Genomic DNA, 143,371 nt, shown 5'->3' with positions numbered 1-143,371 from the left:
GCATGTCCTTCCTTGCCCAGCCTAGAGCCCCTGGTTGCCGTGTCAACCAGGCCCTTGCCCTCTCTCCCTCTGTTAGATTCAGCTGACAAAATTCCACCTCTCCTCCTATTCTTGATCTGTACCAAGTAGCTGAATAAGGCTGGAGAAAATCACTCAATGATGTTGACTAACCTCACTTTAAGTTGAGGACCATCGTTTTTAAGAAGGCTCTCAGGCACACACAGGCTTTCTACTGCATTTTTCTGGTCAATTTCTCTGGTCCCATTCTCCCAGAGGGCTATTTCACTACCTTTCTCCTCCAGTCTCTCACATCTCCTCTCTCATCCTCACTCTCATGGAGAAAATAGAAATAATTGGAAGAGAACTTCCTCTTCCTTCCACTACCAGATCTACAGACCTCCCAGCAATCATCCCCTACTGCTCCTCCCCCTGTGGTCCTTGCTCCTTGTCAAGGCCCAGCCTTGTACTCACACTCTGAATCCAGCTCCCATCACCTTCTCTAGCACGTAGCCTGTCTAATTATTCTCTCTTCCTTCTGCATCATCACGTTTCCCGCTTCCTTCTGGATGATTCCCTTCATTGCACAGATCCATCGTCATATACATTGATACGTACCATCTTAAAAAAAGAAGAGGAAAAGGATCTCCCTTGGCTCCTTGTCCATCTCCTGCTACACTTCTATTCTCCCTCGGAAAAAAAAATTATGGAAGTAGTTGTTTATCTTCTCTGTATCCACTTCTTCAGTTCCCATTCCCCTTTTTTCCTCCATGGAGGAGATAGACTATTACCAAGTAAGACGTGAATCATCACGATGCTTTTGTGTGGTGAGAAGTGCTATGAAGAAATGAAAGTGTTGAGGTTGGGCTAGTGTAGTCTGAGTGGTCCCGAAGGCCTTGTAAGGAAGTGACTTCTGAGCGGGGTCCATCCAGGGATGGCACAGGATGTGGCCAACCATAATCATGCTTAAGAGAAGTTTTTGTTGAATAGCTCTTTCTCATTCTTTTTTTTAAAATGGTAAGATATAGCACATAAGTCCTTAAAAACAAATACATCCTTTGAACAGTATAGCTTAGCTTTTCTTGTTTCTAAATTTTATATGAGTTGAATAATAGTGTATGCATTCTTTTGTGTCTTATTTCTTTTAAAAGCTCAGCATTATGTTTGTGGTATTTATCCGTGTTGTTGTCTCTGAGAGTTTACTTCCATTGATGCCATATTATTCCATTACATCAGTATACCCAATTCATGATCTATTCTATTATTGATAGACATTGGGTTGTTTCAATGTCACTAGGAGCACTTTTTTTTTCTTTAAAGTACAAAGATAATTTTCTTTGAAGTATAATTGATTTACAATGATGTGTTAGTTTCTGGTGTACTGCAAAGTTATTCAGTGATATATATACATATATTCTTTTTCAGATTATTTTCCATTATAGGTTATTATAAGATATTGAATACAGTTCCCATTTTTTTTCTTTTTTCCTTTAACATCTTTATTGGAGTATAATTGCTTTACAATATTGTGTTAGTTTCTGCTGTGTAACAAAGTGAACCAGCTATATGCATACGTATATCCCCATATCCCCTCCCTCTTGCGTCTCCCTCCCACCCTCCTTACCCCACCCCTCTAGGTGGTCACAAAGCACCGAGCTGATCTCCCTGTGCTATGCAGCTGCTTCCCACTAGCTATCTATTTTACATTTGGTAGTGTATATATGTCAATGTTACTCTCACTTCGTCCCAGCTTACTCTTCCCCCTCCCTGTGTCCTCAAGTCCATTCTCTACATCTGTGTCTTTATTCCTGTCCCACCCCTAGGTTCGTCAGAACCATTTTTTTTTAGATTCCATATATATGTTTTAGCATACGTTATTTGTTTTTCTCTTTCTGACTTACTTCACTCTGTATGACTGACTCTAGGTCCATCCACCTCACTACAAATAACTCAATTTCGTTTCTTTTTATGGCTGAGTAATATTCCATTGTATATATGTGCCACATCTTCTTTATCCATTCATCTGTCGATGGACACTTAGGTTGCTTCCATGTCCTGGCTACTGTAAATAGAGCTGCAATGAACATTGTGGTACATGACTCCTTTGGAATTATGGTTTTCTCAGGGTATATGCCCAGTAGTGGGATTGTTGGGTCGTATGGTAGTTCTATTTTTAGTTTTTTAAGGAACCTCCATACTGTTCTCCATAGTGGCTCTATCAATTTGCATTCCCACCAACAGTGCAAGATGGTTCCCTTTTCTCTACACCCTCTCCAGCATTTATTGTTTGTAGATATTTTGATGATGGTCATTCTGACCGGAGTGAGGTGATACCTCATTGTAGTTTTGATTTGCATTTCTCTAGTAATTAGTGATGTTGAGCATCTTTTCATGTGTTTGTTGGCAATCTGTATATCTTCTCTGGAGAAATATCTATTTAGGTTGTCTGCCCATTTTTGGATTGGGTTGTTTGTTTCTTTGATATTGAGCTGCATGAGCTGCTTGTATATTTTGGAGATTAATCCTTTGTCAGTTGCTTCGTTTGCAAATATTTTCTCCCATTCTGAGGGTTGTCTTTTCGTCTTGTTTATGGTTTCCTTTGCTGTGCAAAAGCTTTTAAGTTTCATTAGGTCCCATTTGTTTATTTTTGTTTTTATTTCCATGTCTCTAGGAGGTGGGCCAGAAAGGATCTTGCTGTGATTTATGTCAATGAGTGTTCTGCCTTTGTTTTCCTCTAAGAGTTTTATAGTGTCTGGCCTTACATTTAGGTCTTTAATCCATTTTCAGTTTATTTTTGTGTATGGTGTTAGGAAGTGTTCTAATTTCATTCTTTTACATGTAGCTGTCCAGTTTTCCCAGCACCACTTATTGAAGAGGAAGTCTTTCCTCCATTATATACTCTTGCCTCCTTTATCAAAGATAAGGTGACCATATGTGCGTGGGTATATCTCTGGGCTTTCTATCCTGTTCCATTGATCTATATTTCTGTTTTTGTGCCAGTACCATACTGACTTGATTACTGTAGCTTTGTAGTATAGTCTGAAGTCTGGAAGTCTGATTCCTCCAGCTCTGTTTTTCTCTCTCAAGATTGCTTTGGCTATTCAGGGTCTTTTGTGTTTCCATATAAATTGTGCAATTTTTTGTTCTAGTTCTGTAAAAAATGCCATTGGTAGTTTGATAGGGATTGCACTGAATCTGTAGATTGCTTTGGGTAGTAGAGTCATTTTCACAATGTTGATTCTTCCAATCCAGGAACATGGTATATCTCTCCATCTGTTGGTATCATCTTTAATTTCTTTCATCAGTGTCTTATAGTTTTCTGCATACAGGTCTTTTGTCTCCTTAGGTAGGTTTATTCCTAGTTATTTTATTCTTTTTGTTACAGTGGTAAATGGGAGTGTTTCCTTAATTTCTCTTTCAGATTTTTCATCATTAGTGTATAGGAATGCAAGAGATTTCTGTGCATTAATTTTGTATCTTGCTACTCTACCAGATTCATTGATGAGCTCTAGTAGTTTTCTGGTAGCATCTTTAGGATTATCTATGTGTAGTATCATGTCATCTGCAAACAGTGACAGTTTTACTATTTCTTTTCCAGTTTTGATTCCTTTTATTTCTTTTTCTTCTCTGACTGCTGTGGCTAAAACTTCCAAAATTATGTTGAATAATAGTGGTGAGAATGGGCAACCTTGTCTTATTCCTGATCTTAGAGGAAATAGTTTCAGTTTCTCACCATTGAGAACGATGTTGGCTGTGGGTTTGTCATATATGGCCTTTATTATGTTGAGGTAGGTTCCCTCTGTGCCTACTTTCTGGAGAGTTTTTATCATAAATTGGTGTTGAATTTTGTCAGAAGCTTTTTCTGCATCTATTGAGATCATCATATGGTTTTTATCCTTCATTTTGTTAATATGGTGTATCACATTGATTTGCGTATATTGAAGAATCCTTGCATTCCTGGGATAAACCCCACTTGATCATGGTATATGATCCTTTTAATGTGCTGTTGGATTCTGTTTGCTAGTATTTTGTTGAGGATTTTTGCATCTATGTTCATCAGTGATATTGGCCTGTAGTTTTCTTTTTTTGTGATATCGTTGTCTGGTTTTGGTATCAGGATGATGGTGGCCTTATAGAATGAGTTTGGGAGTGTTCCTCACTGTGCTATATTTTGGAAGAGCTTGAGAAGGATAGATGTTAGCTCTTCTCTAAATGTTTGATACAATTTGCCTGTGAAGCCATCTGGTCCTGGGCTTTTGTTTGTTGGAAGATTTTTAATCACAGTTTCAATTACAGTGCTTGTGATTGGTCTGTTTACATTTTCTATTTCTTCCTGGTTAAGTCTCGGAAGGTTGTGCTTTTCTAAGAATTTGTCCATTTCTTCCGGGTTGTCCATTTTATTGGCATATAGTTGGTTGTAGTAATCTCTCATGATCCTTTGTATTTCTGCAGTGTCAGTTGTTAGTTCTCCTTTTTCATTTCTAATTCTATTGATTTGAGTCTTCTCTCTTTTTTTCTTGATGAGTGTGGCTAATGGTTTATCAATTTGTTTATCTTCTCAAAGAACCAGCTTTTAGTTTTATTTATCTTTGCTATTGTTTCCTTCATTTCTTTTTCATTTATTCCTTTTTTAAAAAAATAATAAATTTATTTACTTATTTATTTATTATTTTTGGCTGTGTTGGGTCTTTGTTGCTGCATGTGGGCTTTCTCTAGTTGTGGTGAGCAGGGGCTACTCTTCGTTGTGGTGCGTGGGCTTCTCATTGCGGTGGCTTCTCTTGTTGCGGAGCACAGGCTCTAGGCGCTCAGGCTTCAGTAGTTGTGGCACTTGGGCTCAGTAGTTGTGGCTCACAGGCTCTAGAGTGCAGGCTCAGTAGTTGTGGCGCATGGGTTTAGTTGCTCCGTGGCATGTGGGATCTTCCCGGACCAGGGATCTAACCCATGTCCCCTGCATTGGCAGGCAGATTCTTAACCACTGCACCACCAGGGAAGTCCCTTTTCATTTATTTCTGATCTGATCATTATGATTTCTTTCCTTCTGCTAACTTTGGAGTTTTTTTGTTCTTCTTTCTCTAATTGCTTTAGGTGTAAGGTTAGGTTGTTTATTTGAGATTTTTCTTGTTTCTTGAGGTAGGATTGTATTGCTATAAAGTTCCCTCTTAGAACTGCTTTTGCTGCATCCCATAGGTTTTGGGTTGTTGTGTTTTCATTGTCATTTGTTTCTAGGTATTTTTTGATTTCCTCCTTGATTTCTTCAGTGATCTCTTTGTTATATAGTAGTGTATTGTTTAGCCTCCATTTGTTTGTATTTTTTACAGTTTTTTTCCTGTAATTGATATCTAGTCTCATAGCGTTGTGGTCGGAAAAGATACTTGATACGATTTCAATTTTCTTATATTTTCCAAGGCTTGATTTGTGACCCAAAATATGGTCTATCCTAGAGAATGTTGTATGAGCACTTGAGAAGAAAGTGTATTCTGTTGTGTTTGGATAGAATGTCTTATAAATATCAATTAAGTCTATCTTGTTTAATATGTCATTTAAAGCTTGTGTTTCCTTATTTATTTTCATTTTGGATGATCTGTCCATTGGTGAAAGTGGGGTGTTAAAGTCCCCTAATATTATTGTGTTACTGTCGATTTCCCCTTTTATGGCTGGTAGCATTTGCCTTATGTGTTGTGGTGCTCCTGTGTTGGGTGCATAAATATTTACAATTGTTATATCTTCTTCTTGGATTGATCCCTTGATCATTATGTAGTGTCCTTCTTTGTCTCTTGTAACAGTCTTTGTTTTAAAGTCTATTTTGTCTGATATGAGGATTGCTACTCCAGCTTTCTTTTGATTTCTATTTGCATGGAATATCTTTTTCCATCCCCTCACTTCCAGTCTGTATGTGTCCCTAGGTCTGAAATGGGTCTCTTGTAGACAGCATATGTATGAGTCTTGTTTTCGTATCCATTCAGCCAGTCTATGTCTTTTGGTTGGAGCATTTAATCCATTTACATTTAAGGTAATTATCGATATGTATATTCCTATTACCATTTTCTTAATTGTTTTGGGTTTGTTTTTGTAGGTCTTTTCCTTCTCTTGCATTCCCTGCCTAGAGAAGTTCCTTTAGCATTTGTTGTAAAGCTGGTTTGGTGGTGCTGAATTCTCTTAACTTTTGCTTATCTGTAAAGGTTTTAATTTCTCCATCGAATCTGAATGAGATCTTTGCTGGGTAGAGTAACCTTGGTTGTAGGTTTTTCCCTTTGATCACTTTAAATATGTCCTGCTACTCCCTTCTGGCTTGCAGAGTTTCTGCTGAAAAATCAGCTGTTAACCTTATGGGGGGGACTTCCCTGGCAGACCAGTGGTTAAGACTCTGCACTTCCAATGCAGAGGGCGCCGGTTCTATCCCTGGTGGGGGGAACTGAGATCCCACATGCCATGGGTGCGGCCAAAAAACTTAAAAAAAACAAAAACATAAACCTTATGGGGATTCCCTTGTATGTTATTTGTTGCTTTTCTCTTGTTGCTTTTAATATTTTTTCGTTGTTTTTAATCTTTGATCATTTTATTAATATGTGTCTTGGCATGTTTCTCTTTGGGTTTATCCTGTATGGGACTCTCTGTGCTTCCTGGACTTGATTGACTATTTCCTTTCCCATGTTAGGGAAGTTTTTGGCTATAATCTCTTCATATATTTTCTCAGTCCCTTTCTTTTTCTCTTCTTCTTCTGGGACCCCTATAATTCGAATGTTGGTGTGTTTAATGTTGTCCCAGAGGTCTCTGAGACTGTCCTCAATTCTTTCCATTCTTTTTTCTTTATTCTGCTCTCTGGCAGTTATTTCCACCATTTTACCTTCCAGCTCACTTATCCGTTCTTCTGCCTCAGTTATTCTGCTATTGATTCCTTGTAGAGTATTTTTAATTTCAGTAATTGTGTTGTTCATCACTGTTTGTTTGCTCTTTAGTTCTTCTAGCTCCTTGATAAATGTTTCTTGTATTTCCTCCATTCTGTTTCCGAGATTTTGGATCATCTTTACTATCATTACTCTGAATTCTTTTTCAGGTAGCTTGCCTATTTCATCTTCATTTATTTGGTTTTAGGTTTTTACCTTGCTCTTTCGTCTGTAATGTAATTTTTTGTTGTTTCATTTTTTTTTCCCCTCTCTTTTTGATGTGTGGTGCTGTATTTCTGTCTTACTGGTTGGCCTGAGACGTCCAGCACTGGAGTTTGCAGGCAGTTGGATAGAGCTGGGTCTTGGTGCTTAGATGAGGACCTCTGGGAGGCCTCACTCCAATTAATATTCCCTGGGGTCTGAGGTTCTCTGTTAGTCCAGTGGTTTGGACTCAGAGTTCCCACTACAGGAGCTCGGGCCCGATCTCCAGCCTGGGAACCAAGATCTCGCAAGCTTTGTGGCATGTTAAAAAAAAAAAAAAAAGGAAAAAAGTTACAATATCAAAGAATAAAAAACAAAATAAAAATAGATAGATAAAAAATATATTAGGAAAAATAAAATTATAATTGAAACAACTGCAACAAGGTAAAATAAAACCACAACAGAAAAAAAGAAAAAAAAAAAGGGGGGGGTGGGGAACAAGCCAAAAGGAGAGAACAATAACAAAGTATAAAGAATAAAATAAAATTAGAAAAATAAATGATTTATTAGGAAAAATAAAAATATAAAAGCATCAACAACAATGAATCAACAAGGTAAAACAGAACCCAAATCTGAAAGAGGGAAAAAAAAAGGAAAAAAAAAAAGCCAGCTATGGGGGCGGGGTTTAGGCGGGGGTGGAACTTAGGCAGGGGCGGGACCTAGATGGCTGGGGGCATGACGTTCAAACGTGGGGCGGGGCCTCTGCCTAGGACCTGCGCAGAAGGGGAGCGGCACTACGTGGAAAGGAGGGCCTGGAGTGTGGAGTTCCGGAGTTTGGAGGTGGGGCCCTGAGTGAGGGTGTGTGGGCGGGGCTTAGGCCCAGTGCGTTGGAGGGGGTCTCGGAGGGCATCTCCGAGTGCAGAGGTAGGGCCCTGGGTGGGGGTGTAGGGGCGCGGCTTGGGTTCTGCACGGCAGGAGGGAGGCTCTGAGGGAAGGGATTTAGGCCCGTGAGCCCAACAGGCTCCCCGGTGCCTCAGTAGACAGGGAAAGCGCTAGTCCGTTCCCTTCCATTCCTTTGCGCCCCTCCCCCACCATCTCCCCCAGGGTCTCCCCCATCTCCGCTGGACCCCTAACCGTGGGTGGATCCCGCTGGGTGTAGGAACTCCTCCCCTCCCCCAGCTGCCCCTCAGGGGTGCCGTCGCGGAGGTCCGGCCTTTACCTTTGCTCTTCCTTCCCTCCCTCCCACTCCCTCAGGACCCGCGCGGCTGGAGGGTGCCTCGGTGGGCAGAGGATCAGGCTGGGGATCTTAGCAGGCTCCCGGGGGCCCATGTGGGCAGGGGAGACCTGGCCACGCTCCCTTTTGATCCTCTGCCCTCCCAGCGGTTCCCCAATTTCCCCCTTCCGGCGTGGGATCCCGTGCCCTCCCCCAGCCGCCCCTCAGGGGCGTGGTAGGTGCCTTAGTTGTGAGGAGACGCGAGTTCCGCGTCCTCCTCGTACCTAGGAGCGTTCTTGTGTGTTTTATGGTGCGAGTGTGCTGGAGTTCCTGCATGGTAGGTACACGAAATAGAATTGCTGGGTTGTGGGTTATGTGAGTCTACAATTTGCTAGTAATGCAGATTTGTTCCACTTTTTCTGACTTGAAACTGCTCCAATATTTTAAGAGTATATTTGATCTTAAAACACTCTCTTCAAGGTCACCAGCTGCCTCCATGTTGCCAAATCCCGTGGTCTTCATCTTGACCTATTAGCAGCTTTTGACACAACTGTTCCCTCTCTCCTTCACCTGGATTCTGGCTGATATTTTTGTCTGTTTCCTGGACTGGCTTCCTCTTCCCATCCTATAAATTCCCATGTGGGAATGCCAGGCATTTGACCCTCATAATAATCCTGTAAGATGGGTATTATTACTCTTATTTTACAAATGAGGAAACTAAGACTCACAGATTAGGTAACTGATTCAAACTTATAATGAATATGTCTGACGTCAGAAGCCACATTCCTTCATGACCCCCTTAGTGTTTTCTGTCTTGATTACCGTACAAGATCAACGTTTCTTCAGGAATGGTCTGAACTACCTGCCCCAGAATCACCTGGACTGTTGTTTGGAAGTCTCACAGAGTCCATACCTGTGGAATCAGAGTTTCTGGCAGTGGAGCCCACCCCTTGTCTATGCAGCAAGTTCTGCATGTGATTCTGACGTCATTCGTGCTTAAGACCCTCTCCACCAGCCCCGCTCCCCATGGCTGATGGGCATCTCTGAGACTGGTCCGATTTCCAGGATTGATCTCAACATTTCTGCCACATGCTCTGTACTCCGTTATAGGGGAAGAATGAAACAGACGAGCCATGGATTGACACTTTCTGGGTGGCTCTTTTAAACTGAGTATAGTCTGAACAGGAGCTGCACGGTCACCCAGACAGGACATTGGCACATCAGTAGGGTGATGGGTCCTGTACCATCTGGAGACCACTTTTGCTAACCATTGTCACTGCTTAGAGAAGATATTACATAGTTCAGGTTGGACTTTGAGGATCATTTCAGAGCAAACTTTGGTCCGTAGATGTGGCTATTGAAATCATTCACTGAAACATTCACTGAGTGTTTTCTATCTGCCAGACACTATGTAGTTGCAAAGTGCTTTGCGTGTAGTATTATCTAACAACGCTATTAGGTGGATAGTCATATTATCATCATTTGGTTGCTACAGAAGCTGAGGCTTGGAGAAAAGGGTGAGTCGGTTGCTCAAGGTCACAGAGTTCCTAAGTGTTGGAGCCAAAACTCAAATCCAGGCCATGGTATGGAATATTCAGTAGCTGTCTGACTGAGCTTCAAGATGCCAAGTCTTGGGCTCAGTGAGGTGAATTGTCTTCTGATAGTTCTGGCTGAATGGATCAACTGACCCTTCAGCCATTCAGCACTTATACGTTATTGAGACCCATCTAGCAGAACCCCAGGGTGAGAAGAGATACTTGCTTCCAGAAACTCACAGCATAATTAAGGAAACAACTCACATGCAAGAAACTGTAATAACACACAGAATTGCTGGGAATTTCACTCTGTGGGTTCGTGTGTGAGAGTATGTGTTAGTGTGAGTGTTTATGGGTGTGTGTGTGTGTGTGTGTGTGTGTGTAACAGGAGCAGGGGTGTGGGAAGAGAAGGCAGTGCTTAAGGGGGTGGGGGTAAGAGAAGTGATATGGCTCCAGAACTCGGTTCAGGGTGCCTGGGGACTCAGGGTCCTCCCTGACTGGTGAGACAAGAGGATTCTACGTGGAGGTGACACTCGAAGTCAAGTGACAGCACCTTAGAGTATCTGGGGAGACTTTAAAAATACCAGTGCCTGGGCCCTACCCACAAAAATTCATTTCATTGGGCCAAGCAGGGGATAGGAGAGAGAGACAAGTTATTTTTAGAAGCCCCCTTCATAAGTCTGAAGATCTGGACTGAAAACTGCACAAGGGCATGCCTTCCCAGCCTGTTCCAGGCCCCCCTGTTTGGAATCCAAGCCACAGACCTTTCAACAGACTTCTTGGTGCAGGACCTTCTTGTTCTCTCTTTCCTGTGACTGAGAGGTTGGATGACCATGTACACGCCTGCTAGGAGAGGCCACCACCTGTTGCTGTAAATCTGGTGCAGTTTCATCATCGCTTTGCCCGACGTATTCTCGGTATCTTATATCTACATCTGGATGAATGGTCTGTTGTTTTCTGCCTTGTAGAGCTTGTGCAGTCACAAGGGGATGTGTGCTGTGTGCTGTGATGCAGCTGGGGTTTTTGCCCTGTAAATATAGGCTGGGTGAGTTTATTTATAGGAAATGAGGATGGTTACCTTTGATTGTTATTACCTGGAGCAGGTTTTCACGTGTCTCATCTTTCTTTAATTCATTGATGGGGGAAGATTTTCAAATAAGTCACTCTTGTGAAGTGAATTCTAAGCACTTGAGGGAAATTCCCCCTATGTGGGCGCTTCGTTGAGCTTTGAGCAAATGATCGGAAATCTCCCCAGAGTAATTAGAAAGATGGGAAACCTGGGGGAGAAGAGCTTTGTAGATGTACTTGACAATGCCTTAGACAGTGGTTCTCAATTTTGGCTGCAACGTTAGAATCTTCCAGGGAACTTAAAAATCAAAACAAACACAACAAAACTCCCTAATCCCAGGCTGCACCTTGGAACAATTGAATAAGAGTCTCTGGGACACGGGACCCGGCATCAGTACTTTTTAAAGCTCCTTAGATGATTCCATCATGTAGCCAAGGTTAGGAGCCATTGGGTGAAGGGATAAGAGAGGCTTAATAAAGAAGAGGGAGCCCCAGTAATTTGCAAGAAAGAAAAGGAGGAAGGCAAGATTAGGGAAGAGTCATATACAGCAGCTTTGGAATGTAATAGTTAAGTCCTGCCAGTTCCAAGAATTCAGCTTAGCCTTAAGAAACTGATGGCCAATCTCCAAACATCCTTGCAATCTTCAGTTCACGAGCCATTTGCATCACGAGGCCCAGGGTACATGTGAGGGCTGATAATGAGAGGAGCATCCTGCTTCTTCTGTGCCCCTTGGCCCAGGGAAGAAGGGAGAAGGGACTTCGAGATCACTCTGATTCTCTACGCAGCCAGCGATCCAAAAAGATCACTGCCAAAGAGGGTTAGGAAAGTGTGAGTGTGGGGAATGTGTGATCGCTCTTCAGGGGTCGGATCGAGAGAGCCCTGGCTTCTGCCTTTGTGGTTCTGCAAGGGGAGCAGGTGGATAAAGTGACACAGACAAGACACGAGTCCATCATCTGAGATCTTAGCTGAACAGATGTGGTCTGTCTGGTCAGGATGTAAGTAGTCAGCTGGGGACACTTTATTTTTTTATTTTATTTTTTGGGGGGGACACTTTAAAAAAACGTTTTCTTTGGAGATAATTTCAAACTTACAAAAGAGTTGCAAGATGAGTACAAAGAACTTTCTCACCATTCGCCCAGATTCACTAATGGTTACTTGTAACCACATTTGCTTTATCACTCCCTCTCTCTCTCTCTAGATGTATATATATTTTTCTGAACCACTAATGTTCAGAAAACCCTTTACTCCTAAACACTTCAGCGCATATTTCCCGTGAACAAGGACATTCTCTCACATAACCGCAGAACTGTGGAAATAAACAAAGAGCCACCAAATGAAAAAAGCAAAGGTTATTTATTCTGAGCTTGCTATAGCAAGGGAGTCGGTCACCATCACTTGAATTTTGAAAGAGATGCAAAGAAAGGCAGAGGAGTTGGGAAAGCTTTATAGTGGAGAAAAGGGAAGGCTTCAGGTATGCACTGGTTGGAGGCTGTTGGCATGGGGATGCTGGAGGCGGGCTAACTAGAAGCGGGGGATCCACGTGATTGGTTAGGGGTGCATGATTGACTTTCTCTGGTTGGTCCTAAGTTGGAAACAGGAACAAAATTTAGGGAAGATGTCAGTTATTAATCAAGTCCTGGCCATTTGGGGCCAGTTGTCACAGAACTATTGTTTAGCTTCTCGCATTGTCACTAAAGAGAGCAATCTGACTTCCTGCAAATCTGACTTATAGCAGGCTGGGTACCTGAGCTGTTTATTGTAGATAAGGGGTTGGTTTCCTGGGCAGGTGGCTACAGGTTGTGGGTCAAAGTTTTTTTAAGATATGGTCTGGCCATTGTCCATTTGCATTTCGCCAGCATAACCATCAAGTTCAGATTTAACTTTAGGGTAAAACACTGTTAGCTAACTCCATATTCAAATTTTGCCAGTTGTCCCAATTATATCCTTTGTGGCAATATTCCCCCCCAGTCCAAAATGCAGTGGAGGATCATTCATTGCATTTAGTCATCATGCCTCTTTAATCTCCTCTAATCTGGAACAGTTCCTCAGCTTTTTTTTTTTGTCTTTCATGACACCGACTTTTCTGAAGCATACAGGCTAGTTGTTTGTGGTGGGAAGACTCTTGAAGACACACGTATCTCAGCTGACAGTGAACGTGTGTCAACAGCCAGTGCCCCTCCAGGCCTTGCTCCTTGACTCCTCTCCTAGAGACTCCGGGAATTGTTTGGGTTTACGCAGCTCAGGTAAGGAGATAATTTGCCCTTCAGCGAGGACACAGAAAGTCACGTCTCCATGCAGCATGGAGGAGAAGCTTGTAAACAGAGAGTGGTACCCATGGTCATGTCCTTTAGCAGCTAATCCTTTGTAAGGCCGAGAGAGTTTGTGAGACATATTTGGTTCCATTTGTGGAAATATGTTCTTTCATTAGCTCAGCTTCCCTCTGCATTTTACGTGTGTGGACACTGGTTTTTGTTTTGCTTTTTCCACACTTTACCTCTCCTCCCTTTCTCCTCCTCACTCCGGTTTCCCATCTTTGCAAAGATGCCAGAACCATTTTCCAGGAGAGGGTCAGGGTGCTGTTCCGCAGGCTGTGGTACGGTGGCAGCCATTTGTCCGGGACTGTTGAAATTGGCCTGTGTTCTTTAAGAACATCAGGGACACAGAGAAGGTTTTGTTTGGGGCCTGAATAGCTTTGGGGGCAGGGCTGTCACTCTGAAAACATTCACCCCTCAGTCACTCCAAGCTGCTGTCAAAGAGCGATTTCTGGATCTGTCAACAGCTTGGATCGTAGTTCAAATCCCCTCTATCTTCATCCTTCTTAATACACTGAGCAGTAACACGTTTTTATTTATGGGGGGGTTGGACTGAGATAAGTTTGCTCTGTGCAGTGGTTAAGATTACGGTCTTTGGTGTCCAGTTGTCTGGCTTCAATCTTTGCTATCTAACCATGTGTCCTTGGGCAAATTGCTTCACCTCGGGTTCCACAGCAGTGAAATGGGCAAATATTAGCCGTTTTATCGGGTCAGAGTGAGGATTAAATGTCATGATAAATGATGGCATTTAGCACAGTGGTTGGCAAATAATGGGCCCTCACTGGATGTTAATCATTAGTACTACTTTGCTTATCACTTAAGTGGAAAGTTAAAACTCACTTGCTAAAACTCATTGTCCGTGGTCATTGTAGAAAGAGTAGAGGTTTTGGTGTCACCCAGGTGTGGGTTTAAATCCTGGCTGTGCCCATCACAGCTGGGTGATGTTGGGCAAGGGGACCTCTTCTGAGCCTCAGTGGCCCCTGTGTGTAGAATGGGAATGATAAATCTCGTCTCGACAGATTTGTCACATCCAGCGAGAGACCCTAGCACGGCGCCTAGTGCAGAGCGGATGCTTGATAAAGGCAACTGCTGGTTATTTTCTTCTTTTCTCCCCCTCCTAACCCCTGCTGACCGCACATCAGCTGAGTCTCATTTCTCGAAAAGGAGAGAAAGCACTTATTTTGACTTGGGTCAGGGCAGTGATGGGACTAGCATTCCTGAGGATCATTATTTCTGGAGTTATTTGCCATTTAATAAGCATCCACAAGGGTCTAAAACACTTTCACTATGATGGACTTTTTGCAGTTTTTCTTTAGCCCCAAACAAGGGAAAAAATGTGAAATGGACAAAATTCGTTCTGTTGTGCCTTGTCCACGGCCTCCCTTTCCTTCCTCCACAATGGGGGTCCAGAGCCTTATGCTTTCCCCTGCTCCAGCAGGGTCTCCCACCACATTCCTCTCCTCCCTTGAGAAGCCTCCATATTCTAGAACTTTCCCTTCTCATCATCCTATTTAAATTACTCATCTTCTGTGGCTTCCTTTAGGACCTGTGAGAAGATGAATAAGCTAAGCTGGGAAGCTCTTTTGAGCTAAGGGGCAGTGGGTAGTAGATGATTAATGTGTCACTCTTTTCAGGGAGTTAATGTGTATTTTAAACAAAGACCTTCAATCTTGGAATCCTAGATTTTTTTAGGGTGAAGAGAATTTCCCAGGTTTGTACTCTTCATTTTTCTCTTAAGTTCAAGACCCCATGTTTAGCAGCAGAACCTGGGTTACAAGTCAGGTCTTCTGATTTCTAGTCTGGATTTTTTTCATGTGAAAATAGAGTTATAATGGATATCTTGGGATCCAAGGTAGACAAGCTGGGAAATTAGCTTTGGTCAGACAGACTGATCAGTGCCCCCTTCTCCATGCTGAGCCAGGGCCGAGGGCTGTGACATGCCTTGAATGTAAACTGCCCACAAAAATGTGCCACAGAGTCAGCCAGTAGAACCTTGGGAGGGTGAGTTTCAGATTTCCATTTTTTTTTAATTTAATTTTTGAGTTGGTTTTATTTTCCAGATTTTAAAAATAAGCTTTGTTAATTTGCACAGGGAAGAATAAATAGATTCTAAGTTACAGGAGAGGTCATTTTTATTCCAAAAATCCAAACGTATTCAATTAAACCCTCATTTAAGAATGAACTCCTTTTTCCTCAGTACCCAGGACCCTGCAACTCCCCTGAGCCTCTAAGTTTGCCTGGTACAAAGAAGGAGCCATGCACTGCTTTTTTTTTCTCCTTCAGTGCTTTTTTAAAGAAATTGACTTATACGCTGCTCATTATGTCTGAGATTCACCTACATTGTAGCCTGGAGCAGTTGTTTGTTTCTTCCTTAATGTGGCTAGAACTTAATGATATATGTATATTGTCCTTTATCCATTCTGTTGATGAACATTTGGGTTATTTGTAGTTTTAGGCAACTATGAATAAAGCTGCTATAAACATTTTAAAAAGTGATAATATAGTTGCTGTAAAATATTATGTAAGTATTTATATACTAGATATAATATAATGATTTACAGTTTTAAAAGTTATACCCCATTTATAGTTTTATAAAATATTGGTCCTCTTCCCAGTGTTGTACAATGTATCCTTGTAGCTTATTTTATACCTAGTAGTTTGTACCTTTTATTCCCCTACCCCTATCTTGCCCCTTCCCCCTCTCCTTTACCCACTTGTAACTACTGGTCTGTTCTCTGTATCTGTGAGTCTGCTTCCTTTTTGTTATATTCACTAGTTACATTTTTTAGATTCCACAGATAAGTGATATCATGCAGTATTTGTCTTTCTCTGTTTGATTTATTTCACTTAGCATAAGGCCCTCCAAGTCTATCCATGTTGCTGCAAATGGCAAAATTTCGTTATTTTTAATGACTGAGTAGTATTCCAGTGTGTGTGTGTGTGTGTGTGTGTGTGTGTGTGTGTGTGCGCGCGCACGCACACGCATATCATATCTTCTTTAGCCATGCATTGCTTTAAACCCTATCATTCTCACTGCTATGAGCCTGAAGCTTTAACTACTAGTTACCCCAAGGGATTGCTTCTTCCAGTTTCCTATAAATTGCAAAACTGAAACGTGAAGGATAATAATAAAAATTCTCCCCTACTTAGTGCTGCCAGAAGGATGACTCATCAGGTTGATGAGGTGTGAGGAGGGTCCAGAGGGCATGGATATTGGGAAAGGTGTGTTTTGATGGAGGGGTGGGCAGATTGAAGAAAGAGGAGGAAAACACTTCTGGAGCTTAAGTTACTTCCTAAAGAAGCTACTTTTAGTTGGGGAACCTTAGTGTGGGGAAGACTGAGGAACAGAAGGGCAATATGAAGACAGAGGGTAAAGCAAGGAGAGGTATTATGAAACAGAGTTGGGAGAAGTTTGCTGAAGTAAATGTCACCTGCTTTCCAAGTTTGCTAGCATTGACCCCATATTTGAAAACTCCAGGCTTGTCACTCTGAGTCTTATCAAATACTCATTTACATAGTATTTGCCTCTTTGGACAGGCTATGGGAAAAAGTGAATAGTCCACCAACTTAAACAAAGATTTTTTTTTCTCTCTTTTTCTTGTTCCCAAATAAACCTTCAAGCAGCAAAGAACGCACAGACCTTGACCCGATTCATGTCTAACTAGAGCAGGACTGTGGGAGTCCAGTGCCTGTAAATCAGCTTTCCTATCTGAGCTCCTCAAAGGAAATCTTCCCCCAAAGCAATCGCCTCACCAGAGTTCACACATACTGACCAGCCCTTTGAAATTCTGTCTGCAGATATTGGCAGTCACAGCCAGCTTGTCTTACTGAGAGAATCCTGTTGTCTGTGATATAATCCAGAAGAATCCCCAAGGTGGCTGATGAGATTTGCCTTTTGGAGAAAAAAATATAGCAAGGACCAGAACACATTTCACATTGCAGTTTAAAGAGGTCTTTAATCTCGCAATCCTAGATGTTTCAGGATTCTAAAATTAGGAAGATGATTAAGTCTTCAAGTTCAATTTAGAGAGAACTGTGGGTTCATGAGGATTCAAGCACCACCTTTCCTCTACTGAGTTTTTTTATTGATGTGGGCTTTTCTTAACCTTGAGATCCAACCAGTTTTTAGGCTACAAATAGCTAACACTGGATTGCCAGGGGCTCAAGTCAAGGCCAGTTTGGCAACACAGGGGGAGGGAAAATCTAAGTGGATGTGTGTGTGTTGTTCCTCTAAGTTGTGTGTCCAAATCATGGTTTCAGTCCATGACGTCAGAAGCACCTGGGATGCTTACGTACAATGTTTGCTGAAAATATCCCTAAGCTCTACCCAGTCTGACTGGATCAGAACTTTAGGGGAAGGGTTGTAGCCCAGAACTTTACATTTGACACAGTTTCTCCATGTGATTCTAATGCACACCAAGGGTTGCTTTTAATGAGACTCAGCTCCTAAAATTTCCGATATTTTGTTTATCTCCAACCGAAATTTCAAATTGTTGGGAGAGAAAGACTGTGGTTGGCTCATGTTCCAATGATCTGTTGCTGAGTAACAAAGTACCTCAAAACTTAGTGACTTCAAACAATGATTTTATTTCATCTCATGATTTACGAGTCAGGAATTTGGGCCGGGCTCAGCGACGTAGCTCATGCAGCATCAGCTGGTGCTGCTGAAAGATCCACTTCCAAGATGGCATATTCACATGATTAGTAGGTGGTTCCTGGTTGTCAGCTGGGATCTCAGCCAGACCATCAATGGGGAGACCTCAGTTTCTCGCCATGTGAGCCTCTTCATGGGGCTGCTTGACTTCCTCACGGCATAGCAGCTGAGTTCCAAGGGCAGATGTTACAAAGGACTAAGGACTAGGTCTTCTGACCTAGCCTTTGATGTCAGACAACATCACTTCTGCTATTACCTTTGGTCAAAAAATTCACTAACATCAACCCAGATTCAAGCATAGGCGAAATAGACTTCCCTTCTGGGTGTGAGGAGTAGCATGTGCACAGAAGGAGGAAAGGAATCAATGGTGGCCAGCTTTGGAGACTTTCTACTGTACCCTGCTTGGGTCAGTTGTCAACCCCTGGATCAGTCAGTCATGAACGCAGGCATCAGAACATAGTATAGATTCAGCCACTGGGAGCTCAACATGACGTATTGAGGAGGACACCCACTGAAGGGGGAATTGTTATAAATCTTGCGGGCACTCCAAGGGATATCTGGTGATTATAGAATCTTACAGAGCTATACAGTCTGAGATTTACCCCACATTAGGAATTGGCCTTGGGCATTGGTTATCCCGAAAAGCTGGAGTTCTTCTGACCTGTCCATGAGGCACCCTGTTCCATTTTCAGTCAGTTACAGCTCTTCAAACCTGATTCCAGTTCTCTGTAACACCCATCCATTATCCACTAGAGTAACACTCAACAACTATGGATTATTTTTCTAGACTGTAATTTCTCCACCAGGCTTAAACTCTTTAAGGCCTGGGCCTGTGTATTTTGTGTATCTAGCCTCAGTCCCTGGCACATAATAGGTGCTCAGTAAATGCATGTTGAATGTTCTTGAATGAATAAACACATCTGCTTGTCCCCATGTACATGGATAGCGAAGTTGATTTTGAGGTGGATATTGAGTCCCTACCAAACAGTTCATTATTGCTCTCATGTTTTCTCCAAGCCAAAATCACCTGAAGTAATTTATAGTTAAAATGCGGGTGATAAATCAAGTGAACACTGTCCTAAATATTGGCATCTGAAGGTAAATTCTTTAAAACCACAGGAGAAATGTTACTGTTTTGGAGCCAGCATTAAAATAACCACAAACAGAAGCATTTATGCATTTTGTTGTTGTTTGGTTTAAAGACAAAGTCAGGAAAGTATCCCCCCTCCCCAAGACTAAATCCTGCTTGCCACCTGTTTTTGTCAGTAAAGTTTTGTTGGAAAACAACCAGGTCCATTTGTTTCCTTATTGTCTCTGAGTACGTTTGTGCTACAACAGCAGAGTTGGGTAGTTGTGGTAGAGAATGTTATCCCCTCTAACCTTAAAATATTTACTGTCTGGTTCTTTACAGAAAATGTTTGCCAACCCCTGGTAAAGGGCTTATCTCAATTTAACAAAATACCATAAACTGGGTGACTAATAAACAATTGAAATTTACTTCTCACAGCTCTGGAGGCTGGAAGTCCAAGATTAGGGTGCCAGCATGGTCAGGTGACGGCCCTCTTCTAGATTGCAAACTTCTCGTCACATCAATTTTCATGTGATGGAAATTGGGCTGGGAAGCAATCTGGGGTCTCTTTTATAAAACCATTAATCCCATTCATGAGGGCTCCACTCTCAGTATTTAATCACCTCCCAAAGGCCCCACTTTCTAATACCATCACATAGGGCATTGAGATTTCAACATATGAATTTGCGCGGGGTGGGGGGGGGCACAAACATTCAGACCAGAGCAGGTCTAATCCCTTTGTTCTTGGTTATTTTACTTGGCAAAGTTGAAGGCGTCGTATCTCCACATTTCTACGTTTTTAGACTTTTCTCCCAACCAAAGAGAACTCTTCCCTGGCTTGTCCATGGTGGGGACTCCAATGATGCTCAACTTCTTAGGTTAAAAACAAAGTAAAGTTATTTTACTTGACCAATGAATAAAAATAGACAGTGAACCAGCATAAGGAGCAGAGAATTTTTAACTTAACAGCATGGGTTTGGGAGCCATCAAGTTGAACCCTGTAGTAGACATTTATTGCTCTTTAGCTGTAAAGGATCCATTCCTACTTTGGGTAATAGCAATTTACCTACTTCTGGGTAATTACCTCTCCCCCACTAAGTGCTTGAATCTCTAAGTCTTGGTTGAATCAAGGCACCTTGCCTTGCCCTACCCAAGGTGAGATACATGATTCAGGCTTGGGCTCTTTGACCCAAGGATGGATAGAATGTTGAAATTGACTCATTCCAGTGATTGTGGCCTTTAAGGCCATCCATCCCTTCCTGTTGCCTAGAGCCCTCGGCATGCTCTGGTCTCCTTTTCTTTACAAGCCATATTTTCCAACCTTCCTTTTAATTCCATGAGCCACCTGTATTCTTTCGATACAAAAAACTTTAAATTAGTCAAATTCTATTGCTTACAACCAAAACTCCTAAATGTGCAGATAAATAGTAATAATAACTATATGAAGAAATGCAAATCAGTATAAGTATTTATAGCCTATAAAATTAACAGATTTAAACAATGATGATATTCAGTTGTATCAAGGATGTAGTGAGACAGGCATTCACAGGAACTTTCACTGAGTTTGTTAATTGGTGTTTCCTTTCTGGAGATTATTTTTTGTAGTATATGTCAAGAGGATTAAAAAAGTTCATACCTTTTGACTTGGCAATTTTGCCTCTAGGCATTTGTCCTAACAAAAGAACAGGAGCTGGAGATATGGATTTATGTGGAAAGTGTTCAGTATGATTTATAGTAACAAGGAATCGGAATTTACTTATATGTCCAATATATTAGAGGACAGTCAAGTAAATTGAAGGAGGTATTATCATGTCACAGTTAAAAGTATGGACTCTGGAACTGGTCAGCCTGGCTTCAAGTCCTATTCTGCATCTGATGAGCTATGCAACCTTGGACCAGTTGCTTAGACTTTATCTGTAAAACATAAACAAAATATTATATAATTGTGGTGGCATTTATGTCCTTATGTAGTTCTTCCTCATATTTGAAAGGCTGACCTTTGTAACCAGTTGAATATTATGAAAATGATGGAATGTGACTTCTGAGTCTAGGTCATAAGAGACATTGTGGCTTTCATCCTGCTCTGTTTTGGGTTACTTGCTCTGGGGGAATCCGGTTGCCATATTGGGAGGGTACTGAAGCAGACTTAGGGAACGATTCATGTTACAAGAAACCAAAGCCTCCTGCCAACAGCCATATGAGTGAGCCGTCTTGGAAGTGGATCCTTCAGCCTCAGTCAAACCTTCAGATAAAACACGCTGGATAACTGGTCAACATCTTGACTACAATTTCATGAGAGGCCCGTAACCATAACCACTCAACTAAGCCACTCTCAAATACCTGATCCACGGAAACTGTGTGAAGCAATAAATGTTTATTTTTGTTTTAAACCACTAAGTGTTGGAGTAATTTGTTATTCAGTGATAGATAACAGGTCATATAACTTCTCTGAGCGTCCGTTTATTCATTTGTTAAATGAGGACAATACTGTCTGCCTAGTTTTTTGTGCAGAACAAATAAGTGAAGAATTACAGGTCTGCCATGCTTACCTGAAATCTTAGGAGCAAGATGTGTTTTGGTATTAAGAATTTTTCAGTTTTCATTAAAGTAATAAGATGTACAATATACTGTATATTCTGATCACTCCATTGGGGTCTGACTCAGCACCTCAAAATCAAACGGTAATATTTCTACATCAAAATGTATGAGTATGCACCCAAAGTAGGATAAATAAAGGCTAAAAATAGTCTCATGTCAGTTTTCGCTCTCAGGATTTGCTGCCAGATGAATTTGCTGCAAATATACAAAACAAAACAATCAAGCAAAAAACCCAGTTTTCAGGGACTTCCCTGGTGGTGCAGTGGTTAAGAATCCACCTGCCAAGGCAGGGGACACAGGTTCGAGGCCTGGTCCGGGAAGATCCCACATACCGCGGAGCAACTAAGCCAGTGCGCCACAACTACTGAGCGTGTGTGCCACAACTACTGAAGCCTGTGCGCCTAGAGCCTGTGCTCTGCAACAAGAGAAGCCACCGCAATGAGAAGCCAGCGCACCGCAACAAAGAGTAGCCACAACTAGAGAAAGCCCGCGTGCCGCAACGAAGACCCAATGCAGCCAAAAATAAATAAATAAATTTATTAAAAAAAGAAAAAAACCCCAGTTTTCAGAGGTTTTTGGATTTTGGAATTGTGATAGGAGGTTGTGGTTTTGTATTTGTTTTTTTAATCATTCCAGGTTGATTTCTTCCCAAACGGTAGCTCCCTATCTTATCTAGTTGGTCTCTGGTTATCTTCCATTTATTTGGATTGATGAGGAAGAGACCAACATGGCCTCCGTCACTGCTTGGAAACCCAAGGAGCAGTAGGTTGAAGCACTGGAAAAACCAGAGTTCCAACTAGTGGATCTTTCCCTTTATGAATTTAGTTCTCATTCCTGGGTCAGCACCTGATAGTCATGACCCCAGAGGAGACCAGTGAATCATCCAGTCATGGGGTTTGGAGTTGATTCAGCAAGATCGAAGTGGTGTCAGGAGTGTTTTTGGCTGAAGTTCTTGAAGGTACTGATTACATATCCAATTATGCAACTGGCCCTGAGGCTCGCGTTGTGGTACAACCTGATTCTCACCCAAACTAAGCATGTGAGACAGGGCCCTCACCCGGTAGGCCATGATCTCCTGGTAGGGCATGATCTCCTGGTAGATCGCAGGCCCTTGGAGCCCAGGGAAATTATTCCTGCCAAGATGGTTCACTCTCCTTTCTTGAGAGAATGGGAGGTAGACTCAGAGCCACCCTCGTCCATATTTACCCTCTCAGTGTCATCCTCTTCCTCTGAACCAAGGTCAGAGATGATTTGGGGGAAAACCAGAAGTGATTCCTGTGTCATATTCTCTTGATGTGTTGTCTACCTTCATGGTATGAGACGGGACTTCTCCAGGTTGAATCAGTTCCTAATGTCCAGTATTCAATAATTAGAGACTCATTCAAATGGGATTAGACTTTGTCCCCTGTTCCTGTAGGCAGAATAGTATACTAGAACTAGAAATCATGAGCTTGGATTCAAACTCCATTTCTGCTGCTGACTTGACCAATCCACTTTATCTTTCTGAGCTTCATTTTTATCAGTCAAGTGGGATGGGGGCGGGGAGGGAGTAAGATAGAAAAACATAGAAGGGGCTCCATTAGCTTTAATATTCTATGGTTATCTTTGAGAAGGCTATGTGAATTCCTTCCCTTTCATTCTCTGTTCATCCCATAAATATTTATTGTATAGTTACTGTGTGCACTGTTCCAGTTGAAGATACACTGACTGTCTCTGCTCTTAGTTTATATCCTAGTGTGATAAGGCAGAAATCTTAAAAGAGGAAATGGGAGGTAGTGATAAGTACTAAACGGAAAATAAAGCAAGATAAGGGGCTAGAGAGTGAACGTGGGGTGGTGGTAGTGGTGGTGGAGTAATCTTGACTACATTTGATGGTAATCAGGGAAGGATCCTTGGAGGGAGGTGATATTTGAGAAGGAACCTGATAATCACTCAGTAGTATTTGTTGAATGTATGAGTGAGCCAGAAGTAGTCATTCATGGGATGATCTGGAGGAAAACTTCCTAGACAGAAGAAACAGCAAATATAAAGAACCTGAGTTGGGAATGACCTTGGCATATCTGAAGATTGGAAAGGTAGTGGAGTGGAGGAATAGTGAGTAGAGTGAGTGGTCAGAGAGAAGGTCAGAGGTAACCAAGGCCTTATAGGTCAGGTTGAAGAGTTGGGTTTTATTCTGCTTGCAGAAAGAAACCATTGGCAGAGAAACATAATCTGGTTTACACTTTAAAAATATCATTCTGCAATGTGATGCCACTTCCAACCCACCAGAATAGCTAAAATGAAAAAGACAGACAGTATCAAGTATTGTTGAGATGTGGAGCAACTGGAACTCTCATACACTGCTGGTGGGAGTAGAGGTTGGTACAACAGGTTTGGGGAACTGATTGGCTGTATCAATTTTTTATAAAGCTGAACTTATGCACACCCCGTGACCCAGCGATTTCATTAGTAGATATACAGTTAACAGATAGGCACACAAATGTTCACCAAAAGACATGCACATGGGTGTTCATAATAGCCCCAAATGGGAAACTACACAAATGTTCATCAAGAGTAAAACAGATACATGAATTGTGATATTGTCATGTAGTTAAATACTATAGGCAACAAGTATGAACAAGTTATAATTACACATAATAAGGTGAATGAATTTCACAAACTTAATGTTGAGCAGAAGTCATGTAGACGAGTTCAACCTATCTAGTTCCATTTACATGAAATTCATAAATAGGTACAACTAATATGAGGTTTTGGAAGTCAGGATAGTGGTTCCCCCTGGAAAGTATAATGATGGAACAAAGTGTGAAGGGGCCTTCTGGGGTGCTATAATATCCTTTTTCTTAATCCAGATGCTGGTTACACGTGTGTGTTCCATGGCTTTCTCTAATTATCCCTTTACTCTTGCTTCCCCAGGCCAAATGGGCCTTGAGTCCAGAGAGGTAGAGTGAAGAGTGTGGGAGAATATTTATCCCTGGTCACTATAGAGCACTGTCAGCTTTTCCATTTACTATCACGATTTTCTCAAGCATGCTGGGCAGATGAGATTCATCCGTTTTACAGGCCAAGACTTGGTTGTTTAGTGACCTGCCCAAGGTCCTATGCCTAGTGCAGGGAGAACTGAACCTCAAATCCAGGTCCTTGGATGCTTCTCATGGGACCCGCCATTGTTTCCATTTCTCCATGTTGCCTCCCTGGATTGGACCAGCTGGTCTGTCAGGTCTACTTCTGGGTCCATGACTCGGAAATGTTACATTTGCATTTGAGAATTTGAATCTTGAAACTAATCTAAGAAAATACAGTGCTTTGATCATTGTCTTTATTTATAGAGCCTTGTATCTAATGATTTTTTTAAAGCAATGTTTTTAAGGGAATAAAATATTATAAGAAAAAAAAAAAAAAAAAGAGGCTGGAGGCCCTTAAACTCTAGGGGAAGAAACGGTGGTTTTCACTGTCAGATTTTCTCAGCCCCACTGCATGGACATATGGAATCATGTGTGACGTTTTTGCTCTAACCACAAAATTTCATGAATTTTCAGTCACTGAATAACAAAATAAATCATCATTCTAGATAAAAAGAAGGAGGCAATTTTGAGGGCAAAAATATTTCCTTGAAAACTTCTTGAGAATCTAAGGCTTTGACCACATTCACTGGGACTGAGCCCTTGTAGGAAGCATGTCCTGTGCCTTTGGCATAAAAGAGCAGGTCACTGTGTCCCTATAGGATGGGGAGCCAGTGGCCAAGAATCTGAGATCTATTTAGTCTCTGTTTCTATGTATCTGCAGCTACAGCTAATAGCTAAGCATTGTTTGTTAATAGGAAATAAGAGAGTTCTCTTTCTGGCCAGTTGAAGAGAGCAGGGAGTGTGGAGGCAGCAAGGAAATTAGCATTCACTGAGTACCTTTTGGGTGGGACCTCCGCTACCATGTTACTTGTTACCTAATCAAGCGGAGGCTGTTTATTTTTCTTTTTTTTTAATTAACTTATTTTATTTTATTTATTTTTGGCTGTGTTGGGTCTTCGTTGCTGCGCGCGGACTTTCTCTAGTTGCGGCAAGCAGGGGCTACTCTTCGTTGCGGTGCACTGGCTTCTCACTGCAGTGGCTTCTCTTGTTGCGGAGCACGGGCTCTAGGCGCGCGGGCTTCAGGAGCTGTGGCTCGCGGGCTCTAGAGCATAGGCTCAGTAGTTGTGGTGCACAGGCTTAGTTGCTCCACGGCATGTGGGATCTTCCCGGACCAGGGCTCGAACCCGTGTCCCCTGCCTTGGCAGGCGGATTCTTAACCACTGCACCACCAGGGAAGCCCCGAGGCTGTTTATTCTTACACATACAAAGGACCTCATGGGTATGGAAGTGGAGTTTGAATTCCTCGAAGGGACTTAAGAAAGGGAGGGATCTGGCCAGATTTATTTTTTAGAAAGATAAATGGATCTATTGCTCCTGCACTTCGGCTAGGAGTGTCCTTCCAATCCTGACTTTGAGTGGCAGGGCAAGAGTGAGAAGAGGAGAGAATGGAGCCAGGGAGAGTAGTTAAGGGGCCTCTTTGCATAGTCTGGTGAGAGGTTCCCATCCAGTACACCCATGAAGCATCGCCATCTCCTTCTTTCCATCCTTTCTGCTATCGTTGTCATTTACAATGTCATTATAAATTTAAATTTTAAACATCACTGACATTCTTAATGTCATTGCACATTTTACTTTTATGTCTGTTAGCACTCCCACCATTCGTGGTTACTATTTTTGCTTTAGACATTGATATGATCATCTTAAGTGCTTCCTCCTCATCAAGCCCTGAGAAGGAGGAGAATATTATAATTCCTAAAATATACTCTGGGCAGTCATGTCCTAGTGGGGTTGAGTGACTTGCCCAGGATCTTCTTTCATGTTGGAAGATTTGGAGGGTGACTGCTCAGGATTCTGTGGTCTCATCATCACGTCCAGTTTGAAGATGAGGATAAGTGCCCACCATCCTCCGTGATGGACACAGAGATGTAAAGACCTGTCATTTGGGGACATTGTCTGTCATGGATCCCTGGAATGAGAGACAGAAGGGAGAAGAAGGGAGACGAGAAATTAACATGGTCCCAACCTCCCTTGTGAGGGAGTTGAGGGGTGAAGGAGCCGGCACAAGGTAGCAAAAAGTTGGACATTTTTATCCCATCTAAATTCTGATTTTACAGGTGGGGAGATGAAGGTCCAGAGAAAGGAGGTAAATTATAGCAATAATTGTTGTGAATTGTTGATTGCCAGCTACGTTATGGATGTTACCTCTTTTAATTCTTGCAGCAATCCTATGAGGGAATGTATTAGTTTCCTCTGGTTGCTGAAACAACTTGATGGCCTAAAACAACAGAAGTGTATTCTCTCAAGTTCTGGAGGCCAGAAGTCCAAAATCAAGTTGTTGCCAGGGCTGCCCTCCCTCCGGAGGCTCTGGTGAGGACTCTTCCTTGTCTCCTCCAGTTTCTGATGGCTTCAGGCATCCTTGGCTTGTGGGCTGTGCAGCTCCAGTCTCTGCCTTCGTCTTCATGCAGCCTTCTCCTCTGTGTCTAAAATCTCCCTCAGCCTTTCTCGTATAAGGACATTTGCCATTGGATTTACAATTCACCCAGTTAATCCAGGATTATCTCATCCTGAGATGCTTTATGTAACTACATTTGCAAAGACCCTTTTTCCAAATAAGGTTTTATCTTTTGGGGCCATGATTCAACCCACTACAGAGCGATAGCATCATCATCTCCATTTTGCCAAAGGGGATACAGATGCTCAGAGAGGTTAAGAGACGTCCCCAAGGCCACATAGCTACAGATGGCTCTTTGCAGTGCATTATATTTAAGGACAGAAATGGTAATAATGGCTAACCTACAGACAGCACTTATGTATATTAATTCAGTTAATCCTCTCAAAAACTCTTATGAGGAGGCAGGTGTATTATCATAATACCCAATTTAGAGATGAGGAAACTGAGAAACAGAGAGGTTGGTTAATTTTCTCAGGGCCACGCAGCCAGGCACGTTGGCTCCATCTGTGCTCTCGTCCACTCAGAAACTGCCTTATAGGCTCCTCTGCAGATGCGAAAGGTCACCACACAAGCCATTGTCAGAGGTGTTTTCAGTGGTGACTGGGTAGTTTCAAAAGGGGTTCTGAAAGATAGGCCCCTAAGATCTAGTGGGGGAGACAGACTATAGGCAAGATTACAGATCCATGGAGCTTGTGCAAACCCCTGGGCAGGGGACACTGCTCTGGACATGGGATGCCTCTGTACCTGTCTCGGGGCTTTCACCTCCTGGCTGGCAGCCCCATGGCATACTTCCCCTTGCTTTTGTCCTGCACTTCTCTGCTGATGGCACAGGCATCCTGTGGGTCAGCCAGGCTAGCAACTGTGCACTCTCTCCTCCTTGCTTCCCACCTCTTCCCCTTTCTGCATCCAATTAGTGTCCAGTTCCCCGTGGATTCTGCCATCTTGTTTCACATGTCCTCCCCTCCCTTTATTCCTCACTGTCATGTTAGTGACCAGAACTCATCATCCCTCCCAGGGACTGGGAATAGCAGCCCATCTAAACTCTCTGGGGACTTCCCTGGTGGTGCAGTGGTTGAGAATCCACCTGCCAGTGCAGGGGACACGGGTTCGAGCCCTGGTCCGGGAAGATCCCACATGCCGCGGAGCAACTAAGCCCGTGCGCCACAACTATTGAGCCTGCACTCTAGAGCCCACGAGCCACAGCTACTGAGCCTGCGTGCCACAACTACTGAAGCCCGCGTGCCTAGAGCCAGTGCCCCACAACAAGAGAAGCCACCGCAATGAGAAGCCTGCGCACCGCAAGGAAGTGTAGCCCCTGCTCGCTGCAGCTAGAGAAAGCCCACGTGCAGCAACAAAGACCCAACACAGCCAAAAATAAATATATAAAATAAATAAATAAACTCTCTGGATTTCTCCATCCTTCCACTGGCTGCCTGCAGAGTGATCTTCCTATAGCCCTCACCTGGACAGAGAACATGCCTTCCCCAGGGCCAGTTAACTCCTTCCTCATATTGGGTCCCCCCCCACCATGCTCTTCTAAAAATTTACCTTCTCTCTCCTTTGTGCTGCATCCTAATGCCCAGCTGCCATTCGTTCATTCATTCATTCGTTCAGCAAACCTGTTTGGATTGCTCTGTGTCAGGAACCAGGGAAACAGATGTGACCAAGGCAGCCCTGTTCTCCGTCCTCATGGAACTTCCATTTGGGTGAGGGCATCAACTAAGTAAACTCAGGAAAGCAAATAAAACAAATAATTATGATAAAAGGTATGAAGGGAAGATACAAGGTGTGAGCAAGAATAATGCAGTGGGTGGGGTGGAGGCTGTTTTGGATAGGGTTGCAGGAAGGGTGCTGAGGGGATGCTGGAAGATTCTTGTGATACCTGAGCCAGGTAATGTGGGTACGGTGCTTAGCAACTGGGCAATAAACATTAGTCATCATCACTCATGGATTCCTTCACTCAGCAAAAATGTTCTGAGGGCTAATCGTTGCACCCATGGGCACAAACCCCAGTGGTCTCAGTCTCAAGTGGAGAATTATCTGGGCTCTTTCAAATCCATTAGCATTCTTAGTTTTGCCCTTCAGATAAGTTAAGTCAAATAAATCTATAGCCAAAGTGGGGATTAATTCTGTTTTCTTCTCCAATACTCCACAAAAGAGAAGTGTCTCAGAGGCTCTGCTAATGAAAAATTCTACCATTTTTCTCCTCGGCCTTATCTTGAGTATAGATGTCTCCACATTGCCTCCCTTCCAGCCCCTTTCAGAGGGTTTTGATTTTGCAGTTGCCGTGAGGTGGCCTCTTGTCTCTGAATGTGAGTAGAGCCAGTGGGTCCTTTGGGGAAACTGCAGAGATAGCCTCTGATTTCAAATAGGACCTACCTCTGTGCTTGTGTCTTTCAGACCCCTGGAATTCTTGAATCTCTGTCCTCAAAGCACCATTTTCTGGACCATCAGCTTCTCCTGGGAGTGTTACTGGAGATTTCTGGACCGCAGGGCCTGAAATCTTAATTAAACAAGTGAAATGAAGAGGAAAAGAGACTTGTGCCTATCTTTAGGGAAAACAAAACCCCAATTCCCCACATGAAGAGAATGACGTGGTGTTTGAATGGGAGCCTAGAATTCCTGTAAGACTGCATGAGAGCTGACATTTCAGAAACCAGACCCCTCCCTCCAGCACCCTCAGCATTGGCTTCTGCTTTAAGGTGCAGCCTCTCACGACGTCACCCCAAAGGCTTATGTTGGCAAGACCGAGAATAAGACATTGTGGTAACATTATGCTAACAGATTAGTTCTCTTAGATCATTTCTCATGCCTGACCCCGGACTTCTCCTTATGGACCCTAGCTCCTTCTTGATTGGCATTTGGCAAACGTTGCTCACCTTGGACTTCTGGGAAGCTACTCAGAAGCTGTTTCTCATATACGTTGACCTTGGAATCCATTAAAGAGTTGCTAGTCCCTGTGATATGGTTTAGTTCAGCTCGGTACACATTTACTGAGTATCTTCTCATCCCTGCCATGAGATGCCCCTGATGAAATGGGGAGATGAGGAGGAGTCGGCGTCATGGTGGCCCAGCCTGGGACAGAGGGCGATGAGGGCTCATCAGGATGCCTTCTTGGGGGAGATGTTATCTATAGTGGGCTGGATAGTGCCTCCTCCCCAAATTCATGTCAACTCAGAACCTCAGAATGGGACCTTATTAGGAAACAGGGTCTTTGCAGATGTGATAAGGTAAGGATCAAGATGAGATCATACTAGATTAGGGTGGGCCCAAAGTCCAATAAGAGACAAGAAGGACACACAGAGAAGAAGGTCCTGTGATGACAGAGGCAGAGATTGGAGCGATGCAGCCACCAGCCAAGGAATGGCAACGTTTTCCAGGAGCCAGCAGAAGCTGTAAGAGATGAGGAAAGATACTTCCTTAGAGCCTTCAGAGGGAGCCCAGCCCTGCCGATACCTTGATTTTGAATTTCTAGCCTCCAGAACTGTGGGAGAACAAATTTCTCCCACAGTTTGTTTGAAGCCACCAGGTTTGTGGTAGTTTGTTATGGCAGCCTTGGGAACCAACACAGTGTCTGAGCTGAGTCCTAAAGGAAGTGTCAGAGTGTTGCCCTCATTCTCCCATCCTTTCCCTGTTTGAGCACATCTGGTTGGGAAAACTCCATCAGTCTGTGATGTTGGTGACAGCAGGAGCCTCATTCACCCCCTTGTTCACTCCATGACCCCCATATTTACCACCGTGCCTGGCATGTAGGGGTCTCTGGTCAGTATTTGTTGCATGCATAACAGTCTATGAGTGAATGAATGAAGAAGACAAGAGTGCTCTCAGAGGAGGACCAGTTAGCAAGATGCAGGAATCAGATCCTCAGGTGTGAGAAGCCGTGGCAGCCAGAGGGGAGAGGCTGTTCAGGGTTGTCTGAGTTATTTGCTCTTCCTTGGTCAAAGTGGGCTCTCAGGGAAGTTTTTCATCGGGGACGTGCAGACTAGCCAGTAATGAGGACAGGGAGAAGGACCAAATAGGGAAGAAGAGAAAGGAACTTGGCCGTGTTCACTGCCCACTCAATGTCAGACACTGTACTGTTAACTGTCATCATCTTTCTTGTCATTCTCCAAATAATCCCTCAGGTAGATAAAAATGCACCCATTTTCCAGATGTGGAAACTGAAGCTCAGAGAGGTGAAGTAACCTGTCAAAAGTTGCACTGCCAGTGAGTGGCAGAACCCGAATCCAAGCCCAGGTCTCATTTGCTCCCACGTTTGTGTTCTCTGCAGCACAACATGCTGCTTCCACTAATAAACAATTGTTGGCAAGGGAAGGTCATCGGGGGTCCCTGAAGCTGGGAAAGGATTTAATGCCTTCCAAGTCCAGATGACTGGAGAGGGGAGATTCTCTGAAAAATGATCCAGGAGGACAGAAGGCATGCAGAGAGTTCTGGGGACCTGGATCATCGGAAGGCCGTCAGCTGTGCTCTTTTGAATAGTGTTCTTGGGGTAAAAATCAGTGTAATTTTCTTCCCCACCATATTACATACTACTCTAGTCTATGCTTTTCATTCTGCAATAATAATTTTTAAAGCTTACACACCATCGGGGGTCCTCCGTGACTTAAAGCCCAGTGCGTCTGATAATTAAGCCCTTGTTCTCACCCAGAGCAGCATGGACACCCCAGTGGTGTTTAGGACCCGTTCGTTTGTGCAGCCGCTCATTCATTCCACAAATATGTCAGCGTTGTCTGTGTGCCAAGTGCTGATTGAATTTGGCCCGGGGTTTCTAGGGCACTGAGAGTCTGTCTTTGCCTCCATGAAGAGCTCCCCTTTCATTTCCATTTGCCAGGTCTCTGTGGTGCTGCAATGTGAAAGGAGCTGGAATAAAGTGGGGAAGGGAGGTGGGTAGAAAAGTTGGAAAGGGCTCCATGGAGGAGATGAAGGCCAAGTAAGAGTTCAGTAGGTGGCGCTGGGGGAGGCCTCATAGCAGGAGAAGTAGCATGTGCAAAGGCACGGGGGCATGTTGGAGCTGGGTGGGGAGGGTGGTGTCAGACATCCTGAGAACGTGTTTGAATAAAGCTAGTTACAGCCCTTGCCTCTGGGACGTTACAGATTTTTGTTGTAGGTGGCAAAGGTAAATTCAGTCTACCTCGGGACTTTGGTTTTAAGATGTGGATACTTGGGACTTGCTCTTGTTCACCAGACAGAATGGATGCAGAAGAGGATGAAGCAGGATCATAAGGAGACCACCTGGAGGGGAGACTGGAGGCTCCAGGTCGGCTTTCACCTTCGAAGCCACCACTGCTCATGGGGCGAGAGTCAGGGAGGGTTTGCATGGGGCCAGGATGCCAGCAACTCTCTCCCGCTGGGGCCATGTAGCTCTGCCAGGGGACAGCCAGTGCAGCGTCTGCTGGCCCTGTCCTGGTCAGTGCATGGCCTGATGCACTGTGGCCTCAGCACAGCAGACCTTCTTCCAAGATGCCTGCTGGGAGTTGGGGCTGGGAGGGGCATGTTTCAATGCTGAAGCTAGCAGCCCCTCCAGCGCCCCCACTTACCACTCCCCTGCTGCAGTTCCTTTCCTCTGATGCTGTTTTCTCTGCTGGCCCCCCTCCTGCTCACTGGTATGTGTTGGGACAGGGTGTTTGATATTTTTGTTAATGTTTTCTTGCTTAGCACTCACTCTGCTTCATTTTCCCCCCTTCCCTTGTTGCCTGTTGAGATGATTAGTCAGGCTAGTTGACATTTTTCTACTTAAAATGTTTCAGTTTAACTGCTGCTGGCTAAATATATTTTGACCTCAGCTCTGGACTGTGGCTCTCCCCTCAGCCAGCGAGACCGAGGAAGCTTTGTGCCAAAACCTTCTCTGTCTTTCGTTGGACTGAGGTTATCCTCAGCAGATTGGAAAGGATCCCTTGTGTCCTGAGGGTCGTTTTGCAGCCCAGTTCAGATACGGGGTTTGGCCCTCAGGATGCCCAGGTGTGTGAATGCACCTGTCACAGATGCATCTGATTCGATGCACGAGCTGGCCTGCGATGTGTGTCCGAACGTGTTTGGCTCTGGTGCCATCTTTCTTTCTAAATCCCAGCAGACAATTTACATAGTTCTTCTGTGCCCCAGGGAGACTTGGACAAGTTCTGAGTAGCCACAAACTCTGGCAGCTTATTAAATATTGGACTGAGACGAAGGGAAAAGAAAGTCAAGGCATTAGCAAGTCTCTGACAGAAGGACTGTTGGAGGCCACAGAAGGAGTTTATAGATGGCAAGACTCCCAGGCAAATAGTGCCCTCTGGACAAAGCCCTTTACCCTGCAGGCTTGACCGAGGTAGGCCGTGCCAACCAGACTCGCCAGACTCAGTTCAAGAGGGGAAAAGGGAGGGAAAGAGGGAAGGACAGACTGTCCCCCTTAGCAGAGGGCCTGACGGGGCATAAACTAGTGCCTACACAGACTTACCTCTGAGTTTGAGATGGAGATCCCAGAGCCAGTGTTGATTCAGCTTCCATGTTCATATACTAATTCTTTCATCCACTCATCATGTGTTTATTGAGGATCTGCGATCCATGTGTCTGACACTGAGCCCAGCTCCGACTCTGGGAATGCAGAGGAAAACAGGACAGATGTAAGACTCTAGAGGGGAAAACGATGATCAAGTCATCACAAATAGGGTGAGGGTCTCAAAGGGGACATATAGGAGAGCTGACCCAGGCTGGGGCGGCAGGGGGCATGGAGGGCCTCCTTGATGCAGTGACTTTTTAAATCTGGAGTGTCAGGTATAAATTGAAATTACATTAGGTGAAGAGGTGAGAGAGGTGTGTATCAGGCAGGGGCAAGAGCAAGTGCAAAGGCCCTGTGGCAAGAGAGAGGAGGGGGGCTAATAAAGGATGACTGAAGCAGAGATGACTGCGGGCGTGGGGGGTGGGGAAGAGGAGTAGCAACAGATGAGGGCAGAGAGATAGGCAGGTGCTGGGTCATGGAAGGCCCTAGAGGCTAGTTGGAGGATTGGGGGCTTCGGGCAAATGTCTCTGGAAGACTCAACATCATTTTAAGCAGGAAAGTAACACGATCAGGTACGTGTTTTAAAAAGAATGCCTGTTATTTGAGGAAGAATCAGAGGGACAGGGATGGAAGCAGCGAGTCTGTTAGGAGGCTGGTAGCAGGTGAGGACGGCTGCACTCAGAGAAGCCGCACTGAAGACAGAGGGGCTGGAGGTATTTGTGGTCTATTTCAGGGGTGTCGCGGACAGGACCTGCTGATGGATCAGATGAGGGCCGTCAGGGAAGCCGCCTCTGAGCGGGACGTTAGGGAGCGAACCACGTGGTTATGAACTGGGGCCAGCGTTTTCAGGTGGAGGGCACAGCAAGGGTGGAAACAGAAAGTGGAGACTTGCTGGGAATGTGTGAGCTGGAGGCTAACGCTGAGGGAGAGGGGTACATGGTAGGAGATGAGGCCAGGAGCCGAGAACAGAGAGGTGGCAGGGCCGGTGGGTGAGCAAGCTTGCAGTTCCCAGCAGGGGGTCTGAGACAGCTGGGAAGGCTTTGGAGGGAACAGGGGAATGACCTATTCTGACTTACTTTTTATATGTGTGAAAGATCACACAGGCTGCCGTGTTGAGAAGAGGTTCAGGGGCAAAGGTGGCAGCGGAGAGACCAGTGAAGAAATGACGGTGATGGTCCAGCTGAGTCAAGGTGGCAGCTGGGACCAGAGACAGAGCTATGGGTGGTGAGACGCGGTCAGTCTCTGCATATTCTTGGAACAAACGGAGTGAAGTGTGAGAGAAAGAGCCAAGAGTAGTGTCCGAGGCTTTGGGCCTGAGAAACTGGGAGAAGGTATTGTTCTGTCCCAGAGTGGAGGAGCCTATGGGAGGAGTTGTCTTGGAGAGGAAAGAGTGACCTTGAACATGTTTAGTTTGAGGTGTCTACTTAGCACTGATGTGGAGACGTAGGGCAAGCAGTGGAGTCCGGAGTCAGAGAAAGCTGGAAAGTCAGCAGCGTTGGGACAGTGTGGAAAGCCATGCGCTGGGAGAGCTCATGCACCCCGGGAGTGAGAGTAGATACAAAAACGTTCTCAGGGCTGAGCACGGGGGTGAGTCAGCCACCACGTATTTGCCAGGGAAACAAGGAGACGAGAGTGAACTGCAGGGAGAAGAAAGAGAAGCAGGAGCAAGGTGGTGTCCCAGAGGCCGAGAGGAAGGTATTTCAGGATGGAGAGAGGGTCAGTGGGTCATATGCTGCCGACTGGTCAAGTCCGACAAGAAGTGAAAATGGGCTGCCGTGTAGGCACTGTCGGAGTCACTGGTCACTTTCACAAGTACAGTTTCAGGGAGAGGGGGGATCGAGAGCCTGAACAAAGAGGTTCAAAGAGAAGAGGCTGAAATCAGGCCAGCCAACAGCTCAGGCGACAGCATCCAGGGTGATCATCTGGGGAGGGTGTCTGGACCACAACCAAGTGGTCTGGGGAGCAGGGCAGAGCTTCAGACCCCAGCAGGAGAAAGAGCGCAAAAAATACGAACTAGGAAGAAAGGAAAAGTCCAGAACGTGGACGTGGAGAGCTGGACGGGGAGGAAGGCGTCAACTTGGGGGCACCGTGGTGCCAGGCTCAGGGCGGCAACACTCATCCCAGGTGGGGAGAGGACTTCGCCTCCCTTGCTGGGCTGCGGGTGGGGGGGGGGCAGGCCAGGATGGGGATGGGACCAGCAGGTGAAGGTCTTCTGTGCCCGCAGCTGGGCGGGGGGCGGTTCTCGACCTCACTGCACGTACATTGCAATGATCTGGGATGCTTTTCAAAAACACATAGCTCTGGTCCCACCTCTGAGAATCCCTGTCTGTGCATCCTGAATGGGGCGTAGCCCCATTTTCAAACATCTTCCTAGGTGATTGTAATGTGCTAGCAGCTTCAGTTAGTTCCCGAGTTTGGGACTGAGCCAGTGTGGGAGGCTCTTTGAGACAAAGAGGGCCGTAGGGAAAGTCAGCCCAGGCATTGGAAGGGCCGTAATTGCTGTAATCTCTGAAGGAATTTGTTGACTTTCCTCAGAACAGCAATTCTCATAACATTTACCAAATTGAAAATCTTGCTTAATTCTGTAGGTTTACAGCTCCACAGAGGCTAGAGGAAAACATCATTTGGCACCAGAAACACACTTTATTCTGCTGGTGCAGATAATTTTGCAAACACTGGATACTGAGTTTCACATACTCTTCTGGAATTCCAATGCACTACATCCTAGAATGCAGAGAAACACAGTCATGGCAATTGCTCTTGCTGCCACCTGGACTAAGTGCTTCCAGAAACCCTCTTGGGTGTCTTTGCCCTCTCATTCTGAATTTCTGTGATGTTCTGGGAAGATGTGGTTTTTAATCAGCTCAGCATTTATTTCTTGCTTTGGGGAACCATTTCTATCCCATTATACGCAGTTCAGATAGGTTGTCAATGACAACCATTAACCCCACCTCTGCCCGTAGAGACATGACCCAGGACAAGCCAACTCTAGTAGCACAATCTGGAAACAGTGATTGGCTCAAGAGGGAGGCATGGAGTTCAAAAAGGGCCAATCAGCATCGTTTTGGGAGGCAGTTATTATATGGATAATGGTAAAGTTCTTTCCCGAAGATGCCAAGCTAGAGAGTGTGGGTCTGGATTTATCAGTTGCCATTGTTCTCACACTGTGTGGATAAAGAAGCTTATTTGTAGAGTAGAGCCTAACAGAGATGAGGTAGAGAAGGAGGGAGGGAGAAAGGGAAAGGGAGAGAGAAAAGATAAAGAGTCAGAGACAGAGATAGAGACAGAGACAGAGAGACAGTGTTCTGTCAACAGTGTGCTTGGTCCCAGGCCTCCAGGCTCTGGAACTTTCCGTTCTGTGAGCTCTCCCTGCACCCTTCCAGGGTTAAGCTTTTTGGAGTTGGGTTCTGTCTCTTGCAACAAGAGCATCTTGACTAGGACAGATGACTTCTCAGTTTCTCATGGGCCTCAGGGGATGGTGGAGGGGTGAGGGATGCACCGGAGAGTGAGGCAGGCATGGTCAAAGAGCTTATGAGGCAGCTGCCCCTGGGTCGTCCAGGTGTCGGTCTCAGGGTCGTAGCAGTCGAAGGAGGCCGAGTCCTCGATGCTACAGTCTGTGGTCAGATGCCGCCCACCAGTCACGTAGAGCTTGTTCCCCATCACCGTGGCCCCGTGGTGCATCCTCCGGTCTTTCATGTCTGCGCATTTGACAAATTTGTTGGACTGAGGGTCATAAGAAAGGATCCTCCTTGTGTAACCTGAAAACCAAATGGCATATCGACAAGGTCAGTGATGCTTATTTGGGACTGGAGGTCAGCAGTCCGGGGACCTGTCTGATCTCTGTCATCGCCTAACCCTGAGGCTGGCCTCTGAGCTAAAGCGTGGAATGTTTCCGTAACCTGCCCAATGTCTTGTGTGTGGCAGAGCTGGGATTTGGACCCAGATCCATCTGACTTCAGTCTCTGCATCTTAACTCGAAGTGAGGGCAACACTTATGTCGTTCGTTCTTAGATTGAGAGCAGAGATTCCAGTGGCCTTCTCAGCCTCGTTAGCTTTTTCATCTTTCTCATATGCTCATCCAAGAGCTTTAACAATCCCAAGACGGAGCCTTTGGGAACTCAGAAGTGGGTCCCCACGACAGCCCTATCTGATGGGTACTCTTCTGATCCCCATTTTACAGATCAGCACACTGAGGCACAAAGAGATGAATAACTTGCCTAAGAGTGTACAGCCAGTTAGTGACAGAGTCAGGATTTGAACCCAGGTCTATCTGACCCCCAAACCAACCCTCTTAACCATAGTATTATACTACAATTACAGAGAAATTATCCCTTAGCAGCTAATCTTATTTACAGCAGTAAATGTTTTTTTGAGTATTTGCCCCGGGTCTGGGATAGCGCTAAGTGGTTTAGATAGATGAGCACATTTTATGATCACAACTCTGTGAAATAGGTTCATTATTTCATTCCTTGTTTGACAGGGAGAAACTTCTGGATGAGAAAAGAGCTTTGTCAAGTCATCCACACTCCCCTAGTTGGATGGGTGTACTTTTATTATTTTTTTTAAATTTATTTTTTATTTTATATTGGGGAATTGTTGATTTACAATGTTGTGTTAGTTTCAGGTGTAGAGCAAAGTGGTTCAGTTATGCGCTTTTAAAAAGACTGTCTTGGGACATCCCTGGTGGTGCAGTGGTTAAGAATCCACCTGCCAATGCAGGGGACATGGGTTCGATCCCCGGTCCAAGAAGATCCCACATGCCACGGAGCAGCTAAGCCCGTGCGCCACAACTATTGAGCCTGTGCTTCAGAGCCCGTGAGCCACAACTACTGAAGCCCGTGTGCCTAGAGACCGTGCTCCGCAACAAGAGAAGCCACCGCAATGAGAAGCCCGTGCACCGCAACGAAGAGCAGCCCCCGCTCGCCACAACTAGAGAAAACCCACGTGCAGCAACGAAGACCCAACGCAGCCAAAAATAAATAAATAAATAAATAAATAAATAAATTTATAAAAAAAGACTGTCTCGTAGAAAAACATCAGTGACCGTTTTCCCACGGGAGTTGCCAAGTTCATGTCCAGCCTCTCGATCTTCTGTTAAAACTCACCTCCCACGATGACAATCCGCTCCCCAAGTACCACGGCAGGCGCACATACATTCTTGATCATTCTCGTCTCCATTTTGAACCACGTGTTTCTGGAAATGTGATAAACCTGACAGAGAAGTATAATCACGGCACTGCATTTTAAAGTGATAACGTTTTTAAAAGATAGAAATAGTAATTAAGAGGGTGAAAGAGCGGTGATTTCTCTTTCTTTTCACTTTTTTTCCCAGTTCTTAAAATGTAGTTATCTTACTGTCAGTAAACAAAATGTAATTAAATAACAGAAAGAAGAATGTTCCCAGAAATTGGTGTTTATGTGGCCCTGTGAGCTCAGTGGCTGTGTGTCTATGGAATGGACCGAGAGTTAAGTGTTTGTAGTATGTGTTTGCTTACCTTGCTTGGGACATTTCTTTCCTTTCAATGAGAAATGGAGCAACTTGGACATGCGTAAAACCAGTGATTTTTCAATCATTTTTATTTCTGGCTCATGTTTAAATTTCTAAATGTTCCAGTGTATCCGAGAGGCTCTTAGGGCCAAGAATAAATTTGGGGTTAAAGGAGGAAGGCTTTTGAACAGCAGGTCATGCCTTAAAGTCATTAGAATCCTAGAAAAAAGTAAGCATGAGAAAAGGAAGAAAGAGCAAAGAGGTGGAGGCAGGATTCCTTGGCCTTGGTCTGAAATAGAGTAGCAAATCATGATTCCCAGAACACGTGCTCCTGTTAGATCCCTCAGTTTAGAGTTTAAATGTCAAATGCCAATTAGTTCATTACTGGCAGAATTTAGCACAAGAGATATAGGATGGACTTCATATAAGAAACGAAGGAACAAAATATTCCAATATTCTTGACTGGAAATTCTTTCTGTACAAAATATTTTTGCCACCATATTAAAGGCCTTATATTTTATCATTTTACCAAATTGGATCTTCACAACCATCCTATGGTGTAGATACCATTACTTCCCTCTATTTTCCAGATTAGACCATTGAGGCTGAGAGAGGTGAAATGACATGCTCAAGGTCACACAGCTAGAGTAGTAGAAGAGCTGGTCTGATTGAACCCAGAATCCATGCCTTTATCCACCACACTCATGGCTCTGCTTGAGGCCATGGAGATGTGGCTTTTCTTTATTTTATTTTTTAATAGATTAAAAAAAAGCATTTACTATTTTAATTTGCTTTTATTTCAGTATTAGTAGTGTTTAAAGATATTTGGTGATGGTTTGTATTTTTGGCTGTGCCCCGCAGCATGTGGGATCTTAATTCCCTGACCAGGGATCAAAACCGTGTCCCCTGCAGTGGAAGCGAGGAGTCTTAACCACTGGACCGCCAGGGAAGTCCCTTTTATAGATTTTTAAAATCGAAGTATAGTTGATTTACAATGTGTTAGTTTCAGGTGAACAGCACAGTGATACAGTTCTATATATATATATATATATATATGTATATATATAACTGAATTCAGATTCTTTTCCCTTATAGATTATTACAAAATATTGAGTATAGTTCCCTGTGCTATACAGTAGGTCCTGGTTAGTTACCTATTTTATATATGTGTGTATATGTTAATCCCAATCTCCTAATTTATCCCCCTGCCACCCCAGCTTTCCCCTTTGATAACTATAAGTTTGTTTTCTATATCTGTGGGTCTGTTTTTGTTTTGTAAGTCAGTTCATTTGTATCTTTTTTTTTGGTTTTTTTTTTTAGATTCCACAGATAAGCAATGTCATATGATATTTGTCTTTTTCTCTGTCTGGCTTACTTCACTTAGTATGATAATCTCTATGTCCATCCATGTTGTGTGAATGACATTAGTTTATTCTTTTTTATGGCTGAATAATATTCCATTGTATATATATACCACATCTTCTTTATTCATTCATCTATTGATGGACATTTAGGTTGCTTCCATGTCTTGGCTAGTGTTAAGTAGTGCTGCAATGAGCGCTGGGGTCATGTATCTTTCTGAATTATGGTTTTCTCCAGATATATGCCCAGGAGTGGGATTGCTGGATCATTTGGTAACTCTATTTTAAATTTTTTAAGGAACCTCCATACTGTTCTCCATAATGGCTGTACCAGTTTACATTCCCACCAACAGTGTAGGACGGTTCCTTTTTCTTCAGTGTGGCTTTCTTGATGGAGACTTTCAAGACTGAAGCCCTCTTGAAGTCTCTGTCAGTCCTTAAAGTTGGTGAAGCATAGAGGAGGCCACAGCTAGAGACAGGGGCAACCACAATGGCTGTCAAGCCTCATGGTTTCATCTGCAAATATGTAGTGAACACTCTTGGGAAACATGAGATCCTTGGAGGAAAAGCAAACACTGGTTGCATTTTACTTGAGTAATTGGCTCCTGGCTTTCTGTTCTCTATTAGCTTTGGGGATGGTTTCAAAAATAGATTAAACATTTGTTTACAATCCTCACCATACCGCCAGAGAGGATGAGGCAAGGACAACAAAGGATGGTCTTTGACCCATGGAGGAAGTGATACTTTGTTATGGTAAAGGATTTGCTTAACGCCATCCAGCAGTAGGGGTAGAAAGAAGGCCAGGGAGAAAGGTACAGTACACACACAATTTGCACAGTAACGCCATGGCAGTCTAGTCCTTAAAAAGAATGCTTGCGTGCAGATAAACCATCCGATGGGGCTTCCCTGGTGGCGCAGTGGTTGAGAATCTGCCTGCCAATGCAGGGGACACGGGTTCGAGCCCTGGTCTGGGAGGATCCCACATGCCACGGAGCAACTGGGCCCGTGAGCCACAATTACTGAGCCTGCGCGTCTGGAGCCTGTGCTCCGCAACAGGAGAGGCCGTGATGGTGAGAGGCCCGCGCACCGCGATGAAGAGTGGTCCCCACTTGCCACAACTAGAGAAAGCCCGCGTGCAGAAGCGAAGACCCAACACAGTCATAAATAAATAAATAAATAAATAAATAAAAAAGAACGTGAATTTCTAAAAAAAAAAAAGTGCATTTGTGCAATAACAGACTAACTAGAGATTTTGTTAAAAAAAAAAAAAAAAAAAAAACCATCCGATGAAGAAATCTTTGAACCTATACTTGAAAATCCAACCTACCCCATCAGGTAACCCCAAGCATTCATCTTAAACGATATCTGAATGAGTATAATTTCCGTTACAAAGCTAATGCTAAGTAGATAAGAAGAGCTTCCAAATTAATACTTTCCCCATTTTCCCCTTCTCATGACTGCAGTGTAAAAGAATCACTCACATGTTAGTGTTTTGGTTTTTGGTTTTTGGCTATTTAAGCTTGTTTAATTGTCCTAAGCACTTCTTGATGAGGTAGCTTAAAAGCTTTTGTGAGCTTTGTATTTATTCTTAGGAATAGGTAACAATTTTGTAATGTGAAATCATCAACATAGTTGTTGACTTTATTTTGAAAAATAGTTTTAAAAAATGTAGGAGGGGCTCTAGCTTTACACAGAAGCTCTTTATTATACCTGTGTTGTGTGGCCAGAGCTTGGAGGGGGAACAGAACATGTCTCCCTTGGCTCAAGTAAATGAGTGGGATTTGGAACAGACTTAGAATCTGCCTAGATGGTCAGGGAAGAGTTGACAATATGGGCTGGAGAAGTGAAGGAAAGAGAAAAACAAGAAAAGGATTGCATTGAAATTATCACTTTTCTCTGTTTCCACTGGCACCAACTTAGTCTGAGCCACCATCATCCCTTGCCTGGACTTCTAGAAGAATCTCCCAACTCTCCTTCCTTTGTCCACTCAGGCCTCTTCCAGTGCCTTCTCCACACAGCGTCCAGAAGGAAATTCTAAAAATGCAAATTTGACTACTTCACCTACCCTGCTACTCTTAGGCTTGAACCCCAATTCCTTGACAAGGCCTGGAAAGCCCTGCCAGATCAGCCTCATCTCCACACTCATCCCCCCAGGAATGTTCTGGAATTTCTGTACGAGGGTCTCAGGGGCAGCAGTCTGGTGGAGGGGGTTGCTTACGTGGCTTGGGAAGGGGGCTGAGAGAGATTATGGGGGGACTGACCATCCCCAGCTCCGCCTTGGTGCACAGACTTGCTGCGACCTGGTCATGCTTTCGGCTCCTCCAGGTGAAGGGCCGCGCCCCTGTCTGCTTCAGGGCCTTCGTGCCAGCTGTTCCCTTACCAGGGAACGCCACCCCTCCCTCAGCAGATGAGTGTGACTCCTGCTCCAGACGCAGGCTCACCTGCTCAGGGAAGCTGCCCGCCCACCTCTGTCCACGTCAGAGCCCTCTGTCCGCCCTGTACGTCCTCCTCCTCTTTCACTCTTCATCCTCACCTGCCTTCTCTCTTCCTCTGCCTCTCTGCTCAAGTCAGCTTAAACCAACCTCACAGAGTTCCCTCCAGAGTTCCCTGAACCCTCACACCCTCCCCGATTCCCTCGAGACTGGTTTAGGGCACCCCTTATGCTCTTAGAGCACCCCTCTATTCAGCATCTGAATTGCAGTTGTCTCGTAAGCTCCTGGAGGGTAAGTGGGATTTACTGCTCATGTCCATGTCCCCAGGGCCTTCTCTGTGGTTAGCACCCAATATAACTCCTCTAAATGAACAGAGCAGATCTCAGGGGCCTCCATGATTATCTTTATATATCACGTAGAGGCTTGAAGTTTTTCATATCTAGGTGAACTGCAGAGATTAGAACTTGTGTCAAGGTGGAAAACACCCAATATTCTGACATTTTGATCTTTATTAATCACACTTCTCAGAGAGCTTGTCAGTGACATTAGCATCCACCTGTCATTTAAGGCAGGGGTTCCACAACCTGACTGTGCCTTAGAATCCCCTGTAAACGCTTGTAAACAGTAAATGTCAAAACCCCATACATAGAGGTTTTGATTCAGCAGATCTGAGGTCAGGTTCCAGGGGATTTGGTAACAGACTATGGACCAGTGCTTGGGAGTCTTCTTTTAAAGCCTTACTGATTTTGGTTAGAAGCATCTGCGATATTCCTATAGGACTTCACTATCTGGCATTCGATGTGTTCTAGGTAGAACCTTTAGATGTATTTGATGTACCTCTGTATGTATTAACCTTACACAAAAAGAATTCATAAATGGATAAAATCTGGCTGAAATTAAACTAACTTCCTTCCTTCCTTCTCTCCCTCTCTCCTTTTTCCTTCCCCTGCAACTGACAAGCATATATGTATGTATTATATGTATGTGTGTATATGTGTATGTATGTATGTATATATATGTATGTGCTTGTGTATGCAGTGTACATGTACATATGTGTATATGTATGTGTGTATGTGTATATGCATGTATTTGTGTATGTATATATGTGTGTGTGTGCGTGTGTGTGTATGTGTAGCCATGGTGGGAGGGACCATTTACCTGGATAAGGCGCACAGGGTTCTGCATGATGTCCTCTCCCCCAAAAAGGTAGAGTCTTTGGTCTTTCACAGCGACTGCAGGGTGGAGGACCCCCAGTGGCATGCTGGCCATCCTCTCCCAGACGTTGCAGATGCTGTCATATCTCTCCATGGAGCCCATGACCTCGTGTCCTTCTCCAATCCCCCCGATGGAGAAGATGAAGTTCTTGTGGGCGGTGCTTCTGTGGGAGTAGCGGGCTGCCAGCATGGGCTGCCCCAGCTTCCACTGATTGAACTTCAGGGAGAAGATGTAGACCTTGGGACTGGGCACACTGTTCCCCGTGCCCACCGCCATGCCTCCCAGCAGGTAGATGCTGCGGTGCAAGGTGACAGCCGAGGCCTTATACAGCCGGGCTGGGAGTTTGGCAAGGCTCTGCCATTGGCCAGTCTGTCCGTCGTACAGCAGGACGTCCCTGGTGGTCTGCTGGTTGTCCTTCCTTCCACCCAAGAGGATGAGGAAGTCTTGGTAAGAGTTTCTTGGGGGGACATGCCACAGAGGCTGGAGGTCCGGGGCACTGGTGGTGCTGTACAAAGAAAACATCTGCCTCTTGGCTGTCTCCAAGATGGTCTGGCAGGGGGGCGAGGACTGCAGGAGGGCGTCGTTGGCGATGAAGTGGTAGAAGAAGGCTGGGTGGACGTACTGCAGCCTGACCTGCTTGAACAGTTCCTGCATGTATTGCTTCCGAGTCTGGAGGTCATGCTTGATCCAAACCATGAGGGCCTCGAACACCTTCTCCTCCTCCGCACAGAGCCCGTCATCTCCCAGGTAGTCTCTCAGTTCCAAGGCACGGAGCTCCTTCAGATCAGCTGATGCGGCCACCTCTGGGAAGTACGTCAGGGCCACCTCCCTGGCTTTCTTCCTGAGGGTCTCACAGCTGAAGATTTCAGAGAGTCTGATCACGCCCAGGCAGTTGCTGGGGGCCAGCTGGCTCTGTAGGAAGGAGGAGCAGGCCTCAAGCAGCCTGGGGTACTGCAGCATGGAGGCGGCCTCCATCAAGGGCAGGACGGTTTCCGCTGTGATGTGCGCCTCGCCCGTGTACACATACAGGATGATCCGCTCCAGAGTTGCAGAGTCGAGGCCTTTCAGCTGGACTTTGGGCTCGCTGCTCTCCCGGAAGTTGCTGCAGAACATGGCCCTGAAGTAGGGGCTGCTGGAGGCCAGCACGTTGCGGTGGCAGGGGACCTCCCAGGCCCCAGCGCAGATGCTCACATCAGTCAGGATCCTGCTTTGCCTCAAGCCATTGAGCTGCCTCAACAAGTCAGAGGAGAAGTCATGGTCTTTGAAGAGCAGCCCATCTGGCGATTCCTCGTCCATCCTACAAAGATGGGGAGAAGTCCCAAGAGGGAGCACGTGCTGGAGGGTTTAGCTGTGGCGGCTCCAAGACTTAGAGCACCTATGTCCATTCACCAAGACGCCTGTGGGTATTGCCAAGAATATGGCTCAGGGAAGATCAGAAAGGGAGACCACCTGTGGCGTGGGCCTCACAGCTGACACCTCTTTTTTTTGGTTACGATTACTCTAAAAGGTAACAGGCAAATAGCATCTGCGGACAATCTGAGAAAAACAAAACAAAACAAAAGAAAAACAAAAAAAAAGAGAAGGTGGTTGGATAAGTTGGGCAAGTTGAAGGCGGCAAATGGTCACATGGTCTGAAATGTTAACCTGAAGCAAGATGACAGTCTGTGCATTTGACCAGCAGAAGTCTGTGAACCTTTCTCCAGATTCTCAGCATGTCTGTTATTTAGTAAACTCATCTAAACATCTTTCTGGGTGTTAGTCATTCCCCATGTCATTCTGGGGGTGTGGCCTCTGTAACAAGATAGAAATGAGGGATGAAAGTGGACGTTTGAGATTTTTTTTTCTTTTTTAAAGCATGACTTCACAGAGTCTTGTGGGTTTTGTTTTTAAAATGAGATAAATAGAAAGCAGAGACCAAACAATACCCTGGACAGGTTTATTGGATGACATCTGGCTGTCCGTCTACCTGCAGAAGAATTAAACATTCGAGCTATTTACCTTGTTTTGCTGCAGTGACATCCACCGATACCTGCTCCGGCTGGTCCCTCCGGAGAGTTTCCACCTCTCGCTCCAAATGAAACCATAAACCCAGGCCTTTCCTTCAGTTGGCAAATAATTTGTCCTGGGAGAATTCTGGACTTGTTTATGCTGAAGGTACTTTCACAGTTTTCTAGACCTTTGTGAAAGAACTGCTGGGCAGGGAGACAGTGTATACATTCCAGGGCTAAGAATAGTTGCATATGTACTTTCCACTGTTATGACATGTGACTTTCCAGTTGCCTTTTGCAGCAACCCGAGGGCCTGCGGTGCCGGCGCATGCCCACATGCCTTGTTTCTTTGGCAAGTGTTTACATCGGCAGAAATAGATCTGGAGGAACGGCTTCTCTTAGAGAAGACTTTGCTGCCCACTTGGACACATCCCGAGTCCCTTGTCCTAAAAGTGCCTGGGAATTCTAGATGTCTGTAAACAGGTTGCCGTGACCTGGGGAAAGTCACTGAAGATAGTCCTGGGCAAGTTGAAGGTGGCAGATGGTCACAGGGAAGCCAGAACATGGGCCCAAGGGTGTTGTTTAGTGGGTCTCTATTTCCTACTGTCTGCTGGCAGGATCGTTGCAGAGGGCTGAGAGTTCCTCCTCCAGGCTCCAAGGTGATGGTGTCTGTGATGAAAGTTGTTTTAAATATTTGTGGAGCATCCCAGAGTTTCTAGACTTGGGAAAGACCAAACCTTTATTGATCCTCCTTATCACAGGGGCTTCTGTTTTAAAGTGGCAAGGGCAGTAGTCTTGTGGGTCATACCTGCTTCTCACAAGACCCCTGCTGACTATTCTTCAGTTAGTTTTTTATAGTTCAGATTTGCTTTTCTGTTTTATTTTTCCATTTTCTCCCTTCAGGGAGGCTTGTGCTAGAGAAAGGAGGCAAAATATGTTGCTCCAGGAGAGGGGGGTGGGTGGGAGAGAGAGAGAGAGAATGAAAGGAAGAAGAAGGAGAAGGAAGAGGAGGAGGGGGAGTGGAGGAGGAGGAGGGGGAGAAGAGGGGGAGGAAGAAGAGGAGGGAGAGGAGGGGGAGGAGGAGGGGGAGAGGGAGGAGGAAGAGGAGGAGGAGGGGGAGGAGGGAGAGGAAGAGGAGGGGAGGAAGAGGAGGGGAAGGAGGAGGGGGAGGAGGAGGCAGAGGGAGAGGAGGAGGAGGGGGAGGAGGGAGAGGAAGAGGAGGGGGGAGGAAGAGGAGGGGAAGGAGGAGGGGGAGGAGGAGGGGAGAGGGAGGAGGAAGGGGAGGGTAAGGAGGAGGGGGAGGAGGAGGGGAGAGGGAGGAGGAAGGGGAGGGTAAGGAGGAGGGGGAGGAGGAGGGGAGAGGGAGGAGGAGGAGGGGGAGGAGGGAGAGGAAGAGGAGGGGAGAGGAGGAGGAGGAGGGGGAGGAGGAGGAGGAGGGGAAGAAGGAGAGGAGAACAATGATGGTGATGGAGTAGGATGCAGCCTTCAAATGTAAGAGTTAGAACCATGATGGAGGGTTATAGAACAACCAGGATGAGTTAAAGGGACCCCAGGTCTGTCCTGCCCTTGCCTCCGGGGAGGTCCCGATTGAGGGTACCAGCAGTGAATGGCAGGGAAGCCCAGCTTTCTCTCCTGCTCAAGTCTTGCTTGGACTATTGCAACAGCCTCCTGCGCTGATTTTCCCCTTGCTCCTGTCTCTCCCTCCAGTACATCCACCCCGTCACCACCAGAGTCACCCTGAAGAAGACAAATCAGAATCTGCCAGTCTCCACGCTCCCCCCACCACTGCATCATGCCCTTCAGTGGCTCCCCCGTCTGTAGGATCAAGTCCATACTCTTTAGCAGGAACCATATTGGTCTCCTGCCACTTCCTTGTCCCACTTATATTTTTCACTCTAGCTCCTTCAGACAACTTGCAGATCCTTGTATGTGTCTGGTCCCTGTTGGGAAGGCTGGGCTGGGCTGGCCTTTAGGGCACCACAGAGCATGGTGGGAGGGGGAGTGTCTCTCATAGTGGCAGATCACAGAGTAGATCACGCCCAGAAGAAAATCAAGGTCAGGAAAACATAGCCATCCCATGTCACTGGGGCCAGGCGCCTGGAGGCCAGAATTAGGAGCAAAAGATCTGAGCCAAGTGGGTCAGAGACCCTTGGAGGTGCAAGCAAGGAGCTGGAGAGAGCAGCTGTTTGTACAGCTCTCAGAGCTGGTGGCTGTTCTTGCGCTCCTGAGCCGCGCTGGGGATGTACGAGCATGCAGCCAAATTCCTGAAAGGGCCTGAGGTTCCTCTGTTGGCGTTTCTGGGCCTTTGTATGTGCTCTTCCCTTTGCTGTCCTTTCCATTTTCACGTCTGAACTACTATTCATCCTTCCGAATGTTGTTTGTATATCAGCATCTCTGAAAGTCTTCCTCGACCCTCTCAGTACTCAGTACTCCTCTGTACTGTTTCCACACCCTCTGCACACTTCCAATCGTACATGCCTCATACCCTCATTGCAATTATGTTTGCCTGTTTGTGTCCCTCTTGTTAGAATGGAAGTGTCTGGACAGCAAAAACTGTCTTAATTGTCTCTCTATCCCCAGCACCTAGCACAGTGCCTGACGCATAGAGGGTGAATTATATATAGTTCCTGAACTGAGCATAACAGAATGGAGACTAGGGAAAGAGAGGGAGCTCTGCTGGGTGGCCTTCATGCCCCACCTGCTGTATAAGTTTAGCAGGGCCGCCATGTACAGCTTGGTGCATGTCCTTTCGACTGCAATGCAAACTGCGCTCTGGAGCAGCCCTGGATGTCCCTCATTTTGATCCAATAACATGATGAAGTGAAAAGTAAAATAATTGCTTTATACCACAGAGCAAGAGTTAAGTTCAAGGTTGGGAACTGAACTGAGGTCTTCTCAACTCCAAAGCTAGTGCTTTAGTCCTTGGCCTCGGAGTCAGCACAAGGAAAAAATAACTTCCTTATTGTTCTGAAATGACTATATTATTTCTCTTCCAGCCAGTGGGCAAGCCAGGAGTTTGTTGTGAGGGCAGCTAACATGGCGCCACCCATTGGCAGGAATCTTGAAGTTTCCCCTACGTTTTCTAACTAATTAGACCTTCTGGAATCCAGCCCTGTCAAGTCTTCAGACGAGCCCTGGTGTGCAGCCTCAATGTCTGACCAACTTTAATAAATCCTTTGGATTCTAAAGTTTAAAGAAGACAGGCCCCATTCCATTGGCCTGGCCTACTAGGAGAATTCTGGCTCTACATTAAACATCAGGAAAAGACACAAATAATCTTGGTGTTTACCTCCTAGCAAACACACAAGTGTAACACTAAGCCCAATCCAAAAAACGTATCTATCACCCATAGCATGTAACCCCAGCCGGCTACTTTCAATTCATGAATCTATTTGTCTCCCAAAGTTTTATGTTCTTTGTCTTAACTTTATGTCCTGACCTTCTCTGGGAGATGTCTTAGTTTAGGGTCTGAACATATGGGAACTTAAGATAAATGAGGACATTCAGCTCCTTGCCTCTCCTTGTGATGAAAGTTGGTGTCATAAGGATTCAAGAGTCAGGCTTCGAGGGCATGAAGACTCGGGAGAATCTTGACACTTCCTCTCAGCATCTATGTGGTCTTGGGCAGGTAGCTTACTTTTTTTATTGAAGTATAATTGGTTTACAATGTCATATTAGTTTACCGCATAGTGATTCAGTATTTTTACAGATTATACTCCGTTTAAAGTTATTACAAGATAATGGCTATAATTCCTTGTTCCATACAATATATCCTTGTTGCTGATCTATTTTATAATATTAGTTTGTATCTCTTAATCCCATACGCCAAATCTGTCCCTCTCCCCTTCCCCTTTGGTAACCACTTTTGCAGCCTCAGTTTCTCCATCTATTAAATGGGGATAACCTTGTCACAGAGAAATAATGTATGAGAAACATCTAGTAAAGTGCTGGCACAGTGTAGGTTCACAGGAAACTGTGGTTAGTATTATACCATTACTCTGAAAATAACCTCATGAGATTCCAGTAGGTCCTGGTGCCCAGTTGTCAGCATCTAATTTAGTCTCCTACTCACTCTACCTGTTTCCTTTGCCCTGAGCAATTCCTATGTTCCTCATTATCTATTCAGCTTTCAGGAGTCCTGGATTCCAGTCCAGACTCTGTCATGGACAGGCTGTGTGTCTTTAGACCAGTCCCCTAACGTTTCTGTACTTTCTCACCTGGCCACGAAGGTACGGGCAGGTGACTTCTGAGCCGTGCCTCTCTCAGCTCACCCTGTGGTTTGTGCCCTGAAAAGGCCAGAGAAGGGAATGCTAGGGGCTGAGCCTCAGCAAAGGGGCCTCATCAGAGCTTCTGCACATCTCTGGCCCGAAGCCAGAGGCTCTAGTCTGAACACCAGTCAAGCTGCCAGCTGGTACTCTTTATTATTTTGCCCTTTTAAGTAAATTCAGAAAGCCTTCAGTTTCCCCATAGAGTTTTGCATTGATATTACAGGCCGCTTGGACTCGGGAGGCCTCGGTTTCTTTCCTGTCTGGGTGAGCTAGGCCTGGATTCCCATGGAAGGCCAGTGCTGCTGGCTCAGGTCAGCCTCACGTCTGACAACTACAGACAAGGAAGCCACAAAATGTGCTATATCACACATGTCCAGTCCTCCTAAGACCCTTCGAGGCAAGGTGTTACTTTCACACTAACCATTGAACCATGGCTGGGACAGTTCCCAGGACCTGTGTTTCAAGAAGGGACATATGTACACTTAAAGGCTTTGGGACAGCTCCTTGAGACCTGGAAGACTGTTCTCTGATGACATCAGAGTATCTCCACTTCCCACAGTCTGCAGGTGCAGGAGAAAGCTGAGGAGCAGACAAATACCGTTTCAGTGATCTGGATCATCAAAAGCTGTAGGAAGGAACTTGCCCCTTGCTATGTGATTTTAAAACTTTTCTGTGTCTGTGAGTGCCTGTCTATCGGCGTCTGTACCTATCTGTCTGAGTATGTTTTTTTTAACCAGCTTGTGGAAAGCTGAATAAGGACTTTGTGCTCCAGACAATGGCCAAAAGGCGTCCTGCTCCTTGATTCTGGGGTTGCCATGACGACTGTCCTCTGAGAGCTAAAAGCCTAGCTAATTTTACTAGGCCAGTAGTGCAAATGACTGCATTCCCAACTCTTCCTCCATCCTGTCCCACTGCCAGAAAATATCTTCATATTTTCTTTCCCCCAGGGAGGGCAAGGGGAAAAAAGGCCGACAGAGATGATGTCAGGACTGCTAGGGGATGGTTGGTACATAACCCGGCTGTCTGGTCCCACTTCTCCCCACAAACTAAAGTCTGACTTCATACATCATTTATGCCACAAATCAGCTTTCTGGGCTCTAAATCAAATCAGGAATAAAGAAATAATATGATCAAGGATACATTCTTATTCTCCTGTTTTAGCACTGTGAGTCACAAAGAATAATACACTGCCTTGGCGTCTCTGCTCCCCCGGGCAGGCACTCCCTGATGGGGAGATAGGAATTTAAACAGGAACATGACTCTCTCTAGGCCACTGAGGCATAGTTTGGCAATCTGCTGCTGTGGTATAGAAAGTGGATGACCTACAGAGGAAGGTCTGTTGGGAGGATGAACTTTAATCCTTTAGAAGTAGGATTAATTAGAATCCCTAGGGGAAATGTGAATTGAGCAAGACCAATTGAATTGGTCTGATTAACTAAGGGTCCATCCATCTGTCTGTCCAAACATCCATCTTCCATTTATCCATTCATCCATTCATCATCCATCCATCTATCCATTCATCCATTGAGTAGGACAAGGTCCCTGCTCTTGCGGTGCTCACAATCTGGTAGACAGACAAGTTAATAATTTAAGTGTTCTGAAGAGAAGCCTTCCTCAACCTTTCTCCTTCCCACCTCACTCCCCTCCCACCATGAATTCTGGGTCACCCCCAAAGGGGAATTTTATACACACATCTTTGAAAAGCTCTCACATCAGGCTGAATTTTAATAACGTGTTTTCACCTCTCTTCTGTATTGTAGCTCCTTGAGGGCAGGGATAAGTCTTATTCCCCTGCCCTTATCAGGAAAAGCAGAGAAGAAGAATAATGGAATTTCCTGACAGAGACTGACACTGGAGACTGTTTGCCTTTTCCAGACTGTTTATTTCATTTTATTTTTTTTAACTGGGAGAAAAGAATGTTATCTTTTTTTTTTTTATACAGCAGGTTCTTATTAGTCATGAATTTTATACACATCAGTGTATACATGTCAATCCCAATCGCCCAATTCATCCCACCACCACCCCCCCCCCCGCCACTTTCCCCCCTTGGTGTCCATACGTTTGTTCTCTACATCTGTGCCTCAATTTCTGCCCTGAAAACCGGTTCATCTGTACCATTTTTCTAGGTTCCACATATATGCGTTAATATACGATATTTGTTTTTATCTTTCTGACTTACTTCACTCTGTATGACAGTCTCTAGATCCATCCACGGCTCAACAAATGACCCAGTTTCGTTCCTTTTTATGGCTGAGTAATATTCCATTGTATATATGTACCACATCTTCTTTATCCATTCATCTGTCGATAGGCATTTAGGTTGCTTCCATGACCTGGCTATTGTAAATAGTGCTGCAATGAACATTGGGGTGCATGTGTCTTTTTGAATTGTGGTTTTCTCTGGTTATATGCCCAGTAGTGGGATTGCTGGATCATATGGCAATTCTATTTTTAATTTTTTAAGGAACCTCCATACTGTTCTCCATAGTGACTGTATCAGTTTACATTCCCACCAACAGTGCAAGAGGGTTCCCTTTTCTCCACACCCTCTCCAGCATTTGTTGTTTGTAGATTTTCTGATGAAGCCCGTTCTAACTGGTGTGAGGTGATACCTCATTGTAGTTTTGATGTGCATTTCTCTAATAATTAGTGATGTTGAGCACCTTTTCATGTGCTTCTTGGCCATCTGTATGTCTTCTTTGGAGAAATGTCTATTTAGGTCTTCTGCCCATTTTTGGATTGGGTTGTTTGTTTTTTTAATATCGAGCTGCATGAGCTGTTTATATATTTTGGAGATTAATCCTTTGTCCATTGATTCATTTGCAAATATTTTCTCCCATTCTGAGGGTTGTCTTTTCGTCTTGTTTATGGTTTCCTTTGCTGTGCAAAAGCTTTGAAGTTTCATTAGGTCCCATTTGTTTATTTTTGTTTTTATTTCCATTACTCTAAGAGGTGGATCAAAAAGATCTTGCTGTGATTTATGTCAAAGAGTGTTCTTCCTATGTTTTCCTCTATGAGTTTTATAGTGTCCAGTCTTACATTTAGGTCTCTAATCCATTTTGAGTTTATTTTTGTGTATGGTGTTAGGGAGTGTTCTAATTTCATTCTTTTACATGTAGCTGTCCAGTTTTCCCAGCACCACTTATTGAAGAGACTGTCTTTTCTCCATTGGATATCCTTGCCTCCTTTGTCATAGATTAGTTGACCATAGGTGCGTGGGTTTATCTCTGGGCTTTCTATCTTGTTCCATTGATCTATGTTTCTGTTTTTGTGCCAGTACCATATTGTCTTGATTACTGTAGCTTTGTAGTATAGTCTGAAGTCAGGGAGTCTGATTCCTCCAGCTCCATTTTTTTCCCTCAAGACTGCTTTGGCTATTCGGGGTCTTTTGTGTCTCCATACAAATTTTAAGATTTTTTTGTTCTAGTTCCGTAAAAAATGCCATTGGTAATTTGATAGGGATTGCAATGAATCTGTAGATTGCTTTGGGTAGTATAGTCATTTTCACAATATTGATTCTTCCAATCCAAGAACATGGTATATCTCTCCGTCTGTTGGTATCATCTTTAATTTCTTTCATCAGTGTCTTATAGTTTTCAGCATACAGGTCTTTTGTCTTCTTAGGTAGGTTTATTCCTAGGTATTTTATTCTTTTTGTTGCAATGGTAAATGGGAGTGTTTCTCTAATTTCTCTTTCAGATATTTCATCATTAGTGTATAGGAATGCAAGAGATTTCTGTGCATTAATTTTGTATCCTGCAGCTTTACCAAATTCATTGATCAGCTCTAGTAGTTTTCTGGTGGCATCTTTAGGATTCTCTATGTATAGTATCATGTCATCTGCAAACAGTGACAGTTTTACTTCTTCTCTTCCAATTTGTATTCCTTTTATTTCTTTTTCTTCTCTAATTGCTGAGGCTAGGACTTCCAAAACTATGTCGAATAATAGCAGTGAGAGTGGACATCCTTGTCTTGTTCCTGATCTTAGAGGAAATGCTTTCAGTTTTTCACCACTGAGAATGATGTTTGTTGTGGGTTTGTCATATATGGCCTTTATTATGTTGAGGTAGGTTCCCTCTATGCCCACTTTCTGGAGAGTTTTTATCATAAATCGGTATTGAATTTTGTCAGAAGCTTTTTCTGCATCTATTGAGATGATCATATGGTTTTTATTCTTCAATTTGTTAATATGGTGTATCACATTGATTGACTTGCATATATTGAAGAATCCTTGCATCCCTGGGATAAATCCCACTTGATCATGGTGTATGATCCTTTTAATGTGTTGTTGGATTCTGTTTGCTAGTATTTTGTTGAGGATTTTTGCATCTATATTCATCAGTGATATTGGTCTGTAATTTTCTTTTTTTGTAGTATCTTTGTCTGGTTTTGGTATCAGGGTGATGGTGACCTCCTAGAATGAGTTTGGGAATGTTCCTTCCTCCGCAGTTTTTTGGAAGAGTTTGGGAAGGATGGGTGTTAGCTCTTCTTTAAATGTTTGATAGAATTCGCCTGTGAAGCCATCTGGTCCTGGACTTTTGTTTGTTGGAAGATTTTTAATCACAGTTTCAATTTCATTACTTGTGATTGGTCTGTTCATGTTTTCTATTTCTTCCTGGTTCAGTCTTGGAAGGTTATACCTTTCTAAGAATTTGTCCATTTCTTCCAGCTTGTCCATTTTATTGGCATAGAGTTGCTTGTAGTAGTCTCTTAGGATGCTTTGTATTTCTGCGGTGTCAGTTGTTACTTCTCCTTTTTCATTTCTAATTTTATTGATTTGAGTCCTCTCCCTCTTTTTCTTGATGAGTCTGGCTAATGGTTTATCAATTTTGTTTATCTTCTCAAAGAACCAGCTTTTAGTTTTATTGATCTTTGCTATTGTTTTCTTTGTTTCTATTTCATTTATTTCTGCTCTGATCTTTATGATTTCTTTCCTTCTGCTAACTTTGGGTTTTGTTTGTTCTTCTTTCTCTAGTTTTTTTAGGTGTAAAGTTAGATTATTTATTTGAGATTTTTCTTGTTTCTTGAGGTAGGCTTGTATAGCTATAAAATTCCCTCTTAGAACTGCTTTTGCTGCATCCCATAGGTTTTGGGTCGTCGTGTTTTCATTGTCATTTGTCTCTAGGTATTTCTTGATTTCCTCTTTGATTTCTTCAGTGGTCTCTTGGTTATTTAGTAATGTAGTGTTTAGCCTCCATGTGTTTGTGTTTTTTACGTTTTTTCCCCTATAATTCATTTCTAATGTCATAGCGTTGTGGTCAGAAAAGATGCTTGATATGATTTCAATTTTCTTAAATTTACTGAGGCTTGGTTTGTGACCCAAGATGTGATTGTGCTGGAGAATGTTCTGTGCGCACTTGAGAAGAAAGTGCAATCTGCTGTTTTTGGATGGAATGTCCTATAAATATCAATTAAATATATTTGGTCTATTGTGTCATTTAAAGCTTCTGTTTCCTTATTTATTTTCATTTTGGATGATCTGTGCATTGGTGTAAGTGAGGTGTTAAAGTCCCCCACTATTATTGTGTTACTGTCGATTTCCTCTTTTACAGCTGTTGACAGTTGCCTTATGTATTGAGGTGCTCCTATGTTGGGTGCATATATATTTATAATTGTTATATCTTCTTCTTGGATTGATCCCTTGATCATTATGTAGTGTCTTTCCTTGTCTCTTGTAACATTCTTTATTTTAAAGTCTATTTTATCTGATATGAGTATTGCTACTCCAGCTTTCTTTTGATTTCCATTTGCATGGAATATCTTTTTCCATCCCCTCACTTTCAGTCTGTATGTGTACCTAGGTCTGAAGTGGGTCTCTTGTAGACAGCATATATAGGGGTCTTGTTTTTGTATCCATTCAGCAAGCCCGTGTCTTTTGGTTGGAGCATTTAATCCATTCATGTTTAAGGTAATTATCGATATGTATGTTCCTATGACCATTTTCTTAATTGTTTTGGGTTTGTTTTTGTAGTTCCTTTTCTTCTCTTGTGTTTCCCACTTAGAGAAGTTCCTTTAGCATTTGTTGTAGAGCTGGTTTGGTGGTGGTGAATTCTCTTAGCTTTTGCTTGTCTGTAAAGCTTTTGATTTCTCCATCAAATCTGAATGAGATCCTTGCTGGGTAGAGTAATCTTGGTTGTAGGTTCTTCCCTTTCATCACTTAAAGTATATCATGCCACTCCCTTGTGGCTTGTAGAGTTTCTGCTGAGAAATCAGTTGTTAACCTTATGGGAGTTCCCTTGTATGTTATTTGTCGTTTTTCCCTTGCTGCTTTCAATAATTTTTCTTTGTCTTTAATTTTTGCCAATTTGATTACTATGTGTCTCGATGTGTTTCTCCTTGTGTTTATCCTGTATGGGACTCGCTGCACTTCCTGGACTTGGGTGGCTATTTCCTTTCCCATGTTAGGGAAGTTTTCGACTATAATCTCTACAAATATTTTCTCGGTTCCTTTCTCTCTCTCTCTTCTCCTTCTGGGACCTCTATAACGTGAATGTTGTTGTGTTTAATGTTGTCCCAGAGGTCTCTTAGGCTGTCTTATCTCTTTTCATTCTTTTTTCTTTATTCTGTTCTGCAGCAGTGAATTCCACCATTCTGTCTTCCAGGTCACTTATCCGTTCTTCTGCCTCAGTTATTCTGCTATTGATTCCTTCTAGTGTAGTTTTCATTTCAGTTATTATATTGTTCATCTCTGTTTGTTTGTTCTTTAATTCTTTAGGTCTTTGTTAAACATTTCTTGCATCTTCTCGATCTTTGCCTCCATTGTTTTTCCAAGGTCCTGGATCATCTTCACTATCATTATTCTGAATTCTTTTTCTGGAAGGTTGCCTATCTCCACTTCATTTAGTTGTTTTTCTGGGATTTTATCTTGTTCCTTCATCTGGTACATAGCCCTCTGCCTTCTCATCTTGTCTGTCTTTCTGTGAATGTGGTTTTTGTTCCACAGGCTGCAGGATTGTAGTTCTTCTTGCTTCTGCTGTCTGTCCTCTGGTGGATGAGGCTATCTAAGAGGCTTGTGCAGGTTTCCTGATGGGAGGGACTGGTGGTGGGTAGAGCTGGGTGTTGCTCTGGTGGGCAGAGCTCAGTAAAACTTTAATCTGCTTGACTGCTGGTGGGTGGGGCTGGGTTCCCTCCCTGTTGGTTGTTTGGCCTGAGGCAACCCAACACTGGAGCCTACCTGGGCTCTTTGGTGGGGCTAATGGCAGACTCTGGGAAGGCTGACTCCAAGGAGTACTTCCCAGAGCTTCTGCTGCCAGTGTCCCCATCCCCACAGTGAGCCACAGCCACAGCCACCCCCCGCCTCTGCAGGAGACCCTCCAACACTAGCAGGTAGGTCTGGTTCAGTCTCCCCTGGGTTCACTGCTCCTTCCCCTGGGTCCCAATGCACACACTACTTTGTGTGTGCCCTCCAAGAGTGGAGTCTCTGTTTCCCCCAATCCTGTCAAAGTCCTGCCATCAAATCCCACTAGGCTTCAAAGTCTGATTTCTCTAGGAATTCCTCCTCCCAGGTTGGGAAGCCTGACGTGGGGCTCAGAACCTTCACTCCAGTGGGTGGACTTCTGTGGTATAAGTGTTCTCCAGTCTGTGAGTCACCCACCCAGCAGTTATGGGATTTGATTTTGCTGTGATTGCACCCCTCCAACTGTCTCATTGTGGCTTCTCCTTTGTCTTTGGATGTGGGGTATCTTATTTGGTGAGTTCCAGTGTCTTCCTGTCGATGATTGTTGTGAATCACCTAGTTGTGATTCTGGTGTTCTCACAAGAGGGAGTGAAAGCATGTCCTTCTACTCCGCCATCTTGGTTCAGCAAAGCCCAGACTGTTTATATTTTTACTGGTGGCTTTCTTTTAAGTTTTCCAAAACATTTTTTAATCTGTGTTTTTCTAATGATCAAAAATAAAAGAATATTTTTGACTCCCTGCTAGATAAGAAAAAGAATTGGAAACATTTTACTTATATCTCCCTGGTTTTTGTAAAGGTAACCTGGAATTTAAGGCCCAGATTATTGTCATCAAATTATTTCATATACTATAGCTTGTCTTTTAAGAATGGCTTTATTATTTGCTTTTAAATCATATTTACAACAATTATTTAGACTTAGCTCCATACTTAGCTGATTTACATTTTCACCGCCAGTTCTTTTATGGCACAACTTCCCCATTCTCAAATGCTTAATTCTGACTTATCCTTCTATTAACTGGGGTTCATTGATATGAATTTTTTTAGGGAGAATATGGGAGAGGTGCATTTTTCTGAATCCTTCCTTATCTAAGATTCTCTTTTTGTTTCCTACCATCTACGGACAACATTCTGGCTAGGTATAATAGTTTAGGTCAAGAATTTTTTTCTTCATAACAAACTTCCAGTTATAAAATAAATGCCATGGGGATGTAATGTACAGCATGATGACTATAGTTAGTAATACTGTACTGCATATTTGAAAGTTGCTAAAAGAATAGATCTTAAAAGTTCTCATCACAAGAAAAAAATTTGTGACTATGTATGGTGACGGATGTTAACTGGACTTATTGTGGTTATCATTTCACAATACATACAAATATCAGATCATTATTTTGTACACCTGAAACTAATATAAAGTTATATGTCAATTATATATTAACTAAAAATAAATAAATAAAAAATTATTTTCATCAAAACTTTCTGAAAACCACCCATTTTATCCTGGAAAAAGTGCAGTGCTGCAGAGTAGAAGTTTGAGAATTGACTGATTTATATCCTTTTTTGTTTGTTAAATTTTTTTCTCTATTCTTTTAATTAAAAGCATTGCCAGGATATGTCCAAGTGTATGTTCTTTTTATAAATTTTGCCTATAAAACATGGCTGTTGATTTGTATATTCCAGACTTTATTCAGCCCAGGAAATTTTTCTTCAATTATATCTTTATTACTTTTATTGCAGTTTTGTTCCTTCATGAACAACACAGATATATTCTTTTAACTTGGCCTCCTTATTTAAATTATTATCTCTTTTAAAATATTTACTTGCTTGTCCCTGCATTCTATGATATTCACCCAGATTTACCCTTTATACCACTGGTGTACTTTTCCATATGGTTAGTTTTCCTCTTTGCTGCTTCTAATGCAGAATTGAAATATGTTATTGCATTTTTATCCCTCCAAAATAATCCCATAGCTCTTCTAGCTCTCTTTCTGTCTCAGTATGATCATAATGGATTTCTGCCAGTTTTACAGAAGGAATGTCATTTTTCTTTCTATTGACGCTGAAGTTTTTGAAAAAATTTCTTCTGGACATACTCTTGAGTCTTCAGAATGGTGTTCTCTTTTCATGTCCTGCAGTATACTTTCAGTCTGTCTCTTTTCTTTATGTATTCATCTTTGAATGAGAAGATTAATCCAGACCCAGGGATGGGCAAATAACAGACTATACAGCTTGCCTTTGGAATGGTTAACTATCCCCTTGGGTGCTACTTGAATATCCTTCTTACATCTATAGTTGGAGGGATGGCTGATTATTCTTCCCACTTCCTAGCTCCATTCCCAGGGTTAGTGACATACACAAAGTTTGGCCCTGTTGGGTTGAGGTGTGATTTTCTTCTATCTGCAATGCAAAAAATCCTATAACCCCCAACTGTCCAAAAAATGCCCCAACAGGCTCTTCTTGTCTTCCCCACATCTTTCAAAACTTGATTTATAGCAACTCTATTCCACCTTCAGGATGCAAAGGGTCCCTGGCAGGGACTCTCCCCACCGTCTTCCACATCTTGTACTATTGGTTGCTTGAAAGTTGTAGTCTCTAAAAGGATACAGAAAGATTTTGGGGGGGTGCATGTGTGTGTGTATAAAGCTGTACTCTGGCTGCCTCAAAAGATGTCACTTGTGTAATAGAGGACAGCTGGTCAGTTTTAAGATTAGTCTAGTCTCTGAGTCAAGGAGCAGGAGTGTAGAAGAAAAGAACTCTCTCTTTATTGACTTTCAAAGAATTGAATCTCCTCTCTTTCATGAGATAAAGCATGAATAGATGACTCACTGTTCCTGACAAGCCAATCGTGTCTGCTTCTGATATTGAGTTGATTCTGATATTGGGTTGTAATCAGTCCTATCTTTCTGAGGTTGTGGTGAGTGTTCACCATTCCTTGTAAATCATTTTTGATGGGAAATAGATGCTACCAGAGAGACACTGTTTTGTATTAGCTTCACACATAGTTCTTGAGGTTCAGTCCTCAGAACCTACCAGGGATTCCAGGAGCCCTTTGGATAAAGGCTTCCCTTGTCAGCACTTTACTTTCTCCTACACCTAAATAATCAAAAGATAGAAAAAAAGAGTGAGCAAAGACAGCACAGTTGATCTGGTAACCCCCATTGCTAGGAAAGCTTGCCCAACTCCCCAGGGCTTTGGGTAAGGAAGTAGGAAGTATCTTCTTGTGTTTCCCATTCCAATGGGCAGGCCAGAACAGGCCATGGAGTTTCAGACCTGACCTGGAGGTCGGGGAGTCTGCTATTTAAACTTTTCATAACACCTAGTGCATTGTCGGTCGCCCAAAGGCATTGCAAAATATTGGTGGTAATAATAGCAATCAGAAACCTGCCATTCTACCTGGAAGATGTGCACATCATTCCCACTGTCATCTCCAGAACTTTCTTCAACACAAGTGCCTGAAGGGAAACTTTCTGTGTTCCAAAGTAGAACATTATAGAGATGGGGGATGGGCAACTGATGACACGACTGAGATTCCCAATTGTTAGTGGATCTCCCTCCAGAAATGATTGCATAAGAACAGTAATGAGGATGATCTTTTCTGAAATTAGGAGAGTCACCAGCGCACACTAATTGATTAAATCATCCCAACACAAAATTATTGAACACCTACTGCACACCTACTGTCTTCCCTGCTCATGGAATGTATTTGGAGAGACACACAAAGATCTCATTTTTACCAGGCTGCACGGTAACCCTCTCTTCTCCCTAAAAAGCACTCCTTCCGCCAATTAGAGCAGGTAATGAATTAGACAACAATGAGAAGGAAAGTGCAGGGGAGAAGGGAAAAAGATCATTCTAGAAGATGTTACCAAATGTGAGTTATCCCTAGAAAGAATGTTCCAGCCCTGTGGTTAGTTTGTCACATAAGGGTTGGGGTCTGAGAAGGAGCACTTCGGACAAGTAAACAGAACAGCGCCGAACCTGGGAGGGCGTGGGGGATGAAGGTGGTGCTTTTCTTAGAACAGTGTTTCTGAGATGTGAGGGGATCACTGGGCAGAGGGGTGGCCAGACCTGGAGTTACTGCTGAAAGGGCGGAGGAAAGGGTGTTGAAGACAAACTCGTTTGCCTCGCAGCTGTGCCTGAGGTTGTCTGAGGACCTTTGAGAAACATTCCCATCCTCCCCATGCCTCATACAAGGTGCCCAGATGTTCTGATTTAGGCGCAACAGGCCTTTCCCACTTGACATTCTCCCACAAATTTTCTTCATGTGTTCTCCCCAGGCCCTGTTCCCCACCTACACCCCTCCCCCTTCCATCTCCCCACCTCATTTTCTCCTCTTGCTTAGCTACTTCTGTTTGCAAAACTGCTAACCCTTTATCTCTTCTATTATTGTTTCTCATGAGGAACTTTTCTGGACTTACCAGGTTTGGCCACTGGATTCTACCCTTTCACCCTGTTTTCCCTGGGAGCAAAGACAGAGCAAGAAAGCCTCACCTACTGAAAGGAGCAGTGTCTTCTCCAGGTGAATTTGCTTATTAAACTGTGAGTCGATAATCCATGGTGGCCATTTTTCTGTTTTGCGTGAGGGTCCAGGGCAGGGTGTGTTGCCAGCTGTTATATAAAGGACAAAAAGCAGTCTTTGAACAGACCTAGTGCTGCCCCTTCGCCATAGTCAGGTACCTATGAGCGCTTTATGTCCTGTGTGTTCTTTAATCCTCACCATAATCCTGGGAGGCAGGTTTCGTTAAGTAGGGTTTTCAGTGTAAGTATGTCCCAAATATTGAGCAAGACATACTTATGCTAAAATATGTTCTCACTGCCTGAAATGCAAATTTAAGTGTGTATCCTGTCTTTTCATTTGCTAACTCTGGCAACCGTTCATTAAGCCCAAACTGCAGATGAGGTCATGTGACTTGCTCGGGGTGCTGGATAATGTTAGCTTCTTACTCCTGTCCTTCCCCATCTCCACCATTCCAGCAGTCCAAACAGAGGAAAAAAAGAAAGAAAATATTATTTAAAGTGAATGAATATTCTCTGGCCCTCTGCCCACGGACCATTTCATTATTTCATCTATTGTCAGCAGCAACCTGACAGCACTGAAATTCAGTAGAGGGCACAGTGATGATCTGATACTTCGGCTGAATCCCAACCAGAATTTTGACTTTTCTGAAGGGATGTGGCAAAGCAGAAGCCCAGAGGCCTTGGCATCCACAGCCGTGAATAACTGCCCTGGCTTTGGCACCAACTCAATCTATGAACCAGGCTACCTCTGTTAATTCTTTTATGAGTTTTAGTTTCTTTGTTGAAAAGTTGAGACTGGGACTACTGACCTGCGTTCTTCTCAGGACCATGTCATGCAGTGTGGTCCAGCATCTGGTACCAGATAGACCTGGGTTTGAATCCCAGCTCTGCCACTTACCAACTGTGTGACCTGGGGCAAGTTACTAATCTCTCTGTGCCTTGGCTTTCTCACCTATAAAATGGAGATAATGCTACTACAAAAGAGAATGAAGGTTGTGGTTTGGAGGCAAGGCTTACTAATTAATTCTTTTACTCAAACAAGCACTGAATTGCCAACCTAGTCAAATCCTCCTACAAAGAGCTCTGGTCAGGGGCTATGAATGAATGCCTAGCTCTGTCTGGGGAGCAACTAGGAATACCAAAGGAGCAGAAAACCTGACTTATGCCCAGAAGGACCAACGATCCCATGGAAGGAGACCAGTTGTACCCAGGTGAAACAACAAGACCACAAAATCAAGGGTGTGATGATTCAACGCAAATCAGGCAGGAGGCTAAGGAGGTATGAATAGTAATAATCCAGTCTTATGCTTTTATACCCATTGCGATTTATCAAAGGCATCTCCAGGCATTTCAGGTGAGGTAATGAGCGGTCAGAATGAGGAAGGGACTGGATCCGGGAAGCTTCTAGAGGGGAGGGGATTCTTTGAGCAGTCATAGATTTGGATTGGAAGATGGCATTTCTGGTAGGACAAGGCCAAAATGCAAAGGTGGGGGAGTTGGTGACACCCAGTGGGACAGCAGAGGAATTGAAGTGGGCCTACAAGGAGACTGAAGCTGGGCCTTTGCACTTGCTTTTCCCTCAGGTAGTCGTACGGCTGGCTTCTCAATGTTCAGGACTTGGCTTATGTTACACCATCACAAGTACCTTTCCTGGCCACCTGAAGTGGCTTGTGTCCCCCCACCTGTCTCTCTATGTCATATCACCCTGTTTTATTTTTTATTACACTTTTTTGTTTAATGAAATTATTCTATTTGTAACATCTTATTGTTTATTCTGTCTCCCCTAATGGAATGAAATCTTCATGCAAGCAAGAACATTGAGTCCATAGCAGATGCTCAAAGAGTATTTGTTGGAGGAATGCATGAGCAGGTAGATAGATGGCTCAGAATTCTAGTTTAAGGAATTAGGATTTTATAGGAAATTATGAGGACTTCAATATAGCCTGTATAGAGGTACACTGTATGTCCCCAGAAGGGCCCTTTCGTGACAGGAGTCAGTGAGTGGTCCTTCCCTTTCCTCTTTGGTTAAAATGAGTCCAGAGGGTGATGGGAGTTTGGGGGAGTGTCCATGGGTAAAGGCAGGGGCTGGGTTTCAGAGCCTCTCAATCTGTAGCTGTGTTAGGGCAGTGGTTCTCATCCTGGCTTCCCATTCAAGCCCTGGGGAAATTAAAAAATTCCCAATTCCCAGGCTGTACCCCTAAGGCCAATAAAATCCAAATCTTTGGGGTGAGGCCCAGGCTCAGCATTCTGTAAGCTTCCCTGGCGATTCCACTGTGCAGCCAAGGGTGGAAAGCACTGTGCTAGATACCACTCACGTCTCTTACAAACTTCAGGAATGACTAACTGGCCTATCTTATTCATAATAAGACATAAAGTAGAAACCAGTAACTCTTCTTTTGATCTTCCTTACAGATACCCTGCCCAGAGGTGAAGTGCAGCCAGCTAGGTTCCTGGGTACATTTGTATGTTTGATAACGTGTTTGGAATTAGCCATACATTTCTGTCCACTGGGGTAGACCAGTTCTAGCCAGGTCTCACATGTCATCCTGACCAAACATTATTTTGGGGGCTGGTGGCTGGCAGTCCTGAGCTGGCTTCTGTTCTGCTGGCCCCATCTGCTGGCTCAGCTCCAGCCTCCACTTTCGCTGCCCTTGTGGTGGCCGCATGGCCCAACTTCTGTTTATCGCATCTTCAGCAATGCTGGGGACCTAGAGTGACTTAATATGGTTGATATTCGTTGCATGTCACATGGAAGATGCCAAGCCGACGTCACCAGCAAATCTCATGTCCCTACTCCCCAGCTGGCCCAGGTTGAGGGGCCTGGAGAAGGCAGGTGACCTGAGGTCTCCCTCTTAGAAAGGGGCTGTTGAAACTCCCTTAAGTCTTCTTAGAACTTGCCTTTGAGACCTGTTTTGCTGAGTGTCATCCCTTCCTCCATCCTCTGTGTGCCAAGATCTATGTTAATCTTCTTGGGCTGCATATGCCATGTGACCTCTGAAGAAATCAAACATCTGGGCAATTAATCTATAGACCTGCTTCTAATTGGACTAATTGGCATAGAATTAATAGAGCTGCAGAGAGACCTGCTGCTCCTGTCTCAATGCCAAACAAAAGAAGCAACCAGTCCGTCATTCAGGCAGCAGATGCCCTGGAGCAGTTCGAGACCATGTTGCTCATTAGCCAAGTGTCTGCTCACCCCGTTCCCCTCTCCTCCCCCCTCTCCTCACAAACATTTGCTTCACAATGTGATTTTCATGAATCATGTCCATGTGTCTTGTTTTGGAAACCATGAGTAACTGCTGTAAACATAGCATCGAATCTCCCTGTTCTTTGGGTGTCCCGAGATTTATAGTGGTCATGGTGGCTAATCGATTAATTAGTCCTTCATTTAACAAACACATTGAATGAGCCCTTTGTAAACGGATCTTTACTGAGCACCTACTATGTGTCAGTCACTGTTCTAGTCACTAGGGATACAGTTTGGAAGGCAGGCAATAGATAAGCAGAACAAATAAATGAATAACTAGAGATGAGATGACTTGGGGTGATGATAAGTGCTATAAAGGCAGCACTGTGATAGAGAAGAGGATGGAGGAAAAGATTAGATATGAAATAATCTAGCGGTCAGGGCTGGCAGGGTGGTGAGAGATACAGAGAATTGCAGTGTGTGTTGGGGCTGGAAGGCTGAGGAAGATGTGGTCCTTCATCTCACAGAGCTCCTGGTCTAGTTGGGGATATGGACAAAGAATGATGAAGAATAATACACTAAGTGCTCTGATGGAACTGTGTAAAAGGGAGTGCTTAGAGGGGGAGACTAGCTACGTGAGGGTGGGGCAGGCAAGGCAAGATTGTGATGCTGCAACAGAAAGGAAACTTGGAAGTCAAAGGATAAAGTTGGCTGGAAAAGGGGAAGAAGAAAATGGTGTGTTAGGTGTTCGTTTGTTCAACCACATTTTATTGAGCACCTACAATGTGCCAGACCTTATTCTAGGTGCTGGGGTTACAGTGGTGAATAATAGAGAAAAAGTCCCTGCCCTCCTTGAACTTATGTTCTAATGGGGGGTGTAGACAATGAATATGTAAACAAATAAGATAACTATGGATGGTGACAACGGTTATGAAGACAATACAAGACAATGTTAAAGGGAAAGTTTGGGTGTGTTTTGAGGGCAGTGATGGGAATGGGACTAGTTAGGATGGCTGGCGTAAGCCTCTGGAGGGGGAGACATACACTGCGATCAGATCACGGGGCGGTCTGGGAGAAGGGGAGTCCTAGGTGGAGAGAACTACAGGTACAGAAGTCCTGAGGCAGGAAGAAGCATGACAAGTTTGAGGAGCAGATAAAAGGCCAGTGTGACTGGTGCCTGGTGAATGAGGGGGGAGAGTGGAGGTTCCAGAAGGAGTCAGAGATGAAGCAACCAGGGAAGCAGGAAACCCAGATATGAAGCCATTGTAGGGATTCAGGATAGAGAGGCTGGAGGCTTGACTTGGAGTGAGAGCTTTGGAGGTGGTAAAACATGGAAAGTCAAAGATATTTTGAGTAATAGAACTAATAGGACTCTGCTACATGGTCCTTGAGGATTGAGGGATGAAAGGAAACAAAGAGACTTTGGTTTGAGCAACTTGGTAGCGGGGAGTGGTTACTGAGATCAGGAAGACCAGGAAGGGAACTGGTCTTGTGGAAGAAATCAAGATTTTTCTTTGGATGCATTTAGTATGAGATGCTAGTTCGACATCCCCGTGGAGAGGAAGCATAAAGGCTTGAGGTATGAGAGTGGCAAACCCTTCTGGAAGCCTGGGGACAGTGTGGGAGAGAGCAGTGAGGAGAACTGCAATGCTGGCTGTGGGGTGGGAAGTAGCCTGGAGAAGGGACGTGACTGGAGGTGGGGAGACCACCCCGATCTGTCTTGTTAGTCCAGGTGGGAAAATGTGGGGTTCCTGAATCCATCTGGCATTTGCAACTTAGATTTGCTTCCTCATGCAATAGACTGCTTTGAGATTCCATTTCAGGGATCATGGCCATCTAGCACAGAGAATCGGGGACTTGGCTAGACAAAAACTTATCCAGTATATAGGGAGCTCTTGGCATGGGTTCATCTCTGTGCTAAGGGCTTCTGATACGTAATCTCATTTAACCCTCACCAAGATCCTACTAGGTAGGTTTGGCTCCTCCGCTTATACGTGAACAAGGTTGTTGCTGTTGTTTTTGGTAAACTCCAAATGGCACTGAGTAAGTGATCTCTAAAGACATCTCTTATTAGCAGGCAGTCACCTTGTTTGTCCTGGAGGTGTATTGTTCTCATCTATGAAGGCTCTTTTGCTTCTGGTCCTTAAGTAGGGAAGCTTCTGGACTGTTATCACCCCCATTTTACAGATGAGGAAACTGAGTCTCAGGAGAGCAAGGTGGCTTCCCAAAACAGCACAGCCTGTGAATGGAGCCACCTGGAGCCTCTCCCTGGTCTTTCTCTCTCCTCAGCCCCTCCCTGCTCTTAATCACTGCACAGAGGGTTAGGTATCCAGAGACAGAGGAGGCAGTGGTGGTGCCTTGGAAGTCTCTGACCAGAAGAAAAGCCTGTGTGATCATCACAGACAAATTAGTGTTTCAGAAGGAAGAAAAGATACGTACAGAATGGAAACCCGCTTATCTGCCACACTGGATAAGGGCAATTGGACATTTTATTTAAGCCAAAAGTAGAGAATCCTTACAATAAAACATACATAATTTTATTTTTCATATAAAGCATTCAAATGTACACTGATTTACTGAAAACTTTTTCTTTGCAGATGAGCCACTGATGGGCATCACAGTGTTGTCGTTCAGTCTTTTTATTTTAAATGCAACACACCTTTATCTAGTCTTTCCAAAGCATTTGATTTAGCTTTCATAGAAACAAGAAGTCTTTCCTTTTGTACTTATAGTTGATCGACTTATTTAATATTGAATTAAATTGTGTAATTACAATAGTGAGTACAATAGGTATAGACAGGTTAGGGAACAAATACAATGCACTCTTGCAAAATGCACGATCCACCAGAAGGGAGGGCTTCCTACCCAGCACCCCACAAGCCACCAGCCTTTAGAGCATCCAGGACCTCCACCAATAGACTTTATAGAGAGTATGGGGCATGTTACTTAATCTGGCAAATAGGTTAAGTGAGATTCATCTAAAAGAGCTCCTACTGATAGAAATACATATACAGGGCATATTTGTATGTGCCAGACACTTGAATGAAATACTTGTATGGAAATGATTTTGCTTTTCTAATTCTTTTTTTCTTCTGGCTCTACCATTTCCAAAGACTGGTTCTAATTTGAACTGGTTTGGTAGGATTTTAAAAACAACAACTTTGATTTTGTTTTCAGTGTAGTTAAAAAAAAATTAATACTTGGGTTGGGTTCAGAGTTCAGCCAATTAGTGTGTCCATTTTGGTTTGTGAGTCATATTATCCTGGTCCACATTACTCACAGTGAGGAATGATTCAAAACCAGTGCTTCTTTTCTTCTAGCCCAGAGTCTAAAAATACTTCAGGCCTCTTTTGTTCTGAGACATCCTTGTTCTAAGGAATCCTAAAGTTATACTTATAGGGGGAAAAAAATCATTTTCAGGAAGAGACTGACATAAGAACCCACTGTCTCTTCATTCTAACGCTGAAGATGGTCTTTATTTCCCTTTCCTTTGCATGGTATCAGTGTTGGCTGAACACATTTTGAACTCATTGGAAGTTGGTTACCTTAGGAACAGAAGACTTCAGTATTTCTGGTTTGGTCACAAAGGAGCCATGGAGCATTCTCTTCAGAACCTAAGGATATTTCCTTGGGTACCTGGTAGTGGAGGACCATTCAGACATGGACTACCCTTTCTCCCCAGATCTGGGCACAAACTCTGCCATTCAAAATGGAAATACAGTCAATCAGTGGCACATGCAGGGCACTGTGTAGTTTCCTTTGCTTCGTCCCCCATGGCTCCTTTTTCTAGGAGCTTCCCTCCCACTCTCTTGTCTCATTGTGATGTTTTCAAGATGTCAAATATCCTACTAGCATGAACCGTGTGGTACTGAATGAAAGCTGAAGACATTGTATGAACTCATGTCTAACTTAATATAGATACAGGTGGATTTATGTCTATGTCTACATCTACATCTATACCTATACAGCTATATCTGTATCATCTACCTACATATATGTATAAATATAGGTACGTGTGTATACATGGGTTAGTATATGCACTTATATTTCCTAGCTCTGTCCACCGAGTGGGCCTAGAAGCAATGAGCACACCCAGTGCCCAGATTTTGTTTGCTAATATCATTCTCCCATAAAAGGACCAGGGCTTCTTGGAGAAATGGCAGATTCTAGGGCTGGGGAAGGGAATATGCAAAATGAGCCTGGAGCATCTTATAGTGCCAGAAATAAAAGAAGTACTCAAGAAGCAAAGCGAGGGGGTATGTCAGAGGGACACAGGAGCCAAATGAGAAAGCTCCCAATAGACAAAGCTGGAACAATTTGAGCAACAAAATGAATAGTATAGTCTTGGATTATAACTCAAAGTACAAAATAAGTATTCATAAGTCTATAGTGATATAAATGAATTATTGAATAAATAAATAAATGGGGGGGAACAGACAAACCTGAACAGAAGAATCCCAAATAATGTAGCTACTGCCCCCTCCAGGAGGTAGAACATAACTCTCTGCCCCTGAAGTATGGGACATGCACAGTGACTTCCTTTTTTTTTTATTATTATTATTATTTATTTATTTTTAACATCTTTATTGGAGTATAATTGATTTACAATGGTGTGTTAGTTTCTGCTTTATAACCAAGTGAATCAGTTATACATATACATATGTTGCCATATCTCTTCCATCTTGCATCTCCCTCCCTCCCACCCTCCCTATCCCACCCCTCTAGGTGGTCACAAAGCACAGAGCTGATCTCCCTGTGCTATGCGGTTGCTTCCCACTAGCTATCTATTTTACGTTTGGTAGTGTATATATGTCCATGCCACTCTCTCACTTTGTCACATCTTACCCTTCCCCCTCCCCATATCCTCAAGTCCATTCTGTAGTAGGTCTGTGTCTTTATTCCCGTCTTGCCACAGTGACTTCCTTTTAATGAGTACAGTGGAGAAACCTGACAGTCAGTACCTGAGCCAGAAGATCAACGTCAGCAGTGTTAAGTCACCTTGATGGCATGTACCCTTGTGCCCTTGTATCCTTGATAATGCTGTGATGGGAATAGCACCTTACGTTTGTGATCTTCCAGAGAAACCCATAACCCCAGTCTAGCCATGAGAAAAATATCAGACAAACCCAAATGGAAGGACATTCTACCAAATACCTGCCCAGTACTCCTCAACATTGTCAAGGTCAACAGAAACAAGGAAAGTTTGAGGAACTGTCACAGTCTAGAGGAGCCTGAAGACACATAACAACTAAATGTAATGTGGTATTCTCATGGGACCCTGGCACAGAGAAATGACATTAGGTAAAAACTAAGGAAATGTGAATAAAGTATTGACTTTACTCAGTTATAATGTATCCATATTAGTTCATAAGTTGTGACAAATGTACAATATTAGTGCTACATTTGGGAAACTGGGCGTGGGATATATGGGAACTCTCTGTAATATAATTACAACTTTTCTGTAAACCTAAAATTTACAGAAAGAAATAAAATAAAAAGTTTCTTTTGAAACCCTCTCTCCCTGCCCCCACCCCACACACTTTTCTTTCTCTTGACCCTCTCTTAACATAGTGGTCATTGCTCTATGCCCTGGTCATGCAAGAAATTGTAGTGGCACAAGCAGGCAGCCCTGACATCTCTCTGAATACAATGTGGCAGTTCTTGCTTGTTGGTGTGGAGAGCCGAATACCACTTCTGGTTTCGTGGCACCCTTATTTCTTGACTTATCTAGTTTCTGGGGGCTTATCTGAGGCATTTTTATGGGCTGTAGTGTGCTCTGAGAAATAGCTAGTTTGCAGCCTGGAGGAGTCCTGTGCATCGGTCTTTTGCTGCTGCAGGAGCCAGACTCTGCACTGCTGGGGCAGGGACCCAGTGCCCTCTGGGTGAGGATGGTGGCGTGTTCTGGGGGCTGACACATCTAACTCTGATTGGGTTGACGTCTTCCTGAAGGCAGCTGGGTATCCCTCTTCTGCTCCACCATCTATCTCCGTATATGTGATATAACCTCTGTCTCCTCTTCTGGACCGTTATTCTCATCTCCTTTTTCTTTTTAATCTTCACTTTTAAACACTCTCCTTAGATTTACAGGGATCGATTATATGGCTATATTGATTATATGCCAAGAGGGGCAGAATCTAAATATTTTTTAGAATAAGAAGCTGGTAACGGGCATTTTGTCCAGGGAAGAGTCTCTTGAATGGCCTCTCACAGGTAAAATAGATTACTTACAGCTCCAGGACCAGTCCGTACGGTACCTTGGTGAAAATTAGTGGAAGGCGCCCTCTCTAGGCAGCTGTAGTCCTGCAGGCAAAATCTGATGGAGAGACTAGGGCTGGGTTTCAGGTCCCAAACGTCCCCTCCACCAGGCAGCCTTGTGCAGTAGACAACATACACAGCCATTCATTGTGCCCCTGAAATGTATGGTAGGTAGCAACACTTTGTCCTGGGTGAACAATGTTCAGTGTTCACTTCTTATGCAGGTACCTGGGGACAGGGTACACATCGTCTCGGGAGTCCCCTGGAAGAAATGGGATGGAAACTCACACCAAATAGAGTGCTGGCATCAGCTCCTATGGGTTCATGGGAGCCAGTTGTTAATTTTTCATGAATTTGACGAGCTGGTGTTAATCAGTCATTACTAAAAATTAAATTATGTAAACCTACAATTAAATTATATTGATAAAAATGTAATAGATACTCAAAATTTATTACTTTCTAATTATTTACTACATTTTACTATCATCTGTGCTCTTGAAGTTATTTACGTCTTTTGTATATGTATGGTGGAAAGACTGTATACGGGTGTGCTACTCTCATCTTTTCTGAACCCTGTGTTCGGTGACATCATATCAGTAGCTTGAAATTGGCTGTGGTGGGAGTATTTACACCATGGAAATCAGCAAATGCTACAGATCAGCTACCCCTCCCCCAAGAGAGCTAATTTTTAAACATTTACCAACATACCACAACCTCTCAATGTGATCCAGTGGAATCCAGTGTTTCTAGAAACTCTCTGATATGTCACATGGTTCTGATGAAGTCACCTTGTGGGAAAGGACACCAAAATCCTCTTAGAAAAGCTCAACCGGGAGAAGAGAGAGGTTGGGCTGATCTGGGACTGTGCATGGGTGATACCACTGCTCCACCACTCCATCCCAGTCATACTGGGAACCATGAGGATAAGAAGAGGTGAAACCTTGGAGCCTGCATGTGGGGCTCCCGCACGGGAAAGGCACTTGGAATGAGACCCAGACACCTTACCATGTGAGGCCGTGCTCCATTTAGGCCCTAACTGCCTTGCTGACCGCCCCTCACTCTGCCTTCGTTCACGCTGACCATCCAGGGGTTCCGAGACCACACCTGCTCTTTCCCACGTCGTCCCAAGTTGTCCTGATCTGTCCTCTAGGCCTGAAATCCCCTCCACCTAATATATGGGTGCGTCCCTGTTATTTCTTAGGCCTTAATGCTCAATTCTCCCTCCCCTGAGAGGCGGGCCCTGGCTGCTACATTTAACGTGGTTCCCTTCTCCCTCCTTCCCACCCAGCCCCCATCACCCTCCATCACAGCACCCACTTCATTCCTTTAATGGTTGGTATTGTAACCTGTGATTCTTTTCTTTTCTTTTCTTTTTACTGCAAAAACTCTTGAGCTTTATTAAGTTAGAAAATTTACGACCAATAGCATAATCAATCAAACATTAACAAACATGTCATGTCAACCTGTGATGATTTTCTAGCTCGGTATGTTTACTTGGTAAATGTGTGTCTCCCCCTGGGCAGGAAGCTCTGTGAGGGCAGGACCAGGTGTGATCGGCTCACCTTTGGGTCCTCAACGCCCAGCCCTGCGCCCGGCAGATTCTCAGTTCATGCTCATTGAGTGATTGGAATAGGAATGAGACAGCTGCCCTCCAGCCCCTTGGCTTTGGCGATCCTGAGTCTGGGTGAGGGAAGAGCCTAGAATAAAAAAGAGAAAAATGACAAAGCGCAGTTTGCCTCAAGGCTGAGGCCCCAGAAGTCTGGTTAGGCGGTGTCGTCGCCATGCAGCAGAAGGCAGTCTGTGGGCGGTGGTGGAGGCGGGTATTTTGCCCCTTTGATGTGCTTAAGGCCCATGCAGGGTACCAGCAGCCTCAGCCGGCCCTGATCTCCTGAAAGGAGAAGAAATAGGAGGCCATGGAAGAGTAAGAAGGAAAGTGACGAGTGCCACTCAAAATGGCACGTGGAAAGGGCTCCCTGCCCTGGGCCCCTCTCTCGGGGCTGATGCCATGTCCTCCGCCGGCCGCAGTCCTCCGTGTGGCAGGGGCGTGGGGGAGGGGTGTTCCACGGGGCCGAAGAGACACACCGACTTGCAGCTTGAACCCCCTTCTCTAGACCTTGCCCTTGTCAGGGCCCTGAGCTGGCTTCCAGGCAGGACCCGGCCTCTCCCGAGGGTCCATGACAGGGTTGTGGACAGCACTTGGACGTGTGGGCTGCACTGTCCCCATGGGCCCCCTCACAGTTCAGGACAGAGCTAGGAAAGGGAAAGACAGGGAGGCGGGCTGGGACCCACAAATACTGGGGGGGGGTCCTGCATGAGGGGAACCACATGGGGCTCCCAGAGCTGCTGGGAGGAGTGAGTAGGGGGCTGGAATGCCCGTGACTGGTCGAGGGACTCCTTTTGCTCCTCAAGGGGAACCTCAGCTTCTGCTGTGGTTCCCACAGGCAAGCGTCCCTAAGTCTGCTTTACCTGCCATGGCCAGGTGAGTCACTGGGGGTGAGCCAGTCAGGGTCCGGAACAGAATTTCATGGGGAAGTGGATGGCGAGTTACCACGTGCACCCGCAGGACCTGCTCTCCCCATGCAGCCCTGGAGGAGGGATTCAGACCCCCTCCCCACCTACCCAAACACCCGGGTGGCAGGAGCTAGGATTTCCCCAGTGGCCCTGGGGGAAGTGGGTGGGTGGGCTGGGGGACAGGGCTGTGCAGCGGGAGGGTGACAGGGCAGGGTTGCTCTCCCCGCTTCCTTCCACCTTTGTCCTCTCCTCCTTCCCCATCCCCAGGCAGGCCCTGCCCTCTGAGAGTAGGGGCCTGGGGAGAGGGGAGGGGGAGCCTGGGCCGGGCAGGGGTGTATGGAAGGGAAAAGGAGGAAATTCCTGACCATGAGGACGGGGAGGGTGGGACACTCTGGGGACAGACCAGACGGGGGAGTCCTCTTGTGAGGCAGCCCCCAGGTCAAGCGCGGAAACTGGCTTCTGCCTGTCAGTGGTGAGCAACAGAGAGGTACCTGGAGCAGCAAGGTCTGGAGAAAGCACGCATGCACGTGAGCTAACTGGCCAAGAGCTCAGGCATCAGGGTCAGAAGGACTTGCGTTTGAATTCTGGCTCTGATTCTTCCTGGGTGTGACCTTGAGCAAATGACTTTGCTTCTCCATCTTACTCAGCCTGTTTCCTCCCCTGTGAAATCCCTTTCCTCTCTTCGCCATGTCAATCATGGCCTTCAACACTCTCAAAGGATGGCTGTTTTTAATAGATCTCTTTTCAGTCCACTGGTTTGTTTTTCTGTCCTTACTACAAGCTCAGATCCCAAGAACTGGTTGTTTTTGTTTGTTTTTTAAAAGCACGAGGCCAGCTTTGACAACAAGTGAACATGAGTGTGTTTTGTCACTGAACCATTTTACGTGTTAAAGCTCGTAATGACAGCAGTGTCTGTTGTTAGGTAGATAAACCGGTATGTTGAGGATGCAGATGTTAACATAACTTCTTAATTTGTTGATCACGCTTTTACAGCTACTAGAAAGACACAGCACAGCGTGCTTGGGCTGGTATGCTCTGTGTTGATTACACCACCAAAGTGATTTCCCAAGGCCCAAATCTGATCATGTTCTCACTCACTTAAACGTCTCCAATGACCACCATTGCCCAGAGGACCAAGCTCACACTTTGAAGGCAGAACCACGGCTGATGTGACCCAAACATACTCTTCTGCAGCTTCATCACCCGCCTCCCGGGCCCTCTCCTCCCTTTCACCACATCTATGCCCCAGGAGAATGGATTTCAACGCCTCCTGAACACATCCTGCTCCCTCATGTTTCCAAGCCTCTACACATGTGCTTCTTTCTTTGTTTTTCTTGAAAGTTTCTATGTATTCAAAACCCAGCACAACTGCATCTCTGTAAAGCATTCCCCAGTTCCGCCAGGCAGAGCTCTGTGTTCCCTCTTCTTACTCATGGGTAGAGAGCTTTACATGCCTGTATCAATGCACTTACAGCATCTGATGAATATTGGAGGCATCCGTCTACACTACTGGCCTGGGAATGAACTGCCCAAGGTGTGGCCAGTGTTCTCTTTATCTTTGTATCCTCAGAGCCCAGCACAGTGATTGGCAAATAGTAGGAACTTAAGCAGGTGAATGAATACAGACCCATTTCCATGTACTTTGTGTTATTTTTCCAAGAAAAGCGGTTACTAGGATGGATTCTGGAGTCTACCAGCCCTGAATTCAAATCTCGGTTCTGTCATTTGTGAATGAATTTAGCCAGGTTACTTAATGTCTCAGTTGCTTCAGCTCATAAATGGGAGTAATAGTAACCTCATAGGGATGTTGGGAAAATTAAGTATGAAAGTAAGCTACTTAGCAGTGCCAGGCACAAATAATCATCCAATGAACGATAACTATAATTATTGGACCAAAGTGTCTATGTTCTCATGACAGACCCCTTTATGTGTAGCAGCACATGGCTATGAGACAAACACCTTGGAACAGAGATGCTTTTGGTACAGAATCAATCCATTTGAGAGTCAGACCATTAACCTTGATCCTGTTGGCACTGTGCCCAGCCTAATTGTATTTGAAGGTCAGAGGGAAGACTCAAGTGGCTCAAATGTCTAGAGAAGCAAGAAAAACCATTTAAACCAGGTAGCAGATCAGGGAATTTTACCTCTCGTTACGTTTCATATAGGCAAGTCAGTTGTTTCCTTGCCACTGGCCTTGGTGACTGTCCTTGGTGATTATTAATAAATGTAACTGTTTGCATTTTCCAAATATGTTCAAATTTCACAAGTCATTTATTTACAGGACAAACACCAAAGCAAATCAACCCAGTCTTTGGAAAAGCAGCTGATGTAGGTGTAATCCACATCTTCAATTAACATGGAGGATTTGAAATTGAGCACACAGAAGGAAAATGAATGAATTTCTTACTTTGGTCTTTCTTGTACTTTAACCATTTGCTCTTTACCCAGAACATACATATCCCTGCGTGATACATATTCTTTTAAATGTTTTATTACGAATGCATAGTTTTTCATCAACTGCGGATTTCATCTGTGCTCGGAAAGCATTCAGTGACTACCCTCAAGGAAAATTAAGAGGCAGCCCAGATACTCGCTAAACCAGCATTCAGGGTGATCTAGTCAAGCGTCTTGAGGCTGCTGCCCTTAACTTAAACAGTTTGCCCTGGCCGCATGGCTCAAGCTGCCAAGGAAATAAACCAGGACCCTTGAGGGTGTTTCGTGCTGGAGTGGCATTTGCAAATCTGGTTTGGGAGGGGCTCTTGACAAAGGTGGTTCCTCCCTGTGCTCCTGCTGTGCTGGCTCGGTTCAGTGCAAGAGGGCCACCAGCAGTTTCTGGAAGTCCCCAGAGGTGTCTGAGCGAACCATGTCAGAGAGAGACTTCTGATACTTCTCTTGGAACTTGGCTTTTATTCCCTGAAGGTTCACCTGTAGGAAAAATGACAACAGCAACTGGGACATTTATAGCGTTTTCACCATAAACAAAGGCAGCCACTGTTCCGAGCACATCATTCTCACTTGCTCATTAATGCCTCAAAGCAACCCTTAGAGTTGGAGTTATTATTCTTCCTATTTCGTGGCTGAGAATAGGAAAGCTGAGTTCAGTGTCTGTGTGTCTGTTCCAGTAAAACCTTGTTTATGGACACTGAAACTTGAATTTCATATGACTTTATGTGTTACAAAAATATTATTTTTCCTTTGAGTTTTTTACAGTTACTCTAAAATAATCATTTTCAGGTAACAGGACTGTACAAAAACAGGTGGTGGGCCTGATTTGGCTTGCAGGCCACAGTTTGCTGACTCTTAGTATAAGGTTAAGAAAATTGTGAACACAGTTTGTAATGATACCTTTTTTTTTTTCTCTTGTACCCTGATCAGCAAGGATATTAGTGCCAAACAACAAGATTCAATTCATTATCAATTTTTAGGACTTATTTTGAATCTACGGTTGACCCTTGAGCAATAAAGGAATTAGGAACGCAGACCCCCCCGTGCAGTCTAGAATCTGTGTATTGCTATCTCTGCCTCAAAAAAAAAAAAAAAAAAAAAAGGAATTTGATCAATGACTCACCCAAGGGCAGGAAGCTGAAACAGTTTGGATAGAATCAGGCCTCAAACCCTAGTTCTTTTGATTCTACATATTGTGATCTCTAATGGAGCACAAACTTTTCCCCACACTTAGTTAATTTAAAGATCCATAAAATGAAAATACAGGTACTGTTATTTACTGAAAAAATCTGCATATGGGTGCACCCACACCATTCAAATCTGTGTTGTTCAGGGATCAACTGTAATTCATTGAAAAGCTTGAAAGACCTAGGTGCTGGAGGTGGGGAAAGGACTCAGAAGAAACAAATGAAAAGATTGTTCTGCTCTGAAGATTCTGACTGCCTAGTAAAGGAGGTAACATTTGCACCATGGAAGATATAATTCCAGAAAGAACACAGTAAGTCTCATAAAAGAAGCACAGAGCTCTCTTTAACCAGGAGTTTTTTGTTTGTTTTTTGTTTTTAGCTTTGTTGTTATCGTTGTTTTTAATTTAGACTCTATCTTGCTTTCTTGAGAGACTCACAAACCATTGCTCAAGCTTCTGGTTCTTCTCTTCTCCTGCCCCAATTAGAGGGCCCAACAGGAGAGAGAAAGATGAGAGCAGGAGAGGGTAGGAGAGGGAGGGATTGTTGGAAGTGGATGCTGTACAAGAGAGAGACTGCATCAGGCAGGTGGGCTATGATCCCTGCTCTCCTGGCTGGTAGGCTGCTCAGCTGGGGGAGGGGCAGGAAGTGGGGGGGGTGGGTCAGTGCAGGGATGGGGTGGGGCTCACGGGGCTCTGTTCTAGTACCAGGTGGCTTTGGGGGATTAGGGGATCTGGCCAATATATCTGGCTGGGCCGGAAGCATTCCGAGGGAATGGTCCCCATGTGGAGATGACCCAGGACAGTACTGAGACCCAGTACTGATGACCCAGGACAGTACTGGTCAGTACTGAGATAGGACAGAGCATCTTGGAATAAACACGCTACAGCTCATGCATGCTGGAGTGAATATGGCACCCTGAGGAGCCCTCGGAGTGGTCCAGCCCCCTGGGGTCTTTAGAATCCTTGCTGGGCTTTGTCACCAACCTGCTCCTTGGAGTGTCTTAGGATCTCCAGAGACTCTGGCTGGGGGCGGGGTGAGTTACTAAGAGACAGAGAGACAGAGAAGGCTGAGACCTGGAGAGATAAGGGAAAGAGAGAATCAGAGCAACCAAAATAAAACAAAGAGAGTGGCAGAGAGACTGGGGGAGGGAGAGGGGAGGAGAAAAAAGAAAGGGGCTTTAAGAGAGAGAGGAAAATATGAATTGTGGAGGAGGAGGAGGAGGAGAAAGAGGGGGAGGAGAAATTCCAGGAATAGAAAGAAAAACGAAAGAATGGTTGTGTTGCTAAGTTATATTTCAAAACAGTGTCAGATGTTAAGTATTATTTGTCAAAAAGCTGGGGGCCAGAATTTGGGTTGGTATCTTTTCCCCCTCATTTAACAGGTTTTTGAGGGAAGATGTCTGTGGTTTTCAAGTGCCCAGTTCCACTTCACTCTCCAAGGCCTCTCTGCTGTGGATGAAATGCCATTTCCCATTTATTCTGTAATTCCTCCTCTCTGTGGCCCTGTATTCTGAATATGAGTCTTGACAGCTGCTCCCAAGCTTCTGGCCACTCCTCTCCCTGTGCCTTTGTTATACTCATGCATTCTCAAAGGGGGGCGATATTGCTCCCAACGGGGGCAAAAACTGGTTCTTAGAGGGTGAAAAAAAATCTTAATCTTTTTGTGTAAAATTAACTACGTATGTACATAGGGAACATAAACAGATATACAGTGTATGCCGTCTTAACATTTCTTGGAAGGGAGTGACAGGAAAAAACTGAGTCTAAGAAGGCTCCCTGGAGGTGAGGGTAGGCGATCGCTAATTTTAAAAAGGTTGAGAAACATTGTCTTGTACTGATGTGGTTTTTTGTGCAAAATTGTGCTTCTGGGGTGTGTTTAAGGAAATAAAGGCTTAGCTCAGGAGTCGGGGAATTACTTGCTCGGGTGATCTAGTCCATTGTTCACCTTTCAGAGTGTCTGTTTTACCTTCCTTAAAATGGAGCTGCCCTATCCGGAACGGCCCCTCCAGGTTCCCTCCACACACTACCCCAAGGTCTCCAGAGCCACAGATGACAGTAATAGAAGCCGCTATCGTTACTGTATTTTTATAAAAAGAAACAGACTGAAGCACAGCACACTGTCCTCTGCAAAGTCTGGGAAGGCAAGGGCTCTCTCTGTTTTACTCTTTCTGTAAATAGGCTCTTACTAGAAACGACCTGTAGATGACATCAGTGGTGGCAAAACAAGAAGGTGGAGCCCAAGGAGTGCGTCTTACCTCCGCCTGGGTCACGATGATGTCAATGAGGGTCTCCTCGTCGGTCCCTGCACCCTTCATGGCCTTGTACAGACAGTCAGCAAAGTAGCCGTGGAGGTCCCGGGCACTCCTCACTGGGCAGGACAAAGGGAGAGAGAACGTGAGGTGTTCACATTTTGTGGAATGACCCAGAGACCCTCGGAAGGAACAGAGCTGGCTCAGAGTGTCAGCTGGCTGCCCTTGGAGCTGGTGGAATTGTGAGGCGGGTGTTTGAAAGGAGCAGACTTCACACTGTTGCTAATGGGATCTGGAAGATTCCCCTGGGGTCAGGGCATCTGGACTCTTCAACCAAAACCCCTTCAGACACATAAGAACCTCTCCTGTTCCCTGAAGACCCTTGGGAGGAAGAGGAGTGCTGTGACCATCCTCAGGCCCTCCCTGTAAAGTACATGATTCCCACCAGCAGAAATGCCTTCTCATCTCTAAGAGGAATCTCATGTCGGAGTTGGGTTTGGAGGGGAAACACGCACTGGCTGGCAACCTTGCCATGATAAAGCTTTGTAATCTTGAAGATACGCTCAGTTGGACCGTGGCCCTCCTGCCCATGCTAAACAACCTTCCTTTCTTTTGTTTTTCCTCACTAGGTTTTATTTTTTATTTAAAAAAAATATTTATTTATTTATTTTGGCTGCCCCAGGTCTTAGTTGTGGCACATGGGATCTTAGTTGAGGCATGCATGCGGGATCTAGTTCCCCGAGCGGGGATGGAACCCAGGCCCCCTGCATTGGGAACACATAGTCTTACCCACTGGACCACCAGGGAAGTCCCTCACTGGGTTTTGTTTGTGAGCCTCATCTCTGAATCTTTTCCAAGGTCCCCACAATCATCTTAGTTTTCCATCTGGGATGTGGGCTTGATGCAATGTTTGATCCTGTCTACAGAGCACCTTCCTGCGCTGCTGCTAGTTGCTCTTTTCTGGCCCTGCCCCAGCCAGAAATGAATAAAGTATGATCTAATCCACAGATTAACAAAGTATGGTTTCTATTCACCAATCAGGGGATGGGGTGCATCTCTGCTCCTGGGGATAGATCATGATTGCTCTCCCCTCCTCCAAGGCTCATATGGGTCCATCAGGACTAACACTTTGGGGGAATGAACCCTTTACTGTTTATGTTGCTGACATTTACCTAGAACACTTAACATTTTTGATGTTAGTGATAAATAATAAGTAATACATTCAGCATAAGTGTGGAATGCACATCCTTAGTATGTCCTGCAGCGAGAACTCTTGTTTTCTAGATAATTGCCGATAGAATGCTGACAAGGAAGGGGGAGGAACAGAATTAGGAAAGCAGAGTCTAGGTTGGGGGGGGGACTGTCTCCTTATTTTATAGGACATGTGGCAGCCACCAGAGTGTCAGCGGAGAAGCCCAGACCCAGGAGTCTGAATCCACAAGCTGCTGGATTGGTGGTGGTGGTGATGAGGGGGGGGGTGGTGAACCTGGCAATTTGGGGAGCAGCATGTTTGAGACTCACTGTGACGCACACCCCCAGACGTTCTGAGCTAGTGGCCTCACAAGGTTTTCCCGGGGACCCCGTCCTGTGCACTCGTACTAACCGACGCTGCAGTGATCGTCTGTCTAACTTCAGTGCGTTCCGTCCCTACGCCAGTGACTTCCCCCCGACATTCCTTCTTCCTGATATTTTGGGGAGAAAAATCTCAACTTTTCTACCATATACAGTCTATGCCTGGTGAACAACCTTTGTTGTTCGCAGCGGCAGGAATACCCCGAAAGTTTGGATGGGGCCAGCTTGGGAGGATGCGGGAGTAAAGATCTTCGTGCGTGTGAGAGGAGGGGCAGCCAGCAGTGTCTCTTGCTCCTCCTGGCCTGCAGAACGGGGGTTCGCAAACTCCAGGGAGCATAAGGTGATCACGGGAGGAACTTGTCAATGTGTGGCTTTGGGCTGCATTCCAGGAAGTTCTAAGTGGGTAACCTGGCGTGGGCCTCCAGAAACCGCACTTTCACACGCCTCCCCATGTGAGTCTGATGCAGGGGGTCCACGGACCCCACTTTGAGAAGGGCTGCTCCAGAGGCTGCAAGCGTTGGGAACCATTTGGTCTCATAACACCTCCTCCTCAATTTTAGTGGCAAACTGGCATCTTTGTGAGTTAGGTGGGAGTAGGGTGGGGAGTGTGTAGAGAATTTAGTCATGAAGTCATGTCCCACTCTTTGTGTGGTTCCTTTTCAAGGTCTTTTCTAATCTGTTTTATATTTGCTACCAGTGGAGTCCACCCAACTCCTGCATTTCATGGTCCCCCAACTGCAGGGATGGGTCCTTTCCTTCCTCTGTACCTGCCTTGCTCTGATTGTTTTTGGTTTTATCTTTACTGTAGCTCAGTCTGTTGATCTGTGTGTATCTGCCATGAGTTTGAAGCTTCTTAAGAACAGGAACTGGACCTATTTACCTCTGATCCCCACGCCTGGCACAACTGCTGGCCCAGGCAGGTGCTAAGTAAATGTTAAAGTGTTGAATCGTTTTATTACCATTAATACTTAACACTAATAAGAATTAGTATTAATCTTCTGACTGAACTCTGGCGTTTTCCTGCTTCTTTACACTGCAGGTACAGAAAGAGTTTGGAGCCTTGTAGCTGGGCCATGAGTAGATCTCTCCGTTTACTTAAGACACTCATCCTTAAAGCCCTAAGGACAGTCATCTGTGTGTATCCATCATGAGACAGGAGTGACATTAAGGATGTTCAGGCCTCTATAACAATAGCAGACCTGCTAATCTGAATGCAAAATGAGGGTGGAAAAAAAAAATCAATTGCTGACATTGCCCCCCAAATCCCATCAAAAAAACAAAACAAAAGAGTTTGGCAGCGTGAGCACATTTTTTAGCTTCCAGGGGCTGCTTTTTTGGTTCTTCCTCTTCTTCTGGGGATATTCTCTCCATTTCTCGTGCCATTTGGGTTGCTGCCCTGGCCTCCTCGCCACCGGCGTGTGGACAATGGACAATGCCTTCATTCCGGGGCTTGCAAAAATGAGAAAGGAGCCTGCCAGCCACAGCCCGGTACCCATCTCTCTGCTATTTCCTGTCTACGGGCAACACCTGGAGAGAAATGCCTGGCGTTTGCTTGGCACGGCCTTGATCTAGTCTCCCCCGCCTTGCTTTCTACACAGACCTCATTCATTCCAATGTTGAAGGGAACCAAATGGAAAAGGTCACCCTTGGGCCATCAGGCACCCGCAGAAACTTGTTCCTGGATCCGAACCTGGGTGCTTTTGAGTGTGTGTCACATGAACCGCGTGCTGCCCCACGAGACTAGACAGTGGTCCCAGGCTGTTGATGGATGCTCTTGGGGCCCCATGATCTTAGTGGGACTGTCGTGGACGCTGTGGTAGGTCCCCCAGCTGCTGTCTTCAGGACAGCAGGCAGTCATGCCAAGTGTTACCTGCTGGCTGCTCAGGGCTGAGTCCCTTCTCAGGAGGGAGGGACTGACTGGGGTCATATCCATTAGGAGTCAAAAGAGGGAGCTATCTTCCCCAAGGTTGCAAATGCTCCCTGCGTGCAGCCAGACGGCTGCTTGATGTGGGGTGTGAAGGCCTGGTCCCCTTGCCTCCACTTTGGACATCCTGACTTCAGGCCTCCTTGGGGGACCAGCACAGCTCCTGTTGCAGCTGCATCACATTCATTCTCTCCCATCCCAATGCTGCTTAGATGTGTGGTTCCCAAGCTATTCCCTGAAAGCTTCCTGCACACAAACCTCTGTCTCCAAGTCTGGTTCCAGGGAGCCCAACCTAAGTCAGGGGCTTTCCTAGCTTTACTTTACCGAGAGTTAAGTAGGCCTTCTGCAGATCTCCTGACGTTTCTGCTTCGATGGCCTCTTCGATGTCTTTGCCAATGAGCTGGAGAAAGAAAGTGCAGCTGTTAGTCCAGGTTTTGCTTTTGGCCTTGGTGCACTTGAGGCTTGTTCTTCTACAAAAAGCAATAGAAAAAAAAAAAAATTTGGTCACGCAAGGACCAGATTTGGTCACGCAAGGACCAGAGGAACTCTGGGATTCCTCTCTGGCCTCAGCCCTTGCAGGGCTGGGGATGGCTGCCCGCCATTCGAGTGGGGACTCTCATGGCCTAGGAGTTAGTCCCGATTTGACCCCTAATGGATGTGACCCCCATCAGGACCACTCCCTCAGCCTCAGTTTCCTCCTCTGTGAAATCAGGGAGTGGAAAAACAATGAATAAGTACTGCAACAATATTCTTTACGTTTCTATCGTACTTGAGTTTCCTATGTGTTTATAAAAATTCTTTCCGTTTCCAGTTTTCCAGGAGGCTGTGGTTATAATCATCTCCCACACCTTCCTCCGTTGTGGACCGAGACTGGGAGCTCGGGCACCTACACTTTGGGCGACATGAAGAGAGGTGGTGAAGTTCACGGTAAGGACTTGGTCTAATGTGTCTGATACTGTGGGGCTACTTGGGCTGGGAGCCAGGGGCTGACCACGTCAAATGCTGCTTTCTTTCCCTCTGGGGAGACTCCAGATGATCTTATATTCACCGCCAGCTCGTTCTGCACAGCATTACACATTAGGTTTCCTTCCAAATATTTATAGAAGCTGAAGTTCAGAGTAAATTGTGACCACGCTTAACACAAGTACCGCGTGGGCCAAGCTCAGGGCAGGCATATAAAGAGAAAGGAGAACTTTTGGTTGGGGTTGGGAAATGCAATTAAGCATTAGAAATACTGAAACTTCTTTCTTAGAAATTATCTCTTGAGGATATGACACAATTGTGAGTCTATAAATAATTGGGGCCTTTGAGGACATGCCAGTGGAGTTTATGTAGTTTATTCTGAAAACGCTGGTAAACAACATATTCTTTGTGATATGAGCACAATAGATGTGGGGGGAAGGAGGGTCCAGATTTAATGAAACCCGTCGCTTGATCTCCTCATCATAGTTGGCCCATCTAGAGGTCTGGTGTGGAATCGACCTAGATAAGCAGGGGATTGGACTGGGGGGGCTTTCAGTCCCTTTCTTAGCTGTTCTCAGGTGTTGGGGGCTGGATGTGAGAGCTGGTGTTTCAGAAGAAACTGCTCTCACTTTTCCCGTGAACAGGGTTCTTGCTGTGTAGACTGAGATTGTGTTTCAAGAGGACATTTTCCCCACATAGGTCTGTGTTTAGTAAAAAAAAAAAAAATCCTCACATTAAACCACTTTCCATTTTTATTGTTAGTACTGGGCTAGAACAGTGGTTCTAAATTTTCTGTAGCATCTCAGCCTACACAACAGATAAAAGCAGGAAAGCAGAGCTGTTCTGGGGAGGCGGGAGATGGGCTCCTTAGCGCAGCCCCAGACGGTAATGCCAGGTTCCCGCCCTCTCAGAGTCTCTTCGCTGCCCAACTCTGGGGGGCACTAGTCATGAGATACAGTGAGACGGCATTGCCCTTTCTTCTCCACCTACCTCATCCCCCCATTCCCTCCTGGTAGCTACCAAGGCACCTCCAGGGACTCCATTGAACACAAACGGAAAACAATCCACTGGCCCAAGCTGCTGAGATGCTCCTTTGCAAATGGAAAGCTTCTCACTTATTGGAACACTTAATTCCTAGGGGGGCTCTTTGGACAAAACCAGGTTTTCTGATCTCGGTACAAAAACCAATTGCCAGGGTGGATTCCAGACAAGCCTCAAAGGCTTCTAGTTTACCAGGTAACATTGCCTGTAGGGAGATTATTAGAAGAATAGGAGACACATTTCTTTCTTTTAAAACCAATGCCCCAAACTGACAGCGTGCCCACGGCAGAACCCTGTGCACTCTGACTTTGGTTATAGCAGTTAAAGGGAAAGGGCTAAAGGTTCTGGAATGGGCTTAGGAACTCTTTAAGGGGAGGGGAGAAGTGGTGAGGGGTGTGGTGGTGAGGCAGTGACCTGGGGCTATGGGTATGTGTACCTACAATTTATGCTGAGCTATGTTTGGGGAACTTCATAACTCTACAAGCCTTTCGTATTTGGTAGATTTGGGGACGGTAATAATCTTTCATGATGCTGCAGAGTTGGGGAAGCTTTGTTGCTTGGGCTGGGATCTCTGAGAGTGTCAACAGTTAAGACTCAGGTTTAGAGCGCAGATTAAGAGCAAAAACCTGAGTTTTTGCGCCAAAAATTAAAATTCGACTCTATGCCAGGACAACCTATGCCGTATGATACACGTCACTGATCTGACCCTAGCATCTTAGTGCTTTTAGCCAGAGACCATGAGAAAATTTATAGAGCTAGGTTCCGAAGATCAGGATGAACTCAGAAGATCAATGATAAAGATCAAGATGAACAATGTTCCAACAAGGCTTTCGGAATGATGAATAGGTAGCATTTTAGAGCTGGTTTCATGTAAAGAATTATCAGATCAATTGATTATCTTACTGACCATTTGAGTTTTAGCTCTGTTTTTTGACACTATCGGTTCACATAAGGCGACTCGTAACAACTGCTAATGTTAACTGAGCACCTACTGCATGCCAGGCAATAAATGCTTTAAATCTGTTAATTCATTTAATCCTTACTAACCCTGTGAAGTAGGTACTATTATTATCCCTATTATACGGTTGGGGGGAACTGAGGCACAGAACCCTTAATAACCTGCCCAGGGTCATACAGCTAGTAGCCTAGAGCAGACGTGTTAAACTTTAACATGTATCAGAATCTGGAAGATTTGTTAAAACACAGACTATAGGACCCTAACTCCAAGGAAGCTGATTCAGTAGGTCCAGGGCAGGCACTAAGAATTCTCATTTTAAACATTGTCTCAAGTGATACGGATTCTGCTGTTTTGGGATTAATTTTGAGAACAATCGGCTTAGGGAGTATCCTTAGATAGTCAGTAGTTCATGTACACACACACACACACACACACACACACACACACCCTCACACATATGTGTGTTTCTATAGTGATCCCAAATGACAGCCACCCCAGAAACTCCATCCATGGCCCCAGTCTTATGGGAAGAGGGTCTAGGTCATGGAGAAGGCTTCCAGCTCAGTCTACATAGCTCCAGGCCCAGGGGCCAGGGGAGTACAGGGTCAGCTGCCTTTGATTAGGACTCTGGGCAGGATTTGAAAGCAGAGCGCCCTAAGGGCTTATATACAGTAATGATAAAATTCCAAAGCTTTGTTGTCTTTTCATCTGCTGGCAACACATAGGAAGTGCTATTTTGAGTGAGGAGCAGCCAGCTGTAGCTGAGGTAGGAGCTCAGGCTGGGGAATCTTGGAGTTCTCATCCACTTTCTGCTACTGACTTGCTGTGTGGTCCTGATAAGTTACAGATGGTTCCTTACTTGTAACAGATTTTCCTCCTCCAGCAGTTGTGGGTTACAATGGCTCTTCAGCCTACATTTGAGTTACAGTATTCTTGTGAAATTGAAATGAGACACAGGGCACAGATGTACTTTGAATAGTTAAAAGCATTCCACAAATATAAAATAGGAGACCAAAAAAAAATCTGATATTCCACAAAAGTCTTCTTGCAATTAAAGACTGATTTTCAGGGAAGGACTAACCACTAAGTGCCTTGAAATAGCTAACTCACCTCGTTGACTTAAAATTATCATTAGATTAAAAAAGATAATTGTATAAAAGTAACTGATACACATCTTTCCAAGAGTGTATCTCTGAGGTATTATCGTATCTGTTTTGGGAGCAGTAGATATTGTTAGCCCAACTGTCAATTGGAATGATAGTAACAGCAAACATTTGTAAGCTTACCACATGCCAGATACTGTCCTGAGCCTTTTATATTCATCTTATTTAACACCTAAAATAACCCTGTGAGGGTGGGATGTTGATGTTCACGGTCTCTGTTTATACAAATGAGGATGGTGACATCAGGATACTTGTTGGTGGTAGAACCAGGATTTGAACCTGGACCCTCTGACTCTAGGGCTTTGCTCCTAAACTTGACACTCCCCTGCTTCCCTAGCCTCTGTTGCAAAGCGGCGTTTCCCAGCCTCAGCGCTGCACGGGGGGCCGAATGACTGTTTGTTGTGGGAGGTGCCCTGTGCACTGTGGGATGTTCAGCAGCGTCCCTGGCCTTGACGCTCTAGATGCCAACTGTGCTGCTCCCCGCAACGCACCTTGTTGTGACAACCCCACGTGTTTCCAGACATTATCAAATATCCCTTGGGGGTGCAAAATCACCCCTGATTGAGAACCACTATTGTAAAAGACACCCCGCCCCCTGCCGCCCAGTTCCATATCCCAGATCTCGGCTTCTTTTGGAAATAACTTGAGACTCAGTTTCCGTGTGAACTCCTTGCCTTAGTACTGGATCACTTACAACTTGGTAGGCTTGAAAGGTGGCTCGTAACTGTTTGTGATTCCTCTTGGCCAGGACTTCATTGAAGGTAGACTCGTCCGTGCCCCAGCGGCCTTCCCCTGCCTAGAGGGCCGAGTGCAAACATTTTGAAAAAGCCTTTTGCAAAAAGACTGAATAAACAGAGCTGTGACCAGGCCTCCCTTACAGGAAACAATAAAATATGCACTGAATCTAAGCCACATTGATCGATCTAGCACTTTAAACTTCTAACCCACAAGTATACCTCACATATTTATATGATTTATACCTTCCCTTGTTCCAGAATGGATCTGAGGTGGTTAACCCCAGAATATAAGAATAGAAAAAGCAATTCTTTTAGGTTCATGAAGACTGTATATATGAAAAATATTTTAAAGATCATTCTTATTTCCCAAGTAATTCCAATTCGCGTAAAATAAAGTAACAGTTGTTGAAAATAACGTTAATTAAAAAAAAAAAAGAATTTGCAGAGACTGGCACATCTGCATACTTACGTCATACAGATCTTTGGCATCCTGACCAGCTAGATCTTTGTCTACATTATCTCCTTCATCGCGATTAGCCTAGAAAAATCAACACATTGTTATTAACTTGAGTTCCTGCTTGACCACAGAAAACAAAAAGGGAAAGTCCTAGAAAAGGGGGTGATTTCAGAGGGGTGGGCTGAATCTAGACAAAACCTGGCCAAGTGGCAATGCTGCTCTTTGCTGCCATCTCTTGGGCACAACTGATAAACAGAGTAGCTTCTGTGACAACACAGTTTTCCTTTTTTTTTGGTAGAAACCAGGGTCACTCACAAACCCCACTGACCTCTAAGAAACCTCATGATGTCCCCTAGAATGAGTCTGTTGGGAAACTATTAGTCTTCCTTCCAAAATATCAAATTTCACTTCTCAGGGTCCCAGTCCTGAAGAGCCCTGAATGTTGGTCATGGAAAGTTTTGGAGGTCTTAACCTAAGCCCTTAGTGGCAGGTGGAATTCTAAGATGACCTAAGTGGACCACAGTCTTGTATAATCCCCTTCTTTTGAGTGTGGGTAAGACCTGTGAATATGGTGAGATACCACTCCTGTGATCATATTATGTTTATATGGCAAAGGGGATGTTTGTAGATGTAATTAAAATCCCTAATCAGCTATCCTGGGTAGGTCTGACCCAATCAGGTGAGCTCTTTAAGGTCAGAGATGGAAGAAGTCAGAGACATGAACTCCTGCTGGCCTGGAAGAAACCAAATAGCCATGCTCTGAACTGTCTATGGGGCCACAACAGGGAACTGCAGATGGCCTCTAGGAGCTGAGTGGTCTCTGGTTGGCAGCTACCAGGAAAACAGGGACATCAGTCGTACAACCACAGGGAACCAAAATCTACCAACAGCCAGTGAGCTTGGAAGAGGACCCCAGGCCTCAGATGAGATGGCAGCCCTGGCCGACACCTTGATTTCAGCCTGGCGAGACCCTGGCTAACCCGTAACAGGACCCCTGCCCCATGGAAACCGCTAGATCATGGGTCTGCATAGTTTAGGTTGCTGAGTTTGCGGCAATTTGTTATACAGCAGGAGAACACTCATATACTCTTCGTGCTACAGGTGAAGCCTACTCTGTGTATTCTCTGCTATCAGTCTCTCCACATCGAGAGTAATGAAGCAGAGGAAACACACAAAGCTCACAAAGATGGGTGTGTCAATGAGAGTGCAGATGCCATCTGGCTGGGGGCCGCGGGGGCTGTGTCCTAGCAGGGCCAATTCTTAAAGCCCTGCTTTCCAGGCCAAGCTCCCTGCAGCAGTTCTTACAGGCCTAGACTTGGGGTGAATCCTGGAAGTAAGTTGTGTCATGAAAAGGGCCCTACTTGGGGTCAGATGGGCTGGTTCTTGCTCCTAAGCTGTGTCTTACTGTGTGTACACCTAGAGGTTCCTCACTGGCAAAGTGAGGTGGTGATGCTTAATGAGATAACTCACAAACAAAAAGGGATTGTAAACTGCAAATGACTAGGCGGATTGTTATGATGGGAAAAATCCCCACTGAATGATTTCACAAGAGCTGGGCTGACAGAACACAGGTTGATGATCCCTCAGTAACATTTTTAATAAAAGAAGGAAATGTTTATCATCTAAATTGCCTTTTTCATCATGGTCCCATGCTACCAAGGGCTGTTTCCCAAGATCATAAAGCAGGTTAGACCTTTTTACTTTTACCTGTAGCAGGGAGACCAGAATTTTTTTTAGGCTTCCACTTGTATCACCTTTGACATCTGATTCAAGGCTCCTGTCAAATACTTTTGGGGAAGAAGAAAGGAGGAGAGAAAGCAGATTTAGTCTCCCAGAGGTATTTTGGAAGGAACATTCTTTAAAGTCAGAACAAACGGTCACTTACACCTTTGGTAGGCCTCTTTAATGGCGATGATTTCCTAGGAGAGGTAATAAAAAAAAATCAATACTCCAAGGTGGGGTTAATCAATAATATAGGCAGAGACAAGCAAAGGGAAGAGGCAGGAGCTTGTCTCTGGATACAGGATGCCTTTATGACTTCCTACAAAGGGGGTTGTCCCTACAAGTCAAGGTCTAGGCCTAGAGCAAGTCCCTAGCTGTGTGGAATCCTTTAGCATATGTATGTCATCCTTAGTTAAAAGTGAAAACATTACAGCTAAGCTAACATCTTCTTTCACTACCCCCTCACCCCATCTCACTCCCCCTTCCCCACCCAGGTAGCCAGTGTTAGAAGTTCAGTGCATATTTTCCCTTTACATTCGTATACATATGTTTGTGCTAGTGCAAATATATAGAACTGTTTTGTGTATGTGTTTAAAAAGTGGAATACTGTTCATATTGTTTGTTTTTTGCCTTATTTTTTCACTCAGTAATAGGTTTTGGAGGTCCAGCTATGCTTGTACATTAGTTAGTCACCTAGTGTTTTTTTTTAAATGGATACAAAATATTCCATCTTACAGTAAGCCCCTGTTTATTTAGCCAGCCTCTGATTGATGGACATTTAGGCTGTTTTCAATTTTTCTCTACTTCAGACAAGACTGCACTCGGTAAACAATTTGCTGTGTACAGGAGTGCAAGTCTCTCTCTAGGGTGTGTGCCAGGAAGAACTGCTTTACAGGCACACCTTGGAGATATTGTGGGTTTGGTTCCAGACCACCCCTATAAAATGAGTATCATAATAAAGTGAGTCACATGAATCTTTTGGTTTCCCAGTACATACAAAAGTTATGATTATACTCTACTGTGGTCTGTTAAGTGTGCAATAGCATTATATCTAAAAAAACAATGCACATACCTTAATTTAAAAATACTTTATTGCTAAAAAATTCTGACCATCACCTGAGCCTTCAACAAGTCGTCATCTTTCTGCCAGTGTAGGGTCTGAAATATTGTGAGAATTACCAAAATATGACACAGAGACAGGAAGTGAGCAAATGCTTTTGGAAAAATGGTGCTGAGAGGCTTGCTCGATGAAGGGTTGCCACAAACATGCTATTTGTAAAATCGCGATAAAGCGAAGCGCAATAAAACAAGGTATGGCTGTATATTGCAATGGCTTGACCCACTTGGGAGCTGCCTCAGTTTACACTTGAACCAGCAGCGTATAAGAGCAGGCATTTCCCTACAGCATCTCTCATAAACTGCTTAAAATGAGAGTCATCGGGCAGTGATGGGGAGAAGGGAGTGGGAGTGATAGAAGATGAGGGCCAGGCCGATGTTGCTTTGGTGGGTGGGAGAGAGGAGGAAGCAGGTGGGGGCCGAACACCTGTGACTCTGCAGCCCCCTCCCCTTTCTCCTCCCTCCAGCCCACTCTCAGGATCTGCCTGAACGCAGGGCCTGCTCTCTCCCTGCTTTTCTTCTTTTTACTGTCAGATCTATTTGATTGAAAAAAAAAAAAAGATCTTGCTCATTGTTTGAGACCAGGACCTGAAAGAAATTAGGCTGAGGGTGAACCTCGTGTAGGCAAGTGTGATTAGAAATGTAACAACCGAATTAACCTTCTTGCCAAGGCAGGCTGCCCAGATATTGGCTTCCTGGTCGCTAGGACTTTGGTGCTTCTGGAAAGGATAGGAATATTGAGTAAGGAGAGTTATGTGGTTATTGGACTGAATTGATGCCGCCCTCCTGTGCTAACCCTCCCTTAAGGCACAATCCTAACCGGAAACTCCCCAAATGGAGGGGTTTTATTATCCTTTGGGAAGAAGTCCGGGGATGTTCAGGAAAGGGGTTTGCAGCTGTAGCGTGGAGGCTGCTGGTGCTTCAGGAAACGTGGATGGACGGCACAGGCTGAGCAGGAGGAAGCAGCCCAGGTGGTAGGCACTCGGGGGCTTAAATGGCACTTCAGTGTCCCAGCACTGTGGCGGTTTTCCTCGCCGTCTGCTCCAAGTGCTGTTTCTGTTTCCTACCCGGAGGCCTCAAGAATGTTGGATTTTCCTGGCATTTCCTCGCTGGACCTCCCCATTCTATGTGATGGGTGTTGTGGAAGAGGGAGGGGGTCTCCAAATAATGACCTGTGGGCCCTCTTTTCTCCTGATGAAGTCCTTGGCCCTTATGGGTTCTGGAACCAAAGATGAATGGGATTCTGCGAGGGCCTTAACAAATGTCCTTTTCAGCTCCTGAAATGGTGGCATGTGCCCAAGGGACCAGGGGAGGACAGGATAGAGGACATGGAAACCTCTGGGGAAGTGGTGGCGGCCCCAGGGGTGTTCACTGGGACCCCCCTGACACCACCCACCCCCCTGCCTGTTCTTGTGCTCTCCGCTAGATGCAGCCATGCTTGGACTGTTATTGTATTATTTGTGCCAGGAGACCCGCAAAGTCAGGCTGAGAGGGTAAAGTAGAACGTTCCTCCTTCATGTAAAACTGTGCATCTCTTTAGAAAAATGAAAGCTGGATTGACACTGTGCTTCTGGAAGGATCTATCCTGTCAAGCCAGGAGCAGCAACACCAAGACTGACCATCAGAAGATTGGAAGAGGGATCTCTCCAGTGTGAACCAAGTGGACGCGTTTCTGCCCAGACACTTGCTCACCCCGTGGGCGGAATGCAGGGAGGACTTTCCCTTCTGGCTGCTGTAACCATCTCTGATGGGCATATGGACGCTCCCTTGGGAGCTGGTCCTGGGCTCGGCTGGGACTCACCTTATTGGTTCTCGTGCACAGGACCTCGATGAGCACCGCCTCGTTCGTGCCCAGGCCCTTCATGGCCTTCTTCAGCTGCCGGGCGGCATACTCGCTGGGGTGGTCCAGAAGGGCCAAGGCTGTCTTCTCGAAGTTTCCACTCAGCTCACTCTTGAGCACCTCCTCCAGGTCCTGTGGGAAGACAGAGAGAGTCTTGTCTGGGAACGTCCTGAGAGCAGAGGGACAGGTGTCTGCTCTCCCCACCGCAGGACACCGGCTGTGGACACACGGGGCACAATCTAGACTGGAGCTCTGCAGGCATGAGTGATCTGCTCTGGAGGACAGTCGTCACCCAGGTGCCCATCCATCTTCTGCCAAGGCTGGCAGAGAGGCAGAGGGAAGATCCCCTGCTCAGGGCTGGGGACCCCAAAGATGAATCATAATAACAACCAGCATTTGCAGAATATTTTAGGGTTCAGAGAGCTTCCTCACTGATCCCTGCAACAGCCCTGGCAGGAGAGGTATTGCATTATCCCCATGGACTGAACCTCAATAAGATAAAGGACTCATCTCCAAGTACTTGGCTAGAGAAGACTGAAATACAGGTTTGTCATCTCTAGGAGACCAGATCATTCATTGTCCAAGTTGGGATGCTTTTGACAGTGAAAGGGGGGGGGGCACTATTAATAATTGCAGGGGGACAACAGGAATAAAGAGGGACTGTCCTGGGCAAACCTGATACACAGTCACTTTGGCATTTTGTTAAATTCTGAAAGGGACACACGTGGGAAAGAACTCAGGTGGGGGAAGGGAAGTACATGAAATTCTCACTGGCATCCTGTTTTGGGCACGCCCCCTCTAATCACAGGTGAACTGCCTACTCCTACCTGTCTCCCTCCGACCTGATGGTTTAATGAGAAAAGCGTCAAGAATGGGCGTTCAGTCCAACTAGAGTCATCAATGTCCCAAGTTAAATGAAGGACCTCAAAGCAGGACCTTCACACAGAGACAGCCCTGTGTGGGTCAGACTGGAAGCCGATAGACCAAATTACAGCATGGGGTGGGCCTGGCTACTCAGCACCATGGCGTGATGTCTAACAACACAGTCATGTAGCTCTGTGACCTAGGAAGTGTGCTTAATTTCACCGGCTGTCAGTTTCCTTCTCTGAAAAATGGGAAGAATAATAAGACTTACTTCTTAAGGTTGTTGGGAGAATTCAATAAGACAATCCTTGTAAACACTGAACACGGTGCCTGGCACATTTTCAATGTTCAATAAGTGATTATTATTATTATTATTATTTCATGTTGAAAGGAACTTTCAGAGAGAAGGCAAATCAACTATTTCTCAAATGAACCTCTGAGCTCCGGGCCTGGGAGGAAAATCCCAGAAGATTTTTGTCCAAGGCCCTGGGATCTGCAGTCTTAACAGCAGGTTGTGATATTACTGGCTCCATCCCATGGCAGTTGCTGCATCTAACCCTGATCTTGTGAAGACAGGCCTTTGGTCAGTCCTCTGGTGTGGATCCACCTGAAGACTGGAAATATTTTTTCAAGTCAGATGGGCATTATATAGAACTGTAGAGAAGAGAAATCCCAGCTGCCTGCTCTCGTACGTCACAAGGATGAAAACAAATCCTTGTGTGTTTACATTCTGTTTGGACCTAGGAGCCAGCTCAGGATTCTTCGGCTCTAATCCTGGTTTCCTGCTAACTAGCTGTGTCAACTTGGGATACTTATTCTCTTTGGAGCTCAGCTGACTTTAGATTTGATTGTCTCTAATGTCTTCTAGCTTTGTGGTATGATTCTCGATCACCTCTTTGGCAGTCTCAGCTGTTTGAAACACAGCTGAGAATTGGAAAGTAAGCAAATGATTGGCAGATGTAGGTATTGCAGAGTTTTGTGCTAGAGCATGCCCACTTTAACAGAGCCCCTGAGTCCTCTCTTTGAACCCATTTACACTTATTTTACACCAAAGCTTAAGATGCCTGTATCTGACTTTCCATATTGGTAGGATATGAGTAGACACAGCACTTGAGAGGATGCTATAGTCAGGCACGCTGACAAGGATGAAAGTTCAATGTCATTCAATTCAATCATATGCAGCTGAATTGAAGCTTCTCTTATTTTCACCAATGTCATCAATGAGTGACATTGACAAGCCTGATTGTGAAGAGGGAAGCAGAAAAACTACAAAAGCACAGCTGTCTGGACTGTTTAATGTATAAATAAATAGCTCCTCTCATGGCAATGGATTCTTCAGGAGTGGAGGCTGGCCCTGGGGATGGAAGACTTAGATTTGAGTGCTGGTTCTTTTTCTTACTAAGTGTGTGGTTTTGCATGAGTCATTTAAACAGGTGAGCTCCACTTTTTCTCTCTGTAAGGTGGAAACAATCATACCTATCACAGCCCCCCTTTACTGGTAGGTGCCAGCATTACCCTGCTTGATTCTCACAGCAACCTGAGAAGGGAGGCAAATTACCATTTTCATTTTATTTGTGAGGAGACCAAGGCCTAGAGAGATTGTTGCTTCCCCAGTGACAAATAAGTAAGAAAATCCACCTCTATCTCTATATCTATTTATACATAGAGTTATTGAAACTGTAAAGGAAGTATAAATTTGGATTAGAATGCAGCATGATAATTCACATTTATTTGGCAAACTGATAATTCTAATGACATTAAGAAAATATTAAATCGTGTTCATGCTATATTAATAAAGAAAACAGAAAGCCTAATGCATTCTTAACGATTTCTAAATGTAACACCATCAACAAGAAGAATGAAAGAAAAGATATGCAGAGAAAGAAAAAGGCGTTGATGCTTAACGAAATAGAGGGTTTTTTGGTTTTGGTTTTTGGTTTTTTAGTTTTTGTAACAATCACTTATGAAGAATATATCATTCTTGAAGACACCTGAATAAATGAAGAATTCTTACATAAAGACCCACCTGTGAAAACTGGTTTTCAAATCCCTGGCCTATCTATAAGTTAATATGTGGAATTAATCCAAATGAGTGGGAAAAAAAGACTGAGGAATCAATTTAAAAAGAAGTCAATTGGAAAAATAATGAGTTAACCAATATTGATTTTACAGGCTGTTAACAAGGCCATTTCAGTTTTTCTGAAGTCAATTAAAGTTTTAAATAGTTGTTTCATTTTGTTTCTCTGGGCTAACTCAATAAAGCTTTAAGGATAGTCCTCACTGTCTTGGGAAGATCAAAGAAGCAGAAGAGACAGTCAAGACCAAGGCCGTGTGCACATGGCCGAGGACCCTCTGCATCACCTTGCCATACGTTATCTTGTACTTTTGTTTTATTTGTTGCCTCTCATTCGATGTCCTGCTTGATAGGATTTCAATGATGGTGGCTTCATCAGTACCTGAAGTGCAGGAGAAAGAGACAAAATCACAATGAGCAAGAAACAAGATGGACGTTTATTTTAGTCAATCTGGGGAAGCCAGGGTGGTGGTCACAGGCTTTGGTGGAACCTAGGTGGACCCTTTGGCTTTAATATCTTATGCTGAGAACTGTATTCTTTTCACTCACTTGACAAATATCCACTGAGGCCTCACACTGCATGAAGCACAATGCTAGGCATTGTAGTGGAAAGAGGAACGAATATGGTCTATTCCTTAATTTCACTCCTTGGCATAAACGCAAGAGAAATGAAAACTTATGTCTACACAAAACTTGTATTCAAATGTTCATAGCAGCATCATTCATAATAGTCAAAATGTGCAAACCACCTGAATGTCCATCAGTGGACAATGGATAATTAAAAGGTGCTATATCCATACAGTGGAATATTACTTGGCCAGAAAAAGGAATGAAGTACTGACGCATTCTACAGTATGAATGGGACGGACCTTAAACACATTATGCTAAGTGAAAGAAGCCAATCACAGAAGACCACATATTATGATTCCATTCATATGGAAGTCCGGAATAGGGAAATCTATAGAGACAGAAAGTAGAATAGTGGCTGGGGAGGGGGTGGGCAGAGGTGTGATAGCTGAAGTGTAGGAGGTTTCTTTTTAAAGTGATGAAAATGTTCTAAATTGTGGTGATGCTTTCATATTTCTGTGAATACATTAAAAACAACTGAATTGAACACTTTAAATGGGTGAATTGTATGGTGTGTGACTTATACCTCAAAAAAACTGTAAAAAAAAAAATATGGTATGTTCCTTGGTCTGCGGGTACTTAAAATGGAGTGGAAGAGATTAAGATATAGACCCAAATTGCTATAGTATCAAGCCCATCCATAAACTTGTTAATCTCAGGAGAAAAGTCCTAATTGGGAGCATAAGGGGCAGTTACCCTTTAAACTCTTTTGAATCACACTCTTTCTAAAACGATTTTTTCCCTGATGCTCATAGTAATACTTGTTCATTGTAGGTATTTGATCAGCACTGAAACGATAATGACTAAGAAAGAAGGGGAGCGTATCATTTTTTGAACCTGGAGACAGGATTGGAAAGATGACCCAGGTGTTGCAGGTGTGAGAGTGAGAAAGACTATTTGATCAGCGAACCCTGAATTCAGTTTCTTCGGACTGGATTCAAATCCCTTAAACCGTATGACATCAGGCAAATAATTAGCCTCACCAAGCCTCAGTTTTCCCACCTATAAGATGGGGTGATAATAGACAAGGCTACTGTGAGAATGAAATCCAAGTAGGGGTCCATGGTTGCCCTGAGGTGCACATGGGTCCGGGGAGCATAAATGACCAAGTGCCCCAGGGCTGCCTCAGATCCAGGCAAGGCTTGTGCTGAGGCCACTGTCCCTGGGCTGTCACCCCAGTGACTGAGCTGGAAGGAGTGTCAGAAGCCTTCTGGCTCAAACTCGTATTTACAGAGGAGGAAACTGAGGCACAGCTCAGACCCTCTTCTTAGTTCCCGCATGTACCTTGCTGTTCGGCAGTATTGGAATTTGTTGACTGTTCTCTGCTTGAGGGCTTTAGCTCTGTCCTCCGTTCCTCCCTTCAGGCCCTCCACCATCTCCCTCTCAGCATCCTCCATCAGCCCTTCTTCTTCTACCTGCCCTCTACACTCAGCTGCCAGTTCTCCTTGCTAATTGCCATCACTCCCCCCACCCCAACCCGTGACCATTGCCCTTTGGCTGATGAATCCTCAACTAGCACCTCTAGCCCTTACCCTTCCTGAGTTTAGATCTTATTTCCAGCTGCCTGTGGCCAGCTTCCCATGGAGATCCCAAGGCCTTTCAATTCCCCATGTAGCTAAAGCTAAGCTCATCCCGTCTATCCTTGAATCCACTCCCCACCCTGTTAATTTCATCTCAGTGTGTGGCATCACCTGAATTAGAAAATCCAAAGTCACTTTTGAGGGCCCACCTTACGTTTCTTTTATTTTCCGACACCGCCAAGTCCCATCTGTCTCACCTACGAGAGGACTCTTCCCTCTTCATTCCTCCTGCCACTGCCTATCAGGCCCTGCTTGTTTTCAGTCTCCCTGACACCAGGCTCTGGTCTCTGCAGCCTGCCCTCCACACTGTCATCAGAATCATCATTTGGAAGTACGCGTGTGCTCATTTCACTCCCTAATTTTAAAACCTCTAGTGATTCTTCATGATTTCCAGAATTAAATCATTGTTCTTTAATGTGGCATTGAGACTTCCTGCAGTACGGTCTCAAACTGCTCTTCTAGACCCATCTCTGTACACACAAACCCCCAGGCTCACTCACCTTACCTGAACCACGTTTGTCAGTAGGTCAGGCACTTTCCGAAATCCTGAAACATTAAGTTTCTGCTCCCGCTGTTCCTCTAAAGAACATTGCTTATATACCTCTAGAGTCATTGCATGTTATATAAGATTTTATCCAATTATATATATATAATATATACATAAGATTGCATGTATGTGACATTCTAAGCCTGGTACCTAGGCCATAGGGAGTGGTCACTGAAAGGTAGTGTGTACTATTAGGTGCCACTTACTGCTGTCTTCCTTGGGTGAGTGGGGCTGTTGGGTCCGTCTTGCCTGTCAGATCTGCTCTTCTAGGGTGTGGTACTATGCATACCACTGAAGGAATGAAAGATCATTTTAGGACCGTTTAAGGTTTTAATAGTTATGTGTTTTTGTGAAATGCATACTGGATTTCAAAGACTTGGTGTAAAGAAAGAGTGTAGAATATCTCAATTTTTTTTTAATTTTTAAAAAATTTGTTTTATTGATTTATTTTTGGCTGCATTGGATCTTCGTTGTGGTGCACGGGCTTCTCATTGCGGTGGCTTCTCTTGTAGAGCACGGGCTCTAGGCACGTGGGTTTCAGTAGTTGTGGCTGGCGGGCTCTAGAGCGCAGGCTCAGTAGTTGTGGCGCACGGGCTTAGTGGCTCTGCGGCATGTGGGATCTTCCCGGACCAGGGCTTGAACCCATGTCCCCTGCATTGGCAGGTGGATTCTTAACCACTGTGCCACCAGGGAAGCACTATCTCAATACTTTTTATATTGATTACCTGTTAGAGTGTTAATGTCTTTAGTTAAACAAAATATATTATTAAAATTAATTTCACTTGTTTCTTTTTACTTTTTAAAAAATGTGGCTTCTGGAAATTTGGAAATTCCATGTGTGGCTTGCATTATGTTTCCATTGGGCAGTGCTGCCCCGAGTCTCACTTTTACTCTCTGGGAGAAGGAAGTTATGACAATCTGATCGCATAGGGGCTGTAAGAGGATGAGACAGAGACTCTGAAAATTCGTATCTAGACAATAATAAAGCTCTGTTCGAATATTATCACTTTGTCCATCCTGGCACTGGCAGACCTCCCATCTGACTCCTCTCTTGTAACCTGGCTGTTGCGGGACACCTACTATTATGTGTTAAATTGTGTCTCCCCCAAATACATTGAAGTCCTAACCCCCAGTACCTTAGAATGTGACCTTATTTGGAAATAGGGTCATTACAGAAGTAATCGAGTGAAAATGAAATTAGGGTGGGACCTAATCCAATATAACTGGTGTCTTTATAAAAAGTGGAAATTTGGGCACAGAGAGAGACTCACACAGAGGGAAGATGGTGTGAAGGGACACAGGAGAGCTCCTTGTGAGTTTGGAGGATTGGAGTGATGCATCTACAAGCCAAGGAACGCCTGCGGCTACCAGAAGCTAGAAGAGAGGCATAGAACGGTCCTTCCCTAGCACCTTGCGGAAGGATGGCCTGCTGACTTCTTGGTTTCAGACTCCTGGCCTCCAGAATTGAGAGATAATAAATGTCTGTTTAAAGCCACCCAGTGTGTGGTGCTCTGTTATGGCAGCCCTAGGAAGCCAGTCCATCCACTGTCCTCAGCAGTATCTCAAGACTTCAAGAAAGGAATAAAAAAACCCCCCTTCACAGCCCAGAGTCTGGAGATTTCCTGCATTAGCCTGTTCCTAGCCCTCCTCTCAATGTCTGCTGCCTGTAAATAGCATGCTTGGCAATTTTTCAGTGGAACTGAATTAGTTGGACTTGTACGATGGCTCCTGTTCCGCTGAGAGATCAGGATCCTGAAGGAACAAAATACGGGGCAGATGCATTTTGATAGACGGGTTGGGAACAGGAAAAATCTGGGTCAAGGGTGCGGGAAGGGATGAAGGGGGAGCTGGCTGGAGACGGGGAAGGGAAGAAAAAGGGGTGTTGGCAAAGACTTCAAGTGTTTGACTCTGGCCCCGACTCTGGCCCCAGCCCTCAATCCCACGTTTGGAAAGCCAGTGCTGGGACTTAGAAAGACTGCTCTGACCCAGGGGTGAGAGAGCTGTGCGCTGCTCCTAGGATAGACACCAGCTCTGTGTCCGTGGACTGTTCACCTGGTCTCAAGGACTAGTTCCACCTTTACGGTTCCGGGAAGATCTAGCTCTCTGATTCCAGTTGGAGAAACAGAAAATTCTAGGATGAGTTCACTTGCAAAAATAGCGTTCGTTGCCTGCCTCATTCCGGCTCACTTCCAGCACTTATTTCTGTCCTTCCTCTTCATTTCCTCCTGTAGCCTCACCTGCGTACTGTGTATCCAGTTACTTCCTCTGTGACATTGTTTCTTTTTAACCATGGAGTGCCAGAAATCTCACCTCAAGAGAGATTTCTTTTTCTCATAAAAAATCTCTGAATCCAGCCCCCCAACTTTTTGTTTTTCACATGGGCTGCTCCAGCCCAGGTCTAGGGCCTCCGCATCTCAGACCTTTATCCTTACAGTTATCATCTCTGGAAGGAGCCTTCCTGCCTCCCAGGTGGCCCATTCGCTGTATTGTGCCAGCCAGGAGGGGTGTGGGTGCTCACCCCTGGCTCTCTCTTTCCCCTCGCCCCACATCTAACTTGTCACCACGAAGACCTCACCATTCACCTCCTTGGTAGCCCTCAGACCCACCCATCTCTCTCCATCCTCACCTCTGTCGTATCATTCGCCAGCGCTGATCCCCAGATGGCGTTCCTGTCTTACTCTCACCTTTTCCAATCAGCATTCACAGTCTCCAGAGTGACCTTTCTGTGGAGCAGATCAGCCTGCTCACTCTTCTGCTTCAAACCTTTCCATCTAGGCCCCTTCAAATCCAGAATAATAGCCTGGGCTCTTCCCTCTGCCTGCAAGACCTTTAGCTTTGTTCCTCACCGTTATTCCCATTCTTCTTTCAGGACTCAACTCGCTGGGCTTTTCTGGGACACCTGCTGGTGTCCCTCACATTACCTGTCCTCCTCCTCTGTCCTGTCTCTGCCACCCCACACTGCAAGTTCCACGGGAGCAGGGGGCTTTGCTCATTGCAGTATCCACAGAGAAGGCTCTCAGTCTTCATCAGACTTGACTTGCTGAGTGAACGAATGTGTAAATGCATGCATAGAGAGGTTTGCACTGCATTATGATGGAGCTGGTCTCTGCATGCGTGTAAGCTGTGTGTGCTACTCAGGTGGCCTGTGTGTAGCAGGGACCAATAGGAAATCCTCTACTCTGTTGCTATAGTCAACCCATATCTGCATAATTCAGGAAAATTGAGTTAAAATTTTAAAAATAAGGTTTTTTAGACTTTCCTTCCTGAATGTTCTTTTAAAAGGAGAGCAGAGAGCAAAGCAGTCTGGGGGTGTCCCAGCAGCAGCCTGGAGGTGGGGGAGAGCCTGGAACTGACTGGATTTCTCTTGAGCCCTTTGAGTCCGGGTGTCAGGTTCATCCAGGGAGCTGTTCCCACTACCCGGCCGAGAAGCGATTTACTGGATGGTGACCTCACTTTACATTTCACAGTATGTGTGTCATATAAGCAGTCTGTGCAGTGGAACAATTTCCTGTAAACATTTACAGTGATTTGAGGCACTGGGGCCAGTCCCCAGTGGTTCTGGGAAAGACTTTTTTAAAAAATGAGAAAAGAAGGAACCTCAGCTCTGACTGTTCATCTGACGCAGTAATTACACAGTAGAGGTCAGAACTGGGTGACCGTCAGCCCCGGGAGTGCCGGAGGGCCCCCTGGCTTTGGCTCTTCCAGCCATTTTCTGGGAACACACAGAACTGAGTTTCAGCAGGGTGGGGACCTCTGGGTTTGAAGTCCCCTCCCCGTTACCCCTGGGACTCTGGTGCCTAGTGAGTGAGCCGCTTCCCAGCAGGCCCCAAAGCCAGCCACAGCCGTCTCACCCCATAGCAGCTCCATAGAAGCTCTTCCCTCTAAGCCCCTGTTTCTGTGCTTCTCGGAGGGAGAATGACAAACATCCTCTTACATTTCAGAGAGAATAATGAATGTTGGGGTCTAGACACTATCGGATTAAGACGTCATCTTCAGAAGGGCCTTGCTGGGATGGGGGCAACAGGGTGGGCATGGAGCCCTGAGAGGAAGGCCTGCCAGTGTCAGCGTCCGGGGTTCTGGGTTAACCAAGACCCAGACCAAGCAGGTACTTAAGAGCCAGGAAAGCAGGGGTACCAAAGAAACCGCAAACAAGGAAATTTGTCAGTTTTATGTTATTTGTAAGAATCAAATATTATTTTATGGTACAGCATTCTTATTACCTTGACTTGCATAGGTGGGTGAACGGGTGAGGAGCGCACGTAATCTTTTTGATGCCTAGGGCCTCTGACCTCACTCTACCTGATACAGTGCGTGCATGTGGCTATTGAGGACTCAAGCGTGGCTGGTCAAGTTGAAATATTCTGTAAGTGTAGAATACATACGGTCTTTTGAAGACTTAATTCAAAAAACGGGACGTCAAGTATCTCATGAATAACTTTGATATTGACTATCTGTTGAAATGATATTTTTGATACAGTATTGAGTTAGCTAAAGTATAATTAAAATTAATTTCACCTGCATTTAAAAAAAATTTGGCTTCTCAAAAATTAAAAATGGGGACTTCCCTGGTAGTCCAGTGGTTAAGACTCAGCTTCCAATGCAGGGGGTGTGGGTATGATCCCTGGTCGGGGAACAAAGATCCCACGTGCCTCGCAGCCAAAAAAAACAAAAAACAAAAAAAGCGGTTTGAGAGAAAAATATTAAAATTATTAAAAATTAAATATTAAAAATATTAAAATATTTAATTAATATTTAATATGAATATTAAAATATTAAAATATTAAAAATATTAAAAGTGACCTGTATGCCTCACCTTGGTGGCTATTGGACAGCATGGCCCCAGACATTTAAATCCAGACCTCGCAGCCTTGGGCTGGTATAGCAACAAGATAGGTGCACGATCTTGCAGACGAATTTTGCCAATGGTACGATTTTGCTTGGGCTTGCTCTTATTAGTAGCGGTGGGAATTCTAGACCTTCATCCAAATGATATCTTTTCGAGATGGCCCTCGGTTGCAATCACCCTTCCCTCATCTCATATCTTGTTGACCCTGAGCAAGTATTTAACCTCTGAGCCTCGGCATTCTGTTGTCATTATAGTACAACTTTACAGGGTTGTTGGTAGGGTTACACAAGGTGACGTGCGTGTGGTACCCAGCATAGAGCTTGGCACCTAGAAGGGGCTCTCCAACAGTCACCGGCACAAGAATGGCCTCACCTTGTGGCCACACCCAAAGGAGGGGGAGGAGAACACTGCATGACTTTGGCGTTCAGTAGGTGCTCCATCTGTGCTTAGTGAACTAAACTTGTGTTGTGGCTAAGAGCTTGGGGATTTATCATAAACCACAGCTGACTCATTCCCACACCCACTTCAGCTTCTGTCTCCAACCCACATCCAGATGCCAGGCCCTCACTTGAGAGGCAGCAGGGAAACACCTGTGAGGCTGGCTCAGCCGTTCAGCACAGCTCAGAACTATAAACATCCTGACACTTGCAGGCAAACATACCTCCCAACAGCTGTTGTCCGAATACAGGATTAGCCAGGATGTGAGCAAGGACCAGCTCCCCTCTGCTGAGCTTTCCTCTGAGGCCCCCAAACCAAGCAACCTGCTTGTCATCCTTCATTTCCAGCCCCACCCACCCATTTATTCAAAAATACTTACTACGTAGAAATCCCTTCTACCACTTTCCTACCAGATTGTCTCCCACCCCAGCTCCTTTGGGACTTCAGCATTTCTTGGGCAAGGCAGACTGTTCTATAGTTAGATAGTTCCTTATACAGAAGCAAAAGATGTCTTCCTAGAACTTCCACTGTGGATCCCAGTTCTTCTCTCTGGAGTCACACAAGAGTTTATGGCCATCTTTATTCTACCACAGTACCCATTCCTAGGAAAGTAAATCTGCTAATTTACCTCTAAGTAAATTATTTTATTTTCCTAGGAAAGTAAATCTACTAATTTACCTCTAAGTAAAAATCTGGCACTTGTCTTCATAAAACATTACGCCAAGTGAAAGAAGCCAGACACAAAAGGCCACCTATTGTATAACTCCAGGTGCATGAAACGCCCAGAATAGGCAAATTCATAGAGACAGAAAGTGGACCAGTGGTTGACTGGACCTGAAGGGAGGATAAAGTGGGAGTGGCTGTGAATCTATGTGGGGTTTCTTTTAGGTGATGAAAATGTTCTGGAATTAGAGGTGATGATTACACAATCCTGTGAATATACCAAATGCCACTAAACTATACACTGTCAAAGGGTGGATTTTATGATATGTGAATTATAGCACAATAAGAAAAAGGAAAATTTAATAAAACAGCCTGTGGACTGAGATGGCTCCTACCAGCCATGTCTTCTCAGCCCTATCCCCACCCACTGCCTCTGTGTGGCCGAGGCGGCTTAGCTGTGGTGTCTAAATTGGTGGCATTTCAGGCAATGATAGGAATTGGTTCGATTCCAGTGTTCACCACTTACAGGGTTGTGGCTTTGGGTATGTTACTTAACTTGTCACAGCCTCTTTCCTCATCTGAAAAGTGGATTTTTGTGAGAATAACTTAATGAGATTTTATATATAAAGTGCTTGGCTCAACGCCTAGAATATTAAAAGTTCCCCAGTAGATGTAAGAAAATAAAGTTGAGGAAATTAATCAACCTTGCCCCTTGGTCCCTCTATCTTTTTTCTCCCAAGCTACTGCCCCCTCAAATGCCCTCACTTTCTTGTTCTTCTGGAATCCCTGGATCAGCAAACCCGGGGTCAACCTAACATCCATTTCCCCTGTCCTGCCTTCAGGCTGCAGGAGAAAATCACAGAGCCGTGTGGGCTGAGCCAATGTGAAATCGTGGTCTCTCTAGTCAACGGAGACCTCACGGGGGATCAGCAGTCATTTCCTGGTCATCTCTACTCAACGTCTATTCCAAAGCACCACTCAAACCTCATACTGCATCGTCAGACCCAACACTTTGAGCAGATAACCTCGCCTCCCACCTTACTGAGCAATGTCACGTTGCCAGGCCAGAGCTCCTTCAACGTTCTGCCCCTGTTACCCGCATGAATGTATCAATTCCAGCTCTCAGTCGCACCTCCTCTTCCCATTCAAGGTCAATCCTGCTATCTGTGTTTTGGATTTCCCCCTCCTCCAGGCTTTCTAAAATCTTGTTTTTGTCAGCAACCCCCTTTCCCTCCTGTATTTACAAGCTCTCCCCTTCAGTGGACTCCTTCTTTATGTGTCTAGTCTCCCCTCACCTCAACATTCCGTCAGCTGTGAGCCTCTCTCTTCTCTTATGGGATAGAACCTCACCCCCATTCTCACCCCCGTGAAGGGCAATGAGGCTTCTGCGTCCAGCTGTACGCTGAGAACCACTCTGGCAGAGATGGTCAGTTTATTCTTAGCTGCAAAATCCAACTCTCACTCCTCATCTTACTTGACTCAGGGTGGATAGGGTTTTATACTGTTTCCCACTCCTTTCTTCTGGGAACTCTCTTTTCCCTTTACTTCTGGAGACACATTCTCTCCTGTTTCCCATCTTGTCTCTTTGGCCACTCCTTCCCAGTCTTACTTTTACATTTGCTTTAAATGCTGGGATTTCCTGCATCTCTCCTCTCTTTACACAGACATCCTGGGTGAGCGTATCCTCACCCATAGCTTCAACCACCACCCACGTGTTGCTGTCTCCCAAGTCTACCGTCTCTGTCCACATCTCTCTCCCAGGTTCTAGACATATTTCTACTAATGTGGATCATTCCATTGGATTTTCTCAGACACTTGAATTCAACATGTCTGAAGTAAGACCTACACTTTCACCAGAACACTGGAGGCTCCTTTTATATTCCTTTTCTTGATGAATGATAACACCTATCTCGTTCCCTGAGACAGAAACCTGGGGGTTCTTTCTGACTTCTCACTTTACCTCGCACGCCGACTGGTCTGTGACCAACCCCTGTGGTGTCTGCCCATTAATGCCTCAAATCTTTTCCTTCTTGTCTGTACTCACTGCCCAGCAGCCTCATCATCTGTCCCCTGGTCACCTCCTAACTTGTCCCCCTATCTCCCTTCCCACTGTCCTCCAGTCAACTCTCTATGTTGCTTTCCAGATGAATTCTTGCTTGATTCCACCTTGTTTCAGAATAAAGTGCAGGTCCCTAAACATGTCACACATGACCCTCCAGAGAAGGTGCTTAATAAGTGTTTGTTGGTTTGTTGAGTGAATGGAGATGTGTGTTAAAGAGCCCTGAAGGCCCCCATGGAGATGAAAGCTGCCCTAAGCTAGGAAGGTCATCAGCTGGTGGTCAAGAGCAGGAAATTAATTCCTGCCTGGGCTTAATGCTGGCTTGACCACTTACTCACTAGATGTGTGAGTCTGAACAAGTCATTTAGCCCCTCTGAGCCTCACTTTAACCATTTGGAAAATTAGGATTAAATGAGGTTTGCTATTGTCAAATGAAGTAATGCATGCAAAATGTATGGCAAAAGAGTTCAATAAACATTACCTATTATTGTAAAGCTGCTTTTTCTATACAGTTCCAGAACTTAAGATACCATTGAAGGCAGGTAAGTTTGTTCCTTGACCTCCTCCTCCGCCTCCTCCTTTTTCTTCTCTTATTCAGTAGTGCTCTCAGCATGAGAAGTCGATACTGGCCACCTCTGCCTTCTTTTCTACTCAAGAGCTAGTATTCCAAATTATCACCCAAACTCCATACTCCATTGTCAAACCCATGTCTTTAGCAGATATCTTTGCCTCACATTCATGGAGCCATGTCCCATTACTAGGCATGACCACCTTCAGCCTTCTCCTCTTACAACACCCATGAATGTATCTATTTCCGCTCTCAGTCTTCCCTCCCTCCCCTCCCCCCTCCCACTCAAGGTAAATCCTTCTATCTGAGCTTCGAATTCCACCTTCTTCCAAGCTTCTGGGACTAGAACCTTGTTTTATCAGTGACTTCCTTGGGTTCCAGAGCCTCTTTTCATGGCCCTAGCCCTAGATGCTCCCTCGCTCATCTCCCCTTGTTCCCGGGTCTACCTTACTCCTCATCTCTTGCTTAGCCTCCCATCCTTGGCCATGCACTTAGGCCTGGATGTAAATAGTTGCTCCAGTGTTGCCCCTTGATTCTCACCCTTGGCCACAGTTTTATCTCCACTTGCTCTGCTCGTAGATACAGCTTCCAGGTCCCTAATCCAGTTCTCAGCAGCCCTGATTCCCTACCATCTCCCATAAAAGGCATCAGAGGGTTTAGATGACATTAGAATCATATGAACGACACTTCTCATGAAGTTTCCCCCATCTCAAGTTCAAATTAAATGTCATAATATTAAGTTTCTAGCTATTATGTTGAATCCTGACAAGTAATAGGATCTGCTTATAACTTTAAGAACTTTTATAAAGGGAACCTTAAAAGTGATCAACTTAGCTTGGAAGATATGAGATAAGTGGGAGGTCATCTTCCTAAGATCGTGGGAAAGTTGGACATGAGATCAAGTTTAATCAAGTTCAGTAGTAAATTAGCAAACAAAATATCTTTCATACCCATTCCTTTGCAGGCTTTGTTCAGCTTTTTGGCATCTCGATCAACATCAAAACCCTGATGACTTCTCTCTTTGGCCTAGAAAAAAATAATTGAAAAGGTTGAGTGGACAATACAGGCATTTAATAATTATCTCTGGCTGAAGTTGGCAGCTAACGGGAAGACCAAGCAGACATCCAAACGAGGGACCAGCTACCGCTTTACACATGGGTACATGTGGAAATCAGCTGGGGAAACTCTGGCCCCAGAGAGATGGCTGGTACTCCCTGGAGCCAGCTGGACTTGGATGGCCACGGAGAATGGCCCCCTCTGTTCTCAAGGACAATCAGCCCAGCCAGCTCTGGGAGAAGTGATTTTCATATCAACCCCACCTTTGTGTGTCTGTCTCTGAAACAGAGAGTAATACAGTGGGCCAATGTCCTGGAATGCTGGTTTTCAACCTTCGCCCTGAGACACAGTATGTCTAGAGAATAGGTGTTGTCGGCCAGAAGCTGAGGATTCTAGGATCTTATTACAGATCCATTTGACAATCTGGGCTAAAAGCTTTACCATTCACACAATGAGAGACATAATATTTAGTTTGTCAGAGATAACCCTATGGACCAGCAATATCAGAGTTATTGGTTTTTCCCGCTCCTTGGGGAGAAAAAGTTCTGTATATATATTAATGTTTCCCATACTTCAGTCATTGGCATAATACATGCACTGAATGTCCACAGCTATCTACGTCTACATTATTATTATTTGCTTATTATATTTTTCTTTCAATTGACCTACTTTGTTTTTGCTTGAAGTTATTTTTCAAAAAGAAACTTTCTATTAGCACTGAAGTGGAAAACCAGTGTTGCTTGCCTAAACAAAAGGTAAGCATAAAAATCAATGCATGGCTATTAAAAATTTAAAGATGTGAGGTTAGTTGCAGTCATGCAACGAGTAGCTTTGAACACACCCTGTGTTTTCTCAGTTCTCTGTCTTTCCTCACAGAGATGGTCTTTGATGACGTATGTCACTTATTTCCCGTCCTTCAGTGAAGGCTGGTCTAAGTGCTACTGTCTACACTCCCCAATTTCCCTGTCCCTCCTTTCATTTCTTTGGGTACCTATTGGGAATGAGCAGTAAACCACATAAAGCAAAGAGGACGAGTTGCATTTATCTGCCTGTTATCCCTATGTCCTTTGGGGGACTTCCCCTCCCCCATTTCATGTGGTCTCACGGGAGATGTCAGTCACGAAGCTTGAGCCCCATCGTCCTGCCCTTGGGTGGACACACACCCTGTCACTCTGGCACTAGTGACTGGTTCAGGAGTGGGGATGTAATCCAAGCAGGGTCAATTAGAGTTTTCCCTGGGTTGATATATAGATACTGAGAGAGAGATGTCTCTCCCTGCTGGGTTTGCTAAGCCAACAGAGTGTGAGTCTAGGGCTGTTGGCAGCCATCTTGTCCACTACATGAAGGAAGCATGGGTTCAGAATGAAGCAAAGCAAAGACAAGAAGGGTGGAGATATGGAGAGAGAGAGAGAGAGACAGAAAGAGAGAGGGAAAGATTGAGGTTGAATAACTATGGACTGGAGGAAGGCTAGCTTCTAGGTTTTGGTTAATGGAGAATCATATAATCTTAAGAGCCAAAGGGATCTCAGGGCCCCCTATCACCCCACTGCCTTTTGGAATGTAGTCCATTGGCCCATCTTGAAGTATCTATTCCCGAAACAAGCTGGGAGAGGGACTCATATTTGTTGAGCGCCCGCCATGTGCTAGACAACTTCTTCATTGACAGACCTTTCTTCATTATTCACAGGGAAGAGTAGGCATTTGTCGTCTGCTTTACAGAGGAGGAAGCCTGGATTCAGGCAGGTGAGGGAATTTGTCTGTGGTCTTGCAGGATGCAGGTTTGCACCCGCTCAATCTGCCTCCTAAAGCTCATGCTCTTGGGTCCCGTGCACCATCCTGCCTCACACTCTAATTATGACTGGGGCCTTCATGTTCGGCAGAGCAATGGCGTGTCCCATGTTCCTTTCCCAACCTTTTGTGGGCTGTAAGAAGGCTATCTGGTGCTTCTGAAGGCTTGTTGGGAGGACCAGAGACGTAATTTGTGGGGCTCAGTGGAAAATGAAAGTGTAGGGCTCCTTGTTCAAAAATGATTAAGAATTTCAGGATGGTGACATCAGAGCATTAAACGAAGAGCAGGGCCTTTCTGAGCGTGGGACCCTGTGCAGCTGCACAGGCTGCAAACTGACCAAGCCCTCCCTGCCTTTTGATCACATTCTAAAAGGGCTGGTTCTCTGTGTGTGGGAGTGTGGGCAGTAGCAATATCAAAGAAGTAAATTGTGTCTTTGCTTTTCATCAGGAGTATTAGGTGCGACTCAGGAAGTGAGGTAGAGTTAAACCGGAGCAGCAGAAATCTCGTGACAGGCTTCATAAACTATTCTGTGTGTCATTTTAGCCTCATCGGTGCAAGAGTTTGGTGGACTTATTATCTATCCCACTTCACAACTGACGAGTTGGAACAGAGGATGGCTGTGAACTTGTGAATGGCTGTTCAGGTTATGCCTGGCTCGAGGGCAGTGGGAGCTGGGTCCTGCTGCGGATACACTTGCCAAGCTCTGTGCTGGCAGGGCTGCTTCTCCCCCAGAGGAATACTTTTTCCTCGTTTGCACAAAGATGCTGTCAGGGCTTGCAGAAGCCATGAGGAGACTTGGTTAAGATCACCTGGCCAGGTAACAGCTGAATCGGAGCCAGGGCTCGAACCAGGACTGTCTGACTGACAGGTATGAAATGACATTCCCCATTCTCTGTTTTAGCAAGATGGTTCCATGATACAAATATCATAGAGTTATAAGAGTGGAGGGATAGGAAAAGGACCCTCCAAACATGTCCAGTTTGTTTATCCAAGGCCCAAAAATGAGTAAAAATAAATGTCTTTTAGTCCAAAATAATAGTAATGTCTGGTGGGGTGGCGTGGGGTGCAGTGGGAGAGTGTTGAAGCCCATGTTAGGAATAAAGATGATATTGAGACTTAATTTTTTCCTTTTTTGCTTTACAAATAATGCAGCGTAAAAGTCTATATCAGATGCATGACCCTCAGCAGGGCAGGTTGAAGTCACCGTCCCCTTCTAGGAATGAATGACTCTTAGCCATGTTGGTTAGCTTTCCTTATCAGAAGAGAATTCCATCTTGTTCCTAGTAACAGCAGGATATTTGATGTCAGAGGGAAGGAATCATGTGATGTGATTTAAAAAGGAAAGAGAGAAAAAGAAGACAGTCTGTGTGGAAGGAATCTTCCCCTCGGCATGGCTGGGACTGTGTCTACAATGGATGCATTCATCAGCGATGGCCAGTGTTGATGCAAGGGGTGTCCTTGGCTTGTTCCGATGATCTGGGTAACGAATTTCTCGGGAATATACACGTAGAGGACATTCCACCTCCATTGTTCATTGTTAGTGGGCCAGGCAGCTGACTTCGGGGCCTCTGGCCTGTTTGCCCATCAGGAGATTTTGTGTTTGAAACCTGAGGCCACTGAGCAGAACTTCCATATAAAGCAGGTCTGCGGGAATGTGAGTCAGACACAAAATGGGGGTGCAGGGGACTCCAGGATGGGGACAGAGGGTTGAGTTTGTGAGGGTTGAGGCAAATACATGGATAGTCCACCCGATTTCAACTACAAGGCGTAAAAGAGGTGGGGCAACATTCCTTTTTTTGGTTTGGTTTTGTTTTTTTTTTAAACAGCATTTGCATTGACACTCAGAAGACACATTAAAAAAGACATGATGTTAGATGTTAATAAAAATGATTACAGACTCTGGGTTTGAGCCCATGTGGATCTAAGTTTGAATGTGGTCCTGCCCCTCAGCAGTCATGTAAAGTTGGGCCATTTAAACTCTAAGCCACCATTTCCTCATCTGTAAAATGGGGGCAGTGTCTGCCTTCTGAGATCTGAGGCTTGCATGAGATAACATTTCCAGTGCCAGATATTTAGAGGAACCACAGGCATGCTAGTCCTGCCTCTGCTGCTTTGGGCCAACTCTTGGGTTTTGTCTTGTAGTGATATTTAGGTTTTTGATTCTGCATATTTTGATTTGACACATTTGGAAGGTATACATATAGAAATATACAGACATCTTCCAAACTTGATATTGTGAGATTCTATCATCTATCTATATATCATCTATCTAGTTATCTAATCTATCTATCCATCTATCCATCTGTTACCTATCTCGCAATGCCCCAGACATCATGTTTATAATAGGTAGCCACAGAGGATATAATAGTCAACTTTAAGAACATAGGTTTCTAGTCAGACTAGACTTGAATCCCAGCGGTACTGCTTATTACTTCTGTGACCTTGAGCAAGTTTGGGAATCTTTCTGTGCTGTGGTTGCCTCATGGCAAAATGCAGATAATAATATCCCCGATCTCATAGGTCTCTTGTGAGAGTTTCAGTGAAGTCATTCATGCAAAACATCTAAAATGAAGCCTAGCAGAGGGCACGTGCTCAATAAATGTAAACAATATTTGTTGAAGGCAGATCAGTAATGACCTTTCCAGAATATTGCTTGAGGGGTTTTCAGCCTGTAAATGGCACTCTGCGGATCAGTTTTTCATTCATCACCTGCAGTTGGGATCCACGCATGCATTTCACCCAGGGCAGTAAAATGGTTAAAAATTCAGGCTCTGTGGACTCCAGGTGATCTGGGCTGACACCGCAACACCACATTCTGGCCAGTGTGCTAATTCGCACCCCAGGGTGTGAGGGTCCCATTGAGATACAAGGCGGGTGCAGTGCTGGCCATCGTGCTGGTGTGTCAGGCTCAAGATGAAACGAATACTCCTGACTCTGCAAAGGGCACTGCCTGGTGCACGACTACGCTGGGAGCTTTGCTGTTTTCTTCTTCCTTCTAGTGCATCTACATGTCACTTCTCTGTGTTTTCGTGTTCTTGCATTTAAAACAAGGAAATGAATGAACCATTTTTTTCTGGAGGGAGGATGCAGAGAAAATAAACTGAAATTTTAGGAGCCTAGGAAGCAGTGTCACCTGGGCAGAAAGAATGTTGAAAACACCCACTCCGAAATGACTCAGGGGTGTGCCAGCTTCAGCCCATCAATGGCCCAGGAAGCAGCGTGGCTTTGTATCTGATGCCCCCAGGCAGAAGGGCCAGTGTGCAGCAAGACACCTGCTCAAAGGCTTCTGACCCAGTACAGTTGAAGGAAGGCTTAACTCTTATGATCGGAAGGGGGTTTCAAGAAATCTGCCTCCAACTCACAGCAAACTCTGGGGATGGGGTGTGTGAAAAAGTTAGCTGAGGGATGTGTTTGCAGACTCGTGGCTCTATACATTATGTAGTAACCAAAATTCTCCAGGTGGGTCACCCAGCCTGAGGACACCCGTATTTAAATACACTCCTGCTCATCAGTAGCTAGGACCTGATCAGGTGACCTGATCTTCTACTTGGATAACATCAAGACTGGAAAATAAGAATATACAGTCTCACGAGAGACATGTGAATTCATTAAAAAGCAATACACAGCAGGCAAATTAGACCATCCTCTGAACAGTTCCTCCCTTTTCCCCTGCTTCCTCTCCTCCCTTCTCTTTTTCCTTTTCCTTCTTCCCTTTTCTCCTTCCACCTCCTTTTTTTCTTCCCTCCTCTTCCTTCAACAAACAAGTACTGAACATCTCTTGCGTGGCAAGCACTACCCCAGGTGAGGGGGGGGGGTACTCAATGTCTATGAATCGTAGTCCTCAGAGAAATTAACATGGAAATAGATCAATGACAATTGCGTTATGGTATGGTAAGCACTTTGGCTGCCAGTAGCTGAGAGGAGAAAGAGGAATTTTTATGGAGAAGTTGACATGTGTGCTGGTTCTTGAAAGATGAGTAGGAGTTAGGCAAGCAGAAAAAAAAGGGGAAGAGGAGGGGCGGAGGTGGGGGAAAGGGTATTCCAGGGAGAGACTACAGCATGATGCTTTCTGGGTCTGTGTACATGTGTGCTTACTATGACCTGTCACAGCGCCGCTGCAGAACAAACATGATTGATCTAAATGTGACGTAAAGATACAATGTGGTCTTGGGAGTCAGACCTACTGCGTTCAATTACGCTTTGCCTCTTGCTGGTCGTAGGACCTCGGGCAAGCTGACCCATCTCTCCGAGCCTTTGTTGTCTCCTCTTCACAGTGGAGGTGCACCAGCTCATGGGTAGCGTGAAGTTTGGATGCAGTCGTGTCCGGGGTGCAGTAGCACAGTGCCGGATTACAGTAAGCACACGGTGGGTGGCACGTAGGAGGTGGGATGCTGGGTGACATAAGGATGTAAGGGTCATTTGTAAACTCTGAAATAATATCAAATTGTAATGGGAGTGGCATTTGGATTGTTTGTTCCCCAGAAGGCTTGTCTGGCTGCAGTCTCCTCGGTAGATATTTAAAAGTGGTTGCTTAGTGTCCAGACTCTGAGACAGGAAGTCTCCGAGGAAATGCTGGGGAGCAGAGGGCAGAGGGCTCGCTGTACACTGATCTAAAGAGGGCTACTGTTTGAGCTGACGTGGAATCGGGAGGGGGGCTGGGGAGACTAGAAGGAGGGCCAGGATTAGAACTAGGCGATGGCCTGGTCTTATTAAACAGGAGCAAAATGAAGGCCGTGCTGGGGAGAGGCTCAGACATGCCTGTATTCTCCTCAGCGTTAGCAATGACCATCCCCATGCTAGTTAATGGTACTTGACTTAACATTGGCCGTTTGGGCTAAACTTGCCTTGTATGGAGTTGGGGATACTGAGGTTCATTTTGGGAGAGAGACTTCTTTCTGATCACATAGGTAACCCCCCTGTTCCAAGATATCTACCCTTGAATCTGGCGTGATGCTATTTCTCTCCTTCTCGTTTCTAAGTCTCTGTTTTCCCATCTGAAAGATGGTAATAATAGTATCTATCTCTTGTGGGTTGTTATAAGGATATTGATCAAAAGTGCTTAGCAGGATGCTGGCATGTGGTGAGGGCTCAGCGTTATTTTTATTACTTCCTTCCCTCTTGACCTGATTCCTGCTGAGTGTTGAATGAACGCCTGACATGGTGCCTTGTGTGGCAACTTTAAAATAGCTGATTACATAATTCTGTCCTAAATCAGAAACGATTTTGTACTTGTAGAGAAGTAGTAGCAGGAGCTCAGAGTTTAAGAGAAATTTATGGGGGAAACACTTCAAATTGAGAATGACAGCTGAATATAACGCACTTACTAAGTGCCAGACGCTGGTCCAAACAATTTACGTATAGTCACTCAGTCCTCACAACAACCCTATGAAGTAGGTATTATTACCTCCTATTTTGCAGATGAGGAAATCAAAGCACAGAGAGGTTAATTAATTGTCTGAGGTCACACAGCTAGTAAGTAATGGAATTCAAACCTACACAGTCTGGATACAGAAACTCTACTATTGACTTCTCATCAACCATTTTTTTGTTCCTGTCAAAATTATTTATTAAAAAAAATTTAATGGTAGAAAGCTCATTTCAACTATTAGAATGCTGTTTTTTTAGTAGAAACACCAGTCGAGACCTGTGACTTGTCTGCTGACCAGGGAAGCTGAGGACCACTTGCATGACCATAGGGTCAATAAATGTTCTTGATGATGAGAAAATAGGAAGTGAAATGAAAAATGAAAGCCAGTTATCACTATTTGCAAGGCAAAAGGGACAGCCTCTCTCAGGGCAAAGTGTGTGTGCAGGAGAGGCGTTACTGTCAAACTCTGCTCCCAATATTCCTTCTGAGTCAAATAGAATCATGTTTTCTGCTTCTTTTCTGTAAACTGGGACTAATACCTGCTGTACCCAGCAGAATCTTAGGAAGATAAAATAAGACAATGTGATTCACTGCAGCATCATTCACAATAGCCAAGATATGGAAACAACATATGTGTCTGTCAATGGATGAATATATAAAGAGGATGTGGTACAAGGAAGGAAGGAAAGAAAGAAAGAAAGAAAGGAAGGAAGGAAGAAAGAAAGGAAGGAAGGAAGGAAGAAAGAAAGAAAGAAAGAAAGAGAGAAGGAGAGGGAGGGAGGGAGGGAGGAAGGAAGGAAGGAAGGAAGGGAGGAAGGGAGGAAGGGAGAAAGGGAATATATTATATGTAATGGAATATTACTCAGCCACGAGAAAGAAGAAAATCCTGTTATTTGTGACAACATGGATGGACCTTGAGGACATTCTGCTAGGTGAAATAAGTCAGAGAAAGACAAATACTGTATGATACCACTTATATGTGGAAGCTGAACTCATAGAGACAGAGACTAGGATGGTGGTTACCAGGGACTAGGGGAAAGGGGGAGAGGTTGGCCAGAGAGTACGAACTTGCAGTTATAAGATGAATAAGTTCTGGTGATCTAATGTACAGCATAGTGATGATAGTTAAATAATACGGTATTATGTGCTTGAAAGTTGCTAAGAAAGCATCTTAAATGTTCTCACCACAAAAAAGAAATGGTAACTAAGTGCCATGCTGCAGGTGTTAGCTAATGCTATGCTGGTAATCATTTTGCAATATATAAGTGTATCAAATCGACACATTGTACACCTTAAACTTACATAATGTTATGTGTCAATTGTAGTTCAATAAAGCTAGGGAAAAAAAGACGAGAGTACTGGGCAGAGAGATCTCATAATGGTGATCAGAGCTGGCCAGTGAGGGATTGGCTTTTCTGACCTTCTCCAACAGGCTCTCAGGACTCTTCCTCCTTCTCTCCCCATCTCATCCCAAATCTTCCAGTTCCCCCTTTCCTAAAGCATCTTGCCCTTAGTTCATAGGGATCGTCGTTCGAGGACCAGAGTGTGCCAGGGAGTTGCATTTTAGTGGAGGCATTTTGAAGACTGAAGAGGCATGAGGCCAGCAGGATGGCCAGTTTCTGATGTTTGCTCCTTTTGGGTGACTGCTTTCCAGCCTGATAAACTGTCAAACATTTTCACAGGTAAAAGGTCACTTCTCCCTACCTGACAGAATCTATGCAAAATGACTGCCGGTTTGTCTTATTAGCAAGGGGCCTATCAGTGTGAGGTAGGGGAGGCAGAGGACAGAGGCTGTGCTGGATTCCTCACTGTCCTACCTGAGTCCTCAGAGGGCCAAAGAAGCTTGGGGACTGACAGCACGGAGCCTCGTGCCTGTCCATTTTTTAAACACCTGGTTGCCCACCATTGATTCTGGGGGCAACAGTGGAGAATGGATCTACTTAAGGAAATTTGCTGACGCCGCATCTCCTCTCTGAAACTGTTCCTGACCCTCTTGGAGAGAGTCGAGGACTTTCTGCCAGTGGTGGGCTGGCACTAAGGTGAACAACTGTCTGACTGCCAAAGGTCGAGGATTTCCCAGGAAATCCTGGATTTTCAGTGCTAACACTGGGCCAGTTCCAGGGAAACCGGGAGAGTTGGTCACCCTGGCTGGGACTGACTTTGCAACTTTGCCACAGCCAATTGTGAGCATACACAAATGACTGAGTCACATCCTGGGCCTATTAGATCAGAATCATTAAGATATAGGTATATACTAGGTATAGGAATTTTTAAAACTCTCCAGATAATTCTAATGTGCAACCAGGGTTGAGAACCATTGGTCTGATAAAAATAAGGAACTTTCCCATTGACATCCCAGTGAATGAGAAAGACAACTTAAAAAATATATACACTGAGAGCTGTACAAGTAAGAAATCCTAGACTTTATCCAAGGAGCAAAAGATAAAGGGAAGAGGTTTATCATAGATTCTTAGGGTAGAAATTCAACCAAGCGTTTTTCAAAGTGAGTGACATGGAACACTGAAGGTATTAAAGCCCATTAGATTCCAACTGGGAAAGGAGTTCCTTTTAATGGATAAAGAAGATGTGGCACATATATACATTGGAATATTACTCAGCCATAAAAAGAAACGAAATTGAGTTATTTGTAGTGAGGTGGATGGACCTAGAGTCTGTCATACAGCATGAAGTAAGTCAGAAGGAGAAAAACAAATACCGTATGCTTACACATATATATGGAATCTAAAAAAAAAAAAAAAAAAAAGATGGTTCTGAAGAACCTAGGGGCAGGACAGGAATAAAGACACAGATGTAGAGAATGGACTTGAGGACACGGGGAGAGAGAAGGGTAAGCTGGGACGAAGTGAGAGAGTGGCATGGACATACATACACTACCAAACGTAAAATAGATAGCTAGTGGGAAGCAGCTGCATAGCACAGGGAGATCAGCTAGGTGCTTTGTGACCACCTAGAGGGGTGGGATAGGGAGGGTGGGAGGGAGACGCAAGAGGGAGGAGATATGGGGATATATGTATATGTATAGCTGATTCACTTTGTTATAAAGCAGAAACTAACACACCATTGTAAAGCAATTATACTCCAATAAAGATGTTAAAAAAATAAAATAAAATAAAATTCTCTCTAGATTCTTCTGAGTAGTCAGTCTTTGCCAGGTAATAGTATGTCTTTCATACTCCTCCAATCTAGGAGTTGACAAACTGTAGGCTGAGGCCAAATCCAGCCCATCACCTGTTTTTGTAAATAAAGTTTTATTGGACCATAGCCAACCCACTCATATACATTTGGTCAGTGGTTGCTTCCACACTACAATGGCAGAATTGAGTAGTTGCAACAAAGGCTGTGTGGTCCAGAAAGCCTCAAATAGTTACTTTGCAAACACCTTCTCTATTTCATGCAAAAGGTCTTTTTATCAGAAAACAGGTGACAGGATCTGAGCCTTTGGCTGGCGATAGTATTTAGTTCGAACGTAATACACTCACTTTCTGTATTAACATCGAATGATATTGGTTTTCTATTTATGGTACTAATACAAAGTTTCTTTTTAAGCTAAATTTGTGTCAAAAAGATGAGTGGATTTAAAGAAAATAGTTACTAGAACTATTAGTACAACATGTGGCACATGTATCTGGCAACGTTCAAGAAGGTCACACTTAAGTCTGAAGTCTGGGAAACATTATTCAATGTATCCAATTCCCTCATTTTACAGATAAACTGAGGCTTGGTGGTTAAGTCATCTGCCCAGGGTCACTTACTTGCTTATGGAAAAAACTGGACTCCTCTCTCTCAGGACAATGTTCTTTCACCTCTAACTGGTCACTCATTTGTACTTTGAAACCAGTTAGCACGAATGCAAAGTATTGTACTATTTAATGTCAATGAACTGAATTCAGCCAGAAAATATCCTGGTGACATTTCCACAGATACGTTTAGTAGACACTGATGGGCAATTTGAAACACAATAGAGGGGTCATTCACATCTTTAAACATGAATCTTGGGTAATTAGTGGCATATTGTTTAATTAAGTTGATTGCTTCTTGGGCATGGTTTCCTTGAAACAATAAATTTGATTAAAAGTCTTGTTTTTTTTGGTTTTAAATCAAAATCTACGTAAATACTGGTCAGAGCAAAATGTTAATGGTCACCATGGTCTCACTGATAACAAAGCTGATTCCTCCGTTCTTAGATCCTATTCTCACTTGGATCAGCTTTTGAAGTCTGTTAGCCAAGGATGTAGACAAGATAGCTAGGAAAGTGTGTTAGGAAACCTTTGAAGGGTGCTGAGAACACAGGGGGCTCTTTGCTGCTGTTTATTCACCCTTTCAGAGATGCAGTTATAAAGTGACAGGTATGACTATTAATAGTTTGGCCATCATTCTAAATGGGTACAAATATTTGCATCATTCGTCAACTAAGGCTGAAAATAGAAAAAACATCCCCTTGGATCAGATCTCAATATGATATATGCTTACATATGCTGTGTGTTCTGAAAAATAAGTGAAACTTTTTAGATTAAAAAAGTGATCTTTCTCCTAAATTTGGGGTTATTTTTATGTTGGCATTTTAAGAACACCTTTTAATGAAGATTGGTATAGTTAGGTCATTTTCCAGAAAGACAAGCTTCCTTAGGCTATGTTGTCTGGGTTATACATGTCAATGTGATATTTACCATCAAAGGTGACTATGGGGTTGAGACCTGACCTTAACGAGATGTGAACTTAAGACTCTTCGAGGTGGTGGGTACCATTGTTTCCAAAGTTACTGGCAGTATACTCAGAAACGCAAACAATGTGATGGGCCTACCATGCCCTGAGCTCTGGTAGAGGAAGATTTATTGGGGCAGCCCTTTCGGGGGCTACACCCAGAGGAGAGGTGAGCAAATTGACTCCTGATTATTTCACTCATGATTATGTCTTTCCAGATGAGCACTGTTCATCTAGGCAGGAAAACCAGTAGCTTAGCAGCCTTGTTACTGGGTATTTCTGCAGGGAGGCCCTTTGCATTCTGGCCATCAGAACTTAACTTATGAGCTAACAGCCTTTTGGGGGAAAACCACCACCTCTCAGCTGCCATTGTCATCAACAGGAGGACAAGGGTCAAGCTTCAAGATGAGTTGGCTTTTACCCTGTGATAAGAGAGACAAATCAATGTGAGGGAGAGCCTAGACCAGAGGGGCAGGAATGCATCATTGCTGGTGGAAATTCAGCCAGATAAAGACATTATGGGGACATCTGCCCACTAGCCCAGCTTTCCCATTTAAGGTCTGTGTCTCATGAAGTGGTTCTCAACCAACCAGGAGTTATTTGCCTCCCTGAGGACATTTGGCAATGTCCAGAGACATTTTTGCTTGTCACAAATAGGGGAGTGTCAGTGGTGTCTAGTCATAGAGGCCAGGGATTCTGCTAAACAACCCACAGGGCACAGGACAGCCCCTCACAGCAAAGAATTACCTGGTTGCAAGTGCCAATAGTGCTAAAATCTGATATGTGGAGGGTCTACAGCCCTGATCTAATGGCTATAACAATTCTGTCAACATGTTACTTTAAGGTGTTGAGAAGGCTGAGCTTCTAGTGGTAAATGGTACATAGGTACTGGCTAAAGCAAGGTCCGCAGTCACAAAGAACGCATTGCTGTGGTTACCTAAAAGGGAGGATTAGAAGTGGACCATGGTAACTTTCTCTCTTTGATTTGATTTCAAAGGAACCCAGATGACAAATCTGAAAGACGAGTACTGGGATAAGGTAACTAGGAGGAAGAATTTGAGTTAAAGTAGGTCCAAAGGGAGAAGTCTGTCATCACCCCCTGCCTCTTTGTCTGCATCACATCCTCACTGGCAGCCCCAGTTGGCTCATTCTTGGGGACCCTTCAGTACTGTGTTGGGCTGGACTACTCAGAGTTTCTTCTAGAGGCAGAATAACATGCATTGTCTTGAAACCAGATTTTGTGTCCTGGGGAAAATGTCTGCTTTGAGGTTGTCCACTGATTGTTTGGGGCGTTAGAGACCTCTGAAGAGGGTTACACCTCTAGATATCCAATGACTGCTGTACTGCCTCAACAAAAGTTGAGGGAAAGGTGGTGATGGGGAGGTGACAACTATTTCTCAACTGTGAAAGGAACCATGCCTTCAAGTGTTATGAAAAATGAAGCACTTTTCTCATTGGAAAAGAATTATCCATCTCCTTCTTCTATTGCCAAAGGCTTTTTTTTTTTTTTCTTTTGTTTTTTGCCAATTCAGTGAGAGTATGAACTTGGGATTCATTGCTTACAGGAATAAAGGAAGCTAGTGTACTCTGGCATCCTCCAGAGTCAATGATAACTGGGCAGATGGAATTGAAAAGTGAAAATATTGGGGGCTGAGCTGAGCCATTACAGCATGGAATAGTGCTGTGTAGTAGGGCATAACCAACAGTATGTGAACAAGTTCAGATTTGCTGAAAAGGAAACAAGGTGAAAGAGCTAAATTTGCTTTGAGCAAGTTTTTGTCTCCTCCAGAATCAAAACAATGAATGTTATTCTTCCCCCTGGTAAGAGAGTTGCAATATGCATTGGATCCAAACTTATTAATTATTTCTTTAAAATTCTTCTTAACATTTTTATCTTCCTTTTCATTCCCACCACAATCCAAACCTTCATCACTGACAGGGTGAATTATTTTACTGCCTTCCCATCTGATCTTCAAATCTTCATTCTCTTTCTATTTCAGTCTATCCAATAGTAGTCATAGTCGTTGAAGTAGTAGTAGTAATATTAATAAAAACAATAGTTATAAGAAAGCAATACTGATAAAGCAATGTTGCCCATCCCTAACGATAGGTAAGGCCAACCTTGGCCACAGTGATATTCAAAGAGGTAGGCACATACCTCAGCCAATCAGAATTTTCCCTGGCATTGTATGTATAGATGCTTAGAGAAAACTCTTTTCCTTGGGGTAGTTAATCTGGGGTTATGTGAGGCCATGGAACTCTCTGTGGTGCCTGAACTATCTGTGGCCAGGCCTCCCTCTCATCAACTCCTTTTGCCTCCCCCATCATTGAAAAGAAAAAGCTCATTTTCAGTAGGAGAGAATGAGGCTAGGACATGGAAAGAAAAAAAGTGTGTGAGAGAGAGAGAAAGAGAGGGAAAGAACACTAGCTGACAAGATGATTTCCCCAGCCCTGGGGATGAATCATGATCCATCACTATCCTCTTCACCTTTGCCAGTGATTGGTCTAGGATGGGCTTTTGACCAATTCTGGCCAATGAGATAGAAAGGGATGTCTGCCTGGGCATTCCCAAAAGATTTTCCTCACTGATAGGGGACTGGTACAAGAGGAGAAAGACATTTTTTTTTCTCCATCCCCTTCCTTCCTGCTTGTGACCCTATCGTGTGAGATTACTAAGTTGAACACAAACATGGCCATCGTCTTGCATCCAGGAGGGGAGATGTTGCCAGTACCTCAAGGGTGGCAGAATGGAAAGGCAGACATAGCCTGAGTCCTTAATGACGTGACTGAACTGCTGAACCAGCCCTAGAGTCCTCTCCTTTCAGACTTCCTGTTAGGGTTAATCATTAAAGGTCTTTGTTATTTAAGCCACTGTGAGTCCAGTAGTCTGTGAACAAATACATACTGACTTAAAAACAAAACAAACAGACAAAAAAACAGAATTTATCCACACAAATTACCTCAATCCCAGACTTCTTTCTTGAGTTCCAGATCCAGCTACCTGCCAGGCATTAAACCCAGGTGGAACACAGAAATCTCAAACTCAACAGATCCCCAAACCAAACTCATCCTCTCACCTTGCAGACTTTGCCTCATCCCCCGGGTGCATCACCATCATCCACTTGCGTGCACAAGCCAGTTACCTTGGAGTCCCTCTGTAGTCTTTCTTGTCCCTCACCTCCCATATCCTGTCAGTCAGCAAGTTATGTCGATTTGACCCTCCAATCTGTCCTCGTCTCTCCAATTCCATCGTCACTGTTTTAGTTGGGGACAGGGGTTCATCATCTTTCTCCAGGATTTCAAGTGCTTTACTTGGAAGTGCTGACTTTCAAGTGCTTTACTTGCCTTTGGTCAAGTCTCTCTCCAGACCTTTCTCCACCAGCTTCCAGCATGGTCCATCCAAAGGGCAGTGCTTACCTTGTCCTTCCCTTGTCTGAGATCGATTAGGGCTTCTCTACTGCCTAAGGTAGTGGTTCTCAAAGTGTGGTGCCTACACCGGCAGCATCAGCATCACCACGGAACTTGTCATAAATACAGATTCCCAGGCCCCACCATAGAGTGTCTACTGAATCAGACGCTCTGCTGATGGGGCCCAGCTCTCTGTTTAAACAAGCCTTTCAAAGGAATCTGTTGTGCAAAGTTTAAAAACCACTACTAGCTTAAGGCAATAAAGCGCAATTTCCTTGGTGTAATGGGTTGAATAGTGTCCCCCCAGTTCATGTCTACTCAGAACCTCAGAATGTGACCTTATTTGGAAATAGAGCCTTTGCAGATGTAATTAGTTAAGGATCTCAAGATGAGCTCAGGACTTCCCTGGTGGCACAGTGGTTAAGAATCCACCTGCCAATGCAGGGGTCACGGGTTCGAGCCCTGGTCCAGGAAGATCTCACATGCCGCAGAGCAACTAAGCCCATGCGCCACAACTGCTGAGCCTCCGAGCCACAACTGTTGAGCCCACGTGCCACAACTAGTGAAGCCCGCACGCCTAGAGCCTGTGCTCCACAACAAGAGAAGCCACTGCAATGAGAAGCCCATGCACTGCAATGAAGAGTAGCCCCCGCTAGAGGCAACTAGAGAAAGCCCACGCACAGCAACAAAGACCCAATGTGGCCAAAGATAAATAAATAAATAAATAAATAAATAAGGAAAGACCTCTATAGGTGGTTTAAAAAAAAAAGAAAGATGAGCTCATTCTGGACTTAGGGAGGGTCCTAATTCCAATGACTGGTGTCCTTAGAAGAAGAGGAGAAAGCATAGAGACACATAGGGAAGAAGGCCCTGTGAAGATGGAGGCAGAAATTAGGATTATCCTGCCAGGAGTCAAGGAATGCAGTGCCCCAGGGCCACCAGAGTCTGAAAGAGGCAAGAAAGGATTCTTCCCTAGAGCCTTCGGAGGGAGTGTGGCCCTGCTAACATGCTGATTTCAAAGTCCCTAGACTCTAGAACTTTGAGAGAATTTCCATTGTTTGAAGCCCCCCAGTTTGTGGTAGTTTGCACAGCGGCCCTAGGAAACCAATACACATTGCATGGCATGCAAGGGACTTCGGGTCTCAACCCTGTGCACCTGTCTAGTCTTGTCTCCTGTCTCTGTCCCTGCTCATCGATCTTTCTATCAAAAATATGTATGGAACGCCTGTTATGTGTCAAGCCCCAGAGCTACAGCAGTGAGTAAGACACAGCGTCTGCCCTCAGAAGCTCACAGCCTGGGGGACAGGGTAGCAGCTGCCCAGGCAATTGCTGTGGGATGTGCTGAGTGCTTTGGCAGGGCTCGAGCTCAACTCACCAGCAGCACCAGCCTTCCTGGACCCCTCTGTGCTCCTGCATTACAAAGAATGCCTTTCTCCATTCTAGAAACCCTATTCTACTCTCACTTCTCCCACAGGGCATCATTCCCTCCTCTGTCCAACTTTTTTTTTTTTTTTTAATTTCTGAGATATACATTTTAAAGTAATAACTAGGAGATACGCTCTCTGAGGGAAGGGCCTGGGAGGTACCATCTGTCCAACTTTTGAACCTTGTTACTATGGACACGTTTCTATTAGTGTATCCACCACACGTCATTATAATTATTTATTTGTTTGCCTCCTGACCAGACTGTGAGCTATTTTGAGGGCATGGACTGTGGTCGTTTATCTTATTCCTCTTTTTATCTCCAGAGCCTCAAACAGTACCTGGATTCTGGTAGTTTCTCTAAAAGAATATGTTGAGCTGGCTGAGAGGATGGAGAGTGGCTTCCTGCCTTTCTGCCGCCAGTTCACTGTGCAGCTCTAAGCTGGGAGGCAGGAGAGTGTGAGGCCTGGTTCGGGGTGGAGGAAGGCACAGAAGGGGGTAGTTCTCTGGGTTGCATTTGGCGTGAGAAGCCCAGGAGGAGGGCATGGGGCTAAGAAGGCTTGAAATGCCATGGTCAGGGCACCTGGGCAGGCTGAGTGGTGGGGATGGTTTGTGGTCAGAGCAAGGGCACAGCTCTAGTGAGGCCCGTGAGAGGCTTTTGCTTCAACACTGGTTCTCCAACATGAACGAACATCAGAATCTCCTGGAGGGCTTTTTCAGCGGCAATTGCTGGGCTCTACCCCCAGGGTTTCTGATTCAGTAGATCTGGGGGTAGGCAGCTGATCATTTGCATTCCTAACAAGAGCCTGGGTGATACTACTGATGCTGGTCTGGGGGCCACATGTGGAACTATTGCACTGAGGAATACCTGATAGTAGACCCACGCGTCTACATTAGGACCCCAGCTCTCAGAACTGCTCACAGTCCAGCAAGCACTTGAAAAATGTCTCTTATTATCATCATCCTCATCATGTCAGAGGCCCCTTTAAACCTTCAGCGATGCCCATCATTGCTGGGCGTTTGGATTCATGTCGCCGTGCTGGAGAGCAGAGTTGCCCAGGTGCGCTGGGATACGCTGGAGTCCATCCCCTACACGAAGTGAGCCTGGGTTCCTATAACTTTAGAGTTCTTGGGTCAAGTTTTCAGTTTGCATGTTCTTCCTTCTGTCAGTGGTTTTGTCCTTGCCAGCCTTTTCCCCCCACCTCTTTAAAATGACTGCTTTTAATCTATTATAGCCAAGAAACCTCCACAGCCCAGATTGTGTAATTGTGCCAAAAATGTAGCTAGACTTTAAGTGGGTGAGTTGTCATTAAATAGAGAAGGTATGCTTCTCTATTTCATATTTCTTTATTTCAAAGAATATTTCATATTCTTTATTTCAAAGAATATTTCATATTTCTTTATTTCATGTCATAAAGGTATGACATGCTTTAGTGCATGTCATGTTTTCGCATCAGAAGCCATTTTTGTTTCCTCTTATGGAAGGACTAACTTTCTGGGACAAAAGGTTTCCTGATAGGAGAGATACTACTGCATGGTCTAGGCTGGTTTCTGCTTGGGGTTCACTGCGATTCTTTGAGTTTGAGGATCACAGTTGAATGTACACTCTTGGTTAAAGCCGTGCTTACTTTTGTCTCAAATTCCCAAACACATTCTCACCTATCTCTAGAGCCTCCCTTCTTTTCTCAGGGATCTGGACCTAGTCCCCATCTGTCAAGTAGCTCCCAGGTGTTCCCGATCCACCTGCGTCTGAACTTGCTGGTTCGGAACTCCTGCTACAAGTCCCAAACTAGTCTCCGTTTCAGACAATATTTGTGTTGGCTAAATATTAGCACAAGTGAGTCATAAACGTGGCATTTTGACAAACACTGTGGCAGATCGCTGAGCAGATGTCCTAACATTTACAAGTTGGTTTTCATTTACCGACACTCAGAATGACATCATCAGCGGTGTGCTGAGCTAGTCTTGTCAGGATCGTGGTGTGCAGTTCACTGTTTCTCAAACTCTGTGCCCATTAGCATCACCTGGGGAACATTTAGAAATCCCAACGCCCAGGCCAACCACCAGACTAATTAATTCAGACTCTCTGGGGGTGGGACTCAGGCATCAGTGGTTTTTAGAACTCCCCAGGTGACTCCAACACCCAGCCAAGTTTAAGAACTTGTTCCCCAGTCCATTGCTTCTCAGACTTTAACGTGCATAGGAATCACTTGAGGATCTTGTTAAAATGTAGATTCTGATTCAGTAGGTCTGAGTGGGCCTGAGATTCTGCATTTCTAAAAGTACCCAGGCCATGTGGATGTTGCTGCTAGCCCAGGGTCCATACTATGAGTAAGTAACCAGGCAGCAGTCCTTTCTAGTGCCTGTTCATTAGTCTGGAAAAAGAATTCCAGAAATCAATAGTCCTCTTGAGTTTGTGATTATTTCCACATTTATCCATGGCACCCCTAGATCTTGCTCCCTGTCTATGACTCTGCCACCTATAGCCACACTCTTATGGCAAAGTCATCTCACTCTTTGTGTCAATATTCTATTTTCCTCTAGATGGTGATTTTCTTGAAAACATTCACACAGTAGAATAGAAGAGTCATCTGGCTGAACCCAAGCTTTTTCCTGTGGATCTATTTTTCTGTCTCTGCACAGAGCTCACTGAGCACAGGGACATGGCCTCCAGGCTAAGCAACTCTGAACACTGTGTTTCAGCAAATGATAATATCCAAGTATCCGTTATTACTGCTCCAAATAGGTTAGGCACAAAGACTATGTCTTGAGTTCAAAAAATGATGGCAAAAGGATTGGAGGAAAGCACAAAGCAAAAAAAAGTAATTTTTCAGTTTTCAGAATTGGCTAGGATTCCATATCAGAGTACCTTGGAAAATGTAATTTCCTGGCCAACATTCTATTGGCTTTAGAGCAATATTTGTCAAACAGATATCTGTGGACTCTGGTTTGTGGACATATTTTTGGGAATTCAACCTTCCTAGTAGGCTTTTTATATAGTGTCTTTAGTGCTGATAATAACTAATATATAAAAACAAATATAAAGCATACTGGATCATCAGGGTGAGCAGGGGCTAGCACATGATTTCAATGTCTGCATTTGTGTTTCTGTTTAAAAAGCATGCCAAATGACCATACTTTAATTGTTACAAGCTCATGGTAAAAGAACAGAGAACAGAGGGAGGTTTAATATAAAAAGCCTGCATTTTAGCCACGAGAAGGCCCAATTGTCTTACAGGGAGTCTTACAAACAAAAGTTTCTCAGTAGTTTGGATAGAGAAACGTGACAGGAGAACTAAGAAGTCACACACTGCATCATATTTTAGACATGCTGCAACTCAGAAAAACCACATTATAGCAATCTGCGCCATTTTTACATTTAATCTCAGCAAAATAACATTATCTATTACACTAAATCAATAACATACTTTTGCACATCATGGACTTGAATTTTACTAGCATTTAGTTTGCAAATTTGTTTTGGTTGCGTAGTTGCTTTAAAACTATAAGCATTGTAGTTTTAAGTTTGTACATATTCAAATCATTGTCTAATGCAGTAATTTGTCCTTTAAAAAGGTTTTGCATTTAATCATCTAGAAACACAGTCTTAGAACATATTCATTCCTTATGCACATGTTAAATTCCACTAATATTTTCTACAGCGTCACAGGGGCATAGTGTAGGATCATGTACTCTGTTCCAGGACACCATTAAGGGGACACTGTTGGGAAGGGAAGCAGAGTCCCTAAATTACATTTTTACCTTAGCTGCAAATATTATAACAAACATTTTCTAGGGAAAAATTTCCCTGCTTGGAAGTAATGCCTGATGGTGACATTTTCAGACCAGAGGATTGTAGAGGGTCCAGTATAACAAGTCACTGGTGAGTAATATGGGCCCATGAGAAAGCCTGGTCATACCTATGATTTGGAGGGAAAATAAAGTGCTTACAGGCTGATGGAACTCTGGCTCTCCACTCCCTGATGGCTGGCTGAGAGGCTGCACGACTGCCGAGGGTTGGGCCTGCCCTTCATACAACTGTTGACTGCCTTCTGACAGGGAGTAAGATTGGCTCTGGGGATTCAAAAAAGAAATACATAAAATGCTAGACCACTCACACAAGCCAGCTGCCCCTTTCAAGGGGTGACTTTCAAGGGGTGCAAACATCCTCTTAAGCTGCTAAAGCAGGAGCCAATGATTTTTCCTGAGGTCCTCTGCATGGTTCACAAGTATTTTATTTTATTTATTAAAAAAATTTTTTTTCTTTTGGCTGCGCTGCACAGCTTGTGGAATCTTAGTTCCCTGACCTGGGATCAAACCCATGACCCCTGCACTGGAAGCTTGGAGTCCAAACCACTGGACCACCAGGGAGCCTGGGATCAGAAGTATTTTATTTTATTATTTTAAAAATTTTTTCCAGGATCAGAAGTATTTTAAAAGTTGGTTTCAGTTTCTCTGAAAGATAATCTAAATGGAAGCTCCATAACCTTGGCTAGTATGAAAATGCTACTTACAGATGATTTTAAAAATAATGCCTCTTCGAAGAAAACGCTTATAGGTTTGCAACCATCTGAGCACAAGTTTGATTTAGAGCAAAGGAGAAAATCTTATTAACAAAGTTCCAGTTTGCAGAAAATTTTGGAGTTTTATTCTCTTCGCTCCTAGTGTACACACAATAAATCCGTCTTCCTGTGGGAAACCACATTAGGTGCAGCAAAACCTTATTAAAATTCTTATTGCCATAGCTTTAAGTATACCTTTTTCACTGTAAAAAAATCCCAAAATCAAGACTTAACTCCGACCTGCCTTGTGCATAGTTAGCTCCAAATGGTAGTATTTTTGTCAGTTTTTAGCCATTAATAGTTTACAGACATGCTATTCACATGAGCCTAGACATTTCAGAAAAAGTAAAATATTAAATCCATTCCGTGAGTATTTGCAAATATCTGGTCCTTTGGTGCTGTTTAGAAAAAATACTGGGATATTTTCACCTTTCAATCCAAGTTGTATAGGTTTGTGAGAGTACTTGTATCTTTATCTACTGATATTTGCAACATGAGCCTGTATTCCCAAAACACCCGATGGGCACAGTCTATGAAGCTTTGTGCAGCTTTGCTGCAAACTAACATCTTTAGTCATACATTCCTTAAATACTATTTTAACTGCTTGCTCTCTGCAAGGCACTGTTTACCACCTTGTTTTGAACACTTCTCTTTCACGCCTCCAGAGATTTCTGACTAATGGAGAAAAGATATTTTCCAAATGCATTTTGAAAGCATGGTTTGCTGTTGTGAAAACCAACAATTAGGAGTGATCACAATGATAAAGTATAAAAGTATCAATCATGATTTCATAGTTTAAATTTCTCCACATGCTAACCAAAATTAGAACTTGGTTTGATTCCCGAAAGCAATAAATACTTACATGGCGATTGCCCATTTTCTTTTTTTCAGAGATAGTTGTTCTGTATTTCATTAAGAGATCAGTTCTCCTACAGGCCAAGTTTATAATGGTTTTCCCAGGGCATAATATCTCTTGAGTTTAATAAGTAACCGTTGGCATTGCATTTGAATACATTGTTGGGGATGGGTAGGGAGTGGCAGCAGCTACAAATGATCTTAACCTGCCCACGCTGCCTTGGTTAGCCATCTTTTAAAACTAAAATATTTATTAATAAATCGAGTGTTGGCTTTTCAAGTTGAATATCTTATTCACAACTAAAGGGCTAAAACTTTCTCACTCCTGGATTATTGAAAGAGTTACTCTTTTTTATTTTAGGTGTTCATTTAAAATTTTATACCTTTAGGAGCTTCCCTGGTGGTCCAGTGGTTAAGACTCCGTACTCCCAAAGCAGGGGATATGGGTTCGATCCCTGGTCGGGGCGGGGAACTAAGATCCCGCAAGCCGCATGGTGTGGCCAAAAAAAAAAAAAAAAAAAAGCGTACATTTTCACTAAGATTTTATACCTTGGAGTGATAAAAGCATTAACCAAACAAGACTGAAAAATCTTCTTATTTTACTAACATCACCCTTACTATTACAAAGGATCTTTTTGAAGGCTACATTGAGTTATGCTAACATCATTTTTATAATTTAGCTAGTTTCTAAATTTAAAAAGTAATATGTGCAGATGGTACATTTTTCCCCCTAATAATATGAAGAGGTACCATGAAAAGTAAGCTTGCTGACCACTCAGTTCCTGCCCTCTGAGGTTTGAGTCCTTCCAGAAATGGTATGCATACACAGCCATGTTTATCTGTCTGTTTATCTGCCTAGCTATCTTTGGTATGCTTTTTTTCAACAAATGGGTTGGTACATTGCCTTCTGTTCCATGCCTTCTGGACTTCATATACTAAATAGATACAAGACATTGGCACATTTCTTTTTCGGTGGCCGCATGTTCGTCTACTATAGGTATGAACCAAACCTTATTTAATCAGTCCACTATTCAAGGTCATTTAGGTTATTTGGGTCTTTTGAATGACTATCTTCATTTATGCATCTTTGCATATGTGTGCATGTTTATCTGTAGAATAAAATCTAAGAATGCAATAGCTGGCCAAAGTGTATATGCTTTAAAATTCTGAGAGATGTTGCCAAGTTGTCCTATGCACAGACATAAAAATGCTGAACAACTTTCAAAGACCAGCTGACCCACGAGGCTGACTTTCAAAAGACAAAGTGTATACCTTCCTACAGTAATACGCCAGTGCTCCTTTCTCCACATAAGGCCAACACTGAAGATTTTCAAACTTTTTCATTTCTGCCAATTTCAAAGATAAAAAATGGTAATCTCACTGTTTAATTTACATTCCTTTCCTTTGATATTCTTAAAATTATATATCCCGATCCTAAAAAGCTATTTGTATGAATTCTACTGTGGTCTGCTTGTTTATGTCCTTTAGGTTTTTTTGTTTCTTTAAATTAATTTATTTATTTTTATTTATTTATTTTGGCTGTGTTGGGTCTGTGTTGCTGCGCGCGGGCTTTCTCTAGTTGCGGCGAGCGAGGGCCACTCGTCATTGCAGTGCGCGGGCTTCTCGTTGCGGTGGCCTCTCTTGCTGCAGAGCACGGGCTCTAGGCGCGTGGGCTTCAGTAGTTGCAGCATGTGGGCTCAGTAGTTGTGGCTCACGGGCTCTAGAGCACAGGCTCAGTAGTTGTGGCGCACGAGCTTAGTTGCTCCGCGGCATGTGGGATCCTCCCGGACCAGGGATCGAACCCGTGTTCCCTGCACTGGCAGGTAGATTCTCAACCACTGCGCCACCAGGGAAGCCCCTGTCCTTTAGTTTTGAGTTATTAGTTTTTTCATTATATACTTGTAATAATATATATAATAAAATCCAGGCCTTTGTCAAGCATATTTGTCCCCAATTTATCTTTTGTCTCTGTTGATGTTTTGAGTGCATATATGTGTGTGAAGAAAGTGTTAGTTTTTATGTATTTAAATATATCTATCTTTTCTTCTTTGGCTTGCTTAGAAAAAGTCTCTGCGTTAAGATGATTAAGACTTCTTGTACATTTTCTTAAAGTTTTTTTTTTTTTAACGACTTCATTTTTTAAGGTTTACATCATTGATTCATTTGGAATTGATTTTGATGTAGAATAAGGAAGAAATAGATTCAGCTTTAGTTTTGGTTATTCAATCGATCCTAGATAGTTATTAATTAATCCATCTTTCCTCTTCTGGTCTAAGATGCCATCCTTATTTTATGCTACCTTCCCATGTAACATAGTATGAAAATTCTTATAGGTTTATTACCTTCTGCTTATATATTCATTCTTTTGTTCTTTAACCTTTATCTGTTGCGTCTCTTGGATGGGCTAATTGCTGGGACTACAACAGTGAACAGAAGGGATATGAATTTTCTCTTTCTGGAATGTACAGCCAAGTGGAGGAGATATACAAAGAACAGATCATTACGAATTGTTGTACGGGCTATGGAGAAACCAAACAGGATGCTGTGATGGAAGCTAAAGTGTGTGTGCACGAGCACGCTCGTGTGCATGAGAGTGTGTATAATTTACTTTAAATAGAGATAGAACTCTTCAAGGAGCTAACATTTAGGCTGTGAACCAAGGGATGAGAAGAAGGGCATCATTTGAAAAGAGAAAGTGTTCCAGGTCAGATGTTTTAGTTTGTGCTACACCTCAGAAATAGGACAGGGCTTTGCAAATTACAGGAAATGAAAGATGGCCAAAGAGATTGGAGTCCATTGTGTGGCAGGTGGGATGCTGGGTGCTGGAGATACAGTGGTAAACAAGACACAGCTGTCCTCTGGGTACGGACAGTGGAATGGGGCAGAAGGCAAGAAGATATAAGTTAACAACTAACGCTTTGACCATTCATGATTACTTTGCCTTTAGTGTCTAGTTTGCGTTCTATAGTTCACTACCTCCTTTTTCCCAGCCCCAGACTTCTCAGGGCCAAATCTTCCCTGCCCTACCTCCGTGCTGGCTTTGGAATCTATGTCTGTGTCACTAACCCCTCCTAGAACCCTTGATCAGTGACAGTTTTCCTCCCTCCCTTCCTCTCCCACCCCAGGCTGTTGAAGCTCAAAGTTCAGGAGGAACAAGGGCAATTTGACGTGCAGTGCTCAGTGTGGAGATAAGTTCTGCCCAGTTACTGAACACCGGAAATTCATCAAGAAGAGATATGGTTTATGGCTCCAGGGAGGTGAAAGATAGAAAGCTTAGAGGCCAAGGAAGAAGCTGACACACCTTCTTATTTTTCTAGATCACCACCACTACAGCCACCTCTTGATGATTTAAATGTACCCACAGTCAAGTTTGGATTTGACTGAAACAGAACTATTTCTGGTATCATCTCATCCTTTTCTCCTTCCCCATGGGGGTGTGAGGAGGTGGCTGGGATAATTCCAAGCAACAGCAGCAAGGGGGAATTCCTATGACCCCAGGCCATTACTGGAAGGATGTCATAGCTGGAGGTCCCGAGGGCAGAAAAAGAACTGCCTAGGAAAGAAGAGCGAGCAGACTTGATGGGGGAAAAGAGGGCACAAGAGGGGTGATGGGAGGGGTTTGGGGATTTTATTATTTTGGTATTTTTATAAATATTTAGTGATTCTAAATTATTACAGGTGCTGCATCTTTCTTTATTAGACTGGGCCTGTTTATTTACATCTCTTGGATTTTGGTGGTTCTCAAAGTGGTGATGCCAGCCAAAGTTCTAATCTCCTAACTTTATGTGTCTCAATAGCAAGTCAGAAATCAATCTTGCCGGAGAGTCTTTCCTTCTTAGCCCACCAAGGTTAAGTTTCTAACACTTATTAAAAATGTTACTTATATATCTGTTATGGGTTAAATTGTATCTCCCCCCCGCCCCAAAAAAAAGACACACTGAGGTCCTAACCCTCAGTACCTCTGAATGTGACTTTATTTGGAAATAGGGTCTTTGCAGATGTAACCAAGCTAAGAGGAGGTACTTAGGATGGGCCAGAACCCACTATAACTGGTGTTTTTATAAGAAGAGGAAAATGCCATATGAAGACTCCATCACACAGGGGAAGGCCTTGCAATGACAGAGACAGAAATTGGAGTGATTTAGCTGCAAGCCAAGGAACACCAGGGACTGATAGCCACCATCGGATGCCAGGAAGAGGCAGGGCAGGATTCTCCCCTACAGATTTCAGAAGGAGAACAGCCCTGCCAACATGTTGATTTTGAACTTCTAGCCTCCAGAACCATGAAAGAATAAATTTCTGTTGTTTCAAGCTGCTCAGTTTGTGGCACTTTGTAATGGCAGCCCTAGGAAACTAATGCAACATCTCAAAAAACAAACAAGAGAATCTCATCAGTTGCTATGATTCTCAGAACAAATACATTACGCTGGATAATTTGTATTTAATAAAACGTCCATTTAGAAATACCCTGGTGAAAGCTCATATGATAATAATACAAACAAGTATTTCAGATTATATTGTAGCCATACAGTATTAAAAATAACAAAAATACACAGATGCTGATTTTCTAAATATAACCATCAAGTTGAACACTTGCCTAATATCTATTTCTGCAGGGAGAATTAATAGTATTTTCTTTATTTAGTGTAATTTAATTAGAACCCAAAAATTATAGTTGATTTTTGGACTGATTTTTTTTTTTTGGCTGCGTTGGGTCTTCGCTGCTGCGTGAGGGCTTTCTCTAGTTGTGGTAAGTGGGGGCTTCTGTTTGTTGCGGTGTATGGGCTTCTCATTGTGGTGGCTTCTCTTGTAGTGGAGCACGGACTCTAGGTGCGAGGGCTTCGGTAGTTGTGGCTCGCGGGCTCTAGAGCGCAGGCTCAGTAGTTGTGGCGCACGGGCTTAGTTGCTCCGCGGCATGTGGGATCTTCCCAGACCAGGACTGAACCCGTGTCCCCTGCATTGGCAGGAGGATTCTCAACCACTGCGCCACCAGGGAAGTCCCTGGACTGCTATTTTCTTCCACATAAACAAAAGCAAAAAAGTTAATATTTTGTCATGTTCGTTTATACTTTTTTTCTCTACATTAAATAATAAATGTAGACGCTAATAAATCTTGCTTGATTAAGACAAAAAGACTAAAATCTGCAGGAAATGATTATAGTTGCTGAAAACAACTGTATTTTCATACTCCAAATTTTTTTCAGTAGTAAAAAGCCGGAAAGTAACACATTTCATCTTGTAAGCATAAAAGCAAAACTCTCACAGATCAAAATACCTTCTTAACTCACTGATTGGTTAACAAGGACTTATTGCATATTTGCCACATGTAAGACATCACGCTAAGCTGCAGGGCGTGTGAAAAATTTAGGACACAGCTCCCTCAGCCAGATGCTTATGTTCTGGTTGGAGAAATAAAGCATCTACATAAGAGAAAACACCTTGATTTAATGTAGCATTTTGTGGCAAAAAAAACCCCCCAAAACCAAAAAATAAACCGTAGCTCTGGGAGAGCAAAGACCTGAATTTTAGGCTGGTCTCTGGTACAACTATCAGAGTCACAGTCTCCAGTTCTTGGGTATCAACTAAGTAAATGTAAGAGTTGGACTTCCTCTCTACATTTACTTCCAGACCTAAAATACTACGAACAGTTGGATTTAGGAAGGTATGTTGGGACTCTTCTGGTTGCAAGTGACTAAAACTCTGATTCACAAAAGCTTAAACAAACAAGGAATTTAATGGCTTGTATAACTGGAAAAAGTAGTTAGCTTCAGGCATAGCTGGATCCAGCTACTCAAACTATATCCCCAGGATCCACTGTCTCTCTCCATTTCTCAGTTCTGCTTTCTCCCTGTTTAAAGGGATCCCCCCCTCTCACAGGCAAAATGGCTGCTAGCGGATTCATATTTTTATCCTCACAATTCCAAAGCTATAGAAAAGAACATGAGAGCTTTTCCTTTCCTGTAAGTTTCACTGTATGTCCTGGTCCGATTCTCTGGCCCAAATTGGGACTCAACACGCATCTGTGAACTGACCACCATAGCTGGAGGGAGGTTGTGAGGAGTGGGTTTCACGTCACCTCTGGAGCTGAGAGAGGAGCCAACCCCACCCAAACCACGAGGTCTGAGAGTGGGGGAGGGCTGGTCACCCAGAGAAAACTGGGGTGCTCTTAATAAAAAGAGGGTGAATGGATGGTAGGCTGGCCAAAGCGAGAGATGTCCACTGCAGAAGGGCAAAAGGGAAGGCATAATGGGAGTAAGAGAAGAGAAAGAAAAGGGAAAAAGGAGAAATTGTGAGAATGGGAGGAGGAGGTGGAAATAGTAGCCCAGAATGTTTTGAACCCTCTCAGAGGCTGAGAATTGACTGGAGCCCCCAAAAGGGGAGCAGAGTGCCCTTCCCTTGGAACCTTCTCTTCCGGTACAGCTTTCTGTGCATCCCCTTGGGTTGATCTGCCTGTGGTTGGCCACTGCCACCGGCACCTTCCACAGCTGCCCAGGTACCCGCGCAGCATGCCTCTTCTGATGGCTCCATCCTGTAGCCTCTGCCCCTGTGAGCTCTGCCTCAGTGCTGACTGGTTGACAGGGCTCCATTGTCAGTGCTTCTCTGAAGAGGAAACACCTTCGGTCTACACTGCAGGACTTCAGAACCCAGCACTCACTCATCAACACATATGTATCAGTCGCTAAGTGAGGAGTGTAATAGTGCTGTGCTGGGCACCACGGGGCAGAAGAAAGGAAGGTAAAAAACAGAGTGGTTGACCTCCTGGAACTGAAAATTTATCTGCAGAAGATAGATATTAAAAAGTACAGTTGGAAGCCAAGATATACTTGAGGTAGTAAATGACTATCCCAAAGGGATGAGGAAGACTTCCTGGGGGCATGAGCCTTACCCTGGGGGTGGTGACGTGGCAAGGATTTGAAAGGGGTGGGGGAAGGGCACGGGGGACAGCACTGTAGGTGGTGAATGCTCTCTGGGGAATGATCAGGAGGTGACCTGGAGTGTGATATGTGGAGGGGACAGGGGGAGAGTTGAGGCGACCTTGGAAAGCTGATGTGGATGAGAATGGCTGCGCTCGAATAGTAGCAAACGGAAAACTTGAAACCAAGGTTTCAAACGGGAGTGACTGGGACTTGGTGGCGACCTTTAGCAATAGGGCAACCAAGGAAGGAGCTACTCTAGCAGGGAAACGTGGAAGCCAAGGTTCCAGAAGACCCCCAAAGAGAGGAGTTCAGAGGGCAGGTGGAGGAAGAAGAGCTGGGCTTGGCTGAGAAGACAGGGATGGGGCCAGGTCAGGGAGCCATCCACCCAGGGGGTGTTAGCGTCTGGAGATGTGCAGAGGCCGAGCACGGAGAAAGGGAATAGAAGGCTGAAGATGGGGCTCAGAAAGCATATTTGGTGGGTGGTAAAAAGAAAGAGCCCATCAGAGAAGTCAGACGGTTCATCAGAGAAAGTGATAAAAAAGAAACGAGATAAAACAAATGCATGTGTAGTATCGTGGGATGCAGGCTGTCTCCTCCAGGTCAGCCCTCACCCCGCTGGATTGTTTTTATTTGTTTCTCTGTTTGCATGTTCTCGCCCTGGAATAGGGCAGCGAATATCTCCTCTTCAGCCTTCTGTATCCGGAACTTGTATGGCACCTGTCATGTGGAAATAACGGCAGCTGACTTACAACATGTATTTGGTGAGTCAGTGAGTGAGAGGAAGGAATTCCTTAGAAAGCTGTCTGTCACAGACCAGATTTTGTTATGACAAACCCCAAGGGATGGAAAAATTTCTTGAGCAGGAATTTAATTCGTGCAAATATTCCTTTAATAAATGGATGATTTGGCTGGAAATATGTGCGTGTGTGTGCGCGCGCGCATGTTTTTCTCACTTTAAACCAGTGCAGGTTAGAAAGGCTGGGATTCTCACCTACATACCCACAGATGAAGTATGTGCATGTGAGTGATTCTGTAATTCTTAAATTGTTTCCCATGACCGTTCTTGTAAGTGTGGTGAATTAGCGCAAACTAATCCACTACTTAGTTCATGAGTGAAATAGATAATCTATTGAGTATCTACTACATGCCAGTGGCTCTGCCTCACACTGGGGGTTGGTGGTGACGAGACCAAGTCCCGGCCCTGGTGGAATTCACATTCTCTTGGAGAAAACATAAAGACTAGACAGTGACGCAAACAACATAGTTACAGATTGTGAAAAGTGCGAGGCTGTGAGGAAAGAAACAGGGTGATATGAGGGTGAGCAGTTGGGGAGGCCACCTGTCAGGGGGCAGGAAGAAGAGGCAAGTAGGAGGAGGGGGCTGGGGGATGAGCCCTGAAGAACAGACAGCGTTTGAAGGACAAAGGGAGGCGATTTTAGGCCAAAAGAGGTCTTGAGGTCAAAAGGCTTTGGTGCCTTTGAATAGCAGAGGAAAGATGTCCTGTGGCAGCTGGAGGGGAGGGTGGGGAGAGTGGGCTGAGTGGAGAGAAGGGAGAAGCAGATCAGATGGAGCAGGGCCTCGAGGGCTGTGGTGAGGGATTTGGAATTTACTCGTAGAGAATTGCAAAATCACTGAAGAATTTTAGACAAGAGAGCAGCACAATCCGATTCAGCGTTTAAAAGATAGCCCTTGCTGTGTGTACGTGATGGATCCCAGGGAGGCAGAGCAGAAGAGATAGGTGAAGAGGCTTTTGCAGCTGAGCAGGTGAGCGATGGAGCTGGCCTGGAGGCAAAGGCGGAGTTTAGAGGTGGGCTCGGGTTTGGAGGTGGAGCCAAGAGGATTTGCTGATGGATTGGATGTGGGGACAGAGGGCAAAGGAAAATCAAGGGTGTCTCTCCCAGATGTGAGGTGAGGAAGGCTGGGGTGGATTGAAAAGATCTCCCAGCAGGGCATCAAGATTTTTGGCTTTGGTCATGTTGAGTTGGAGATGCTTATTAGACACCCAGGTGACGATGGCAGACTGGCAATTGGGCATGAATGATGCCTGGGTTAGAGAAAACTTTGGGAATCGTTGGCATATGTGAAGTCATAAGCTGGAGGGAGATTATTATTTTTTTAGATTGATTAATTCAATTTTATTTTATGTTATTTATTTTTGGCTGTGTTGGGTCTTCGTTGCTGCGTGTGGGCTTTCTCTAGTTGTGGTGAGCCGGGGCTACTCTTCGTTGCGGTGCGCGGGCTTCTCATTGCAGTGGCTTCTCTTGTTGCGGAGCACGGGCTCTAGGCGCGTGGGCTTCAGTAGTTGGGCTCAGTAGTTGTGGCGCATGGGCTTAGTTGCTCCGCGGCATGTGGGATCTTCCTGGACCAGGGCTCGAAACCGTGTCCCCTGCATTGGCAGGCGGATTCTTAACCACTGCACCACCAGGGAAGACCCAGAGGGAGATTATTGATAGCGAGTGTGAGGAGAGAGAAAAGGAGAGAGAAGGAAAGAGAAATGAGGCCCAAGACTGAGCCTTACCTGTGCCAATGCTCACCTGCTGGACAGAGGAAGAGCGGGTGGCAGAGAAGGAACCTCCATGACTGTGAGCAGAGGAGAACCGGAGGAATGTGGTGGCTGGAAAGGCAAGATAAGAGAGGGTTTCAAGAAAGAAAGCAGTTAACTATGCTGAGTACCCCTGGGAGTCATATGAAGTGAGCACAAGTATCTAGACTGTATTTGATTGTAAACATTAACCTTGCAGGTTTTCAGGAATATACATATCACATGAACAGAAGCAATCTTTTCTCAGATGGTTTTATTTTTTCATTACAAATTAATAATAAACTTTAATTAATTTAATGTTTTTAATTAGTAAATATAATTTCATTTGTGTAAAGAGGTCTGATTAGAATCAGAGTTGGCCTGATTGCAGTGAGTTAGAGCAGGTGGCAGTGTACAAGGTCACGCAGGACATGTGGGTCTCCTCGGTCACCTCGGCCACAAGATGCTCCACACCATCCCGTGTCTCTGTAATTATCTGATGACCATACCCAAGTTCCTTCCTCTTTATGTGCTTCCATTTTTATAATTCTAAAGCCAAGGGGGTTAGGCCAAGTACCTTGTAAAGTTCCTTCTGTTTTAAGACGACTTTGATTCTGTGATTCCACCTAGGTCCATTTATGGAGACCTTTCTTATTAAAACGTATTAACACCAATGAAAGACTTTTTTCATCGTTGTTCCAAAAATTTGCCCAAGGCTAACATTGCCTGTGTCGATGTGCAAAAGAATATTTTTATTTCTGACTCTTCATTTCATGATTCTGGGCAAAGCAGTGTCAGTAGCAAGATGCAAAATCCCCACTTTCAAACTCCTGTTACTTTTATGGCATCTTAAAGCCTGACTCACGTTATAAATTAAATTTTACTTTTTAAGGGTACACTATGACTACGATGCCTGAGATAAGAGTTCCAAGCCTTTTGAACTCCCCCATATTTTGGCTCTATATTACTGGCTGACTTCAAGGCCTGAACTTTCTATAAAGAAGGTACATGTTGAAAGTTATTTGTTCTGAGGCCCTTTGCTTTCCCAAGGACCACAGCCTGTGTGGGCTCCTCTTAGCAGTCTGATTAAGCTTTATTTGATGAACTACACATGGCAAAAGGTAGACTAAGTCATGCAGTTCCATAAAAATCTTTCTTTTCAGCCTGCATTTCAGATCTCATGAATATTCCCAAACTATCTTTAAAGAAAGGCTGTAGCAAATTGTAACATGTCATGCATAGTGATAACAGATAAGTAATTAATACAACAGAAAGTTAATAAATCACCTGCTGCCCAATATGCCATTCAAAATGTAGTTGCCAAAAGGGTGAAGTGGTGAACTTTGTGCTTCACTTTTTAACAGATAACTAGGTTTCTTTATCTTTCCTGATAGTCAAGACTACTTTTAGAGATAGGACTCTTAAAGTAGTAAGTGGAATCAAGCATTACTAAGAGTTTAATTCATAATTTAGATACAGTGACTTATTTTATTTTCCATAATTTATGTTTTAAAATCCACCTTTTAATCCCACTCGTATATTTATTAGCTCCTGGAGAAGAGAAAATTGAAAATTTTGCAGTTTACTTTTGGGGTACATGTTAAATGGCTAGAAAACATGAAGCCTTTTAAAGTATCAGTGAGTGAAGAGATCTAGCCAGGTGCTATATAGCCAGATGTCTAGTAAATAGCTGAGAAAACAAACAAACACACAAAGAATAATTATGTGCTAAGTGGATGCACAAAATGAAATGTGAAGAGAATTGCAAAAGGCACTTTTTACCCCCTAATAAATACAAAAATTCCATACGGGTGGAGACTCCTTTTCTATGTAAAAATGCTCATTTGTTGTTGGTTCTGTGTCATCAGGGGAATTCTGGGGGTGGAGAGAAACTCTACTGAGGGCAAGTGTTTAAAACTAATTAGTACAATAGAGACCATTAAAAGGAACATTTTTATTTGGTTGAAAAAATACACAAAAACCTTCTTGTAGAAAAGTCAACTGCATTGTATAGGCGTGTGAACATCACTCAACATCAACAAGAGTAAAACCCCAGGTGCCTAAAGGTAGGTATTATATACACTGCAGATTTTTTTTAATTTGGCGGCATTTTATCCAGAGCCACCACCCAAGGTAAGATTGTCCTGTGGTACCTGAAGGGAATCTAGATGCCTGAGAGGCCAGAGGGGGTGGGAGAGGCAGCGGGGGGAGGTGTAGGAACGGAGAGCAAGGCCAGAAGCCCATGCACCTTGGATTGCTAGGTGTGCTGGTTAATTCTGTGTCAACTTGACTGGGGAAAGGGATGCCCAGATAGCTGGTAAAACATTATTTCTGGGTGTGTCTGTGAGGGTGTTTTAGGAAGAGATCAGTATTTGGTTCAGTAGACTGAGTAGAGAAGATCCAAACTCACCAATGTGGGCAGGCATCATCCAATCCTCCGGAGGCCCTAATAGAACAAAAAAGGTGAAGGAAGAACCAATTTCTGCTCTCCTTCATCTCCTCCGGCCCTGGGATTTCGGAGCTCCTGGTTCTCAGGCCTTTGGTCTCAGACTGAATTATACCACGGGCTTTCCCGCTTCTCCTACTTGCAGATGGCAGATTGTGGGACATCTTGGCCTCCGTAACCGTGTGAACCAATTCCTATAATAAATCTCCTCGTATATATAGTGATCCAATTTTTATAATAAATCTCCTCTCATATATAACTATCTATATATCCTATTGGTTCTGTTTCTCTGGAGAACCCTGACAAATACAAGGCCCGTTAAAGCTGCGGTATTGGGAATTCCCTGGCAGCCGGCCGGTTAGGACTCCGAGGTTTCACTGCTGAGGGCCCGGGTTTGATCCCTGGTCAGGGCACCAGGATCCCATAAGCCACACAGCCAAAAAAATGCATTTTTGTATTTCAACATGGTTATCACCCACCTCTGGGTTTCATTCCACTTGACAACCTCTAGATGTTCTACAGATATCTGCCGACCTAAACCAAACTCACCTCCCTCCCTCCTGTGTGCTGGGCAATATGTAAATGCTAAAGACGTAAGTGATAAGGATGCTATTGGTGTCATTTGGTCATATAATTGTTGAAAAAAGCACATACACATCATTTCATATGATGGGGAAGTGCCACGGGCGAGGCAGGACCACTGTTAGATCTGTGTGCACGTGGCCACTCATTCTGGTGTGGGGA

The 143,371-nt window shown here is 44.4% G+C and overlaps 2 protein-coding genes across 8 annotated transcripts; both read right to left on the bottom strand.

Moving 5' to 3' along the window:
- Positions 1–17,815: 17,815 nt before the first annotated feature.
- KLHL38 (kelch like family member 38) lies at positions 17,816–46,206 on the bottom strand. 6 transcript variants are annotated; one of them, XM_059901297.1, is made up of 10 exons: positions 46,016–46,206; positions 43,961–45,553; positions 38,627–38,732; positions 34,598–37,279; positions 33,480–33,616; positions 31,691–31,906; positions 29,926–30,439; positions 29,426–29,549; positions 28,595–28,774; positions 22,069–26,560 (listed from the first exon to the last, which is right to left on the bottom strand). In XM_059901297.1, exons 2-4 carry the CDS (start codon positions 45,311–45,313, stop codon positions 36,990–36,992), a joined length of 1,749 nt encoding a protein of 582 aa, XP_059757280.1. In that variant the 5' UTR covers positions 45,314–45,553; positions 46,016–46,206; the 3' UTR covers positions 22,069–26,560; positions 28,595–28,774; positions 29,426–29,549; positions 29,926–30,439; positions 31,691–31,906; positions 33,480–33,616; positions 34,598–36,989. The 6 variants fall into 6 exon arrangements, with proteins under 6 accessions (XP_059757283.1, XP_059757280.1, XP_059757281.1 ...); XM_059901298.1 differs by having other exon boundaries at positions 31,691–31,889; XM_059901299.1 differs by lacking the exon at positions 31,691–31,906 and having other exon boundaries at positions 22,070–26,560; positions 29,926–30,073; positions 30,348–30,439.
- Positions 46,207–76,397: 30,191 nt separating this feature from the next.
- ANXA13 (annexin A13) lies at positions 76,398–130,829 on the bottom strand. Of its 2 annotated transcripts, XM_059901364.1 has the most exons (12): positions 130,751–130,823; positions 129,278–129,400; positions 108,512–108,587; positions 96,521–96,615; positions 93,257–93,427; positions 90,503–90,536; positions 90,325–90,404; positions 88,630–88,698; positions 88,118–88,219; positions 83,623–83,698; positions 79,809–79,921; positions 76,398–76,847 (listed from the first exon to the last, which is right to left on the bottom strand). In XM_059901364.1, exons 1-12 carry the CDS (start codon positions 130,799–130,801, stop codon positions 76,728–76,730), a joined length of 1,110 nt encoding a protein of 369 aa, XP_059757347.1. In that variant the 5' UTR covers positions 130,802–130,823; the 3' UTR covers positions 76,398–76,727. The 2 variants fall into 2 exon arrangements, with proteins under 2 accessions (XP_059757347.1, XP_059757348.1); XM_059901365.1 differs by lacking the exon at positions 129,278–129,400 and having other exon boundaries at positions 130,751–130,829.
- Positions 130,830–143,371: the final 12,542 nt, after the last annotated feature.

This window comes from Balaenoptera ricei, chromosome 17 (assembly GCF_028023285.1).
Source record: "Balaenoptera ricei isolate mBalRic1 chromosome 17, mBalRic1.hap2, whole genome shotgun sequence".
NCBI classification, from domain to species: domain Eukaryota; kingdom Metazoa; phylum Chordata; class Mammalia; order Artiodactyla; family Balaenopteridae; genus Balaenoptera; species Balaenoptera ricei.
Note: the sequence above shows the minus strand (reverse complement) of the source record. Positions and strands in the feature narration are given on the sequence as shown.

What these genes read in the sequence shown, in the direction of transcription:
- ANXA13 (XM_059901364.1), bottom strand. Translation starts at nt 130,801, where the DNA reads ATGAAATACAGAACAACTATCTCTGAAAAAAAGAAAATGGGCAATCGC. An exon ending in AGCCAGAGTTCCATCAGCCT is followed by an intron (nt 108,588 to 129,277) that starts GTAAGCACTTTA and finishes ATTTTTTTCTAG; the next exon opens with GCCAAAGAGAGAAGTCATCA. An exon ending in TGTGCACGAGAACCAATAAG is followed by an intron (nt 90,537 to 93,256) that starts GTGAGTCCCAGC and finishes TACCTCTCCTAG; the next exon opens with GAAATCATCGCCATTAAAGA.
- KLHL38 (XM_059901300.1), bottom strand. Translation starts at nt 45,313, where the DNA reads ATGGACGAGGAATCGCCAGATGGGCTGCTCTTCAAAGACCATGACTTC. An exon ending in ACCCTGTGCGCCTTATCCAG is followed by an intron (nt 38,733 to 43,960) that starts GTAAATGGTCCC and finishes CTTCTCTGTCAG; the next exon opens with GTTTATCACATTTCCAGAAA. An exon ending in GCGGATTGTCATCGTGGGAG is followed by an intron (nt 37,280 to 38,626) that starts GTGAGTTTTAAC and finishes TTTGGTTTTCAG; the next exon opens with GTTACACAAGGAGGATCCTT.